Source organism: Bufo gargarizans, chromosome 3, assembly GCF_014858855.1.
Source record: "Bufo gargarizans isolate SCDJY-AF-19 chromosome 3, ASM1485885v1, whole genome shotgun sequence".
Classification (NCBI taxonomy): Eukaryota; Metazoa; Chordata; class Amphibia; order Anura; family Bufonidae; genus Bufo; species Bufo gargarizans.
The window spans coordinates 212,641,248-212,783,509 of record NC_058082.1 but is presented as its reverse complement, the minus strand read 5'-3'; the positions used below and the strand labels follow the sequence as shown (position 1 = coordinate 212,783,509).

The 142,262-nt window shown below is 43.4% G+C and overlaps 1 protein-coding gene across 1 annotated transcript; it reads left to right on the top strand.

The window, feature by feature from the left end:
- Nucleotides 1-62,888: 62,888 nt before the first annotated feature.
- On the top strand, nucleotides 62,889-123,675 carry ECRG4 (ECRG4 augurin precursor). The gene is made up of 5 exons (XM_044288137.1): nucleotides 62,889-62,952; nucleotides 92,790-92,905; nucleotides 106,596-106,643; nucleotides 122,177-122,334; nucleotides 123,283-123,675. Exons 2-5 carry the CDS (start codon nucleotides 92,821-92,823, stop codon nucleotides 123,442-123,444), a joined length of 453 nt encoding a protein of 150 aa, XP_044144072.1. The 5' UTR covers nucleotides 62,889-62,952; nucleotides 92,790-92,820; the 3' UTR covers nucleotides 123,445-123,675.
- Nucleotides 123,676-142,262: the final 18,587 nt, after the last annotated feature.

Below are 142,262 nucleotides of genomic sequence, written 5' to 3'. Positions count from 1 at the left end.
ATTCAGACAGTGTTTTCTAGTGTTGTTTGCCTTGTGCAATGTTGGAGGCAGATTTGTGGCTTTGACTTGAACGGCTAAATGCACCCTTATAACATCCTGTCCAGTCAGTGTTATCTATCAAGGGGATTTGGAGTTCTGCATTAGACAAAGCATGGAACTAAAAAAAAAATATATTTAAAAATGAATTAAAGAATGTTAGACCTAAAATGACGTGATGATAAAAGGAGGAGATTCACTTGAAGATTATGCAATCACTTTTTATTAGGCATGTCTACTAATTATATTGCAGTTGTGATTACAGCCCATAAGCTATACATTTATCTCTGACCTGTGTTCTAATACTATGACTATTTTCATTATTTTTGTCTTTTTTTTTTCCCGGTAATCATTTAACTTTGTCGGTGCCAATCTAAAAATGTGGCAATTGTGGTTTCAAGTCACTTTAGATTGTAAGCTCTGATGGGCAGGGTCCTTCTTCCTTTCTTCATTGTTACTAGATGTTTGTTTTTACAGTTATTTTCCTTATACGAGTAGATTTCTGTTGTATAATCACAGGGGATTAGATAGATTAGTCTAGTTACTAATAGAACCCTTTGAAGCTCCTAGAAAGCATGATTTGATTTTATAAGTGCAAGCCTGAAGGGCAAATTGGCACCATAAGGGTCCCACATAGTAGTGACCACATGACCAAGCCCCTGCTGAAATTCATCCACCATGCAGTCGAAAGCCCTGAATATTTGTAACACTTGTAAAATTAAATAAAGGAGGTCATTTTTCAAACTGGTGTAAAGTAGAACTGGCTTAGTTGCCCATAGCAACCAATAAGAATTTCATTTTGGACATTTCCTTTGTAAAATGAAAGGAGAAATCTGATTGGTTGCTATGGACAACTAAGCCAGTTCTACTTTACACCAGTTTGGTAAATGACCCCCAAAGTTTTTACTGGTGACTGTTTGGTAATGGCTGCACTATTTGCCTAAAACTGTGCAAATAGCAACCAGTAGCACTCTGTCTTTAAAGGGGTTGTAGAACATTCCTACTCCGAGATGGGACTCCGCTCCGGCCCAGGTGGTGGGGCGTACAGAAACAGCCGAGCGGGCAGGCACTCCACTGTTGCCCTAACTCCCATTGTAGTAAATAGGAGCTATGCAAAACTCCCTGAGTTACAGAAGCAGCGTAGCTGCCATTGTCTACAGAAAAACGGAGCACCTGCCCTTTCGGCTGTTTCCAAAAGCTGAGCGGCCTGCAGCCAGTGTCTAGTCCCATCTTGCTGTGGAATGGGATAACCACTTTAACAAAGCGTCTGCAGTAGGGGATTTTGATGACAGTGGTTTGGCCTTGTGATGACCACTATGTGGGACAGCACCCCAGGGTTTCTTATACTAAAGTGGTTGTGCCATAAACTACTTTTCACTCCAAAGTTTATTTTCATCAGTTACGTTAGCTCCCATTTCTCCTCTGATTGTATTTTTGTTTTCAAATGTACCTAATTTGTAGTTTTCTCTTAGCCCCATGCTTGAATCCTTCATCCTGATTAGTTATGTGTCTTCTGTGCCATCATGCCTTAAGGCAGTGAGATGTGACAACAGCAGGATATGTGACTCTAACCATGTCCCTTGTTCTTACCAATGATGCTTCCTACATTACAAGGCTCCAGTGCAGGACGTAACGTACAGCAACTGAATATCAAAGCAGATTAACCAAAGTGTGCAATGATAGGCTAAAAACGTTAAAATAAGGCATTTTTGATAAATGGTGGTTGTGCTGTCCAAGCTAAAGAGTCTCTCATAATTTAGAAATTGCAACACCAAGTAGGAAAAGTTGTTAAATTATGGAAATCACAGGATCGATTGATGATATCCAAATGATTTAAAAAAATGATTTTTTTTTTTTTTTTTTAAAACATCTCAATATATTCAGTATTGAGTATGAGCGTCATGCCAACAAATACATGCACTTACACACTTTGGCATGCTAAGGTTAATCAATAAGGTTACAAGTGGTTGCCTGAGAAATGTTCTGCCACACTGAATGCACTGTTGGCTGCTCTCTTTTTTTTTTTTTTTTTTTTTATATATTTTATTAATTTATAATGCAAAAATTCATATCCATATTACAATTATAATATTATAAAATCCTTCAGTCCGTAAATTTGTGATTTGCAACATGATTAAGAATAATTTCATACAAGTATCCATGCTTATGGAGACAACAAGATTACAAATGGAGATCTCACTTGCTGGGGGAAAAGCGGGATACGTCCGTCATCCACAGCCTAATGAGGCAAAACAAACACACAAAACATCCCACTTGACATATTGTTGTCTATACAGGGGAAAAAGGTCAGGGGCCCGCAGCCCGGGCGGCCACCAGGAAGCGAGCGCGCGCCCCGCGCTCTCTCCCCCGATCATGGGTAAGAAATTGACAGGATTGACAACCATGTAACCATTCATCCGATACTCACATTAACCGTACGTAGCGGGCCTACTGCAATCTTTGATCGCAAGCATTTCATAAAACAAGTTTGGGGGTCCAGCAGTCTTCTATCGCAGTGGAAAAGGAACCTCTTACATATTTTGCTGCCTCATCCCCATGTAGTTAAATTAAGAATTTAATGCCCGACTTAACCGTACCTCACATATGTCCACATTAGTGTCTCACATATAAAGGGACTCAACTCGAGTATCACTCGGTGATCACCGGCATTTAGGGGAAATGTAAACATGAGCACTACCTAAAGCCGGCTCTGTCCCATTGAGAGAACACCTCTTGGTACCCATACAACATATGTCATATCACTGCCTGCAGTCGAGCCACATGTCTGACAGAGAGAGCCGCGTCCTAGGGCACACCCAGTCACCGGGCTGCCCAATATCCCGGGCCCCGGGTCCCCGCCCACAGCCGGCACGGTACTATGGTTCAATTAAAATTTTTAGCCATTGTTTAATGCCGGAAGGTCCCGCCATCCCCCAGCATTCCTAGAGATACTCCAGTACCCAAATGCAGCTTCACCTCCTTTACTATTTATGATTCATATAGAAAAGGCCGGACTAATAGGATCATACCCCGCCAAGCCCCCCCCCCCCCCCACCTTGCAGGAAAAAAATAAAAATAAAAAAATAATAAAAATAAAATAAAAAAATATATATATATAACCCAGATTAATTATTTAGGCTTGTCCCAATCTGCCCACAATTTGCCCCACTTTAGATAGGATCCTCTTTGTTTATACAAAATCCTCTCATAACTTTTCACTTTCTCAACCAAACTTAACCAGTGGTTGCAATCTGGAGCAGAAGAACAAAACCATAATCTAGAGATGAGAAGCCTGGCCAAAAACATTACCTTGATCAATAGTTGGCGTTTTATAGGCTGGTAATTAACCTCTGATAAATCTCCCAGGACCCATATCCTGGGGGACAGAGGAACAACAATATTAAGTTTACGAGCCAAGTTAATTTGGACCGATCTCCAATAGCTGCTCACCATTGGGCAGTCCCAAAACAAATGTAAATGATCTGCCTCGGAATCGCCACAGCGTGGGCAGTCAGAGGAGGCTCTAAGTCCTCTCCTATATAACCACATAGGTGTCACATATATTTTGTGCAAAATATTGAATTGTACAACAGTGTGATTAAAATTGTGTGAAACGAATCTTAGACTTTCCCCTATATTCTCCCAATCTGGGGGACCCATCTCTAGAAGTACAGAAGACCAGGATCTTTGTCCTGGAGAAAGAACACCCAAAAAAAATTCTTTCATTAAGTGTCTATAACAATGTGATATTTTAATTCTCGTGACAGCTTTTTTACAGAGTAAGTCATGTAGAAATTGAGGAGTATCTATAGAAAAAAGGTGACTATTCAAAGTACTAGAAAGTGCTGACCTCAATTGAAAGTATGCATACCAAGCCACCTCACCCAAGTTTATTCTTTGCCTTAGCTCCGTCAGGGACAGGATTTGTCCGCCACTGACCACCTGATATAAATACTGAACATTCTTAGTCCTCCAATACTGGCAACAACCCAAATCCCTTAACTCCAAGAGCTTTGAATTATGCCATAGTGGAGTACAAATAAGTGATGCCTTGACTCCACACCAGCTCCTTATAACCAGCCACGTCTTTATAGCCATTCTGCAAAAAAGTGTATACCCAGTCTGTGGATTTGATAAGTAATCGGACTCCAGTACGGTAAAAAAGTCCGAAAAACCTGAGTCTTTCACCACTCTGTTGCAGAAATGGCTACTTTCCCAATCATTAAAAAAACTAAGTTGAGAGGCCACAAAATAGCCCTTAAAATAAGGGAGGTTAAGACCTCCCTGATTATAGGGCATGGAAAAATAGAGTGCCTTCAGTCTCACGCGCTTCCTCCCCCATAGTAGATCATTAAGCATCCGCTCTATCAATCTAAAATACTTGTCCGTGATCCATACAGGCGAGTTGCGCAGGACATACAGAACCTGGGGCAGCACTACCATTTTTATTAGAGAGATTCTATCCGCTCTTGCGGGCAGGATTTTTTGCCATATCTTAATTTTGGCCCTCAGCTTTTTCAGCAGGGGAATCAAATTGAGTTGTAAGTATTCCTGAGGTTTGGCAGAGACTGAGATCCCCAGGTATTTTATTGAATCAGAGATTGTTAGCTGGTTGTCCCAGTCGCCTCGCAACTCATCTATAGGGAGGAGAACAGTCTTCTCCCAATTTATCTGCAAACCAGACGGAGCAGAAAAAGAACCCACCAAATCCATTATTCGAGGAAGAGTGGTTTCTGTTTGATGGACAAAAACCAGGATGTCGTCTGCATAGAGGGATACACGATCATGCTTCCCCATTACACCGAAACCGGACACCTGCAAGTCTTGCCTAATACTAACTGCTAAGGGTTCAATATAAATGTTAAACAAGAGGGGGGAAAGAGGACATCCTTGACGGGTGCCTCTTCCTAGGGAAAAACTCTCAGTGATCGTATCATTAATCCTAATCCTGGCAACTGGAGAGCCATATAATAACTGCACCATCGACATAAATCTCGGGCCAAATCCCATTTTTTTCATCACCTCCCAGAGAAAAATCCACTCCACCCTGTCGAAGGCTTTAGTAGCATCCAACGACAGGATGGAGCGGAAGCCGCACCCCGGGGACTGAATATTCATAAATAACCTATGCAAATTATGATGGGTGCCTCTCTTTGGCATAAAGCCATTTTGATCTGGGTGGATAATGGTGGATATGACCCGCGAAAGCCTCCTAGCCAAAACTTTTGATAGTAACTTAGCATCAGTATTTAGTAAAGAAATTGGTCTATAGGAACTCATTTCTAGCGGGTCTTTATCCTTTTTGGGAATTAGAACAATAAGAGCTTCCATCATAGAGCAAGGTAGACCCCCTCCCTGTATTGCTTGGGAAAAAACCTCTAGTAGCTGGGGAAGAATCACATCGCTGTATTTACGATAAACCTCGTATGGAAGGCCATCCATCCCTGGCGACGAGTTCCCCGAGATAGACCCCAAGGCCTCCTGGAGCTCCGAAAGAGACAACTCCTCTTCCAGATACTCTATTTGGGCTTCACTTAAAGTAGAAAGTGGAATCCTCTCCAAGAACTGCGTCGCCAGATCAGATGACAAGCCAAGAGAGGAGCTATATATATGAGAGAAATATTTTAAAAAAGCATCCCTAATTACTTCTGGGTCTGTTATAATTTCCCCCACTGTGTTACGAATCGAGACAATAGATTGATTTTTCTTATCTTGTTGTGTAATTATCCTGGCTAAAAGCTTACCAGGGCGTCCGGACTCCGAAAAATATTTTAAGCCCTTAAAGAATACTCTATGGTTTGCTTTCTCTATTATATATTTCTCCAAAGAACAACTGGCCTTCTGCATCTCTTCCCTGTTATGCTCGGAAGGTTGGCTGGTAAATTGTTCAGTTGTGTCTGCAGCAGCCTTGACCAGTTCCTCCTCTTTTTTCTTAAATGTTCTCTTTGCTGCAGCAATCTCACTTATAAACACCCCTCTCAGATATGCTTTCAGGGCGTCCCATACTATATTGATGTCAGCAGAGGGGAAGTTCACCTCCCAAAAGGAGGATATCAATAGTTTAATAGACTGAGGGTTATCCATAATAGTAAGCCAGTATGGGTTCAGCTTAAATCCTAGCCCCCTGTTATCCTTGTTCTCCCCAGTGCAAACCTCAACCAGTACGGGCGAGTGGTCCGGGACTGTTCTTACCCCATATCGTATCTTCCGGATATTACGCAAGTTGCTCTCATTAGTAAATGCTAAATCAATCCTAGACATTGCTCTACCACCCCGGCTAACACAAGAGTATACTCTCTTTCCTCCACCAAGATGTTCCCATATATCCACCACTCCAACCTCCGAGCAAAACTGTGGCAACGGTGAATTACATAAATTCCTCCCTCGATCTACGTCTAATGTGAATCTATCTCTGTTGGGGTCCATGACCGCATTGAAGTCCCCCATCAGGACTAACCGGCATTCTGGCCTCCTTTCAGAGAAAAGCATCAACTGAGTCAGTGGGTGCATTGAAAAAGGCGGAGGTATATAGAAAAAGGCAAGAATATAACTATGCCCATGCAGCTTACCATGCAGAAAGATGAATCTGCCCTGATCATCTATGTAAGATTCTATAAGGATAAAATCCACAGAATTATGAATCAGAACTGAAACGCCCCTAGAGGAGCTGCTAAAGGTGGAATGGTAAGATTGAGAATACCATCCCGTTGTCAAGCGGGACACAGTTTCTTTAGTAAGATGAGTTTCTGCTATGCAAATAATTGCTGGAAGGTATCTTTTTAATGCATCCATAATAGCTTGCCTTTTGACCCTTTTCCCGAGCCCTCTAACATTCCAAGTTACAATTCTAGTGGCCATCCTTCACTGCTACGGAAACAGACACGGGACAAACAAAAGGAAAAAAAAAACACAAAAAAAAACAAAACACCCCTACCTGCAAGGTGGGTTCCCTTTCCCCCCCTCCCCTTTCCCCCCATCCCCCCTCTCTATTGATCCGCCCAATCAGCGAACCTCTAACCTTAAGCCAATCTCCCCCTCCCCCGCTCCATCCCCCCTCCAACATTTCAATCATAATAGTGCACGATTTCAAATATCCCTTTGCTCCATCCAGTCCAGCGCCTGCTGTGGTGCTTCAAAAAAAAGAGAAGTCCCATTATGGATCACTCTTAGTTTCGCTGGATACTGTAGGGAATATTTAATCCCCTTTGATGCCAGGCGTTTCTTTATCTCTATGAAATTTCTTCTTTTTTCCTGAGTCTGCCGAGCAAAGTCAGGAAAAAAGAGCAGCCTAGTGCCCTGATGCTCAACAGGAGTACATTCTCTTGCTCTTTTCAGTATCATATCTCTATCCATGGATGATAATAATTTCATTAAGATTGCGCGCGGCGGCCTCCCTGGGATAGGTTTCCCTCCTGGGATACGATGGGCTCTTTCTATCTGAAACATGGAAGAAAAATAGTCACTGCCCAGGTTATGCAAGACCACATCTTTAAGTTGTTCCTCTAAGTGTCGGCCTTCCACTCCCTCTGGGAAACCAATTATGCGGACATTGTTTCGCCTTGACCTATTTTCAAAGTCCTCTAGCTTATTATGTAGTGCTTGATTTTCTGAAGCAAGAGACAAAGTTTTAGATTTTAACATGTTAATATCGGTTTGCAAAGAGTCCACTATTTTTTCCACATTAAGAACTCGCTCGCGGATCTTTACCAGGTTCTCTTATTACAGAAATATCGCTCTGCACAGACCCTAATTGGATGGACATCTCTTGCACTAAGGTGCCATTGTGCTCCACGGCCGAGAGAATTTTATCCAGAACAAAAGGGTCATGTTCGGTTCGCATCTGAGCAGATAGGTCCTCCCCCCTGCTTCCTGATCTACCTCCACTAAACCGTCCTCAGAAAATTCGTCAGTTTGGGGGGTCTTAGCAGATTTTTTCAGATTAGCAGAGGATTTTGTTTTGGCTAAGTTCTTTTCATTTAGGAAGGGCGACTTCAAGAACTTATCGATTTTATTCTCTGGGGTCTTGGAGCCCAGCTTTGTTACAGAGGAGTCAATCGACCGTCGTTTTGGGGCCATTCTTTTTTCCTTCTTTTTCTCTTTTTCCTTCCCGTCTCTCCCCTCCACCTCTTTTTTTTCTTTTTTTTTCTCCCTTTAAACCTCTTTTTAATCTTCTTTTTTTTCTTTTTTTTTTTTCTTTCTTTGCTTTAATTTACACTCTTCTTTATATCCCCTTTACTTCTTTCCCTCTGCTCCTATTCCTCCCTTTTTACTTCTCTTTATTGGCCCTTTCCTTTCTTCTCTTATCCCTCTATTCACCCCTTTATCCCTCCCTCTCCACCACCGCACAGGGAGGGGAAACACCAAATTCCGGCTCTGTGCAGCCGGAAAACTTAGTCAAATAACAAAAACGTCACGTTAATGGGTTTCTCACGTGGCCCGATGAGGGGGGCAAGGGTCCTCAGGATGGCAAAAGATCCAGATGACAAGTGGCCGCTTCGGGAAGGAAGAGACTGCAGGCAAAACAGTTTTCAAAATGCTCTCTTTTTTAGTAAAATATAATGCAGACGGTTCTGTCTGAACGGATACCATCATTTGCATTATAGGAGCGGATCCGTCTGTACAAATACCAGACGGATCCGCTCCGAACGCAAGTGTGAAAGTAGCCTAAAGGGGTTATCTTTTCGAAGTTAGTGTGTCCCGTAGTCTCTTACTCTCTTTCTGCTTTCTCCTATTATTCTTTACATCCATGTTTGTGTCCATCCTAATGTCTTCATTTATTTTATCTTATCTCCATACTGTCAGTTTTTTTTTAAACCTTTATGTTCAGTCATATTTAATGCCTTAGAAGATAAAAATATGGTCCAATGTAAGAGGTTGCATGTTTTTCAGACTACATTGATTCTTTGCGAAAAATACAGTATCAGAATTATAATATGTTTTTCAAAAAGAGGCATGAAAAATACAACCATGACTAGTTGTACTAAAGAAACTTTTTGGGCAGAAGTGATGCACTATGTAATGCCTAGAACAGGCCGTGGGTAGGTGGAGTATGTCACAAGGACTCAAAAAGCAACCAGTAAGGCTGGATTTACACCAATGTTGGCAGTTCCCTTCTGTCTGCTCCATTATAGGTACAGAAAAACTAAAGTAACAGAAGTGCCCGGTCGGCACATAACTGAACCGAATGGAGCCAAACAAACCCGATTGACTATAATGGGATCTGTTTGGTTTCTGTTTGGAATGCAACTTTTTTAGACAACAAAAGTTTTTCAAGAAGGATTTTCCAATCTTTTTGATGTACAACTAGGGGTTTCCCCTCATTTGATGTACCACAACCACTATCCGAAGGAACAAGTAACCTACTGGTGCTGTGACAGGCATGCCACCCTAGGAGACGGTGTTCAATTAATGGAGCTCTTGACTGCAACCTCGGATCATGACCCGCGAGACACCAGAGAAGTGCAGAGAGCTATGTTTAAAAAACTATTATAGATGTGGGCTGTCATCTGGGGTCAAGATGATTCGGGGGCAAATTTTTGTGACTCAGAAACTTTATTAGTAGTGCATAGTGTGAATGAGAAACCTGATTAATCATGTCTGTCCTAGGCGTTTATTAATAAAGTTTCTCATTCCCAAGAATTCAACTGAATCATCTTCTTGACCCAGATGACAGCGCCTTCTAGGATATTTTTTAAACGTACCTGTAAGTGCCTACATTAGGCCTAATACAATATGTTTTGCCAAGAGTCTTCCTTTACCATTAAAGGGGCTGTCCGGCTTTTACGATTGATGACCTATCCTCAGTCTGACACCCGGCACCACCGCCAAATAAGCTGTATTAGGAGACAGCGCGCGCAGTGCACACGTGCTTTATCCCTTCTCTCTTCCTGTTCAAAGACCATAGACTGGAGCAGCGGAGAGGAAGAGAGATGGCATGTGCACACTGCATGCGCCATCTCCTCATACAGCTGATTGGCGGGGGTGTCAGACCCCCGCCGATCTGATATTGATGACCTATCCTGAGGATAGGTCATCAATAGTAAAAGCCAAGACAACCCCTTTAACTTTGACACTACAGGAGACCTTAAACTATAGTAAGTGTTCCTGATATTTCCTTTAAATACCAGCCATTCCTCTTCCAGGTTCATAAGACATCCCTAAATTTAAAGAGTATGTAATCTTTATGAATAAAGGTTAGCTGTCATTTTGTGACATGGATGCCTCTCCTTAGAGGAAAGCTCCGTGTCTCAGCATGTTCATTGTTGATGGACTGCTTCTCATCAATGGACCATCTTGTCAGCTGTACCAGCAGGAGAGGAATAGTTTAATTAAGTCAGAGTTAATGAGCTCTGGTAAATGAAAGCTTCACTTTATCAGAGAGATAATTCAGCTCTCCCATGAGTTGTGACAATCGCCCATTAAGTGATGATGCTTCACACCTACATCACATTACACACTAGGAAACATCAGGGCTGTGTAACCTTGGTACAAGGATGAGATTTGAAAACTGGATCTTCAAGGACATTTAGTGCCTAAATTCCCCTAACCTTCAGATCCCACACCCTATGAATTCCTTGACATGTGAGCAGAAGTGTTATTAATTAATATTTCACACTTGTAAGAAAGAATTTATATGTGAAAATATTTTCATGCAATAAAATAGCAAGTTTATGATGTGAAGAAGTGACTCAAGTCCTGTTAACATTCCTTGTTTCTAGGACAAATCTATCTTCTTCACTATACAGACTTAATTTGGTTGTAAACAGCGGCTCATATGCAGTAAATACATACAAGCTTTGTAGTCTAATACCATTAAAGTATGGACGTAGACAAATACACTTTGACACTTCCTTGTAAGATGCGCAGTCTGATAGGTGTGTACTCAAATGTACGTGGTTGGCATTTCAGGTACATAACCAGGCATTTGTTACCCAAAGCAGAGAATCACTACCTCTAACTTACTAATGAGTTATATATACTTTTCTGTGACCATCCAGTAAATTACCATAAGTATATATGTGTATATAATAGACAAACGGGAACCTCATCAGAACTTTCAGGGCACCATACAGTTTACACGTTGGAGCTTAGTTTCAGGAGAGCTAGTTTAAAATGATAAAATTCTGGCTGCTTCAAGCCACCACTAGGGGGAGCTTGCTGCACATTGAATTATATAGCTGAATACTAGCTGTATAAATCCTTATGCAGTTAGTTCCCCACCTTGGTAACTGGAAAAAAAATATATAACTTTTTTTGGCTATATGATCAGTTCTCAAAAAAAGCCTAGTATTTGATCAGCCACCTCACAAAAGTAGATTCCTATAGATAGATATAAGACCTGCTCGTGAAAAAATATACATCTGATTGCCATAGGCAACAAAGCTAATAAATCTATTTTATTATATGACTAAGAAAATTTTTGGGTACACTAACGTAATCCAGTTGCTGCCTGTAGCTAGTAAAGCATTTACCTAGCGATTATCCTTTCCTGCAGTTCTTTTTATATATCTTTAAACCTTCTCTTTAGAGAATTATTACCCCTAAATAGCTGTCTATTTTCCAGTACCAATACCCGTGTAAAGGAGAATTAACGATTAGCCTGTCATTGGGTTTTCTTTGGTACTGTTTGTTATCACTTTACAGTAATGAACGATTAATTCACATTAATTTGTAATTTCTTTCTCCCTAGGCTCATCTGCTGTCATAAGAACTAAAGGTAGGTATTTGTCATCTGACAGTCTGTATGTGTTATAAAACTGAATGCCTGCAGCAGTAAGAGTCATACTTTACAACATATAAATGTAAGAGAATCTTTACAGAATTATCAGAGCTGAATTCTTCAAATGTTTTTGATGCTATCTCTTGGTTTGTAAAACATATATCAATTCATAGTTCATCAGGTAAAAAAAAAGACACCGGTTCCAAGTCCAGTCTATAACCCTACATTGCTGATCCCTTATAAGGCAGAGGCCAATTGCCCAATATTGGGGACAGAATTCCTTCTTGACTCCAAATCTGGCACTCAGAATAAGTCTCTGGATCAACAGCCCATCTCCATAAATCTAGAATAGTGCTTTTTAACATATTATATCTTTATTGTTGCAGAGAATTTCATAGTCTCAATTAGTGATGGACGAACATTGGCCGGGAAGTTTCGCGAACATGCGTTCGCGATCAAATGTTGGTGAACCGTGCATTCGCAGTGGGCCCCATTCATTTTAATGGCAGGCGAACCTGAAAAACCTTCAGGTCATATTTGCAGCCAGAGGGGGATTAATGGCAAAAATTCCCACAAAAAATATGCATTTTAATCAGGGGCCATTTTTATGTGTCTTAAAGGGAAACTCTCAAAAATGTGCCCTGCTGGAGCCTAGAAATTTTTTATTTTGGCCACGGGAGTACAGGCCCCAAAAATTAGGCATTCAGCTGACAGAAAAGAACAAGTGATTATATGGCTGGAGGTATATTAGACGGTGGATAACAATTTTACTGTAGGCCAGTACAGGCCCTAAAAATGAGGCATTGAACTGACAGAAAAGAACAAGTGATTATGTGTCTGAAGGTACATTAGGCGGTCACTGGATAAAATTTTTACTCTAGGCCACTGGATTAGAGGCCCCAAAAATGAGGCATTATCCTGACAGAAAAGGCCTTTTATGCTGCTGTATATACATGAGAGAAGGACCATTCTTTGTTCTGGGTGGTGGCGGATGTGTGGGCTGGCATGAGGAAATTCAATTATACGTGGTCGTCACAGGTGTTGAATTCCTCCGAGATCCATGCCTCATTCATTTTTGGAAATGTGAGGTAGCCCACACTGTCGTGAGCTAGGCGAGTGCGCTTATCGGTAACAATCCCCCCCTGCTGCACTGAACGTCCTTTCGGACAGGACACTCGACGAGGGGCAAGCCAAGAGTTCCATGGCAAATTGTGCCAGCTCTGGCCACAGGTCAAGCCTGCACACCCAGTAGTGCAGGGGTTCCTTGCTTCTCACATCGTCCACGTTGGCCGTTAACCCGATGTAGTCGGACTCCTGTTGTCTAGGTGTTCCGGCTGTCGATGGGTTGGCTGCAAAAATTATCTCATATCGGAAGTGACAAACATATCTTCAAAGCGCCCTCTTCTTGCAGGCGCGGTAGGATTGGTACCCGCATCTGTTTTGCTGTGGGTGGAAATTCCTCTGCCAGCACCCGCAATAGCAGGATACAGCATCTCTCGCAGCAAGGCCTGGAAATGCTGCATTCTGCCAGCCCTCTGTGATGCTGGTAACATGTCCGCCATTTTGTGTTTGTACCCGGGGGTCTAAGTACGTTGCCACCCAGTACAGGTCCTTGCCCTTTATGCTTTTTATACGGGGGTCTTGCTTCAAACACTGGAGCACTGCTTAGGAAAATGTTGTCCCCTGCCTCCTCCCCCCAGCCATGGACAATACCACAGATCCCCGAAAAGTTTAAAGTTCCCCTCAAAGCCTGCTCTTCTTGCTTCTCCTCCCCCCAGCCACCATCCTCCTCTGACTCCTCTTCACACTCCTGCTGACTTGTCTCAGATGGAGTAGCCCCCCTGGGAATTCATTCAGCATTGCAACTTCCTCATCTTCCAGCTCCCGCTCCTCGACAGCTTGATCAATGACATGACGCAATGCACGCTCCAGAAAGAAGGCGTAAGGTACTATGTCACTGATGGCGCCCTGGCTGCGACTAACCAGTTTGGTGATCTCATCAAATGGCCGCAGAAGTCTGCATGCGTCACACATGAGCAGCCACTGCCGCGGTGAAAAAAAAAACAAGCTCCCAGAACCTGTCCTGCTGTAGAGTTCGTACAGGTAGTCATTAATGGCACGTTGCTGCTGGATCAACCTATCAAGCATGTACAAGGTGGAGTTCCAACGCGTCGGGCTGTCATAAATCAGATGTCTGACGGGCATGTGGTGTCGCTGCTGAACTTCAGCAAGGCAAGCCATGGCCATGTAAGATCTTCTAAAATGGACAGATTTTCCTGGCCCACTGCAAGACATCCTGGACCCTGGGGTATTTGTCAAAGAATCGCTGCACGACTAAATTCAGGATGTGTCATTTTGCCCTGTTACAGTGCGCTCAGCAGATTGGCACTGTTGTCGCACACCACTTTACCAACTGTCAGATTGAGCGGGGTTAGCCACTGATTGTGCATTTATGAGGGACCACGCGTTCCCTATCCAGAAGGTAAACCTTTTCAATCTTGAGGCATCCCAGATTTCTGACACGGGCAAATAAATCAGCACGCTAAGGCACCTGTGGGATATCAGAAAGTTTGTGGAGACATGGACAAGGCTGAGCCGTGGAGCTATACTATGTGCCTATATATCAAGCTGCGCTTGTGAGTACAAAGACACAACTAATTTTCTGGTGACCTGCACTATATGTAAACTTTCTGATATCCCACAGGTGCCTTAGCGTGCTGGTAGTGGGGACCTGATTTTTTTGCCTGTGTCAGAAATCTTGGATGCCTCAAGATTGAAAAGGTTTACCTTTGGATAGGGAATGCGTGGTCTCTCATAAACGCATGGTCTGAACTTTGATCTTTACCCACGTAACAATTGGGAACCGCTGCGACAATTCTGGCATACGGATTGGGACTTTTTTTTATAATTTTCATTCTTTTAGCCACTGATTGGCCTGTGACTGCAGAGCTGAAAGCAGTGCAGGACCAGTTTGGCTCTTGTCTTCCAGGCATGACAACGTCTCACCTGGCAAGTCGAATAGGTTCTGGGGAGCTTGGGGTGCAGCAGAAGAGACGGTAGCAGTGGAAAAGGAGAAGTCCGCTGAGGAGGAGACGGAGGATTGAGTAGGAGGAGGAGAAGAGGAGGCAGGCCTGCATGCAATTTGTGGCTTTAACACCAAATCCACACGGGGCCACGGGTTACATGCTTGACGGCCATCAGAAGTTTCACCCAGTGGGCAGTAAAAGTTATGTACCTTCTCTGCCCGTGTTTGCTAGACCACGTGTCTGTGGTCAGATGCATCTTGGCACCAACACTGTGTGCCAGAGATATATTCACTTACCGCTGAACGTGGCCATATAGCTCTGGGATGCCCTTCTGGGAGAAATATTTCCTTCCTGGGACCTTCCATTGCGGTGTGCCAATGGCCACAAATTTTCTAAAGGCCTCCGAGTCCACCAGTTTATATGGCAGTAGTTTGCAGGCTAGCAGTTCCGACAAGTCAGCGGCCAACCTTTGGGCAAGACAACATTTTACTACAAAAAAATAACAAAAAACTGCAAAGCCATGTGCCAGCGTCCTGGAAGCGCAAGATGTGACCGTGCATAGTGGATGGCTCGCTCTAGATCCATTTGCAGTCTGCTTTTTGCCTCCGGTGCTCTGCATGTTCTGCGTGCTTATCCTCCTCCTCCTCCCTATCTGCTGCTCGGTCTCTCCCTCTGAACTCCCCTCATCTTCCTCTCTTGTGGGCACCCACGTGACGTCCATCGACACGTCGTCATTGTCACCTTCACCACCACTGACATTAGAGATCTAGGAGTAGGCAGCAACAGCAGGGACCACCTTCCTTGGGCTGATCTGGGTACTGTTGTCAGACCGCTGGGTGGTGGCTTTTGCTACCTCCTCTTCCTCATCCGATGCCAAGAATGGCTGCGCATCGGTAAGGTCTGGGAATGGATGGGAAAATAATTCCTCTGACTCGAGTGGAGGGACTATGGTGGTGGTGCTGTCTTTGGGGGTGCACACAGCAGAGAGTTAGGAGGGTGCAGAATCGGAAGGCTGAGTGAGCCACTCAACCAACTTTGGTGCGTCCTTTGACGTAATCGCACGCACCTTCTCCAACTTCCCACTTAGGCTCCTTCCTGGTATACCTGCCCGACCCCTACCAGCCCTGCGGAACGGCCTGCATCTTCCTCTGCCTGTAATTTTTTTAATCACCCTGTGCTAAAGTCCCTAGAGAAGTGCAGTATTTGTGGAAGCAGGTATATTGCAGGCCTCAATCAGTATTTGGTGGAAGCAGGTATATCAATCCCCTTTATCAGTATATTGTGGAAGCAGGTATATCGCACCCCTCAATCTATATATTGTGGAAGCAGGTATATCAAACCCCTTAATCAGTATTTTGCGGAAGCAGGTGTATCTCAGGCCTCAATTAGTATTTGGTGGAAATGGGTATATCGAAACCCCAAAAATGCATGCAATGGAGGATGCTGGCAGTGGACCACATACACCACAAAAACGTCCTACACAAGATGAAATAATGTGTGGATGAAAATATAAAAATACATAAATCACTGAAAAAAGGTCCACCACAATAATAAGCAACTGACCACAATCTGTTTTGCTTGTGTGAAAGAGGCCTAAAGGAAGGACTTGTGATTCTCCTTCCCCCTGAATCGACGTCTGGCATTGGCTCAAAAACTGCACCACAAATAGGCACAAAATATGTGTGACAATACCCCAAGGGTACCTGCACATGCCTTGCCGACTTTCCACAAGAATTTCTGTGTGTTTCCACACCAAAAACGGCATTTGTTTCTTGCAGTTTTTGATGCAGTTTTGCATTGCATTGAAAGGGGTGAAATCTACACAAAAAAATTGACATGGTGCAGGTCAATCTCTGCACGGACCGAAAACGCAAAGAGTACATGCATTTGTTTAATCTCATACATTTTGCTGGTACTGTTAAGCTACAGTTTTTGTGCAGGAGAATCCGTACAGGGAAAACATGTGTAATATGCAACGTGTGCAGGTAACCTTAAGGTGGTTTCCAGGCTCCAGGTATTAATAAACCATCCTCAGTAAATGAGAGCGGAGCTGCAGTAACCCGGGACGGCCACTACACTTTGAATGGAGCTAGTTCTAGTGCCAGAGGCTGCTGGGAGTATCAGACCAAATGACCTGATATTGATGACCTATCCTGAAAATGTCCTAAATATCTGGAGCTTGAAAATCCTTTTAATGTGTATGTACCATGCACAATGTTTGTTCAAGCATGTAGTTTCTAGGAGTAATGCACAGACAGTACCAGGAGATTATCCTCTGCCTCCAGTCTCCATTAGGGACAGGGTTTCTTCCATCGTCACCTTGGCTTATCTTATACTAGTTTTATTTTGAACTGTGATTGTGTGTTTACCAGTCTAGTGCGTATCTGCTGCGTGTGGCATGACATACAGTATAGATTCTCTGATTCCGTTCTTCCAAAAAACCAGAGGACCACCCAGTATTTGCCCAGGAGCCTTTTCTACCATTTGCATTCACTTCTAGGACAGTGAACACAATGGGTATCCTGAGAGCCTGCTCATTTGCTAGGCTTTATGAGTTATACACATGGGTTTATGGCTTCCCTGTCAGCCTTTTAATACCCCACAGAGCTGCATCTGTAGGAAGGAATTCACATTTAGCCAATTCCCTTCCTCCATGTAGTAGTGTAAGGGAATGTTTGTTTGAAATCTCTTTTTCTGACTTTTGCGATTTAGCTATGATGTCTTCCATCCACAAGATGGAGCCTTGTACCTTCTTAGGGATAGAAATAATGAAGTCAAATTGAGTCACTATTAAGCAGCACCAGTAATAATACTGAGATATTATCTGCTTCCATTTTTAGCATGGAACTCCCATAATGTTTTTAATGCACACTTACCTAATAATATATAAATCTTTAAAATAGCAAAGATTAGATAATATAGAAGGAAAAAAATACTGTGTTCTGACTGTAAGGTAAGGTTCACACTTGACATATTCATTGCTCATGTGATGATTTTCAGGCTTAAAAGAATTGTCCAGGATTTAGTCCCCCCCCCCCACAGCAGTACCTATGAAGATACATATACAGGGTGGGCCATTTATTTGGATACACCTTAATAAAATGGGAATGGTTGGTGATATTAACTTCCTGTTTGTTGCACATTAGTATATGTGAGGGGGGAAACTTTTCAAGATGAGTGGTGACCATGGTGGCCATTTTGAAGTCGGCAATTTTGAATCCAACTTTTGTTTTTTCCATAGGAAGAGGGTCATGTGACACATGAAACTTATTGGGAATTTCACAAGAAAAACAATGGTGTGCTTGGTTTTAACGTAACTTTATTCTTTCATGAGTTATTTACAAGTTTCTGACCACTTATAAAATGTGTTCAATGTGCTGCCCATTGTGTTGGATTGTCAATGTAACCCTCTTTTCCCACTCTTAACACACTGATAGCAACACCGCAGGAGAAATGCTAGCACAGGCTAGTCAGCTTTCCCAGAGGGGATGTACATGAGCTCTTTGCAAGTTCTGCCTCTAATGCCACCAGATGAGTATAAATCATTATAACGCTGTGTGATCTTATCAGGGGAGCAGAAGACAGAACGGGACCTCACACTGACACACACAGGTTTCTCACACTGGACTCACTCCTGTGTGGTGCTGATCTTTTTTCCTTGCCAAAGCAATTAGGTTTCTAGATTGCTAAGTAAGGTGTTTGTTGTCTGTTGTGTATCGACCTCTGTCCGTTTACTGGATTCTGACTCTCAGCTGCCCGTTCTGATCTGTGCCTGTTTACCTTTGTGACCCTCTACTGCCAGCACTGACCTCAGACCTGTATCACAAATTTGCATATACTCATCCTGCCTTGACCCTGGCCTTTTACTGACTTTTACTTTCTTTGGTGTCTCTGACCTCTGTGGGTCAGCTGTCAACCACAACGGGACTACCCCAGGAGGTAGCGGTCTGTGGCTCCCTGCAGCAAAGTCCAAATCCCTGAATAAGGGTTGAAGGGTGACTACCAGGGAGCCTCCAGGATAAGGTTTGGCCCAAAGTCAAACCAGTTGGTTGATCTGTGAAGATGTCCATGAAGGATTCATGTTTGGCCCGTGTGTCCTTTTTTTTCCCCCCTCTGTGTAGTATCCATATTTCACGTGCACTGCTTGGCCGAAAATCAATTTCCAGGGCATCTCCTAGCAACGATCCATAAACATCACGGACCAAACACGGATGCACGGATGGCATGCTTGTTGTGTACATGGTTTTCATGAACCCATAGACTATAATGTGTGTAAGGAATCTGTAGAAGAAAATTATATTTCTGATGTCACCTCCTGGCATTGAACCCCGTCTGTTAGTTGATGTTTTACCTTCTGCTTCTGTCTTTTTCAGACAGTCTCTCTACCCTATTTTGCTTAGGCCCCTGCACCTAGTTAAGGAAGGGACCGGCATCAATTTGCGGGCCATCATTTAGGCCGTATCATCCAAGTAGGTAGGGACATTGGTACAGGTCGAGCTTAGATCTGCACTGCTTTCTGCCTTACATGACATGGGGCCCTCATGTTTTCTAGTCTGCTGCTAAGTAGTGTGAATGCAATACTAAGTATTCACTCAAGGGCGATTTATACCTAATAGCAGTCATATGTAATCTACAAACAATGGAGAAAAATATATGTATTATATTTCGCTGTCGTATCACACTTGCTCCAGATAATGGTTCTTATCTCTAGATAACACACTGTATCAATAAGTCTGATGGTGTTGTGAACTAATCAATATTGTTGTTGCAGGTATCACTTAATTAGTACCTTAATTAGGCAACTCAATGGTGTCACACTTTACACATTGGCAAGTAGATTGCTCATTACTTGCATTTAGAAGGTATGAAATTATCTCACCCAGCAATGGAGACCTGAATGCCTTTATTTTCTGTGTACACCGTGGACCAAAGCAGTGTTTCATTTGTTTGGTCTCCCGCAGCGCCTATGGACAGTCTGCTGCACTGTGCAAAGATCTGGATGCTCGAGGTCCCTCTCTGCCCTCATTTGCCAGGGTAACCTATGGGCACCAGTGCCAGGAAGATGGTATCACAGTATCTGTAGTGATTATGCTGGTGTATAGGGCTGGCTTGGTATTGCCGTAGACGCATTTCAGAGTTGTCATAGATGCCTTCCTCAGTAGAGAACATATAATATGTATGGTATCTGACTTACTGATGAAGTATGCTAGCATAACAATATTATATAGAGATATGCACTATTATCTGGAGCAAGTTTGAAAAGGACAGCAGAAGATATGCATGTGTTTTGGTCCATTGATTGTGGATTACATATAATACCTAAGTAGTGGCTTAAGTAAACACCTAGTATTGTATTCTCGCAATTTGGCAGCAGTGTAGAAAACGTGAGGGCCCCTCTTAGTCTGCACGCATTGATTTATCCTCTCAGCACATTAGCACTTTGATATATGGTTCAAACCGTCTATTAGGTGTAGAAATATACATTACTTGGATGAGTCTGCTAAAATGTAGTACTTTACTCCAAGTTTGATTAAAAGTCTGGAATACAAAAAAAATTATTCCAGAGATGCTTACTCATTTTGCACAAGTCTGTGCTTCGTCACAGCATGTAGTCTCATAGGAACCTAAGTGATTTAAAAACCCATGGACCAGTAGGGTGACAGGAAGAACCGGAAATTACATAGCAAATATTAACAAAGCATGTACTGATATTGCAGAATACACAAAGTATCCCCAAAAAGACCCATTGCTGTTACATATTCATAGACAATTGTGCCCAGGACTACGCTCTGAGTGAGTGCTGGAGGGCCAACAGGTGGAGGGCTGCAGGTTGAGCATCCCTGTTCTATACTATCACAAACACAGATGTGTAATACTACCCAATAAGTAGTTTTTAGACATTGGGCACATCATTTTCTTATTGTTTTATTGTTATTATTATAGTGTGTGATAGTCTGGCAGTGTCACTATTAAATCAAATGGCACACGCATGCGTGAGAATACAGGACCAGCAGAGATGAAGTACTTAGTGCCTGGCCTCATCAATCAATAGTCTGAGGGAGGACTAAGCAGAGAAAGGAGGATAGCTTGGGTGTACTGAGAATAGCAGAAAAGCTCCGAAATCCTTGGTGCACTCAACCACAAATTTGCATATTTTAGGAAAATATTGAATTCTCAGCAATGGAACCACAGAGGTACTAGAAAACTGCATTGTTTTATTCAGGTGCTCAAACCCTACCTGGCAGTGGGCTGTGTTGCATAGGCATGTTCCTGCTGACAGGCTCCCTTTAAGATGTAAATGTGTGCACCAAAACTGCGCCATAAGTTTGGTGAAAAATTATGGTGCATGTTAAGCCAATAGTTTGTGTTAACTTACAGTAAACAGTCTAAAGGTGCCAGATTTATCGCCCAGAATCAGCCACTGTGATAAATCTATTGCATTTTAAACTCTCCAGGTTTACACTGTCTGAATCTTGGACATAATTAGTAAATAAGCCCCTCAGTTTTTTCCCATAAACTGTATTCCAGTAGACAGACCATTGCGAATGTTTGCTGTTTGTGGGATTTGGAAAAGTTTTGTAGTTGTATTGTACAGGTTGGCGACAAGATAAGCAGGAAGAAGAGTGGCCAGGAAGGGAGTCAACAGCGGAATACACAGCTCGATGTGGTAGACAATTTTCAGGAGGGAAGCGTTCCCTCCCAGAAATCATCTGCCCACTAATGGAGGAGACCGCTGCTATTACATGCAGCGATTTCCTCCACAGCATGGGGAGGAGCAATTGCTATGACATCGCTCGTCCCCATGCTTGTATAGTGGTTTGCCAGCGGCAGATTGTTATTAAACACCACAATCTCCCGCCTGCAAACAAAATAATTTTTTAACATGTCAAAAGATTTGGATTGCCTAATGAATGATCGTTTGCCTATTATACTGCAAGATGATCACTAATGAGCGTTCATACGAACACTTGTTAGCGATCATCTGCCGAAAAATCGGCAGGTGTAATACAGGCTAAAAGGGGTTATCCCATCTTGGACAATGGGGGCATATTGCTAGGATATGCCCCCATTGTCTAATAGGTGCGGGTCCCACCTCAAGAACGGAGCCGGGGAGAGTTGTGGCTGGAGGACCCCGTCCACCAGCAGGCGCAGCTCCCCTCCTCTCCCATTGAAGTGAATGGGAGCGCACTGTGCATGTGCGGCCACCGCTCCCATTCTTTTCTATGGCTATGGGGCCGACGGAAATAGCCAAGCTAGCGCTTGGCTGTTTTCGGTGGCTCCATAGAAATGAATGGAGGGTGGCTGCACATGCGCAGTGCGCCCTCCTCAAGTTTCTCTGCTCCGTTCTCCTTGTAGGTGCCCCCAGTGTCTAAGATGTGATAACCCCTTTAACTCAGTGCAAGGGGCAGGCGGGTCCAGGCAAGCAGTCATCAGCATATGAAAACCAAGGAGTGATAGAACATAAATAGTACCATAATGGTGGCTTAGGTGGGTGCACAAAGCTATACCTACATTGGTCCTCTGTAGCATGGCGAAGTAATGTATTTCCTGAGGTCATTATCAGGTTCAGTGATTTGTGGGGGCTTGTACTGTACTTGCACTGGAAAGTAATAAGCAGCATAGCAACAATTTTTTATTTTGTCTTTTACCTTTTAGCTGAGGTCCGAGAGAAGAGAGCAGTGCCAAACTGGAGCATGACGGCTTCGGATTTCTATGGCTGGGTGGATGAACTGCGTAGACTGGCTGCTTATGACAAGACAAATGAAATGGCCCGGACCTACTGGGCTCATTTTCCTATTGCATCTCATTTAGGTTACGATGATCATGATGATGAAGAATAGTTTCATCTGTGTTCGAAATACTGCATATTTGATGCTGTTGGTGTATTCATGCTACCACTACTTATTTCTATACTGTAGGTACACATAGGTAGTTAATTTATAATACTGAAAAGTAATGACCTTAACAGGATGCTGTATAAGGAAGGACCTAGTTAATATGCGTATAAATCCTGATATTTTTTAAAATATATTATCTACAAGTGGCCACACAAAGTTTTTGAAGGCCTGTCAGTAAACAAAAAATTAGGTGGGACCTCTTTATATGACATAAAAATGTTTTAAATACTTTTTAATTAATAAATAAAAAATTGTTAAGAATCTCATCTTATTCCTGGATGTTTGGTTGTATCTTAAGCCCACAATTATAATAATGCCTTGCTGTAACCAATAAATGTCTACCAGACGGGTACTACTAAAGGGTATTCTCATCTCAGACATCGATGGCATATCTCTCCATAACTCCCCCTAACTTATATGGGAGTGCAGCATAGTAATCTCATCTGTTTCCAAAAACCTGGCCACCTCTTACAGACACAACTTTATAACACCACCATCCAAAAGTTGAACAATATCATCATACCAGGACTAAATAACACCACAATAAAGTAACTAATACCACTCCATATTGACTGAATAATACCTCTGTATCTGGTGTCTTTTTCGTTTTCTCATCCTGCCAGACCACCGTGATGATTTCTTATAACTATGACTCGCCTTTGCTGAATTTATTGCACCAACAACTTTGGGTTCTTGTCTTTCCACCATATCTAAACCCACTATAGGAACAATGAGGGTCATTTAGCAATCTGAATTAGCCTAAATTAGGTGTATTTCAGGCACAGATTGCGGCACAACAGCTAGTTGCAACGAAATCGGCGACTTTTCCCTGCTCACGCTAGGTGAAAAATTCTGGGCGTGGAAGGGGACGGGCCAGCAGACTCATCTCATTTACCATTTTCGATGCCTGTTTTAGGAGTAGAAAATGGTCTAAATGTAAGCCTGCTAGGAAGCTGTCTTACATTTAGACTGGTACTGGATGTGCCAAAGTTATGTAGAGGCCGGCGCCTCTTCATAACTTCAGCAGATCCACTGCCAGATATAGGGGTCATTAAGACAGGCGTTTAAAACGCTGGCCTTAATAAATGACCCCAATATTCTTATTCTGTTGCTATCCCTAAACTGAGTTGCCCTGCTGCCACTTGTGCTTCTAACCTTAATGGAGCATGTACCCACATCACATTTCTGTGCAGAGTGGCATGTGAAATAACGGTCTCTTGTAAAATGACCCCCATTATTTTTGCCTAGTGTTTCTTAATAGTGTTTACAACCCCATACAGAGACAGTGTGAGCAGTATTGTATAAATCTCTCTGGAATATTTCATGACGAATTGGCACTGTGTATATTAATTATACAGTGATCAAGGCACAAAGTCACACACTGTAAAATCAAATATCACTGTCAGCAATGTAATAACAGAATTAGCCAAGTGGAAAATATCAATTATACATCTACACCTGAGCACCATCTTACAGATACACAGGATTTCTTCAAGTTCTTTAGAAGATGTGAAATCGTAAGGCTACATGCACATGACCGTTGTGTGTTTCCGCGTCCGTTCCTTTATTATAATTTTTTTATGCGGATAGGATGAGTACCCATTAATTTCTTTGGAGCCGTTGAAAATGAGGTGTAGTCAACCATTTGGTTTCCACGTCCGCTGTCCGTGGTTCCCTTCCGCAAAAAAAGTAAAGCATGTCCTATTCTTCGCAATGAACGGTTTGCGCACCCATTGAAGTCAATGGGTCCGCAAAAAAATGCAATGACCAAAGGAAGCAATCCATATGTCATCCGCATCCGCATTTTTTGGCGGATGCTTGCTATGAAACCCCTGTCCAAGGCCTGTGAACTTCTACAGGAAGATGAAACTGGCTTTGGCGAGACAGTTTGGAGATACTATCCTGCTGAAGTGTTTGGCAAGTGCTGCTTCAAAAATGCCCTGCTGAGATGTAGAAAAACTCATAACCCTTGTCCAGGAACGCCCAGAGCTCTGGGACACCAGGACCAATGTCGATCATGATAAAATCAAAAAAGATGGGTCCTGGGAGAAAGTTTCAAGAAGGATGAAGCCTGGAGAATGGGACTGAGCAGACAGCAAAGGTCGTGCTGATTTAGGTTCGTGCAAGCTGCCATATGTGGTTTTGTGTCCTTGCCCTTGTGTCCCGCCCCTGTGTTCTCCATAATTTGGGAATTAGTCACATGAGGTAATACTCTTGTCCCTTTTGTGGACATACTTCTGTTTTTCCCTGTGCATGTTTGTCATTCATTATGTGTTTTCAAACATGTGAAGACAAACATGTTTAATGCATGTCATGACCTTTGCTCCAGCACACAGTGGTGATGTATAGACGGCGTCCACCCTTTACAGTTTTGTACACATGTGGGCCTGTTAGAATTGATATGGAGACATCCGTCCCCTTTCCAAACATATTATTATATTGTTAAAGGTATATTCACCTCCTTCATCCATGTTGTACACATTAGTATCCATTGGTCCACATCAGTACGACAATGTACCGTCCGACATTGCCCTGGTGTGTATTTTCATAGGCATTTCATGTACGTTTTCAAACGCTGCTGGTAGCCAGACCTGGGCCGACATGTTGCAAAGGACATTGTTTTGCTGTTGTGGAGTTTGGACTGGTGAGGTGACCGTGTAAGCGGCGACCATATTAATCCCTGCAAAACGATGTAGAAAAGCATTAGCTGTGTATACAGACCTAACTCGGACTGGGACATGCCTGGGCCGTGTAGTTACAGTGGGCGGCACATAGACATCTGTGACTGATATGTAGGCTGCGGCCTGTTATTGAGCTATGCCCTACTGTACTATGTGCTATTTATTATCCCCTTTTTAGCATGTATTTCAAGCTATTTCAGTTTACGGTCATCATTTGATGTTACTTTGAATGTGTATTTGTATTTTTACGCACAACTTATCTTATGTATTGTTTTAAATGTTTTATGTTTCCACTGTCAAAAAAAATGAAGACAAGGTGGAACAGTTGTCGAGACCAGTCGTGATTCGTGAACTTACTGAAAAGGGTCGCAGTGGTAAAGGGGGTCACGTAAAAGGCCCTATTTGTAAACTGAACAATTGAGGTTCCTTAGACCTTTGATGGATTTAAGGCCGTATGTTTTGTTCATAAATCCTGAACCATGTTTGTAACTGTTCACTATTTATCTATTTCAGGGATGGCCAACCTGCGGACCTCCCAGATGTAGCAAAACTACAACTCCCAGCATGCCTGGACAGGCTACAGCTATCAGTCTACAGGAGGTCATTGTGGGAGTTGTAGTTTTACAACAGCTGGAGGTACACAGGTTGAGCATCCCTGGTCTATTTAAAGACCTTTCATCTGGATGTGGTATGAAATATATGATGGCTGTGGCCTACCCATCTGATCATGTATTATTTTATAAAAGAGGATGCACAGTTTGTTTTGTGCTGACTTCTACGTGATGGTTGGCAGTTATTTTTAATGTTGGCTTCCAACTCGCCTGCGCAAAAATCCACTAAATCGCTGTTCATCAAAGTATGGCAAGCAATGTTTTTGGTCCTATCCATTTATATATACAGACTGACCAAATTTAAGCCTTTGGTTAACTCAGGAATGTTATGACATTTTTTTAAAACTCTGACAGCTCTAAAGACCCACGCACCGACATAATGTTCTTTGGTTATTTGAACAATATTCAAAGCAACAGTCTGCCAATTTTTGTTTTATGTCATGTGGTAACAAATTTTTCATGGCGAACATTTGTAATCCTTGTTGTTTCTGTGCAGGCTCACCTTATATGTCGGACATGCAGCACTATTATTGCATTGTATTCAGAATGCTAGTTGTGGCTAATGTCCTATATGGAGGTGGGGAAACTCCTGCTGTATTCTCACCAGCATCCAGTCCAAACCCAACCCCGGCTGAAGAACCACAACCGCAGACTAGGGAAACATCAAGGCCTGCACAAGGGAGCCCTGCACCAGCCCAACAACCCAGACGAAAGAGGGTTTTCAGTCGTCCTTCTTCAGGACTAGCTAGTCGGGAACTAATAGATTCCCAATTTGTGGACTACCTAGCCCGGAAGAGGGATGATGTTCAGGAGGCGATCATGATAAGGGGGATGGCGCCATTGCTGTGGCGTGTACCTCCCGAGAGGCAAAGTTGTTGCATGTCCTCAATGGCTAGCGTCCTCCAAATGTATGCCTCCCCATACCAAGGGGACATACATTCCTTAATTGATACCCTGCGGCACCAGACTATCTTTGCCCCCAGTCAAATCCCCCCTTCCTTCCACCTTGCCAGCCACCAGTCAGAGGACCTTCAATACCAGCACAATGCTTTTCCATGCCCCAAAACACAACCCCCCCCCCCCCTTTTCACAACCTGCTTTTCCAGGCCATTATACATCAGTGGCCCTAGATCAGGGGAATGTGCAGCAGGGACCCTCTTATGGACCAACCTCATTTATGAGGGATTTGTTAAATTTGTAGTGTTTTTTTTTTTTTAACGTTTTTCATCTATTCTAAAACATTAGTGACATGATTTGTCTATTTTTGGGGGATTTGAGTTTTTATAGGATAAGTAAAAAACCTATGTTAAAATCACTTGGTTGTTGGTCTTGCTTGTAAAAACAATGATGTAATTCCCTTTTAACATAAGAGATAGACACACACACAATCTATCTATAAAATAAAAAAAACTATGAAGCCCAGAAGATATCAAACCCCGCCACGAATAGCATCCAACTGCCATGGCACGGCCCCATCTGGGCTGCTGAAATAGTCTGCATACATTTCCCGAACTGCAATGCAGTACCAGGTTGTCTATGCAAGGTGAGATCCAAACCCACACCGGATGATGTGGGAAATTGTTTCTGGTCAACAGCAGAGAAAGGATTGTGCATCCTGGTGAAGTTGTGTAAAACAACACAAGCTTGAATCACCAGCATAGCATTCTCCAGATCCATCTGTATGGATTAATTAAACACCCTCCATTTGCTGCAGAGTATGCCGAAAGCGCACTCAACATACCGACGGGCACGAGTCAATCGGTAGTTGAAAATACATCTCCTGACATCCAAACTGCGTCTGGGGAAGGGCCGCAAAACATGGGGAGTCAATGCAAACCCTTCATCAGCCATGATGACAAATGGAGCCGGCGAACCTGTATATCCAGGCAATCTGGTTGACTCAAAGCCGCTCACCCAATCTAGAAGCACTAAAGATGCGAGCATCTGAAGTGCTTTCATAGGCCCCAATATCAACCATTATAAACCGGTAGTTACTATCAGCCAAAGCCAAAAGCACTACCGAAAAATATTGTATATAATTAAATAATCGGCTGCCAGAGTGAGGCGGCTTCTGAACACGAATGTGCTTGCCATCCAGTGCCCCAATGCAGTTAGGAAACTGCGCACATTCATTGAAGCCATCAGCGATCAGAACCCAATCCTCCGCCTTGGGCTGTGGCATCACCGCCTCTCGGAGTCTATGCCAGATGACATAATAGGAGTTTATTGCAGCTGGAAAATGCTTACTAAAATTGTTTGTAGTAGACAAAAAAGCTAACCATTTGTTGTCCCTTTTTAGTACATAATTTCGTTTAAAAAAAACATTTACAACACAGCTAAACACTACAACACAAATGTTGTTCTGGGCCCTACTCTGACAGGATTTTGAGCCTTTCCTCTGGAGTAATGCAGCGCCTCATATTGGTGTCCTGGAAGCTGAGGACAGTACGTAGAGACGACAGCAGGCAATCAAAGATAGACACTGACATCCGACAGAACGACCAGAACTTTTCAGGATGGTGACGAAGATCAGTGTAGAGGGTATTGAAGTGGCCTTTCCTGTACCGTTGGGAAATAATGGGTCTCCTCTTTCTCCTCGATTCCTCATCCAGCAGAAGGAACTGCTGTCCGCGTCGCCTAGCAAAAAGCCAGTACGCTATGGCCTCATCCTCAGAGTCATCTGCCATGGTCAAACCAAGACAAAAAATGCACGAATCCTATGAACTGAATGCCAACAGCACTCTGTAGCCTGGAAAGACTGCAAAAAATGTCCACCAAACACCCTGATGATAAGCATATATACCTGTATCCTGGGTGGGGATAGTTAAATTTCAATAAATTACAGGCTTCTGTTTTTTTTGAGGACCACAAAAAAAATAAAAAAAATAATGAAGACACACTGAAAAACAACCAACATAATTTACGGACGGAACGGATGTGTAAACAAAAAAAAAAAGGAAACACAGATCTGTGATTTGCGTACCACAAAAAACGACGTTTGTGTGCATGTAGCCTAACACTGAGAAACACATTTAATTTAGCAAGCAACTGGTCCTGCATAACTAATAACTGATAGAATGTAAACGGAATTCTATGGAGGAGATGTACTAAGCTAAATGCAACAGAATCCTGGCTTAATTTGCTTAAAAAAACTAACATACTTGATTTGCACCACAATAATTACACAGATATAAATATCCAGAGTAACCCCATGTGCAAGGCGGAGAGCAGCTATACAGGGTGGTAGTGACTCAGTAAGGTCCTGATAGGTTGTCACAGGTATCTGGAACCATGGTGACTGCAGTGCATCCCACAGCTGCTGGAGGGTGTATGGGGAGGATCCATAAAGAGAACATGACAATGGAGGTGGACCTACAGATTCTCAAATAGGTTCAGGTCTGGAGAATTAGGGGGACAGAGTTGTACATGGATGGGAGGCATTAAAATGTGTAATCAGAGGTAGGCTGATCTCCCATGCTTCCGAGCTTTAGAAGATGCGTTCCGCGGAGATTGCAGAACTCCTGCGGAAATTGGCCAATTTCGAGCGACACCATAAAAAAATACCCCTCGTTGATAGTGTTTTACGAGCTAAGCGACACTAGATCTGCTTTACGGAAAATTACCGACACAAAATACCTGGGGGCCAGATATAAACTCAGGAAACTCGTCTATGGTCATGGGGACAAGAGCGGTAGGCTCTTAGCCCAGAATGTTACGTGCCAGGCAACCAGTCACCTACATCCCTTCACTTAATTGTAGGAATGGGGGCAAGGTCCATACTACTAGGGATATTTTGCAAGAGTTCCAATCTTACTATGAAATCCTTTATAATTTGAAAGGGAAGTACGCTAATTTGGCTCCAGACCTGAAAGTTCTGAAAATTAGGCAATATATGTCACAATAATTGGGCCCTAAATTATCTACGGAGGAGAGGGGCAATTTGGAGAGGGATTTCTCCCTTCACGAGATTCAGGGGGTTGTTAAAAGATTAGAGGTCAGTAAATGCCTGGGCCCGGATGGCTTCACCCCTTGCTTTTATAAGACATTTCTAGATGATATTTCCCATCCCCTCACCAATATGGGTAATTCTATAACAAATGGCTCTTGCTTCCCAGTTCAGGCTTTGATGTACTTCCCAAACAGGGTAAAGACCCTTTGGTGTGCAGCAATTACCGCCCAATTTCACTGATCAACATTGATGTGAAGATTTATGCCAAAATACTTGCCGACAGGCTGAAAGTCTACATGCCGTCTTTGATTCATGCAGACCAGGTGGGCTGTCCCTGGATGGGAAGCAAGAGACAATACTATCAGATCTTTAGCCCATATCGTGAGGGCCACCTCTTCCTGATCCCCCCTATGCCTCCTTTCGGTCGACGCTGAAAAAGCCTTTGACCGGGTAGATAGGGTATTTTTGCAGCAGGCTCTGGGGGCTTTCGGACTGGGTCCCAATATGACACATAGGTTTCTTGCCTCATATCACAACCCTAGAGCTCAGATGCGGGTGAACGTGATCCGGTCGTTGGTTTCCCCAACATTTTGAGGGAGTTCTCACTCTTCGGGGACTTAAGCAACTTCAAGGTGAACCTCAACAAGTCCGAGATACTTAATGTCAACATACCGCAGTTTCTTCCCTGAAAGCTTTGTTTTCTTTTCAATGGAAACAGGATTGTATCTCATACCTGGGAACAGCCATTCCATCCCGTTTAGCTAACCTGTATCAACAGAATTTTGTTCCGCTTTTAGAGGACATTAAGAAAGACTTACTGTCATGGGGGAGACTTCCTCTATCGTGGTTTGGGAGAATACACACGCTAAAGATGAATGTGCTGCCAAGAATTCTGTACCTCTTTAGAACCATCCCCATCCCACTGTTCTTGGACTTCATTTGGGCTGGCTCGTCCCCTAGATTGGGGATGCGTTTTTTAACAAGTTCCAAATTACTGCGTTAAATAGTTAAAACTTTACAGACCCAAAAGTCCTTTTAAGGACTATTGTGTGTGGCAGCAATATCTATTTTTAGCGCATCCTGCGCTAAATAGCGCGCAATAGTTGGGCCGCTACAGACAGCGACATTAGCTGTGCCACATCTCCTGTGTAAAGTGTGCACATCCCAAAAATATCTGTGACATCCAGTGTACTTTTTCCGTAGACGGTGTCCGCTGCGGAGAGTGATATTAGCTGCACCACATCTCCAGTGTAAAGTGTGCGCATCCCAAAAATTTCTGTGAGGCTCCATTCACACGTTCGCAATTTTCCTTACGGTCCGTTTTTTTGCGGATCCGTGTTTCCGTAAAAAACCTTCAGTTTTTTACAAAACTGCATTCACATCCTTTCTGTGTTTCCGCAGAAATAAAAAAGGAAGGAGGAATACATGCTGCTAGGGTAATGCGGATGATATGCGGATGTTAAGTGGATGACATTTGGTGTCTTTCCGCATGTCATCCGCTTTTTTGAGGACCCATTCAGTACAATGGGGCCGCGGAGCGCAATTTGTGGCCAAAAGTAGGACATGCTTCATTTTTTTTTTTTACGGAACCGCATCACGGAAGTGCTGATGCGGACAGCAATTACTCCCCCATTGAAATGAATGGATCCGCACCTGTTCCGCAAAATTGCGGAACAGATGCGGATGGAAAATTGCGGACGTGTGAATGGAGCCTCACATCCAGTGTCCTTTTTCAATAAGCAGTGTCCGCTGCGGACAGTGACATTAGCTGCGCCACATCTCCTGTGAAAAGTGTGTGCATCCCAAAAATATCTGTGACATACAGTGTCCGTAGACGGTGTCCGCTTCTGACATTACCAGTGCCACATCTGCAGTGTAACATGTGCGCTGAAAAAATTTATCTGTGACATACAGTGCACTTTTTTGCGTAGACGCTGCGGACAGTGACATTATCCGTGGTACCTCTCCTTTATAATGTTTCCTCAAATACCTGTGACATTCCCTGTAATTTTTTATTAGCCGCTGGTGACAGCATTGACATTACCGGCGGGATATCTCCTGTGTGACATTTCCACATCCCAAATACCTTTTTAAATTTGTTTGCACATACACTTCCAAATCCTACGCTACTGTACGTGTGACAGACTTTCAAACTATATAACATTTAATATGAAGAAGGGGAGCAGTAAGGGATTGAGCAGTGGCCATGATGCTGATGGTGCACGCAGGGGCCATGGCCCTGGGCGCGATAAAACCTTCCTCCCACCATGGAGAGTCGGGGCAAACAAGTGATCCCACACTCGAATATTCCGAGGAGCTCTTTTCAGCGCCATTCCTTGATTTGGCCCTCTCGCCAAACATGCTTGAAGAGGGACAGATCATGTGCCCTGATTCCAAAACTCTTGAGCATCCACAGTCACAAGAAGATGATGGTGGGGAACGACAATTACTGTTTAATAAGGTGGATGATGAGAGACAGTTGCCAATAAGTCAACAGCAATTACTGTCTCAAGAGGTTGATGAAGAGGATGAGACAGTTGTAAATCACTGAGGTTTTGGTTAGGTCAACAAGTCAGGAGGATGAACAGAGTGAGGAAGTGGAGGAGGAGGTAGTGGACGATTAAGTCACTGACCCAACCTGGGAAGGTGAAAAGCCGAGCGAGGACAGCAGTACAGAGGGGGAGGGATCTGCAGCACCGCAACAGGCTGGAAAAGGCAGTGAGGTGGAAAAAGGGAGAAGGCGGGCCACACCAAACAGGCCCGCAACGGAGCACCCCCTCGCGGAAATTTCCCTTGCCAAGGGGTAGGTGTTCCGCAGACTGGCACTTTTTTGAGGAAAGTACGGACAACAAAAGAATAGTAATAGTTTGCAACCTGTGCCACACCAAAATAAGCCGGGGCGTGAACAATGGCAACCTCACCACCACCAGCATGATCCACCACATGGCATCCAAGGACCGTAATAAGTGGGACGAATGCCTGGGTCCACAATCTGTGTCTGCGGGTCACAACACTGCCTCCTCTTCCTCTGTGTTACATGCTGGCCAATCCCCTGTCCAAGGCGCAGGCCCGAATGCCTCCCGTCCTGCACCTAGACCTTCGCAAGCACCATCAGCGACCACATCCACTTCCGTGTCACAGCGCAGCGTACAAATGTCCTTACCCCAGGCATTTGAATGCAAGCAAAGATACCCTGCCACTCAGCCACAGCCATAGCACTAAATGCGCAACTTTCCAAATTACTGGCCCTGGAAATGTTGCCATTTAGGCTTGTGGACACTGAGGCCTTGTGCAGCCTGATGTCGGCAGATTCCAGCCGCCACTATTTTTCAGGGTGTGCCGTGCCCGCCTTACACCAACATGTGTCCCGTAACATCACACGTGCCCTGATGAACGCAGTTACTAGGAAGTTCCACTTAACCACGGACACATGGACAAGTGCATTCGGTCAGGGACATTACATTTTCCTGATGGCACACTGGGTGAATGTTGTGGAGGCCGGGAGCGAGTCGTACCCTGGGATGGCACAGGTGCTACCAACGCCAAGGATTGCGGGCCCTATGTCGATAAGGGTTTCAGCCCACACCTACGTTGGTGGCTCCAACCCCCACTTCTCCTCCTCCGCTTCTTCCTCCACTTCCACCTCAGAATTATCCGCGTGCAGCACCAGTCAGCCATCAGTCGGTATCTGGAAGCAGTGCAGCACTGCAGTGGGGAAGCGGCAACAGGCCGTGCTGAAGATGATATGCTTAGGGGACAAACAGCACACTGCAGCAGAGCTGTGGCAGGGGATAAGAGAACAGACTAAGCTGTGTCTCTTGCTACTCAACCTATAACCAGGCATGGTTGTGTCTGATAATGGCCGTAACTTGGTCCCATGCCAAACCCACGTCTTAAACTTAGTGGTTCAGCGGTTTCTCAAAACCCACCCCAATTTGCCTGAGCTACTGGTGAAGGTGTGCTGCGTGTGTGCACATTTCCGCAAGTCATCGACAGCTTCAGCCGGTCTGTCAACTCTGCAGCATCGCTGTAAATTGCCAGCTCACCGGCTGTTGTGCGACATGAGCACGCACTGGAACTCGACGTTCCACATGTTGGCCAGGCTTTGTGAGCAGCAGAGGGCAGTAGTGGAATACCAGCTGCAACATGGTCGTCGTCTTTCCAGTCAGCTTCCGCTCTTCACAAGCGACGAGTGGGCATAGATGTCAGATCTCTGTGAAGTTTTACGCAACTTTGTGGAATCAACACAGATGGTGAGCGGCGATAACGCTATTATCAGCGTAACCATCCTACTTCTGTGTCTACTCAATTGTTTGCTGCTCACAATTAAGGACAACGCTTTGCATGTGGAAGAGCTGGAAATGGGGGAAGACATTACGCAGGGTGATAGCCAGACCACCCTCAGTTCGATGAAGAGGAGGAGCAGGAGACGGTTGCCTCCGCTACAGAGGGTAGTACCCATGGAAGTTTAATTCCATATGTTCTGCCTTGGTGGGCAGAAGAGGAGGAAGAGGATGTGGAGATTGAGAGTCATCCTCCTGATGACGACAGCAAAGTCTTGCCTGTTGGTACTCTGGCACACATGGCTGATTTCATGTTAGGCTGCCTTTCCAGCGACCCGCACATTATGCGCATTTTAGACAGCACGGATTACTAGTTGTTCACTCTTCTCAACCTCCGCTACAAAGAGAACTTCTCTTCTCATCTTTTATTCCTCTGGTGGAGAGGGCGAGGTTTTGCTGGACTGTTTTTTTTTTTACACCATGTCCCATTTGAAGCCCCCCTGATGCACCCCTAGAGAAGAAACTCCCAAAAAGTGACCCCATTTTAGAAACTACGGTATAGGGTGGCAGTTTTGTTAGTACTAGTTTAGGGTACATATGATTTTTGGTTGCTCTATATTACACTTTTTGTGAGGCAAGGTAACAAAAAAAATTGCTGTTTTGGCACCGTTTTTATTTTTTGTTATTTACAACATTCATCTGACAGGTTAGATCATGTGATATTTTTATAGACCCGGTTGTCACGGACGCGACGATACCTAATATGTATACTTTTTTTTATTTATGTAAGTTTTACACAATGATTTCCTTTTTTAAAACAAAAATAATAATGTTTGAGTGTTTCCATAGTCTGAGAGCCATAATTTTTTCAGTTTTTGGGCGATTACCTTGGGTAGGGTTTGATTTTTGTGGGATGAGATGATGGTTTTATTGGCACTATTTTGGGGTGCGTGTGACTTTTTGATCGCTTGCTATTACACTTTTTGTGATGTAAGGTGACAAAAAAATGGTTTATGTAGCACAGTTTTTATTTTTTACGGTGTTCATCTGAAGGGTTAGGTCATGTGATATTTTTATACAGCCAGTCAATATGGACGCGGTGATACCTAATATGTATACTTTTTTTTATTTATGTAAGTTTTACACAATGATTTCATTTTTGAAGCAAAAAAAATCATGTTTTAGTGTTTCCATAGTCTGAGAGCCATAATTTTTTCAGTTTTTGGGCGATTACTTTGGGTAGGGTATGATTTTTGCGGGATGAGATGACGGTTTTATTGGCACTATTTTTGGGTGCATATGACTTTTTGATCGCTTGCTATTACACTTTTTGTGATGTAAGGTGACAAAAAAATGGTTTATTTAGCACAGTTTTTATTTTTTACGGTGTTCATCTGAAGGGTTAGGTCATGTGATATTTTTATACAGCCAGTCAATATGGACGCGGTGATACCTAATATGTATACTTTTTTTTATTTATGTACGTTTTACACAATAATATCATTTTTGAAACAAAAAAAAATCATGTTTTAGTGTCTCCATATTCTGAGAGCCATAGTTTTTTCAGTTTTTTTGGCGATTATCTTAGGTAGGGTCTCTTTTTTTGTGGGATGAGATGACGGTTTGATTGGCACTATTTTGGGGTGCATATGACTTTTTGATCGCTTGCTATTACACTTTTTGTGATGTAAGGTGACAAAAAATGGTTTATTTAGCACAGTTTTTTTTTTTTTACGGTATTTATCTGAGGCATTAGTTCATGTGATATGTAAGTTTTACACAATAATATCATTTTTGAAACAAAAAAAATGATATTTTAGTGTCTCCATATTCTGAGCCATGTTTTTTTTTTATTTTTGGGCGATTGTCTCAGGTAGGGGCTCATTTTTTTGCAGGGTGAGGTGACGGGTAGATTGGTACTATTTTGGTGGGCAAATGCCATTTTGATCGCTTGCTGTTGTACTTTTTGTGATGTAAGGTGACAAAAAAAATGGTTTATTTAGCACAGTTTTTATTTTTTATTTTTTACGGTGTTCATCTGAGGGGTTAGGTCATGTGGTATGTTTATAGAGCCGGTCGATATGGACGCGGCGATACCTAATTAGTGTACTTTTCCCCCCCCTATTTTTTACCTAATTTTTTAAACTTTATTTGGGGAATTTTTTAAACTTTATTTGACGTTTTTGTTTATTTTTACTTGAAACTTTAAATTTTTTTGGGGGAAAACTCTATTTTTTCAACCTTTTTTTTACTTTATTGTTTGTCTCACTTTGGGACTTGAACTTTTGGGGGTATATTCCTTTACAATGCATTCCAATACTTCTGTATTGGAATGCATTGGCTGTATTCGTAATACACTGTACTACTCATACAGCTTCCGGGGCCTGTGAGATCCAGGGGGCTGGATCTCACAGGCACGTCACCGGAAGGCAGCGCGATGCCTTCCTTAGACATCGCACTGCCTTCCATGCCATCGGGTCCCCCCTAAAGCCACATGGGGACCCGATGGCACCACTGCCCGCAACCGCCGGATAAGGTAAAAGCTGCAAACCGCAGGTCTGAATTGACCTGTGGTTTACGGCGATCGCCGACACGGGGGGGGGGGGGTCACGCCCCCCGGCATTGTGACAGGATGCCTGCTGAATGATTTCAGTGGTCATCCTGTTGCGATTAACCCCCGCCGCAATCGCGATTTAAACTTAGGACATACCGGTACGCCCTGAGTCCTTAAGGACTCGGGAAATAGGGAGTACCGGTACGCCCTAAGTCCTTAAGGGGTTAAGGTGAAAAATGGCTTGGTTCTGAAGGAACACTTCCTTCCTGACAGTCACCTGCATAATCTGGCTGATACAGCCAATGCCAGCTGTTTTCTGCATCGGGGGCCGCGTTTCGGAGGTTCCCAATGCACAGTCACCATCCAACTTGAAAGGGTCCGATATCCGTCCACACCGCAAAAAAATTGAATATGTCAAGTGATTGTATTTGTGGGCAGCTATACATGCATAGCTGGAAAACGGCCCTGTGGATGAGGCCCTACTCATATATTCAGTAGAAGAGCTAGAAGTAATTACCAAAGTAATTAACCAAGCAATCAATACTTGGGACAGTCAGATAGTGCTGGTGGGACCAAAGACCGTATTGTAAGTATACTTTTAATATTGTCTTTCTTAGGACAGACAGATTAGGTGGCGAGTAGTGTTGAGCGAGCATGCTCGGCCGAATACCTGTTCGATTCGAGCATCGCTATGCTCGGCACATGGCGGTACTCGGCCGAGCGCCATGCTCGAGTCTTCTCCCCGCATGTTTCACGGTTGCTAAGCAGCCAATAAACGTGCAGGTAAGTATTGCCATGTTGGCTACTTACAGTGATTGGCTGACCGGAACGAGTTATCGGGTGCTATATAACACCGGATGACGCAGGTTCGGCTCATTGTGAGTCAGGGAGAGCTGCGCTTAGGAAGGGACAGATAGTTTCGGGACTGTGGTCGCAATATATTCGATAGAAAAAGTTTCAAAGACCCAAAAGTTATTTTAAGGACTATTGTGTGTGGTAGCAGGCTGGCAGCAATATAATTTAGCCAGCAAATTTCTTTTTCCGATACTTTACAATACTTTTTAGATAGAGGGTGTCTGCAGTGACTTTTGACATCTGTGTTGCAATACCTTCTGTGTGTCAGGGCCAGATATTGGGAAAAATATTACTGACAACAAATACAGTCAGGTCCATAAATATTGGGACATCAACACAATTCTAACATTTTTGGCTCTATACACCACCACAATGGATTTGAAATTAAATGAACAAGATGTGGTTTAACTGCAGACTGTCAGCTTTAATTTGAGGGTATTTACATCCAAATCAGGTGAACGGTGTAGGAATTAAAACAGTTTGCATATGTGCCTCCCACTTGTTAAGGGACCAAAAGTAATGGGACAGTTGGCTTCTCAGCTGTTCCATTGCCAGGTGTGTGTTATTCCCTCATTATCCCAATTACAATGAGCAGATAAAAGGTCCAGAGTTCATTTCAAGTGTGCTATTTGCATTTGGAATCTGTTGCTGTCAACTCTCAAGATGAGATCCAAAGAGCTGTCACTATCAGTGAAGCAAGCCACCATTAGGCTGAAAAAAACAAATCAAACCCATCAGAGAGATAGCAAAAACATTAGGCATGGCCAAAACAACTGTTTGGAACATTCTTAAAAAGAAGGAATGCACCGGTGAGCTCAGCAACACCAAAAGACCCGGAAGACCACGGAAAGCAACTGTGGTGGATGACCGAAGAACTCTTTCCCTGGTGAAGAAAACACCCTTCACAACAGTTGGCCAGATCAAGAACACTTTCCAGGAAGTAGGTGTATGTGTGTCAAAGTCAACAATCAAGAGAAGACTTCACCAGAGTGAATACAGAGGGTTCACCACAAGATGATTGATGAGCCTCAAAAACGGGAAGGCCAGATTAGAGTTTGCCAAACGACATCTAAAAAAGCCTTCACAGTTCTGGAACAACATCCTATGGATAGATAAGACCAAGATCAACTTGTACTAGAGTTGTGGGAAGAGAAGAGTATGGAGAAGGAAAGGATCTGAATTGTGGTTGTAGAAAAAAACAGAGTGGCACTGCATAAAACAAAATAGACCCCTTTCTTTTGTCAACACCTTGTCACCGGGGTACTTGGCAGGTGCACTTGCGTTGTGTGCGCTGCCGGCGGTGCTCTGTCCAACGTGTAACCAGGCAGTTACTGCTTCAATAGTTTTACACAGATAAGAGACAAAAGGACGGCACTCATCCCATGGGCCAGACGAAGCACTGAGGTGCGAAACGGCCATCGCCTAACTCAGCTGGAGCACGCATGTATGTTGTCCGCTCTCTACCAGGAATAAAAGAAATTGTTTCAGCGCATAGCGGTGAGTGCCGTCCTTTTGTCTCTTATCTGTGCAGAAGAAAAGGAACTGCTCATGATCCTAAGCATACCACCTCATCAGTGAAGCATGGTGGTGGTAGTGTCATGGCGTGGGCATGTATGGCTGCCAATGGAACTGCCAATCGCGATCCCCCACCCGCCTCCCCTTGAATAATCGTTGGTGGCCAGTGGGTATACCAGGGTGTCAGCACATTGCTGACACCCTGGTATAAACGGCTGACATCTGTGATGCGATGTCAGCTGTTTAACCCTTTCCATACCGCGGTCCATACGGACCGCTGTATGGAAAAGGTTAACAGCTCAGGGAGCTCTCTCCCTCTCCCTTTGCAGCCCCCCGATGGAGAGGGAGAGAGCCCCCAGACAGCCCCCTCCTTACCCTTCCCCGTCTGTGCAGTTGTGGCCACAACTGAGCAGACGGGGAAGGTTCCCATGGCAACAGGACGCCTTCTCAGGCATCCTGCTGTCCATGGTGCTGAACAGATCTTTGCTAAAAGCATAGGTCTGTTCAGAAAAAGTGTAAGTAAAATACAGTACAAAACACTATATAGTGTACTGTACTGTATTATACAGACATCAGACCCACTGGATCTTCAAGAACCAAGTGGGTCTGGGTCAAAAAACACATTTATCACAGATTAAAAATGAAAAAAATAAAATTCCCTACACATGTTTGGTATCGCCGTGTCTGTAACGACCTGATCTATAAAACGGTCATGTTACTTTACCCGAACGGTGAACGCCATAAAAATAAAAATTTAAAAACTATGATGAAATTGAAATTTTGCCCCCCTTACTTCCCCAAAAAGGTAATTAAAGTGATTAAAAAAGTCGCATGTACGCCAAAATTGTAACAATCAAACCGTCATCTGATCCCGCAAAAATCATACCCTACCCAAGATAATCGCCCAAAAAACTGAAAAAACTATGACTCTTAGACTAGAGACACTTTTTTTGTTTCAAAAATGAAATCATTGTGTAAAACTTACATAAATAAAAAAAAAGTATACATATTAGGTATCTCCGCATCCGTATCGACCGGCTCTATAAAAATATCACATGACCTAACCCCTCAGATGACCACCGTAAAAAAATAAAAATAAAAACGGTGTAAAAAAAGCCATTTTTTTGTCATCTTATATAACAAAAAGTGTAATAGCAAGCGATCAAAAAGTCATATGCACCCCAAAATAGTGCCAATCAAACCGTCATCTCATCCCGCAAAAAAATGAAATCATTGTGTAAAACTTACATAAATAAAAAAAATTGTATACATATTAGGTATAGCCGCGTCCATGACAACCTGCTCTATAAAATTACCACATGCTCTAACCTCACAGATGAATGTTGTAAATAACAAAAAAAAAACGGTGCCAAAAAAGCTATTTCTTGTTACCTTGCTGCACAAAAAGTGTAATATAGAGCAACCAAAAATCATATGTACCCTAAACTAGTACCAACAAAACTGCCACCCTATCCCGTAGTTTATAAAATGGGGTCACTTTTTTGGAGTTTCTACTCTAGGGGTGCATCAGGGGGGCTTCAAATGGGACATGGTGTCAAAAAACCAGTCCAGCAAAATCTGCCTTCCAAAAACCGTATGGCATTCCTTTCCTTCTGCGCCCTGCCGTGTGCCCGTAGAGCAGTTTGGGGTGTTTCTGTAAACTACAGAATCAGGGACATAAATAATGTGTTTTGTTTGGCTGTTAACCCTTGCTTTGTAACTGGAAAAAAATTATTATAATGGAAAATCTGCCAAAAAAGTGAAATTTTGAAATTGCATCTCTATTTTCCATTAAATCTTGTGCAACACCTAAAGGGTTAACAAAGTTTGTAAAATCAGTTCTACACTAGGGGTGCATCAGGGGGGCTTCAAATGGGACATGGTGTAAATAAACCAGTCCAGCAAAATCTGCCTTCCAAAAACTCAACAGCGCACCTTTCACTCTACGCCCCGCTGTGTGGCCGTACAGTAGTTTACGGCCACATATGGGGTGTTTCTGTAAACGGCAGAGTCAGGGCAATAAAGATACAGTCTTGTTTGGCTGTTTGGCCATTGCTTCGTTAGTGGAAAAAATGGGTTAAAATGGAAAATTAGGCAAAAAAATGAATTTCTCAAATTTCATCCCCATTTGCCGATAACTCTGGTGCAACACCTAAAGGGTTAACGAAGTTTGTAAAATCAGTTTTGAATACCTTGAGGGGTGTAGTTTATAGAATGGATGCAAAGATATGCAAACTGTTGTAATTCCTACACCGTTCACCTGATTTGCACATCTTGTTAGTTTCATTTCAAATCCATTGTGGTGGTGTATAGAGCCAAAAATGTTAGACTTGTGTCGATGTCCCAATATTTATGGACCTGACTGTATATAGTTTTTTTTCCATAATTTATCCACACTTTGCCTATACACGGTGTCTGCAGTGGATTGTCACATCTGCGCTGCAAGCGCGTGTGTGTGTGCCAGGGCCAGATATTGGGAAAAATATTATTGACAACAAATATATATTTTCCATAATTTATTAACACTTTGCCTATAAACGGTGTCTGCAGTGAATTATCAGATCTGCACTGCAAGCCCGCGTGTGTGTCAGGGCCAGATATTGGGGAAAATATTACTGACAACAAATATATATTTTCCATAATTTATCCACATTTTTTCCATAAATCGTCCCTTATAACATATAACATTTAATATGAAGAAGGCGAGCATTAAGGGACAGGGAAGTGGTTGTGATGCTGATGGTGCACGCAGAGGCCGTGGCCCTGCACGCAGTGAAACTGTGCCTGCTGCCAGAGCACAAGAAAAACAATCACCCAAGATACCTAGCTTCATGTCCCAGTTTGCAGGGCGGCGAAGGACACCACTCTTGAAGTCAGCCTAGTGCGAGCAGGTGGTCGGTTGGAATGCAGCAGATAGTGCTTCCAGTCGGTTAAGCACCACCCTGTCTTCCACCAAGTCCGGTCTTAGTAGCCAGGAGTCTGGTCTACGCAATCTTCACCCTGATCCTTCGTCCTCCCACCATTTACAGTCTGGCCAAACAAGTGATCCCACACTCGGGTATTCCGAGGACCTCTTTGCATCGCCATTAATTTATTTGGCCCTCTCGCCAAGCACGCTTGAAGAGAGGAACTGAGATATTGTGCCCCGATTCCCAACCTCTTGAGCATCCAGAGACACAAGAACATGACTCTGGGGAACGACAATTAATGTGTAATGAGGTGAATGATGATGAGACACAGTTGCCAATGACTCAACCATAATTACTGTCTCAAGAGGTTGAGGAAAAGGATGACACACAGTTGTCAATCACTGAATTTGTGGTTAGGTCAAAAAATCAGGAAGATGATCAGAGTGAGGAAGTGGAAGAGGATGTGCTGGACGACGAGGTCACCGACCCAACTTGGAAAGGTGGCAACAAGCCTAGCAAGGAGAGCAGTACAGAGGGGGAGGGATCTGCAGCACTGCAACAGGCTGGAAGAGGCAGTGGGGTGGCAAAAGGTAGAAGGCGGATACGGCCTGCAACTGTTCCACGGAGCACCCCCTTGCATAAATCTCCCTTGCCAAGGGATAGTTGTTCGGCAGTATGGCGCTTTTTTGAGGAAAGTGCGGACGACAAAAGAATAGTAGTTTGCAACCTGTGCCACACCAAAATGAGCCGGGGTGTGAACACTAGCAACCTCACCACCACCAGCATGATCCGCCATATGGTATCAAAGCAGCCTAATAGAAACATAGAAACATAGAATGTGTCGGCAGATAAGAACCATTTGGCCCATCTAGTCTGCCCAATATATCTGAATCCCATGAATAGTCCCTGGCCCTATCTTATATGAAGGATAGCCTTATGCCTATCCCATGCATGCTTAAACTCCTTCACTGTATTTGCAGCTACCACTTCTGCAGGAAGGCTATTCCATGCATCCACTACTCTCTCAGTAAAGTAATACTTCCTTATATTACTTTTAAACCTTTGCCCCTCTAATTTAAAACTGTGTCCTCTTGTGGTAGTTTTTCTTCTTTTAAATATGCTCTCCTCCTTTACTGAGTTGATTCCCTTTATGTATTTAAAAGTTTCTATCATATCCCCTCTGTCTCTTCTTTCTTCCAAGCTATACATATTAAGGTCTTTTAACCTTTCCTGGTAAGTTTTATCCTGCAATCCATGGACTAGTTTAGTAGCTCTTCTCTGAACTCTCTCTAGAGTATCTATATCCTTCTGGAGATATGGCCTCCAGTACTGCGCACAATACTCCAAGTGAGGTCTCACCAGTGTTCTGTACAGCGGCATAAGCACTTCACTCTTTCTACTGCTTATACCTCTCCCTATACATCCAAGCATTCTGCTGTCTTCCCACCTTTAAGTCTTCTGAAATAATTACTCCTAAATCCCTTTCCTCAGATACTGAGGTCAGGACTGTGTCAAATATTCTATATTCTGCCCTTGGGTTTTTACGCCCCAGGTGCATTATCTTGCACTTATCCACATAAAATTTCAGTTGCCAGAGTTCTGACCATTCTTCTAGTTTTCCTAAATCCAATAGGTCTAATAGGTGGGCGGAACGCCTGCGTCCACAATCTGTGTCTGCTGGTCACACCACTGCCTCCTCTTCCCCTGTGTTACATGCTGGCCAATCCCCTGTCCAAGACGCAGGCCCGGATGCCACCCCCCCTGAACCTGGACCTTTGCAAGCACCATCAGCGACCACATGCACTTCCCTGTCCCAGAGCAGCATCCAAATCTCATTACCCCAGGCATTTGAATGCAAGTGAAAATACCCAGCCACCCACCCACAGGCCATAGCACTAAATGCGCAGCTTTCCAAATTACTGGCCCTGGCTTGTTGACACTGAGGCCTTCCGCAGTCTGAGGTCGGCGGCCGTCCCTCATTACGCAGTCCCCAGCTGCCACTATTTCTCAAGGTGTGTCATGCCAGCCTTACACCAACATGTGTCCCTTAACATCACACGTGTCCTGACACGAAGTGGAAATGGGAGAAGACATTACACGAGTTGATGATAGCCAGACCACCCTCAGTTTGTCTTCTCAGCGCGAATTGGAGGCTGAACAGCAGGAGGAGGAGCAGGAGACGGTTGCCTGAACTACAGAGGGTAGTACCCATGGAAGTTTAATTCTATCTGTTCTGCGTGGGTGGGCAGAAGAGGAGGAAGAGGATGAGGAGATTGGGAGTGATCCTCCAGATGACGACAGCGAAGTCTTGACTGTTGGTATTCTGGCACACATGGCTGACTTCATGTTAGACTGCATTTCCCGCGACTCATGCGTTATACGCATTTTAAACAACACGGATTACTAGTTGTTCACCCTTCTCGACCCCCACTACAAAGAGAACTTCTCACCTCTCATTGGAGAGGACGAGCAAAATGGTGCAATAACAGAAGATCCTTGTTGGAAAATTGATCCAAAATTTTCCATCTGACAACGCTGGTGGAAGAGTCCGTAGTTCCTTGGCCAACCGAGGAGTGGAGACAAGGGGAACACACAGAAGTTGCAACAGAGACAGGGCAACACTCTCCAAAGCCTGGGACAGTTTCATGACACCCTGCCAGCACCCTCACCCTGATGTACGGCCTACTGCCACAAGGAGAGAAAAAATTTGGAAGACGGTGAAGGAGTACATAGCATGTCAGCATGTCATAGCGTGTCAGCGTCCTCAATGATCCCTCAGTGCCTTACAACTACTGGGTGTCCAAGTTGGACACGTGGCACGAACTTGCACTCTACACTTTGGAGGTGCTGGCCTTCCCTGCCGCCAGCATTTTGTCTCAGCGTGTATTTAGTGCTGCTGGTGGTATTATAACAGATAAGTGTATCCACCTGTCAACTGAAAATGCTGACAGGTTGACTCATATAAGAATGAACAAGGCCTGGATTGACCATGACTTCTCTACTCCACCAGAGGAATGCTGATGAACATAAAGGCACTTTACATGTGTTGTTTTTAATGTAGTTAATAGACTGTATTCCCATGGACCCCTTCCACCAAAAACAAGGGTATATGGTTGAATCTTCCTTTTCGCATCCTCCTCCTACTCTTCCGTCATATCAACATGCATTGCTTATTTGTTACATACTGTATAATGCCCTTGCATATATGGCCTTCGAATATAATTTTTTAGAGGGTCTGCTCACCAGCAGGCCCTTACATCAAATTTTTTACATTGTCCGCTCACCAGCAGGCCCTCACATCTAAATTTTTACAGGGTCTGCTCACCTGCAGGCCCGCAACTCAAATCTTATAGAAGGTCAGCTCACCTGCAGGCCCGCAACTCAATGTGAATGAGGCCCTCCTTTATGTGATATACAGGTTGTATCGGAGTGCCTCTTCCTTGTAATTTTTGGCAGCAATTTCACTTTATATACAAGTAAATATACAGGAAAGAATGTTTTCAATCAATATTTAGATTTTTTACTTTGGTTTTGTGCATAAAACCTTAATTAGATTGTGGGCCAGGTGATCACTTTAAGGCCTTTTAAGCAGCATCAGCAGCAGCATGGTGAGAAAAATGAGTGGCAAGGTGACATGGTGTGGAGATGGCAGCATGAGGAGGCAACATAGTGGCACTATGACTGAGTCTGGATAAAAGACTAAGGCCACAAATTGTTTAGAAATATGCAGATGGAAACAATCTGTGGAGCTGTATGACGGTTACCTGCAGATTAATGCAGACCAGGGGCGTAGCTATAGGGGAAGCAGGGGAAGCTGCAGCTTTGGGGCCCTGACCCATAAGGGGCCCATCCAGGAGGAGGAGGACTAAAGGATTTGGTCAGGGCCCCCTCAACAGTATTACACAATGAAATTATACACAGTGACAGTATAGACAGTGTAAAAAACTGATGGAACAGCTGCCAGCCATGGTCTGAGAGAGCGGTCTTTACTAGCCACAGGAATGGGGGCGTCATGAAAGGAAGGGGTCGCTAGAAAATTAATGTGGGATGGAGCCCTATTCAAAAACTTGCTGTGGGGCCCAGTCATTTCTAGCTGCACCACTGATGCAGCCCACAAAAGCAAGTTGGGTTTATGAATTCCAAAACCTTAATTAAATTGATCAGTATTACCCCTTTTAAGCAGCAGCAGCAGTATGGTGATAAAAATGAGTGGCAAGGTGACATGGTATGGAGATGGCAGAATGAGCAGGCCACATAGTGGCACAATGACAGAGTCTGGATAAAAGACTGAGGCCACAGATTGTTTAGAAAGATGCAGGTGGAAACAGATCTGTAGAGCTGTATGACGGTCACCTTAGATTAATGCAGCCATCAAAATCAAGTTGGGGTTGTCGGTTCCACCTCAGCTCACCAGTAGGCCCGCACCTAAAATCTTTTACTGGGTCAGCTCACCTGCAGGACCGCAACTCAAATCTTTTGCAGGGTCAGCTCAACTGCAGGTCCGCAACTCATGCTGCCTTGCTATGAAGTAGTAGCCGTAGCCGTTTATTAGGCTCCCTCTCCGAAATCGAACAATGTTTACCCATTACCAGTGGTCACCATGTTAGGCACATAATAAAAGAACATCGAAAGTTAATAGGGAAGATATCCAAATGGATTGTGGAATGGGATGTGCGATCAGGCAGAAGCTATCTAGAGTCAACAAAGCGGCGGCAGCAGGGCCTCTCCTGTATAACGTTTCCTCATCCAAAATATCGCAGTGACATTCCCTGTAATTTTTTATTACTCATTCCAATAATAGGGCATCTTAAGAGTTCTGTATTGTTATTTATCATCACTACCTCCACGAGTCAGAGTGTGTTATTTACATGACACCCGCCTGCCTTCCTTGGAAGTGTTAGCAGTTTCTCAGGGTCCCTCTCCGGGAATCAAACACTGATTCACCGTTACCCGTAGTTTACAGTGGTTTTGAGGTGATGATTACATCGAAAGTTGATAGGCCAGACATCCGAATAGATCGTCGCCATCACAGGGACGTGCCATCTGCCCCAGGTTAACTAGAGTCACCAAAGCGGCAGCAGGCCACCGCCCATAATATTTTAGATGGTCAGATCAGCAGGCCCTTGCTCCTAATGTTTTTGAGGGTCACCAGCAGGCCATCAATCATAATTTTTAAAGGGTGTGTATGATGCACTCCTTTATGTGATATACAGGTCCTTCAAAAAAAATTAGCATATTGTGATAAAGTTCATTATTTTCTGTAATGTACTGATAAACATTAGACTTTCATATATTTTAGATTCATTACACACCAACTGAAGTAGTTCAAGCCTTTTATTGTTTTAATATTGATGATTTTGGCATACAGCTCATGAAAACCCAAATTTCCTATCTAAAAAAATTAGCATATTTTATCCGACCAATAAAAGAAAAGTGTTTTTAATACAAAAAAAAGTCAACCTTCAAATAATTATGTTCAGTTATGCACTCAATACTTGGTCGGGAATCCTTTTGCAGGAATGACTGCTTCAATGCACGTGGCATGGAGGCAATCAGCCTGTGGCACTGCTGAGGTGTTATGAAGGCCCAGGATGCTTCGATAGCGGCCTTAAGCTCATCCAGAGTGTTGGGTCTTGCGTCTCTCAACTTTCTCTTCCCAATATCCCACAGATTCTCTATGGGGTTCAGGTCAGGAGAGTTGGCAGGCCAATTGAGCACAGTAATACCATGGTCAGTAAACCATTTACCAGTGGTTTTGGCACTGTGAGCAGGTGCCAGGTCGTGCTGAAAAATGAAATCTTCATCTCCATAAAGCTTTTCAGCAGATGGAAGCATGAAGTGCTCCAAAATCTCCTGATAGCTAGCTGCATTGACCCTGCCCTTGATAAAACACAGTGGACCAACACCAGCAGCTGACATGGCACCCCAGACCATCACTGACTGTGGGTACTTGACACTGGACTTCAGGCATTTTGGCATTTCCCTCTCCCCAGTCTTCCTCCAGACTCTGGCACCTTGATTTCTGAATGACATGCAAAATTAGCTTTCATCCGAAAAAAGTACTTTGGACCACTGAGCAACATTCCAGTGCTGCTTCTCTGTAGCCCAGGTCAGGCGCTTCTGCCGCTGTTTCTGGTTCAAAAGTGGCTTGACCTGGGGAATGCGGCACCTGTAGCCCATTTCCTGCACACGCCTGTACACGGTGGCTCTGGATTTTCTACTCCAGACTCAGTCCACTGCTTCCGCAGGTCCCCCAAGGTCTGGAATCGGTCCTTCTCCACAATCTTCCTCAGGGTCCGGTCACCTCTTCTCGTTGTGCAGCGTTTTCTGCCACACTTTTTCCTTCCCACTGAGGTGCTATGATACAGCACTCTGGGAACAGCCTATTCGTTCAGAAATTTCTTTCTGTGTCTTACCCTCTTGCTTGAGGGTGTCAATGATGGCCTTCTGGACAGCAGTCAGGTCGGCAGTCTTACCCATGATTGCGGTTTTGAGTAATGAACCAGGCTGGGAGTTTTTAAAAGCCTCAGGAATCTTTTGCAGGTGTTTAGAGTTAATTAGTTGATTCAGATGAATAGGTTAATAGCTTGTTTAGAGAACCTTTTCATGATATGCAAATTTTTTGAGATAGGAATTTTGGGTTTTCATGAGCTCAATAAAAGGCTTGAACTACTTCAGTTGGTGTGTAATGAATCTAAAATATATGAAAGTCTAATGTTTATCAGTACATTACAGAAAATAGTGAACTTTATCACAATATGCTAATTTTTTTAGAAGGACCTGTACAGGTTGTATCGGAGTGCCTCTTCTTTGTAATTTTTGGCAGCACTTGCACTTTATATACAAGTAAATATTCAGAAAAAAATGTTTTCTATAAATTTTTCCTCTAAAATCGATTCCCCCCCCCTTTGGTTTTGTGCATATTTTCGGCATTATGTAAAAGTGGCGTACTATTTGGACAACATAGTTCCCAACAGCGACCAGCGAGTCCAAGATGCATCCCTACATCCTACCCATGCTGTTACAGAACCATTTCGGTGGTGTTACCAACAATTTCTGACATTTTCTTATGAACCAGGCACCCTCTTCTCTTCAGAGCAGGGGGTACCTGGTTTAATGCTCGGGTTCTCCCATTGACTTCCATTATACTCGGGTGCTCGGTCGAGCACCCAAATATCACGATGTGTTTGGCCCAAGCACCCGAGCACTACGGTGTGCGATCAACACTAGTGGCGAGTGGTTGTGCCTCTTTTTGGAATATTTATGTAATCCATGAAAAAATAGAATTAACAAATACCTGCATGGCCCTACTTTTTGTTTATGATGCATAAGGAGCCATATAGCAGTAACTGCTGTTATGTACCATTCAAGATGTGACAACTGAGACCTGTGAGTGGCTGCAGTGGTCATGGGATCAAGCCACTTCCTGGTCAGCAGGGAACAGGGCTGTGGTGCAGACAGGTGAGTGATTTATTTTTAATTTTTTTTATGGGGACATAGGGGTTGTTGGCTCCTAGGCTGGACAAACCCTTTAACAGACATAAAATAAATAATTTAGATCAATTAGATAATGTAGATTAATCTATATAAAAACAGTTCTATTACATTTAGTGAAAGCCTTGTGGACCATGAAGGTGAAGTTGTAATTCAGCTACAAGACCTGTCCTGCTAGGATCCTTATTAGCCCTGCAGTGATATACTTCTGACCTTGAGAAGAGTTTTCTTACATTAAGGCACTGTACATATACTTTCTTTAGACCCTTGACATAAAAGTTAAGCCTGGGGGCCACAGGTGTTACATACGTATACACTTTTGTACAACATGATTAAACTCAACTCAAAGAAGTCAACTATGAACAATAGCATTGATGCCAATAATTACTGAGGTGTCCCTGATTTGAACCAAAATGAATGTTTGCAAACCTAAACCTAGTTGTCTACTTCTGTCAAATTCTTAAATATTCTTTGAAGAACTGAGAATGATGCCCTGGCCATTTTACAATTCAGGAGTTTGAAAGAGCTGTGAGACAACCCCTGTAAAGCCACTTTTAGGGTGCCTGCACACGGTGTAGATTACATGCCAATTTTGTGTGGAAAAACTGCATCGTAATACATTACTAGAAAAGTGTATCAGACAAATCTCATGTGCACTTTGCTTTTATTCTTAGGTGCGGTATTTGACGTGCCATGCAGATTTTGAAATCTGCAGCATGTCAGCGTTTTTGTGTGCATTATCTCCCTTTTCAATGGAAGAGTGAGAGCTACAGAAAAGCTGCATTAAAAAAAATGCATAATAAAATTCCATAAACAGTGCGGATTTATATAGTGGTTTTTGTGCAGTTTTGGTGCAGATTTCACGTAGATTTTCTGCCCATAAATCTGTGCCGTGTGTAGCAAATCTAAACCAAGTTGTCTTCTTAGGCTAGTTTCACACTAGTGGCAAGGGACGCATGCAGTACTTTTAGTCCGGCTGCCTCTCGGCGTGCGCTACCGTGCTGCCGACGGAACTCCGCCCCCGCTCCCATTATAGTCAATAGGGACGGAGCGGCAGTCCGGGGGCACACGTGAACTAGCGGCAGGACATATCCGACAGGCTGTTCACCCACCGAAACAGCCTGCCGGAGTCCCCTGCCGCTAGTGTGAAAGTACCCTTAGGCCCTTTTCACACAAGCGAGTTTTCCGCGTGGGTGCAATGCGTGACGTGAACATTCTTTAATACAGAATGCTTAGCTGCCCGTCTCCTGTTCTTTCTTAAGGACCTGTCAAAGGACCTGTGGTGACATCACTGAGCTCATCACATGGTCCGTCACCATGGTGATGGATCATGTGATGAGCACAGTGATGTCACCACAAGTCCTTTGACAATATAGAGCATGCTGCGTTTTTTACGCAACACACACGTGATGCGTTAAAATCACCGCTCATGTGCACAGCCCCATAGAAATGACTGGGTCCGGATTCAGTGAGGGTGCAATGCGTTAACCTCACTTATTGCACCCGCGCGGAAAACTCGTCCGTGTGAACCCAGCTGTAGAGTCTTCACACACATGAATTTTGCACAGTTTTTTTTTACCAGTAAAAAAATAATATGCCTATGCATTTTTGTAGGGCACCTGCATTTTTTTGCTTAGTTTTTTTTTTTTAGCTTTTTGTAGCATTTTGTTTTTCTATACGGCTGTGCGAACTTTTTTCCTGGCTTTTTTCCCGATAATGAAAGGGATGTAAAACTCCAGAAAGAAATGCCAAAAGCTACAGCATGCTGTAAATGAAAAGAAGTCAAACAGACATAAAACACCATCTAATCAACAAAAAATCAGTAAGCAAAAAATGCATGTGTCACGTGTGTTTCATATTTCCCATAGACTATTAGGTAACATTTGGAGCTGGCATTTTTCCAGCAAAAAAACTGCCCAAAATTAGAAAAATCCAGAAAAACACCAGAAAAATACCGGTATATACTTGATTTTCCCTTAAGCTAGTGCAACACGGGGACTTTTGCTGCGATATGCATTCTGCAGGCAAAGATTGCAACGTTGCTAAGTTACTCTACTGTGCATTGCACATTTGCAACATAACAAATGTGATTGGGATTAAATTGCGACATGCATTTTGTCGCAGCCCTAAACAATTCACATTCATTATGTACTGTAGTGATGTACATGGCGATGCTGCTATCTTCGACTGCGCAATGTGTCGCCATGTTTTTTTACCACCTTAAATGAGTTCTTAATGGGGTTGTCTCACTTTAGAAAGTGGCATTGATCATGTACATAAAATTAATACAAGGCACTTGCTAATGTATTGTTATTATTCATATTCCTTCTTTGCTGGCTGGATTCATTTTTCCACCACATTATAAACTGCTTGTTTCCATCGTTGCGACCACCCTGTAATCCATCAGAGGTGGTCGTGATTGTACACTATAGGAAAATGCGCTGGCCTCTCTGGTGGCTGGGACCATGGGAGCTCACATAGGCTGGTGCTTTTTCCTGTGCAAGCACGACCACCACTGATGGATTGCAGGGTGGTCGCAACCATGGAAACAAGCAGTGTATAATGTGAAGGAAAAATGAATCCAGCCAGCAACGGAAGCAATATGGATAATCACTATACATCAGTAAGTGCCTTGTATTAACTTTCTCTACATGATAAATGCTATTTGCCAATCCCTTTAATGTTAGCTTCAGCCAATAAGATAAGTGATACATGACATCATCCTGCGTGTCTTTTTCAAAGAAGTTAGATAACCCTAAATTTGCCCATTTTGATTCTGCTAGCACATCATCACTTCTTCTAGATTCCACTGCTGACCTACTTTAAGTGCATATCCATAATGTATTTCACAAGACTTGACCTCACCATGCACCTGCCAAGATTTTCTGCTGACATTGACATTTTTTGGAAACTTGTCAAATGAAAAGTAAAACTTCATTTTCTCGTGCATTTCTATTCAACTGAATAAAATAAAAAAACGGTACCGTCTTTGTGGAATATTCAAGTATAGATCTGTTTAACATCACACTATCTGGTATCGCTGGCCAGCAGTTCCTTTTCATTACTTTCCCCCCATAGTCAGTGAAAGGGATGATAAGTGGTGACGTGTGACTTCAGCTGGATTTGAATGAAGTCATCCAAAGATTTAGGGATTAATTAATACAAAGAGGAAAATGCGCAGGAAGTGCTGATGTTCGCATGTATTGGATTGCATGTTGGTATCGGAATGTTGCTTTCATCCAACATAAAATCTGAATGTACAGTGTGGCCAGATGAATAGGAAACTGTCAAAAGGGAAAAGCAATAAAACAATGGCTGCTTTTCAGGGATAATGTTAAATGCAGACCTGATCATAACGTGCATTTTTCCACTTCGAAGAATACTGTTAGATTACTTAACTATCCCCAGTAAATATAATGTATTTACCCTCTTCCCAAATTCTTCTTCTTTTGCATATTTATCACACTTGAATGTTTCAGATCATCAAACTAAATGATGAAGAAAAAGTATGTTCCACCCTACCTGAATCAACCAGTTAACCAGATTCAATTGACAATTCGGTTAAATTTCACTAGCCATGCCAAGGCATAAATATTGCTAGACCCAGTGGCGTAGCGTGGGTTGCCAGCACCCGGGGAAAAATAAAAATTGTGCCCCCCCCCAACATGTTGGCACACCCCTTTTAACAGATAATGTAGTAGATCACTTGCAGTCCTACGTAACTCCACAGATAACACAGTGATAACTCTATGAGTACAGATAATGTAGTAGATGTTACCTGCAGTCCTATGTAACACCTCAGATAACACAGTGATAACTCTCTGAGTACAGATAATGTAGTAGATGTTACCTGCAGTCCTATGTAACACCTCAGATAACAGTGATAACTCTCTGAGTACAGATAATGTAGTAGATGTTACCTTCAGTCCTATGTAACATCTCAGATAACACAGTGATAACTCTTTGAGTACAGATAATGTAGTAGATGTTACCTGCAGTCCTATGTAACACCACAGGTAACACAGTGATAACTCTGCAGCAAGGTGGGCCAAATTCTCAATCTCCTCCTACCAACCCTACCGTGAAACAGATATGTGGATGGACATTACATACATTGCTATTAAATATACTGTAGAATACAGCACCATATCTGTTACATCCAGTGATGTTTCCTGGGATGTAGACTCTTTTCTAAACATCTTCATTCAGAGATAAGACTGCCGTGATACCTTCTTTTAGCCGCTTCTCGTCTCTGCAGAGTTTCACAGATTTTTTTTTTAGGTTCCTCACTTTACTATCATCCTCTCCTTCCTGGTGTCTCAACACGGTCATCCTGCTGCCCCCAAATACTGTGCTAGAGCCAGACAGAGTCCCCCATTTCTAATAATATTTTATTTCCCCTGTATATTATAATTTCCTCCTCTATATTATTATAATGGACCCCTCTGTATCATTATTATTATTATAATAATAATAATATGAATTGCCCCTCTGTATTATTATCATTATTATTACCCCCTCTATATTATTATTAATATTAATGGCCCCCTCTGTATTATTATTATGGCCCCCTCTTTATCATTATTATAATGGGACCCTCTGTATTATTAGTATTATGGCCCTCTTTTTATTATTAATATAATGGCCCCCTCTTTATTATTAGTATAATGGACCCCTCTTTGTTATTAATATAATGGCCCCTTATTTGTTATTTATATAATGGCTCCCTCTTTGTTAATAGTATTATGTCCCCTCTTTATTATTAATATAATGACCCCCTCTTTTTTATTATTATTATTATTATTAATAATAATAATATTAATGGCCCCTCTGTAGTATTATTATTATTACCCCCTCTGTATTATTATAATCAATGGACCCCTCTGTATTATTATTATTATTATTATTATGGACCCCTTTGTATCATTTTTATAATGGACCCCTCTGTATTATTATTATTATTGTTATAATGGCCGCCACTTTATTAGTAGTATAATGGACCTGTCTTTGTTATTAGTATAATGGCCCCGCTTTGTTATTAATATATTGGCCCCCAATTTGTTATTAGTATAGTTGCCACTCTTATTAGCATAATATCCTAATTCCTCCTCTTTCTGCTCCTCCCCCACCCCCTAGTGCCCCAGTACCCCTGCAATTAGGGTAGGGTACATACATAAAAAAAAAATATAATACTTACCTCTCTGCATCACAGCTTGTGGCGCCCTGGCGCAGGCGGTCACGAATGCCTCACTATGCCTTTCTGCGCCATGTCATCACGTCATCTCGTAAGACCCGATGCAGGAGGTCACAGTGAGGTAATCGTGACCGAGTCCTGCGTCGCTCTACTGCCTCATAGCCTTCAGGCTGAAGTGTGTCCCTCATTGAAATGCCTGCTGCTTGCCGCCCCCTGCAAGTTGGCGCCCGGGGTAACCGCATTCCCTCCACCCACACACACACACTACGCCACTGGCTAGACCTGTTGATCATCACTTAAATTGAACATGTCTGACACTGCGACACAAGCTTGAAGGTCTCAGCAACACATGATGTCACATGCTCCCTTGTTTGAAGGAAGTGGTGGATAAGAATGCGTGCTGCCGCTCTATTGTGCTTTTGGAGATAGCCGAGCCCTTGGATTCAGCTATCTCTGGCAGTCCCATAGAGTTGACTGGAGCAGCACCACACACGCGTGTTTGCCAGGTCATTCAAGCTGGGGAACACGGGACCCTGTTCTAGTGATTAGCGGGAATCAAGTTGGACCCTTGCTGATCACTTATCCCCTATCCATTTTAAGTTTAAAGTTTTTGTAATAGGACAACTCCTTGGGATAAAATTCTGTGGACTGCTGAGTCAAAGGTGGATACAGCATTTACATTTAAGTATTTGAACTAATCGACTTTGGATCTCTTATCCGAAGGTCGTTTCTCCCAAGCCTAATGGTGGTGGTGGTAGTTTAATGGTCTGGGGATGCTTTGCTACTACCCAACCTGGACGACTTGGACGACAACCTGAAGGAGAACGTTGTTATGCACCAAGACAATGGTCCAAAACATGTAAATAATAGATAGGCAGGCACTCTTTATCTGGCTGCTACATAAAATATTTATTATAAGGTATAATTGCGATTTAAAATATCGATATCACGTCAAAACAAAAAAAAAAATTGTGGATGTCTTTCGACAGTCCAACTAGGGAATTATGTCCAAGTTCTTCTAATAATATGTGAAAACAAGTTGTGAAATAACATAAATAGGGTATTGTAAAAAAGGGGATACAATATAAAAAGCAGGTTGAGTAAAACCAAAGATAAGAAAAAGCAAGTAAATATCCAGAGGAGATAAAAAGGAGTTAAAAAGGGATGTAGGATCTTATCTTCGTCCAGTGTAGGTTATGGACAGTTTATATTGTAATCTTTGTGTAAATAGTTTGCATCAGCAGAGTTGGTTAGTCAGAGTAAATAGTATGCAGTATGATGAGCTTTTGGTGATAAGGTTTCCGCTACTGATGGTGGCGTTCCACACTGCAGTTAGACGGTACTCACCCTGTTGGCTGGTTCCTACCTCTGTATAGTCTGTGGAGATGAATCTAGGCGTACTTTTTCTCATCGTGTGGCCGAGTTGGCGTCTCACGTGATCAGTCACGTGGTGTTGTAAATGCCGGTCAACTGACGCTTCTGTCTTGCGCTGCTTTTTAAATTCTTCCTTTATATCTACTTTCGTTTATGATGAAAAAAATCCTTCAGTGACGTTGTGGGTATTGGTGGGTAGTCTCTGTAGTGTCAGGTAATGCCAGGTGATGCCAGACGCTTTTCGAGGTACTCCAACCTCTTCATCAGTGGCCTTGTTTGAACCTTTTGGACTGCCCTTTTTTCTTAGCCACTTAATCAATAGGCCCAACAAAAAACCCGATCCGGAGTTTGTTCACTTAGGATTTGTTACTTAATATTGTTTTCTTAATTATTTTATTCTTTTATTTGTACATTTTTATGTTGTGCTTCTGTTATCTTGGCACCTATGTCTATGTACATATATGTAGACAAGGGCATATAATCTTGCTGTTTGGGATTGATTATCGATTTTTGGGGAAATAGTTAGTTGGTATTAAAATTTATATATGAATAGTGTGAAGATGTAAACATGTAAAATATATATATTGGAGTGTAAAATATAGTAAAAATATAAAAAAAAAAAAGAATGAGTCTTCATACAAGGTAATGGTGATGAATTTCTACGTAGAAGATAATGGCAACGATCTTAGTCATATAATTATGTCTATTTTTATAAAAACCGCATACGCGTTTTTCATGTGTTTTTCTGTATGTATGCGTTTTATCTTCTATTGCTGCTGTATTGTCTTTGTTGTTTAGTCTTATATTTCAGTTTGCTTAAAGAAGGTTTTGTGTGTCTGTTGATTGCAGAACTTTACATCTGAGTATATATATTGTATCTTAGATGGTATCTTTGTGTGTAGATTGAAAAAAGAACTAGTAATAAGTAAGTGAAAGAATAATATATGTATAAAAAATAATGTTAGCAATTAAAATTGGGAATGAAAAATTGGGGATTTAAAAAACCCATAAAAGGTTAGTAGTGGTAATTGTTCTCCAGAATGGGAAATAGTGAATATCTTAGGCTACTTTCACACTTGCGTTCAGAGCGGATCCGTCTGGTGTCTGCACAGACGGATCCACTCCTATAATGCAGACGATGGGATCCGTTCAGAACGGATCCGTCTGCGTTATATTTCAGAAAAAATTCTAAGTGTGAAAGTTGCTCAGACGGATCCGTCCAGACTTTACATTGAAAGTCAATGGGGGACGGATCAGTTTGAAATTGAGCCATATTGTGTCAACTTCAAACGGATCCGTCCCCATTGACTTACATTGTAAGTCTGGACGGATCCGTTTGCCTCCGCACGGCCAGGCGGGCACCTGAAACTTGCAAGCAGCGTTCGGGTGTCCGCCTGCTGAGCGGAACGGAGGCCAAACGGTGCCAGACTGATGCATTCTGAGCGGATCCGCATTCCACTCAGAATGCATTGGGGCAGTACGGATGCGTTCGGGGCCGCTTGTGAGAGCCTTCAAACGGAACTCACAAGCGGAACCCCGAATGCAAGTGTGAAAGTAGCCTTAGTTCTAAGATTGTGTCTGGTTCTGCTTGGAAAACACACTTGCATTTTTTCTGTGCGTTCTTTCCAGGTATATGCGTTTTTTCCCTTTTTTTGTGTTATTGTTCTGTTGTCTGTCATTTATTCGTTGTTTAGTCTTGTGTTCTTTATGTGTCTGTTTGTCTCCCGTGTTACTATCTGGCCATAATCATTTTCTTTTAGGTTTATTGAGATCTTTTATTGTTGAGTTCTAATTTGATTCGTATACTAGGAAACGAGAGCCCACCATCGAGGAGCGGACGCGGTGCTGGTAAACAGCCGGACCACGTCTGCCTGTCAACGAGAGGCGCACGTCACAGGTAGTCATCTCATTGTTTGTGTATCTACAGGGGGGGTTATTCGCCTTTTCGGGTCATAAAAATCCAAATAGTTCAAATTCAGCGTTTAAACCATCAGGTATTAGTGTTTTGAAATCATATATCCTCCTTGATTCTTGTCTTGACATCTGTGAGATGTGGTCTTCACCTCTCCAGTTGATTTCCACCTTCTTGAAGGCTATATATGTTAGTTTACTTGCAGTGTGGAACGCCACCGGCAGTAGCGGAGACCTTATCACCAAAATCTCATCATACCGCATACTATTTACTCTGACTAACCAACTCTGCTGATGCAAACTATTTACACAAAGATTACAATATAAATTGTCCATAACCTACATTGGACGAACATAAGATCCTTCATCCCTTTTTATCTCCTTTTTTTTCCCTCTGGATATTTACTTGCTTTTACTTATCTTTGGCTTTACTCAACCAGTTTTTTATATTTTATCCCCTTTTTTACAATACCCTATTTATGGTATCTTCACAACTTGTTTTCACATATTATTAGAAGAACTTGAACATAATTCACTAGTTGGACTGTCGAAAGACATCCACAATTAAAAATAATTTTAATTTTTTTAGACGTGATATCGATATTTTAAATCGCAATTACACCTTATTTTATAATAAATATTTAATGTAGCAACCAGATAAAGAGTGCCTGCCTATCTATTATTTGCATATTTTCTGTTTCTCAGTGACTGGGTGAGTCACCTAAGACAGAGCACCAACCCAGAGCGTTAAATTAGGAGAGCCGCTATCAGCATTATTTTCCTAATGGTCCAAAACACGCAAGCAAGTCCACCTCTGATTGGCTTAAAAGAAACAAAATTAAGGTACTGGAGTGGCCAAGTCAATGTCCTAATCTGAATCCCACTGAGATGCTGTAGAGCTTCTACTTCTAATGTGGCTGAATAAAAACAATTCTGCAAATAAGAGTGTGCCAAATTTCCTCCATAGCGATGTAAAAGACTGTTATCAGCCATACACTTTTTCATATTGGTTCTAAATAAAACATTTCTACATTTATTGGAATGATCATTTAACCTTTTGAAGACATGATAATATTCTGTTTTTGCATTTTCGTTTTCTACTCCCTGCCTGCCTGGAGCTATAACTTTTTAACTTTTCTGTTCACATGGATGTATGAGGGCTTGTTTTTTGCAGGATATGTTGCACTTTCTAATGTCCCATTTAATATTGCATACAACGTGCTGGGAAGCTGGAAAAAAATTTCCAAATGGAGTAGAATTGGAAAAAGAACGTAACTGCCCCATAGTTTTATGGAGTTTTTTTATCGCATTCCCTATGCAATAAAACTGACCTTTTACCTTCATTAGGCCTCTTTCACACTTGCGTTGTCCGGATCCGGCATGTACTCCACTTGCCGGAATTACACGCCGGATCCGGAAAAACGCAAGTGTACTGAAAGCATTCGTCTTCAAAATGCCATAGTAGGAGCGGGGAGCGGGTGAGCGGTATACTTACAGTCCGCGAGGCTCCCGGGGTGCTCCAGAGTGACGTCAGAGCGCCCCATGCGCATGGATGACGTGCCATGCGATCACGTCATCCATGCGCGTGGGGCGCCCTGACGTCACTCTGGAGCGCCCCAGGAGCCGCACGGATGGTAAGTATGCTGCTCCCCCGCTCCCCACTACACTTTACCATGGCTGCCAGGACTTTAGCGTCCCGGCAGCCATGGTAACCACTCTAAAAAAGCTAAACGTCGTATCCGGCAATGCGCCAAAACGACGTTTAGCTTAAGGCCGGATCAATGCCTTTCAATGGGCATTAATTCCGGATCCGGCCTTGCGGCAAGTCTTCAGGATTTTTGGCCGGAGCAAAAAGCACAGCATGCTGCGGTATTTTCTCCTGGCCAAAAAACGTTCCAGAACTGAAGACATCCTGATGCATCCTGAACGGATTTCACTCCATACAGAATGCATTAGGATAAAACTGATCAGGATTCTTCCGGCATAGAGCCCCGATGACGGAACTCTATGCCGGAAGACAAGAACGCAAGTGTGAAAGAGCCCTTATTCAGGTCACTTTCACTACAGCTATATCATATCTATATAGTTTTTCCTTGTGTTTTAATACAGAAAAAATATTAAAATGTGGGGAAAAAACTTTTTCTTTGCATCGTCATATTCTGAACCCCATTACTTTTTTATAGTAAGGCTACGGAGCTGTGTGAGGGCTAATTTTTTGTAGGACAATGTATTTTTTTTATTGTGAATGACTTTTTGATCACTTTTTGTTCACTATGTTTTCATTGGTAATGCAACAAAAAAACTGCAAATCGGCCAATTTCTTCTGTTAAAGAGTTCACTGGATGGGATAAAACGTTTATATTTTAATTGTTTGCCATTTTGGGACATAGCAGTGCATATAATTTTTATTATTTTATTGTTTATTTTTATTATGGGGAAAGGAGTGATTTGAATTTTTATATCTATTTTTTTAAAACTTTTTTACTTTTTACCCGTGTCTTGAACTTGCAGTCTTTAGATTGCATTTTTATTATATTCTGCTGTGATTTTACACAGCAGATTATGAGGAATTCAGAAGGGGTGTTCCGTCTTCATACACGTTCACACAGTGTGCAGTCTGACATTCAGCATAAACCATTCCTGTCTTCCAAATAAGAGGACTGTTCTTTGTAGTCTAACTTGTTTATTGGTAAAACAGGATTGTTGATTTGTAAAACTACAAGAATACAAATGTATGAGTATAAAGTATAGATTAGCATGTACTATATCATTTGTAATAACACTGAAGCACATTAAGGCCTCTTTCACACGGGCGTCAGTTTTTTTGCCCGGATAAGAGCCGGGTGCGTTGCGGGAAAATGCGCGATTTTTTCTGCGCAAGTGCAAAACATTGTCATGCGTTGCACTCGCGTGAGAAAAATCGTGCATGTTTGGTACCCAAACCCGAACTTCTTCATAGAAGTTCGGGCTTGTGATTGATGTTCTGAAGATTGTATTATTTTCCCTTATAACATGGTTATAAGGGAAAATAATAGCATTCTGAATACAGAATGCATAGTAAACCAGCGCTAGAGGGGTTAAAAAAAATAAAAAATAATTTAACTCACCTTAGTCCACTTGCTCGCGAAGCCCGGCATCTCCTTGTGTCTCCTCTGCGCTGAAGTTGAACAGGACCTGGGGTGAGCTGCTCCATTAAATATCGGTTAAGGACCTTCGATGACGTCACTCCGGTCATCACATGGTACGTCACATGATCTTTTACCATGGTGATTCACCATGGTAAAAGACCATGTGATGACCGGATTGACGTCATCGAAGGTCCTTAACCGATATTTAATGGAGCAGCTCACCCCAGGTCCTGTTCAACTTCAGCGCAGAGGATACAGAAGGAGATGCCAGCTTCGCGAGCAAGTGGACTAAGGTGAGTTAAATTATTTTTTATTTTTTTAACCCCTCTAGCGCTGGTTTACTATGCATTCTGTATTCAGAATGCTATTATTTTCCCTTATAACCATGTTATAAGGGAAAATAATAATGATCAGGTCTCCATCCCGATCGTCTCCTAGCAACCGTGCGTGCAAATCGCACGGCATCCGTACTTGCTTGCGGATGCCATCCGATTTTCACACACCCCATTCACTTCTATGGGGCCTGCGTCACGTCAAAATCGGACAATATAGAGCATGCTGCGATTTCAACTGAACGCACAAGTGATGCGTTAAAAACATCGCTCATGTGCACAGCCCCATAGAAATGAATGGGTCGGGATTTAGTGCGGGTGCCATACGTTCGCCGCACGGATCGCACCTGCACGGAAAACTCGCCCGTGTGAAAGGGGCCTAACACTGAAGCAAATGATAAAATGGCTGCCTATACATAAGATTACATGTCTATCTAACAGTAGTAACAACTCCCTGACTAACAGTCACAACCAGCTGAACAGCTCTGCAACACACAATATCCCTGAAATGAAGGTAGCTCTCTCACCCGATATGCTTTAACAAGGATGGTGGAGTTTAAGAAGGAGACATGCATATGACAGCTCTGATGATGTGTCCTGGAGACTGGATGGAGGGTTCTCTTTCCCAGGATGCTTTGCACTCCCACAATGCTTTGCAGTCTTTGTAAGAAGAAAACAAAGTGTAATACGACTTAGATGGTGCTATAACCACACTAATCCCTATAGAAATACCAAAACTGAGGCAGACGTGATATGTAATGATACTCAACTCTGCTGGGCAGAAAAAGATTTATCAAAATGGTGTAAAGTAGAACTGGCTTATTTGCTCATAGCAACCAATCAGATTCCACCATTAATTTTCCAAAGGAGCTGTGAAAAATGAAAGGTGGAATCTGATATGTTGCTATGGGCAACTAAATCAGTTCTACTTTACATCAGTTTGATAAATCTCCCCCTCACAGTCTTTTCCTGTGGAGCCACCTGCACGCCTCCATAGGAACTACAGCTCTAATACCATGGCTTTCTTCAGAGAGACCCTGCTACACTGTTTCCCTGGGCCCCATGCACTGAAATGGGAGATAACGGCAGTGTGCCAGTCCTGTTTCCTGGCCACCTGGTGGTCGGCTGCTTAAACCTATCTCGCTTTAGTAAAGGCAAGATGGGTCAACTCCTTTAAGAATGGCAGGCAGCAATACAACTATTCTACACATCTGCAAGTAATACAGTTTAGGATGTGGCATTTGTGAAACTACAGAAACCTGATTCCCCAGGCTAGCAGCCCTCTCCAAACTTCTTACTGAAGGTCTGGTATTCATGAGGTGATTTTTTTTATTTTTTTTTATAAATGAAAGTGCCTTTCATATGAGTTCACCTCCTTTCCAGCAAGATTTGAAAACACTTCATCCAGCTACAGGGTATATAAGGAATTCGTTGTACAGCAGAGGGACACAAGACACCCTTTACACTGACACGCACTTGAGAGGTAAGGTAATAAATAAGTTTGCAAATTTTTTCAGAAGCGAGAAACACATTAAGAAAACAAACACAAGCCCATTCCAGAACGGGTCATCAGGATTTTAAATATTGCAAGTTAGTGAGCTATTTTGCATGGCAGAATGTGCTCAGTCCATAAAGCAGGGTACAGAGCTGGCGCTATGATTTATTGCTTTTTCTTTCATACATTTTATGTCACCCATGGGTTGTTGTTTAGCAGAGGAAATAATAGGAGCAAATTTGGAATTAAAAATTACCATTGACATTTGTATTTTGTCCAAAATTTGCTATTTTGTGATTAGTTATAGCAATTGTTGAACATTGGTAGAAATCTGAGTATTGTGACACTGTTGGTTTATTTGCTTTTATAATCTATAATGATGCAGTTGTATTGTTTGGTTATGTGCTGTGACTATTAGATAAGACTACCCAGGGCTACTGTGATTGAAGCAACATCACAAAATATGATATTCAACTTTATGAGGATTTCTATAGAAAATGTTAAGGTCACAAGCTGACTGCCAGCCTGCATTCTCATGCCACAAATGTGGGAGAGTGGAGTTTATCTTGACGCATAATGGGTAATATTTATCAATGCAGTTCCGCCATTTAACGGGTGCACAGAAAGGTTTAGTGAAGGTCAGAAGTTGCACCGTATTTATCGGTTGCTGTTCTTTATATTAGGGAATATGGCGCACTTAATCACAATGCTTTTAAAGTCTGTACATCTAGCCATAGGAAAGAGATGGAAATGATTACATGTGATGTAACAGAGCAGACTCAATGGGGAAATTTATCATGAAGGGAATATTTGAAGTTGGTTTTCCTTGAGTCTGCATTGGTGTATTTTGAGCCAGATTCATCAAACATTGCAGATTTTCGGGGCATTTATCAAAATATTTATGCCACTATTGTTGCACACACCATATTTGCACCATAATTTGCAACTTTTTAGGCTTCTGGCTACTTTTCTACAATGGCAAGGCAAGTAGGTGGAGTTTAGTAGGACTGGCATGGTCTATCTCAGCCCGTCTGATTTACTATAACATAGGTTGTAGATTATCACTCAAGTCTATGCCAACCCCTAGGTGGTGTAGATTTGAGTTTCTGGCAGACAAAAGGCCCGAAATGCACCTAATTTATTAAGAGGCATCTGCCTTTTACTAAATTAGGTGGACCTTACTCCAGCACAAGGAGATCAAAACTGGCATATGGGAACACCAATCTTGATAAATATCCATGCTTTTTGCGACTTGAATTTTGGGGGCGCAGCAAACATGCCAGTCTTACTGCAAACCTATTTGTTTCTATGGGATCACCGCTACTTTGAAATGCCCCTGCAATCCTGGAAGTGCCCAGTGTCACCATGTAACCCTACCCTTACACAGACTGCCCATTTACTCCAGTGGGCATTGACTTGTTTTCACAGTGGTGGTGCTGCTGTAGGGGAACTGAACACAGATTAAAGCTGATTGCTGTTGAGGACCACAACAAAAAGAGAATGTAAAATCCGCAATTTTTAATGCACTTTTTCTTGGACTCCAATTGAATAGGTCACCAATAAATAAAAATTCTCAATTTGCCCCATCTTTCAAGTTGTATTCAATTTTTGGCTTAGTTTTCCAGACTTCTAATGACAAATCTATCATGCACTCATACCTCCATTGCTCCCTTTAGGGCTCATGAATATGACCATATTGGGGTTTTGTACAAATAAATCTTCTGTACAAAGCCATTGTACAACCTCGATAGCACTATAAGGGGCCATACTGTACCTCCTCATGCCTCTCTTTTTTATTATAAGGATTATAGCTTTTCAGTCAGATTTTCTATGAATCCCAAAAATTGTGGTATTCTCCTTCAGAGCCATATTATGGAGGCACCACATGACGGCACATAGGACAGTGGAGCTGCTCTGTTTTGTAAGTAACACCTTAGGATGCTTTGGTATGCAGGTTTGCCATTCAAGGATAGGCAAAGCTACAGTAGGTAAACACGTTGGCTTTCATAATGGAATAAAGACCATGCTTTCCAAGAGCAGGAATAACTTACAGATGGCTCAATAGAATTATTATCAACTCTGAAATTTTACTGATTTTAAAAGCCATTCATAATGTAATGTCAGGACTGACTACTTTATACATTCTTCCAGTACAAGATCACAGACAACACCTGCTGTAACTGTGATGGATTCATGAGGCAAAGTTAAGAATTAAAAATGCATACCTAGGGGCAAGGAAATAACTTCAAGAAATTGTAAGGCACTCCGAAATGAAATCATACTAAGCTTATTTCCTGAAAATATTGGATGGAAGAAACCACAGCATGTAATATACTGTATATACCCTGTTAGCTGCAGTGATATAAAGAAAGGTGAAAATGATTGTCTTTGTAACTTTTAATGTTCCATGTGATACAATTCTCCATGATATTGTCACATTAAGAAGAATGCATCAATCCTTTCCTCAGGGTAGAGAGCACTTCATAAGTGAGGGATATGGTGATTTGTCTTACTGGTACAGCTTCTTACTGGTTCTACTTTAATCTGCCCTATGGGGGGCAAGTATCAGTCAAGTTGGGTCAAGTCCTTCATATACACACCTCCATACTAATTCTTTAACAGGGTTTTCCAGGATTATTATCCAGTGCTGTTTATTGCACTGGTGTGTTTGCTGTGGGTTGTGGTTATGACCCTGTTCACTTTCATTACTTGTTATTTTTGGTCATGCAACATCTGTAGTTGCTTAAGTCACAGATAGCCCCAGCCTTACTCTGAAATCCTGCTCCAAATAATAACCTATTTATCAGATGCTCAGCTTCTCTCCCTCTACCATATGCTGCTTTCAGATCACCTGACAGGTTCTGTTTAAGCTTTTTTTTTTTTTTTTTTTTTTTTTTTTTACAATAAAACAGGAAACTAACTTTAAAGGGAACCTCCAAAACACCCCCAAACTAGAGTAAGAGGTGGATAGTGTAAGTGATGCTTATGTAATTTCTATTCTTATAGTCACTGACTCTGTGCTCCCACAAGCCAGCTGTAAGATGCATCGAGAGGACTCTCTTTGAGTCCTCTCCATTATGTGAATGAGCACCGGAGTCCTCTCAATGCATTTTACTGCTGGGAGTCAGAATGCAAGCGAATATGAAGATAAAAATTACATAACCGGACTCTACGTCACTTACGCTATACAATGCTTTCTCTATTTTGGAGCGTGTTTCAGAGCTGACAGATTCCTTTGAAGGAGATTAAACCACCACCAAAATCATCTGTTTCAATATTATGTATAAAAAGAAGTGATAACACTGTGCATGCCATAGGTATGTCTGGGCGGTGCCAGTATGGTGAATAGCCATGCATTCCTGTCTGTAATCACGCCCATGATTCCTTGAATGATGTCCTATGGCCATTAGTGTTGAGTAAATCGAAGCATCTGGAGTGGAATTCAATCTGAAGTTTAGGAACAATTTGATTTGCCATGAAGCTGAATTTGCTTTTGGTAAAGAATAATTTTTCCTAAAATGGTGGCTAGAGTTATTGGAAAGAAAAATAAATACTCACATTATCCGCTTGCTTGTACAGAGGCAGCCGCTCCTCTTTTGAGTGGAAAAGACCTGCGCTGACTGTAATGACGTCACCGCACTCTGCCAGCGTGATAACGTCATTACACTCGGCGCAGGTCCTTCGGCAGGTCTTTTTCAATCAAAATAGGAGCGGACTGCCTGTGCGTGAGCAAGTGGATGAGGTTTTTTTTTTCTTTCTTAAACTCAGAAGTCCTAGTGCACTAGCGTATTACAGTTTTTAATGGCCGTTAGACGGGTGAATGTCAAGCGCGTGTAAGCGGCCGTTAAAAATGGTCCTATTGATTGATAGGTTGAATAGGCTTTTAACATAGCGATTTGTGCTGAATTAATTCGCAATGAATCACATTTCTTGTCAAATTTTGGCAAAGCTGACGAATCGAATGTTTTAAAACTTGAAAAGTTCATTTCTAATGGCCATAATACCTCATTACAAGACAGTTCCAGTGGCATCTGTGAATGAGGGTGTACTGGCCTCAGCGTTATCTGCCCATTACACATGATGCTGAAGAGTAATTTTAGAGAGGTAAAACCTATCAGCATAACAACATGGAGTGGGTTATTCTAAGTTCTAGTGACCGAAAAATCTGTTCTAGAGTTTGCTGATCACAGAGCTGTCATTAGCTGTCCTCGGCCAGTGCAAGGTAAGGCTTGTTTCACTTGGCCGGCAACCTGTTCCAGCAGGCTGTTACTGCATAAAATGCCAGGAATCGGCCGGATAAAAACTTCTCCGTAGTGGTATTTGGCAGATTCTCTGCATATTTGCCAGATCACCAGCAGACCCCATTAAAGTTAATGGGGCCGGATGGCATTCCGGTTGTGTCCAGCAATGCCAGATGCGGCAGGCTGCTCATGGCCAGAACAGCAGGCCGGATCGGCAAACGCAATTGGGAAACAAGCATGAATGTAGTATTATAAATAGGCTATTTAAATAAATGCTCAACCTTGTAACCCACAGACAAGCTGGGTCCTCCAGATCGAAAGCTAATCTTTGTGAGTGGCCTTCTACTATGGTTTATTCAGGGGTTCTGCTTCTATGAATCCCATATACCGTAATGGGGCATATGGAAAGCGACAGTCTTTATAAGACCCCCTTTAAGTAATAATGAGCTTGAACTCAAAAATGTTGGTGAATATGAAATTAACTCTTTTTTTTATTTCCTATGCTCCAATTCTAGTAAAAGGATTCCAGTAAGGTCAGTGGTTATATGAATAAATAGGATTATCCTGCAATAAAGTTCAAAATGGGAAATGGAAAACAAAAGTCTAATTTTCCTAGAAAGACATTTTAATTAATGAATTTCTTCTAGTCATCCCAACCAGATCTTTAATTTTTCACATCTGACAGACATTAGAAAGCGTATGTTGAGCAGTCTAGTACATCTCCTGCCAGGCTTGCATGTCTCCGCAGGAATACTTAGCACAAAACTGTTACATAGACCCAGAATGACACACACATTATAATATGCCATGAAGGTGAACTCACAAAATGTTTCTGTCTGTCAGTAAAACCAACCATATACTATTGGGTTGCTGGGATCTAAAGGAGAATTGGTTGAGAAAAATATAAAGGAAAACAATGTAGCTTCTATTAGAATAAGCATACAGTACTATGTGGATTTTTTAAAAAGAGCTGACAACATCCTAAGTAGTGATGATCAAGCATGCTCGGCCGAACACCTGATCTCGATGCTCGGCACATGGCAGTATTCGGCCGAATACCGCATATGCTTGATATCTCCAACCTGCATGTTTCTTGGCTGTTACGCTCATTCTTAGTCAGGGAGAGCTGTGCTGAGGAAGGGACAGACAGTGTAGGGAGTGAAATAGGAATAATTTTATTAGAAAAACTTTTTAGAAACCCTAAAAGTCATTTTAAGGACTATTGTTGTGTTTTGCAGCAGCAATGAATATTTTTAGCACAACCTGCGCTAAATTGCTAAAACTCAACAGACCCAAAAGTCCTTTTAAGGACTACTGTGTGTGGCAGCAGCAATATCTTTTTTTAGTGCAAACTGCACTAAATAGCTAAAACTTTACAGATCCAAAAGCCCTTCTAAGGACTATTGTGTGTGGCAGCAATATCAATTTTTAGCTTATCCGGCGCTAAATAGCGTACAATAGTTAGGGCGCTGCAGACAGGGACATTAGCTGCACCACATCTCCAGCATAAAGTGTGCGCATCCAAAAAATATCTGTGACATCCAGTGTACTTTTTCCGTAGGCGTTGTCTGCTGCGGACAGTGACATTAGGTGCACCACATCTCCAGTGTAAAATGTGCGCATCCCAAAAATATCTGTGACATCCAGTGTCCTTTTTCCGTAGACATCCAGTGTCCTTTTTCCCAGGCATTGAATGCAAGCGCAAATACCCACAGGCCATAGCTCTAAATGCGCAGCTTTCCAAATGACTGGCCCTGGAAATGTTGCCATTTACCGTAGGCTTGTTGACACTGAGGCCTTCCGCAGCCGGATGTCAGCGGCCGTCCCTTCCTTATTACGCAGTCCCCAGCCACCACTATTTTTCAAGATGTGCCGTGCCAGCCTTACACCAACATGTGTCCCTTAACATCACACGTGTCCTGACCAACGCAGTTACTGGGAAGGTCCACTTAGCCACAGACACATGGACAAGTACTTTTGGCCAGGGACGCTACATTTCCCTGACGTCACACTGGGTGAATGTTGTGGAGGCTGGGAGCGAGTCGTACCCTGGGATGGCACAGGTGCTACCGACGCCAAGGATTGCAGGCCCTATGTCGATAAGGGTTTCCGCCAGCACCTATGTTAGTGGCTCCAACCCCCACTTCTCCTCCTCTGCCTCCTCCTCCACTTCCACCTCCGAATTATCCCCGTGCAGCACCAGTCGGTCATCAGTCGGTACCTGGAAGCAGTGTAGCACTGCAGTGGGGAAATGGCAACAGGCTGTACTGTAGCTGATATGCTTAGAGGGACAAACAGCACACCGCCGCAGAGCTGTGGCAGGGGATAAGTGAACAGACAAAGCTGTGGCTCTTGCCACTCAACCTAGAACCAGGCATAGTTGTGTCTGATAATGGCCGTACCTTGGTGGCGGCTTTGGAGCTCGGCAAGCTCAGACACATCCAATGCCTAGCCCACGTGTTCAACCTTGTGGTTCAGCGGTTTCTCAAAACCTACCCCAATTTGCCTGAGCTACTGGTGAAGGTGCACCGCGTGTGTGCACATTTCCGGAAGTCATTAACAGCTTCAGCCGGTCTGTCAACGCTGCAGCAGCGCTTGAAATTTTCAGCTCACCGGCTGTTGTGTGATGTGAGCACAAGCTGGAACTTGACATTCCACATGTTGGCCAGGCTTTGTGAGCAGCAGAGGGCAGTAGTGGAATACCAGCTGCAACATGGTCGTCACCTTTCCAGTCAGCTTCCGCTATTCACAAGCCAGAAGTGGGAATGGATGTCTGACGTCTGTGAGATTTTAAGAAACTTTGAGGAATCAACACAGATGGTGAGCGGGCGATAACGCTATTATCAGCGTAACCATCCCACTTTTGTGTCTACTCAAATGCTCGCTGCTCACAATTAAGGACGATGCATTGCATGTGGAAGAGGTGGAAATGGGGGAAGATATTACACAGGGTGATTGCCAGACCACCCTCAGTTCATCTTCTCAGCACCAATTGGACGATGAAGAGAAGGAGGAGGAGCAGGAGACGGTTGCCTCCGCTACAGAGGGTAGTACCCATGGAAGTTTAATTGAATCTGTTTAGAGTGGGTGGGCAGAAGAGTAGGAAGAGGATGAGGAGATTAAGAGTGATCCTCCTGATGATGACAGCAAAGTCTTGACTGTTGGTACTCTGGCACACATGGCTGTCTATCTCGCGACCCGCACGTTATACGCATTTTAGACAACATGGATTACTGGTTGACCCCCGCTACAAAGAGAACTTATCATCTCTCATTCCTCTGGTGGAGAGGACGAGCAAAATGGTGCAATACCAGAAGATCCTTGCTGAAAAATTGAGTCCGTAGTTCCTTGGCCAACCGAGGAGGGGAGACAAGGGGAACACATAGCAGTTCCAACAGAGGCAGGGCAACACTCTCCAAAGCCTGGAACAGTTTCATGACACCCCGCCAGCAACCTCACCCTGATGTGCTGCCTAGTATCACAAGGAGGGAAATATTTTGGAAGATGGTGAAGGAGTACATAGCAGACCGTGTCAGCATCCTCAATTATCCCTCAGTGCCTTACAACTACTGGGTGTCCAAGCTGGACACGTGGCACGAACTGGCGCTCTACGACTTGGAGGTGCTGGCCTGCCCTGCCGCCAGCGTTTTGTCTGAGCGGGTATTTAGTGCTGCTGGTGGCATTATAACAGATAAGCGTATCCGCCTGTCAACTGAAATTGCTGACAGGCCTGGATTGACCATGACTTTGCATCCCTTCCCCCACAAACAAGGGTATATGGTTGACTCTTCCTTTTCTCATCCTCCTTCTCCTCTTCCATAATATCAACATGCTTATTCGTCGCATATAATGCAGCTCACCAGCAGGCCTTCACCTACAATGTTTTACAGGGTCAGCTCACCAGCAGGCCCTTGCATATAATCTTTTACAGGGTCAGCTTACCAGCAGGCCCGCACCTAAAATATTTTACAGGGTCAGCTCACCTGCAGGCCCTCACCTAATTATACCTAATAGGTAATTTGTGCGCATGCTAACTTGCTTGGATTTGGTAGCCGTAGCCGTTTCTCAGGCTCCCTCTCCGGAATCGAATCATGATTCCCCGTTACCCCTGGTCACCAAGGTTTGTGCTGAAAATAACATCGAAAGTTGATAGGGCAGACATCCGAATGGATCGTCTCCGTCATGGGGATGTGCGATCGGCCCCAGGTTATCTAGAGTCACCAAATGTTTTAGATGGTCAGATCAGCAGGCCCTTGCTCCAAATGTTTTTGAGGGTCACCAGCAGGCTATCAATCATAATTTTTAAGGCTGTGTATGATGCTCTCCTTTATGTGTAACAAAGGGTTTATTGAAGTGCCGGTTCCTTGTAAATTTTGGCAGCCCTCGTAGGAATCCCACCACATGAACAATTGTACCACAATGTGAATGAAACCCTCCTTTATGTGATATACAGGTTGTATCGGAGTGTCTCTTCCTTGTAATTTTTGGCAGCACTTGCACTTTATATACAAGTAAATATACAGGAAAGAATGTTTCCAAACTTTCCCCACTTTTCCTCTATTTTATCTTTGGTTTGGTGCATTTTATTGTTAATCTGTAAAAGTGGCGTACTACTCGGACAACATCGTTCCCAGCAGGGACCTGGGAGTCCAAGATGCATCCAGACATCCTCCCCATGCTGTTCCAGAACCATTTCAGTGGTGTTTCCATAAATTTCTGATCTTTTCCTATAAACCAGGCACCCTCCTCTCTTCAGAGAAGGGGGTGCCTGGTTTAATGCTCGGGTTCTCCCATTGACTTCTATTACACTAGGGTGCTCACTAGAGCACCCAAGCATGCCGAGGTGTTCGGCGAGAGCACCCGAGCACTCGAGCACTTTGGTGCTTGATCAACACTAATGCTAAGTATTATGGTAGAATTGTAATGTTCATAATCCGAGATGCTTATTAGACATGAACTTTACAGTGTAATTTTTCTTACCGTCAATTCTCTTTCCTTTAGTCCAAAGCAGCAGCACCCACGGGGATTTAGCAATTAATCCTAAGAGGAGGGCTCTCATTATACCGCGGATTATATTACCGCTCTGCCAAAAGCAGTCTCTCCCTTTTGCCGCATTTTGTTTCCCACGATGTAGCCATCGCACGAGTCGAATTAGCTTTTATAGGCTTAGGTGCTTTAAGACCCTTCTGCTCATAACAAAAGTGATATCCTCCCTTATCCATTTGGACAAGGAGACTTTTGTCAGCTTTTACCATTTTGTTTTTCCTGAATGAGAAAAACAGGTGGGCCTTCTTCCTGAACGCATTTGTTCTTTGGATATATATCTCTAAGGCTCTGCCCACGTCCAGTGAGTGAAGTCTTCTTTCTTCCTCTGAAGACGGATCTGGGGAAAAAAATTGGTAACTCGATTTGCTGATTTAGATTAACAAAAGATGGAACCTTAGACTGAAAAGCTGGCAAAGTCATTGTCTTGAAGAAAAATTAAGTAAGGGTTGGCACATGCTAGGGCCTGTATCTCACTCACCCGAAGTGAGATACAGGCTGAAGTGATTGCTACTAAGCAACAGACTTTTATGGACACAAACTTTAAATCTGAATCCTGCAGTGGTTCAAAAGTAACATTGCATAGTTGATCCAGAACCACACAAAGGTCCCACTTCGGAATCGGGTTGATGACCTGAGGTTTGATTCTTCAAACTGCTTTAAAGAATCTTTGTATTAGTGGCTCCCTGAATAATTGTTTGCCTAACGAAGCCGATAAGGCTGATATATGTACCTTAATCGTACCCGGCTTTAGGCCTTTGTCGAATCCTTGCTGCAGGAAGTTCAGGATATGCTGAATTGTAGAAGAATGGGAAGATACTCCATTCCTTCCACATCAAAGATCGAACACCTTCTTGACTCTGAGGTACACTCTATTTGTTGTGTGTGCTCTGGATTGTAATAGGGTTCTTATTACCGCATCTGATAAGCCCTGTCCTGTTAAAAGAGGGGAGTCAACATCCAGGCCGTCATTTGCAGTTGGTGTAGATCTGGACAACATCTGTCATCCTGAGTTACCAGGTGTAGAATCTGTGGAAGCCTCCAGAAGGTGTTCCTGCTCATCAGCATTAACGGGGTAAACCATGCCCTTTTGGGCCAGTACGGATATATTAGGATTGTCGAGACCTGGTCCCGTTTGATCTCCTGTAAGACCTTTGGAATCATAGGAATGGGTGGAAATATGTAGGCCAGCCTGAAGTCCCATGGGACTCAAAGGGTATCTAGGGCCCAAGGGTTGTCTTCCCTGAACAGGGAGAAGCACAGAGGCACTTTTGCATTGGCTCAGGTAGCCATCAAATCTAACTGGGGGTCCAATGACAATTTCCCCGGGAGGGTTAAGTCCTCCTTCCTCTGATGTGTACAGCTGACAGCTGTTGAATATTGGCCTCCACTCATACAAAGATCCGCTCCACCTCTTTGAGGAGGGATAAGTATCTGGTACCCCCCTGGTGATTTAAATAGATAACAGTGGTCATGTTTTCCAAATTTACTCTTATGGCTCGTTCTTGGACCAAGGGATGAAACTGTGTTAGGGCATTGTATACTGATCTCATCTCTCTGAGATTTGATGATAATAATCTTTCCATTGGGGTCCAGGTTTCTTTCGCCCTTTGGCCCCTCATGTGGGCACCCAATCCTGTAGCCAAAGCATTAGTAGCAACCTCAGTCCATCTTGGAAGGGCAAACTTCCTGCCATTGTTTAGAGTCATCCACCACCTCAGGGAGTCTCTTGTCTCCTTGGAGACTACTGTCATACAATCTAGAGAATTAAGGTCTCAATTCCATTGTAAGCATATTGTGTGCCAATTCGCCCACGAAATTCCCTTGCTGGCAGCAGTCATAAGACCCAGTGTTTTCATCATCTGACAAAGGGATACAGGTCCAACCTGCCTCAGGAGCTGTACATTCTGGCACAGAACGTTCATCCTCTTCGCCGGAAGCGAGATGAATCCCAGGAACTGCTTCTGCTGTGATGGGATAATACTAGATTTCTTTCTGTTGACTATCCAGCCTAAAGCCTGCAACCATTGCTGCCACCACCTTTGTGTATGTGAATGGGGCTGATGAAATCCCGAATGGGAGTGCTGTGAACTGCAGATGATATAGCTGTTTCCCCAGATAAACTTCTATGCGCAGGAACTTCCGATGCTTTTTGTAAATCTGAATGTGTAGATAAGCATCTCTTTAAAACTATTATAGCGAGGTAATCTCCTGGTTCCAGCAGATTTAGAACCGACTGAACTGTTTCCGTATGGAACCTTTTCTTTTGTATGAACCTGTTTAGATACCTCAGATCCACAATAGTCCTCCACCTCACCTGAGGTTTTGGGATTAGGAATACCCTTAAATATACGCCCTGAAAGATCTCTCCTTCTGGGACAGGCTCTAGTACATTCATCTGAATGAACTCCCCTATGGCTTGCTCTATAAGGCCCTGGTTGTGACCATGTAACCTGTGAGTTATGACATATCTGTCTGGGGTCTGGGAATTTACCTCTATACAATAGCCATTTTATACGGTCTCTAGGACCCATAGGTCTTTCACCAACTCTTCCCACTCTGCAAAAAAATGGCTTAACCTCCCCCCCCAGGCATACCTCTGGCGTCAGAAGTCCAATTTTCGTTTGGAGGAAGGGACCCCTCTACCATGGCCTCTTCTCCGCAGTCTGGGGGATACTCTGGAGATACCGCTTCTTGCCGCAAATGTCTCTCCTGTATCTGATCTTCTGCGCTCCACACCTCTATTGGATGAACGAAATGAAGAATACCACTTCTTTTTGGCAGCATAAGGAAGGGGCTTCCCTTTTTATCTGACAGATTCTGTATGAGCGAGTCCAGGTCTGGTCCGTAGAGCCTATTTGGATGAAATTCCATTGCACAAAGTGTATTCTTTGAGTGGACATCTGCCCCCGAAGGTTTTATCTATAAAGATCTTCTACCCGCCGTAGATAACGCCAGGGACCAGGCATCAAATCTGGCCTGCTGCACTGAGACATCACAGAGGAAATTGGAAGCCAGAGCAACCTTCTTAAAAGATAATATATTATCTCTTGGTACACCTTTATCTATGTCTTCCTCCATCTGGAGAAGCCATGCACGGAGGCTTTTAGAAACCGTATAAGAGCATAGAGCTTCCTTCGCTTGGCGAGGCTAAGAGGTAACTTCTGTGCAAAGCATTATCCAACCTTTTATCCATCGGATCCGCAAAATTAGACCCATCCTCACTAGGGACCAAACTGCGTCTAAATAATTTGTATATGTCAACATCTACTTTAGGGGTTCTCCCCACAGTTTTTCCTCTTATTGCCCCGTCACATACATGTTTTTTAAACCTCTTTTTAAATATTGGTCCCTTATCTGGCGTCTTTCACTCATTGACCATAAGCGTCTTTACCATAGGGTCTACCTTAAAGGCCCCATTATCTCAGCCTGTAATACGGCCTCAGGCTCCAAGGATTTAAGTAACCTTGACATTTTCCACAATGGAGATAAATTCAGTTCCTGATCACTATCTTCCGATTCAGAAGTCTATCTTGTTAATCTCGTCTATGACCTTGTCATGTCAAATTCCCTGGGGGATGAATGTAAAATAGCACCTGGCCTTAACGACATCTGAGAACTTTACTCAAACCCAGCCGTCAGCTCAGCCCAAACGCCAGTGGCAAGGGATCCTCTACCCGCTGAGCCATTGATATCTTGGAACATCTTTTTTTTTTAACTTCACACACATCCCATACGTACTGCTGAGCACTGACAGGGCATAGGGAGGACTCGAACTCAGACTCTAATTCTATGGATCTGGATATTTTTCTTGCCTCCTATCCCTTTACAGAGACCTGTAAGTCTATGGGTAAGTATACTGTACTAGTATATTACTAGTATAATATAATATTATATACTACTTAGATGGGTGCCATAATGGTCATGACACCCAAAGCTTTTGCCTCTGCTTTACCACCCATGATACAGAATGTAGGCTTTTTTTACATCCGCATTGGAGGTTCCATTAATAAAATAAAAAAAATTGTTAAAATTGTGCAACATGTTCCTCTACTTTGTCCACTAATATAATAGGCTCCCTGAAGGAAACCCGACATACCCTATTATAGCTATATGACTGATCCAGCTCTGTCGCTGTTTCCATTTTTCTATTCCATAAAAATGGAAAGAGCAACACAGATGAGGCCGTAGCCTGGAGGATTTCTTTTAAGAATTTATAGATGCAGCCTCTCCAAATTCATGAGATGCATGGTAGAAATATAGAGTAAAAAAATATTTCTGCATTTTGCGCACTCCGGCAACTTAATTTCCCTAAACTGACAATGATGACACATTACTCAGACAATTACTGTCTGATAGAAAATGGTCAAACCACATGGTCACCTGTCATCATTAGAACGGATTTATACTGACTTAAGGTCGATTTATATGGGGCAATAATCAGGCACATTATCGTGAAGGAGCGTTCCTGCAAACTCTCATTCCCGACAATCTGCCCTTCTAAAGATGCAGCCGTTTTTGCAGACAAGTGAATTATCGTCTCAGACCAGCAAATTGTGTGGTCTGAACTGCGATCTGCTGCCCAGAAACAGTGCAGCTGTATGAGGACAAGCTATAGCAATAGCGATCCCTCATCCTCATACTGTGGAGGTGATCGCTGCATGTAAATGAGAGGCTTTACCTCTACTTAGCGAGCAACTGATGCTTCCATCCCGACAACGTGACGCTCCTCGATCTGCTTTATAGCACTGGGTTTGGTTCTCAGTTAGTAAAATAAAAATTGGGAGTAAATTACTACGCTAAATGTTCCAGAATTCTGGTTCAATTTGTGCCCAAAAAAAAGAATCAAAACCAAAACTGCCATACAAGCCGTACACACTATTTATGATGTGCTTTTTGAGCCTCAGTAGAGAAGGTCTTTGGCTTAGAGAAAAATGTATGCGACTTAAAATGTGACAACATGCATCAAAATATTGGCACAAAGCCAACCAATCAGTGATGTCTAGCATGAGCCATGCTGATACATTTGGTGGATTAGGTATATAGTGGAAAACCGGCACTCTACATCTATCAGTAATGCTAAGGAGGCAATATACACGTAGGATAGTAAAATATGTATTTATTTTTATAAGGGTACGTTTTAAGAGTGGAGAATAAAAAGGTAGAGGTTCTAAAAATGTGGAAGTCCCAAAAAATGAGGTTCACAAAAATAAAAATGATGTTTTGCAATATACAGCATTAAAGGTGCACAATAACAAAAATATGCAGAGTGGAGATGAGACAATGCAGTGATTGTCTGGTAGCGGTTTCCACCTTCAGTGGGTACAGTAAATGGCTGTGTCCATTTGTGTACAGTCCATAAAAAATTGTCTGTAACGCCGGTGTTGGTCACATAGAAAGTATATAGTATATGGATAGAACGATGAAAAGGTAAAAAGGATAAAAATATAAAATACAAAAATATATATAGGTGGTATGTCAGTCGGGTGCTGTACGGGTGTGCGTCCCACACATTAAAGAAGACTGCACCCTGACTGTTTACCTTCTTTGCGAGGTGTCCTGGCTGTTGGAGCAGCCTTGCTGCGCTCTGCAGTGTTTGTTTTGCCGGTCTTCTCGGCGTGCCACGTGGATATGACATCACTTCTTCGGCGTCTCACGTGACTTTGCCGGACTTGGTTTTGAGATTTTCGTTGGTGGTCTTTTTCGATCCGGAGGATTCAGATGGAATTCGTTATTCAGAAGCGCTTCCAGGATAAGGTTCTTAGCAGGTTTTAGAGGGAGGTCACCAGACGCGTTTCGAAGGACTTAGCTGCCTTCTTCATCAGTGGTAGCCCTCTGACTGCCGTTGTACTGCCTTTTATGCTGCTGGTGGATCTTTCAAAGACCTGGACTGGATCTCATTTTCCATGGTCCAGACATTTGGATGTGATGGTTCCATCGAAAATCTGTATAAGTACTAGTTAGGTGTCTTCTTTTGTTTGCTTTTTTCTGTGTGTGTGTGTGTGTTTGTTTTTTGTACTGTTGTTGGTAGTGTGATGGGTTTGCTGGTTATTGTTTTGGTTCTTTGTTGATTTATGGTTTCTGACTTAATCCTGCATTTTTTTTTTTTTGTTTTTTTTTCCCTCTCTCAGTGTCTGTGTTTGCTGCGGTACCGCTGCGGCTTCTACTAGTTGTGCATTTTTGTATTCGGGCCTGTTAGGGGACCCTAGTGTGGATTCTGTGGTTTTTTGTTATGTTACCGCTGTATTTTTTCCCTCAGTGGATTGTTCTTTATTGATTACTGGTCTCTAATGTACTCTGGATTCTGTGCTTTTAATCTTTCCTGCAGTATTTTGTCCGCGTTGTGTTTTTATTTTTATTTATGGGGAAATTTGGTATCTGAGAGACCTTGTGTGGTTTTTGTTACCCTGCGGTATTGCTGCGTATTTTCAATGGTGCGTTTGGTGATCATAACAGTGTGTTATAATGAGTGTTAGCGGAGGTTGTGTGTGGGGACATTAGTGACAGGTAATGTGGGTGGTTGGGGTAGTGTGTTCCGTTCTGGGTGTTAGTGGGGGAATGGATTTTTTGGGGGGGTGCGTGTTATCCTATGTGGTTTGTGCTCATTATACTCAATTTTGGTCCAGGATTTGGGTGCGGTTTTTGGGATCCATTATTGTGATTTATATGGTGTATTCCTGTGTTGCCTTTGCGTTTCTCTGGTGCGTTTTTGATGGTGCGTTTTTTTCAGCAATGTGTTTTTAGGTGGATTTTAGGGATTTTTGATTGGGGTGCGTTTTTTGGGTAGGTTTGATTTTTGGGGATATTTGGTGTCTAAGAGGTCTGGTGTGATTTTTGTGTTTGTGTTTTACCTACAATATTGCTGTGTTTTTACGTGATGTGTTTCTGGGGAGTGTTTGTGGGGTGGTGATATCTAATGAAGAGTGCAGTGTATTGTTGTGTGTATTGACAGGGGTGTGTTAGGTGGTGGTGTTAGGGTAGTGTGTTTTGTGATAGGTGCTGGTGGGGGAATTGGGCTCCTTATTGGTGCTACATGTGTTGTCCTATGTGGTTGTGCTCATATTTGCTCAATTTTTGATTCAAGATTTGGATGCGGTTTTTGGGATCCAGTTTTTTTATATATATATATTATTGTGTGTTCCGTTGGTGATGTGTGTTTTGGATTGCTGTTATGGTGTCTGGGGGTCCATGTTGGGGTCTCTTGTGGTGCTGCTGTGTTTTTAGATCCAGTTGTGGGGCTCAGTCTTGGGTTGTATGATTTTTGTTGGCTGTTTTTGCATTTGGAATGGTGAGTTTCTCAGTCTTTTTTGGTAGTGTTTGGTATGGGTTTTCTTCTTTTTTGCTGTGTTGGTGGAGTGGCGGCCACGTATCAAGTGTCGGTAGGGGTGCTGGTAGACAGCCGGACGCCTACCGCAAGTCAATTGGGGGCAGCCACTCTGGGGATGGTTTATAAGAACCCAAATAGTTCAAAGTCAGCGTTTAGGCCTCCTGGTATGATTGTATTGAACTCGAAGATGAATTTTGATTCAATGCGGGACATCTTGGCTATGTGGTTTCCTCCTCTCCAATCTGTTTTTACATTTTCCAGTGCTGCGAAGGATAGTCCTGATGGGTCTTGTTTGTGGTGTGTTTTGAAGTGTTTGGAGAGTGAGTGGGTTTCAAAGCCTTTTTTGATATTGTTTATGTGTTCTGATATTCATTTTTTTAGGGTTCTTTTTGTTCTACCGATGTACTGTTTTTTACAGGGGCAAGTAATGATGTAGATTAAATTTGTGCTACTACAGGTGAGGAATTCTTTTATTTCGTATTCAAGTGTCGTGGTTGTGGATTGTACTCTCTCAGTTTTTTTCTTGAATGAGGTAATTTTACAATTAGAGCATTGATTACATCTATAGAATCCTTTGAGTTTTTGCCATGTGTTTATTGTAAATTATGTTTTTTGTGTGGTATTTTGACAGACGGCGCAATTTTCAGGCCTAGGTTTGGGGCCCTTGTGTATATGATGTGAGGTTTTGTGGAGATGGAGGGGCCTATCGTTTTGTCCTTTTGAATGTGGTGCCAGTGAGTGTTGATGATTTTTTCAATATAAGTCCTTCGAAACGCGTCTGGTGACCTCCCTCTAAAACCTGCTAAGAACCTTATCCTGGAAGCGCTTCCGAATAACGAATTCCATCTGAATCCTCCGGATCGAAAAAGACCACCAACGAAAATCTCAAAACCAAGTCCGGCAAAGACACGTGAGACGCCGAAGAAGTGACGTCATATCCATGTGGCACGCCGAGAAGACCGGGAAAACAAACACTGCAGAGCGCAGCAAGGCTCCTCCAACAGCCAGGACACCTCGCAAAGAAGGTAAACAGTCAGGGTGCAGTCTTCTTTAATGTGTGGGACGCCACACTAAGTACAGCACCCGACTGACATACCACCTATATATATTTTTGTATTTTATATTTTTATCCTTTTTACCTTTTTATCGCTCTATCCATATACTATATACTTTCTATGTGACCAACACCGGTGGTACAGACAGACAATTTTTTATGGACTGTACACAAATGGACACAGCCATTTACTGTACCCACTGAAGGTGGAAACCGCTACCAGACAATCACTGCATTGTCTCATCTCCACTCTGCATTTTTTTGTTATTGTGCACCTTTAATGCTGTATATTGCAAAACATCATTTTTATTTTTGTGAACCTTATTTTTTGGGACTTCCACATTTTTAGAACCTCTACCTTTTTATTCTCCACTCTTAAAACGTACCCTTATAAAAATAAATACATATTTTACTATCCTACGTGTATATTGCCTCCTTAGCATTACTGATAGATGTAGAGTGCCGGTTTTCCACTATATACCTTTATTGTTATAAACCGCCTTTCTGATTGGGTGAATCACCTGATCATTGTATTGATCAAGTGAGCCACCAATAACCTACCTTCTCTCCTTAAATTTGGTGGATTAGACTACCTTGTTTATGTTTACTTTGTCTGATATAATATAATGTTGGTCACTTTGAAACGACTCTATGAGAGTAGAAAAAATACTTTTTGTCAAAAACAGTGCCTTTCTTGCCATAGGCTGTATTGCTATTGCATAGATGTGTCAGAATGGTATAGTATAATTACATTTTTAAGGATAATATAATAAAATAATAATTATACATTAAAGGGGTTCTGCAGTTTGTTTTAACAGATGATCTATCCTCTGGATAGATCATCAGCATCTGACTGGCGGGGGTCCGACACCCGAGACCCCTGCCGATCAGCGTTTGAGAAGGCAGCAGTGCTCCAGCAGCGCATGGCCTTCTCACTGTTTACTGCTGGCCCAGTGACATCACGACTAGTATCAAATGGCCTGGGCGGGGCTAAGCTCCACTGCCTGGAGCGCCACTGCCTTCTCAAACAGCTGATTGGCGGGGGTCTCCGGTGTCGGACCCCTGCCGGTCAGATGCTGATGATCTATCCAGAGGATAGATCATCAGTTATAAACAAACTGCAGAACCCCTTTAATGATCTCATTCCAAAATGCTGAGATGTAATACATTTGTCATAAATGTGTCCATTTTATATATTTAATGTTCTGTTTAAATTAAAAAATTGCATCAAATAAAGTTTGGGAGATGTTTTTTGTTTCTAACTATAAATAATCCATTTTTATTATTATTATTACGAGAAATCTATTGTATGTAGTTAGTTACTGTTTTCCATACTGTTTCTGTATTCATGTGATAAAACAGCACTGGATACAAGCTCTCATAGACAAATTCCCCAGGGTTTATCTGTCTAAATGGGGTGGCAGAGTTTAGAAAAAGTAGAGCAGGTCACTTCCCAGCCAAGTGTCTCCTATTTTGGTGCGTGTCTTGTTTTATAAATGGAATAAAATGTAATTTAGAATATGCTTACTGTCCCACGGCTATAACCACGGGTATTGCTAGTTTAAGAAAAAACATTTCAAGGTTTCTAAAGGGTCCTAAAAAACTAATATTGGAATGTCTACAGGGCAGCACTGAAATGTAACTAGAAGAAAGCTACTATTAAAAATCCAAAAGCTAAATTAAAAGTTGGTCAGTAAACATGTGACAGCTCTGACCAGGTTAATTTTCAGAGGTAATAAGCCACTGAATAAGAGCAGAAACTATAATAAACAGCGATGTTCCAAAAATTGCCATTCAAATATTATCAACATTCAAGAATTATTCATGTGTTTCACTATAAGGTACCATGTACAGCACTGTATTATGGCCACATTACCCCCATAATACACCACACAACAGAATATATCACAATTTTCTTTTGGGTTCTATATATGCAATAGGCTGCCTCCAGGGGTGATTGAGTCCCAGTGTTTTCGGAATACCGAGTTTGTGTCACAGTGATTGTACCTGGATACTGTCGCCCCCCGGGGTTAGGCTCCTTAGCAACAAAGGAGTTGTAGGTTGGTGGAGTAAGTAGAGTTTAATGTTTTTTACTTGAATAAACTTGCAATAAACTTGTGTTATCCAAATAATACTTGATCTTTCTCTTGGTTCCAGCAGTCTAAGGGTAAACTGGCAGGAAAACTTGAATACTTTGCTTTATCTCTCTGCTGCTGTGCTATCAGCTTCAGTTACTGTTTCTTGTGAGAGTGAGGTATCCTGTGACCCATTTTGCTCAGTAGGGTGTCTTTAGCACTGTTTTCCCTTTAAGAGGTACTAAGTCCTTTTATATATCAGGAATGGGCTGCTCTCTGAGCTACTTTCTCAAAGCTCTTGCAGCAGTGAGGGGAAAACCTCACCGCACCATGCTGCTTCACTTTCTCACCGACACTCTCAAATCCCCTCTCAACTCCACTCCAGCTTCATGCAACCCTTCCCTTGGTAGGAAGCAGGACTAGCCCACTTCTGACCAAAAGGGGTGAGAATGGAATGGCAAGTTCCATTCTGACTAAAGATCTCTCTGTCAGATACACTGCCACCTGCTGGACAACCAGGCACATTACATGAATATAACAGTTTTTGCGTATAACAAAATGACACTTTGAAGATGGTAGTATAGTTGGTGGTGCAGACCAATACAATGGTGGTAAACAGGCTAGCAATAGGAATGTAGGAGTGGTAGTGTCCCTCTGGGCCACTAAATATACATCTCTATGAAATTGAAGGCAGTAAAGACCTATAGACTTGGAAAGAGTATGGAGCATTAAAGGGGTTATCTCACTTCAGTAAATGGCATTTATCATGTAGAGAAAGTTAATACAAGGCACTTATTAATGTATTGTGATTGTCCATATTGCTTCCTTTGCTGGCTTGATTCATTTTTAATCACATTATACACTGCTCGTATACATGGTTATGACCACTCTGCAATCCAGCAGTGGTGGCTATTCTTGCAAACTATAAGCCTAGTGCCAGCCTCTCTGGTGGCTGGGGCCGTGGGAACATGCATAAGCATGCTTGCACAGTAGCTCCTGTCCTGGCCATCTTGTATCTGCGTTGCAGTGGTGGCTGAAATCCCTGAAAATGAGCAGCGTATAATGCGATGAAAAAATGAATCAAACCAGCAAAGGAGGCAATATGGACAATCACAATACATTAGTAAGTGTCTTGTATTAGCTTTCTCTACATGATAAATGCCATTTGCTGAAGTGAGACAAACACAATACACTATCATTCTAACACCCTGCTACTGTTTCTAATGGCTGACTAAGAATGTCATCTGTGCATTTATTCCAGGTCCTCTTATACTGTGCCTTAATAGTATGGCTATTTAACATATGTATTGGTATTACAATTAATATGCCTGGTTCACCAACAGGTGGCAGTATATCTGGCAGAGACAGATCTTTAGATAGAACTTACCATTCCATTCTTCTCACTTTTGGCCAGAAGTGGGCTAATTATACTTCCTACCAAGGGATGGGGTTGCAGGATGCTACAGTTAGTCAAGAGTCTACAGTCAATAGTGGAGCTAGAAAGAGAAAAGCCATATCACAGTGAGGGGAATGGTCCCCTGTAACGGATCTCCTAGCACCCCGACCGGGTACCTCCGTCGATAGATGCTCCTAGTGCTTTCCGAGGACTCCAAGCACTCCACTTGACACCGTACGCCCTGCAGACCCCACGAACCGCCGCAGCTTGGTTGGGGTCTCACCGTCCTCCACCCACGCTGGACCTACGACAAGGCTCCAGGCTCCAGTGGGTGAACCTCTCCTACAGCCAGAGAGCAGGAACAGCTCTTACAAGAGCTAGTAGTTATGCCAGGGGAGTATAGCAAATCTTCAGCGTATAGCAATCCCCCAGTTTGATCAGTTATCCAAACACCAGTCTCAGCATGATGAAGGATAAAACAGGAACACTTTATTGAGGGCTACTCACCCGTATTTATGCAGGTCCATATCTGGTGGACACGCCCCCAGGGGACCAGAATGGAGACTGCGACACACAGAACAGATACAGCACATCCCCACAATGCATCATGGTTTCCTCCTCTCTGCCCCAGAGACAACCGAGGGATAATCCAATTATCTCTCAGGACAAAGGGGAGAACACCAATACACACGTGGAGACAACAGGACAGGAATCACCACCCAAACACACAATGTCACAACCCCACAGCAAACACAGACATTTAACATATCCCCAGATAGCTCAAGTCTGAGTGCATATCATTAGGTGAATGGCACTCAGAATACACGAATACAATACTATTAGCTATCTGGGTGCCCTCACATAACATACAATTTAACCGAACGCATAATAACATAAAATACAATTCTACAGACAGATTTAAGCTGTGCGGCCGGTCTGTCTTCTCCTTTAAAGTTAGTATGGGCCATAATCCTGAGGCAGGAGGCTGGCAACCAGCCCCCTCCAAAACACCGTGGCGAGGTTGGTTTCGTCACATCCCCCTCCTGCACCAGGAGTCTTACAGGAAAAGCAGTTTGCAAAGCACCTAGACTCTTTACAGTTTACAGACAGAATATTATGAGGGGGTCAACAGCCCACTCAAAGTTACCATAACTGTCAGAAAGTCCTGCTACTAGACCGAAGCCAGAGTCTAGCACAGCAGAGAAAGATAAAGCAAGGTATCAAAGTTTGCCCGCCAGTTTACCCCAAAACTTGCTGGAGCCAAGAGAAAGATCTAATATTATCTGCATACAAGTTTATTAAAGTAAAGTCTGGACTCTTACTCCACCAACTATCACACAAAACGAACAGGGCCGCATCAACATTTGGCATTCCTAAAAACCTGGGACACGATTGGCCCAGGGGGGCGACGTGTTGCAAATCTGGCATCACAAACAAGATATTTACTTCTGTGCCTTACTACTGTAAAAAACCCTACAAGTTGCTTTATTGCATTTTATTACTGCTAAAGAGTGTGAATCTGCATCAGTTGCAGCACTGTGGCAAAATAGGGGTTAATCAGCCATCTTTGATTTTTGCCTCATGTATTGAAAGGAAAGACATCCACCCAACAGAAGGGAGGAAACCAAACACAGTTCCAGGTTCACTGGATCCATGAGGTAGTACAGAGTCATAGGTCACTGCAGTGTCGTTTAAGAACCCATAGGGCAAGTAGAGTTCTCACTTAACCTGAGAAGGGGGGAAAAAGGATGGGCGTCAATCGGCACAACTAGAAGATAGTTATTCCTAAGCGGAGTCCTGACAATCCTTGCTCTTCTGGGCAAGAGATAAAACAGGGCAGCAAAAACTGAAAAGGCCAATAATTCTCTCAATCTTCAGAAGCAGTCCACATTGTGGCTTCAGTAGTCCAATGGATGGTTTTCATCACAGCATGAGGTCACTTACAGGAGGGGATGGAAGTCTTCCTCCTGGGTTCTATACTTGAGGGCACAGAAGTTCTTTTATAAGGCTACTTTCACACTTGCGCTTGATCGGATCCGTTCTGAACGGATCCGATCATATTAATGCAGACGGAGGCTCCGTTCAGTACGGATCCGTCTGCATTAATAACTTTAAAAAATTTCGCAAGTGCGCAAGTAGCCTGCACGGATCCGTTCAGACTTTCAATGTAAAGTCAATGGGGGACGGATCCGCTTGAAGATTGAGCCATATGGTGACATCTTCAAGCGGATCCGTTCCCATTGACTTACATTGTAAGTCTGAACGGATCCGCACGCCTCCGCACGGCCAGGCGGACACCCGAACGCTGCAAGCAGCGTTCAGCTGTCCGCCTGTCCGTGCGGAGGCAAGTGGAGCGGAAGCTGAACGCCGCCAGACTGATGCAGTCTGAGCGGATCCGCATCCATTCAGACTGCATCAGGGCTGGACGGAGGCGTTCGGGTCCGCTCGTGAGCTCCTTCAAACGGAGCTCACGAGCGGACCGACGAACGCTAGTGTGAAAGTAGCCTAAGCTGCGTGACATCCTCATCGTTGTTACTGATAGCTCTGGTGCTCTCTGCAGCTGCAACTCCAGCAGAAGCTTCATCTGTGAATCCCTGGCGACCTCCAGTGCTGTAACTTTGAACTGAGGGATCACCCTCTTCTGAAGGATCCGCTGTAAGCCTTGTCCTTTTCCTGGTAGGTGACAGATTCTCTGGACAGCATTAAAGAATAGACAGCATTAAAGAATAGACCCTTGGTCTTTCATAGCAAGGCGCTCCGGATTTGATGGAGGTTCCGGAGTGCATGGAGCAGTATCAGTTAAAAGTCCCTAGTGGTAATGATAATGGCCATAGGTCAATTTTGGGGAGTATGGTGCTCTGGCGGGCAGATTATGGCCTTAAACTGTCTCTAACAAGGTTAGTTTCCCCAGCAGTACTCACTCAGACCTCTGGATATGCATGAAGAAAAGACGCCTAGGCTGGCAATATGACGACGTGAAGAATGACAAGTAATTATTGGAAAAGCCATTACTGAGAATAAATAGGCCATTTTACTATACATATAGTAGGTATACTAATGTAATGGACTAATAGTAACAAAGGATAAAATGGCATTAAGACTAAATAGGAAACATTTTGCTATTCGTTATGGGGCCTCCTGTCTTCTATAAATGCCCCTGATTCTAAATTACTTTTCTCCTTGTGTCACTAAATGCATAGAAAACAGAAACTATCAATGTCAAAATGTATGGTGCCATATGAGCAATAAAACTATATAACATACAGTTGCAAGAAAAAGTATGTGAACCCTTTGGAATTATATGGATTTCTGCACAAATTGGTCATAAAATGTGATCTGATCTTCATCTAAGTCACAACAATAGACAATCACAGTCTGCTTAAACTAATAACACACAGAGAATTAAATGTTACCATGTTTTTATTGAACACACCATGTAAACATTCACAGTGCAGGTGGAAAAAGTATGTGAACCCTTAGATTTAATAACTGGTTGAACCTCCTTTGGCAGCAATAACTTCAACCAAACGTTTCCTGTAGTTGCAGATCAGACGTGCACAACGGTCAGGAGTAATTCTGGACCATTCCTCTTTACAGAACTGTTTCAGTTCAGCAATATTCTTGGGATGTCTGGTGTGAATCGCTTTCTTGAAGTCATGCCACAGCATCTCAATCGGGTTGAGGTCAGGACTCTGACTGGGCCACTCCAGAAGGCGTATTTTCTTCTGTTTAAGCCATTCTGTTGTTGATTTAATTCTATGCTTTGGGTTGTTGTCCTATTGCAACACCCATCTTCCGTTGAGCCTCAGCTGGCGGACAGATGGCCTAAGGTTCTCCTTCAAAATGTCTTGATAAACTTGAGAATAATTTTTTCTTCGAAGATAGCAATCCGTCCAGGCCCTGATGCAGCAAAGCAGCCCCAAACCATGATGCCCCCACCACCATACTTCACAGTTGGGATGAGGTTTTGATGTTGGTGTGCTGTGCCACTTTTTCTCCACACATAGTGTTGTGTGTTTCTTCCAAACAACTCAACTTTGGTTTCATCTGTCCACAGAATATTTTGCCAGTGCTGCTGTGGAACATCCAGGTGCTCTTGTGCAAACTGTAAACGTGCGGCAATGTTTTTTTTGGACAGCAGTTGCTTCCTCTGTGGTATCCTCCCATGAAATCCATTCTCGTTTAGTGTTTTACGTATCGTAGATTCGCTAACAGGGATGTTAGCATATGCCAGAGACTTTTGTAAGTCTTTAGCTGACACTCTAGGATTATTCTTCACCTCATTGAGCAGTCTGCGCTGTGCTCTTGCAGTCAACATTACAGGACGGCCACTCCTAGGGAGAGTAGCAGCAGTGCTGAACTATCTCCATTTATAGACAATTTGTCTTACCATGGACTGATGAACAGCAAGGCTTTAGGAGATACTTTTATAACCCTTTCCAGCTTTATGCAAGTCAACAATTCTTAATCGTAGGTCTTTTGTGCGAGGCATCATTCACATCAGGCAATGCTTCTTGTGAAAAGCAAACCCAGAACTGGTGTGTGTTTTTTATAGGGCAGGGTAGCTTTAACCAACACCTCCAATCTCATCTCATTGATTGGACTCCAGTTGGCTGACACCTCACTCCAATTAGCTCTTGGAGATGTCATTAGTCTAGGGGTTCACATACTTTTTCCACCTGCACTGTGAATGTTTACATGGTGTATTCAATAAAAACATGGTAACATTTAATTATTTGTGTGTTATTAGTTTAAGCAGACTGTAATTGTCTATTGTTGTGACTTGAAGCTCAGATCACATTTTATGACCAATTTGTACAGAAATCCATATAATTCCAAAGGGTTCACATACTTTTTCTTGCAACTGTATAAAGAAATAACGACAACCACTTAAATATGGTGCAAAATGGCCTCGGTCCTTTATTAAGGGTTACATAAAATATTAATCATGAAATCATCAATAAATAAATCAATTCATAAATTAATAAATAACCAATAAACCATCAGTAATGTCCACAATTGTCCCCCCTAGCAAAGTGATTTGTAAATGGGGGAGGGTGGGCGGGGCGACGTCTTCTCTCTTCCAGGTTCGGCGACGGACAAGGCTCCAGACCTGCCGATCACCTCCTTAAATACTCGAATTTCCCACTACAGGTGTTAAAGAAGACCTTTCACCTGAAAATGAAAGTTAAACTAAAGATATAGCCTTACTTACATGCCCCCGGTATTGCTTATTCAGTCATTCGTTTTTCAATCAGTGCCCCCGTTTGTCCGCGCTGTACCCCGAAATATATGCCGCCTTGTATGCTAATGAGTCATTCGGCTCAACTGGGCGGGCCTTCAAAAGTTCTCCCGGGTGTGTCATTCTTCTCCCTGTCACGGAGCGCATCCAATCAGCGCGCTCCGCTCTTAGCCAGGGAGAAGACGCTCCAGTTCTCGCGAGATGGCGCCGGCTCCGGATGGATGAAATCGCTCCAGTACTTGCGAATCTTGCATAATCGCATAATCAACCCTAAAGCTATATGCCTGGTTTAATAGGGTTGATTATGGTGACAAAGCCTCTTTAAAAGGAATCTGTCAGCAGTTTTGACCATGCTAAACTGCTGATAGCATTAGGTGGATGCTAAAGAGAACAGAACACGCATACCTTTTTTTTTTTTATTAGATTTTATTTATTGTGATACAAAAGCTTAAATACATATTACATAATTAACATTATAAGATCCATAAGTCCGCCAATTCTAATCTGTGAACGTGGTTGACAAAAAAAGAAGGGGATCCTAATTAATTAGCCGTGTCCCAATCTTTCCATAGACTATTCCACTTTGAGTAGGATCCTCTTTGTTTGTACAGGATCCTCTCATAGCTTTTCACTTTCTCCACCAAACCCAGCCAGTTCTTACAATCTGGGGCAGAGGAGCAAAACCAGGATCTAGAAATCAGAAGCCTCGCCAAGAACATCACCTTGATCAACAAGTGACTTTTTATGGGTTGATGATTGACCTCAGATAAATCTCCCAGGACCCATATCCTAGGAGACAGAGGAACAACAATTTTAAGTTTACACGTCAGATTTTTTTGGACCAGGCTCCAGTACCTCCTCACCATTGGGCAGTCCCAGAACAGATGTAGATGATCTGCCCCGGGATCGCCGCAGCGGGGGCAGTTAGAGGAGGTCCGGAGTCCTCTTCTGTATAGCCATATAGGTGTCGCATAAATTTTGTGCAGAATATTAAATTGAACAACAATGTGATTAGAATTGTGTGAAACCAATTTTAAGCTTTCCCCTATATTCTCCCAGTTTGGGGGACCCTCCTCTGAAAGAAGAGAAGACCAGGCTCTCTGTCCTGGAGAAAGAACATCCCGAAAAAAATTATCCATTAAGTAAGATAGTTTAATTCTCGTGGCAGTTTTCTTACAAATTAAATCCTGTAAAAATAAAGGAGTGTCTATAATAAAAAGGTGACTGTTCAAAGTGCTAAAGAGTGCTGACCTCAATTGAAAATATGCGAACCAGGCCACCTCACCTAATTTTGCCCTTAGTTCCATAACAAGCATACCTTTTGCAGAGTTTATTATCAGAGTAGTGTAAATAGGAACTTTTATTCTGCCAGGTTCTGCTCTTGCCAATTCTCGGGAGGTGGTGCTTCACTGAGAAGTGCTCTCTGTGTTGAGCTGCTTCAGAGCCCCTTCCCTCCGCTCAGCTGTAGCATCCAACCAGTAGAGCACTAAAGTTGTCACACAGAGCAAATGGGAGTGACAGTAAACCAGCTCAATGCTGAGAGCACTGCATATTGAAGATCCACCTCCATTGCACTTGCAGGAGCAGAACCTGGCAGAATAAAAACCCAATTTTCCAAGCTGCTCATTACATCAGAGACCTTCCATCCCAGTTGCCTGTGTTCGAACTCATTCTAGCTCTCCTTTATCCTTTTCATAATGTGGCAGCTAAAACTGAATAACATAATCAAAATGTGATCTCACAAGGAACTTATAGTGGAGGTAATATTACATTGAAATCACAGTAGCTATCTCTGGGATAAGTGATCAAATATTGAGTGGTTGACTGCTGAGACCATTAGTCCTCAGTCCCATTCATACTGGAAACACATGCAGCCTCTTCCCGTAAAAATAAAGGAAATCAGTGAAACTAATTATTGAAAGTATGAAGACGGCCCAATCTTGGATCAACAGGTCATTAGGCACTAAGTGGGAACCTTGTTAAAGCACTCTGCATGCTTTTGTTACATTATTATGCTTACTTGATGATATAAACCTATACACAGGGTAGTATGGATAATACTCACTGTAATGTCACTGCACATTCATTTACTCCCAGCAAATTAGTCATTTAGGGGAATGAAGGGATCTTGACACAGAGATAAGTATGTTTTTGAAATGGTAAGCACAGGGGGAAATGTTTACTGAATATGTAGAAGGGCTACTAGGGCTACGCTTCTACAGTAGTCCACCAGGATACCGGCACACTGGGAAAGCTACATTCACAAAACATAAAAAACAGTCATGTTTTTATAGGCTGTCACACGGACGTTTTCTCAACCATTGCAATATATGGCGCTATTTACAATATTTTTTTTTTTTATGGCCAGACGGACCCAATTGCTGCTGAGACTGGAGTGCACCGATTTAACAGCTGTTAAAAACTGGTACACTAGTGAAAAATGGCCTTTCAGGGATTAAAAATAATAAAATATATATATATATATATATATATATATATACTCACCTCATCCACTTGCACATGCCGGGACACTTGCACACTTGCTCCTCACAGGATGCAAAAGGAGGTGACACTCTAGTGGGGTGATATTATCTTGCTAGGAGCATCAGGTCTTTCTGCCTTCCGTAAAGAGTGAGTGTCCCGTGCATGCAAATGGTTGAAGTATTTTTATTTTTCTACATTAAAAAAATTCTGCACAATTTTTAATACTGGGTGACATTTTTACTGCTTGGGCCGCTATGGGAGACATTATTAATGCTGGGGGACATTAGATTGTAATAGATTGTAAGCTCTTGCGAGCAGAGCCCTCCTTCCTCTTGTTTTAATTGTTGACTTGTTTGTTGCTATGTTATTTAACGACTATATTTGTACATGAACCCCCTGATTGTAAAGCACTGTGGAATATGTTGGCGCTATATAAATGAAGATTGAAAAATGACCATGAAAAACTGATAGTGTATGCTTTTCATGGCCATTTTTGTGAATGAATGAAGCCTAAAAGATTCACCAGTGAACCATGAGCTACCTGATCCTAGTGGGCAGGCTTGGTGATTGTACAAATGCTCATATCTGTACAGTGCTTCCATGGCCAACCATTTTTATTACAATTCATCAAATATAAGAACTGTGCTATGTTTCTGTATAATTTGCTACATTCTAGTTATTAAATTCTGTAGGCATGAAATATTTCAAGCAATATGTTTACCTACAATGGGAATCCCTGTCCACATGGCCAAGAAAAACGGCTGCAGGATGTGTGTTTGCATCTAGATGTCATGTTGATTACTGCCAGCATTCATTAGAAATGGCCTGAAGTAACCTCTCGTGAAAAAAGGTCACTGCTCCATAGATTATTCAGTTCTGCACCCTCCCTTCATACCCACCTACTTTATAGAGTTTTACTGGCATGGGAAGGTTAATGGACATTCTCTTCTCATGATCTTCTAGGTAAGGAATAACGGATTTCATCACCAACAAGATGGGACTTCTTTCCTTTTTACGACAACGCCTTGGACTATCGTGTCTCTTCTTGGTACTTCTTATCATGGTACTTGTATGCCCAGGTGAGTATTGAAGCTTCTTAATATGCAGCAGGATTCACCAAGGGACCCTGGTTTAGGACAGTTAGTTCAATTTCTGCGATAGCTGGTTGTGGCACCCTCTATGCCTAAGGTTTATACTGCTACGTAAAGTCATGATGCCATTACAGTGTTAATATGAGCATATAATACACAAAGAGGCCCAGCCACATATTTTGAAGTGCATAAACGAATGACTTATTCATATACTAGAACACATACTATATTCAAATTTTCTAGACAAAACAAATTCTAAGTTTTTATTTATATGGAATGTGTCATCAGAAAAGGACCCGCTGTTTAAATAATTTTTTTATGTTTAAGGCTACTTACCCACTAGCGGCAGCCTTCTCCGGCAGGCTATTCCAACGGGTGAACAGCCTGCCGGAAGTGCACGAGTGCCGCTGGAGTTCCGGCGGCAGCACGGCGGCAGCACGGCGAACATGCAGAGAGGTGGCCGGAATAAAACTACATCATGGGGCCGGAGTGGACCTCCGGAGGGCACTTGTCGCACTAGCGGTAGCATGGATCCGGCAGGCTGTTCACCCACCAGAACAGCCTGCCGGAGAAGGCTGGCGCTAGTGTGTAAGTAGCCTAACATATTTTTAAAGAATTTTTTTAATGATGTTTTTTATTTTCCATGTATTCCATATATTTAAACAAAAAAGATAAAATCCTGCAATTTTTATACTGGCCACTGTGTCTAATAATTAGCACTACTTCTTGGTTTATATAGATCACCTGCCTGTAATGATATCCCCTCTGTGTATAGATAAGACAGGGTTCGCCATTCACAATAGGCGATTGTAAGAGCTCATTTATTCTTTCTTTTATATTTGGTATCGTCGCGTCCGTAACAAGCTGCTCTATAAAAATACCACAAGAGCTAACCTGTCAGATAAACACTGCAAATAACAAAAAATAAAAAAGGTGCCAATCAGCTATTTTTTGTTACCTTGCCTCACAAAAAGTGTAATATAGAGCAACCAAAAATCATATTTACCCTAAAATAGTATCAACAAAACTGCCACCTTATTCCGTAGTTTTCAAAATGGAGTCTTTTTTTGGAGTTTCTACTCTAGGAAAGGAGGAAGTGAATAGTGATCTGGAATATTTAAGACGTAACTTTTACTTCTTATACATTAAAAGATATATCCCTCAATATTAATGAAAGATCAATGTGAATACAATTTTCCACAATCCCGCCCACAGGTGACTCATTGGAAACAAAACCAACCGTGTACACACTTATACATTCAGTGTAAGACACTAAAAGGTAACAAGAGCCGATATGCACTAGCACCTTAGGTACACAATTGTAGGGTAGCAATGGCCGGTATGCACTGGCACCTTAAGTACACAATAAAGCAATGATGTTGGAGACGACATACAACAGTATATACATAATGTGCTGTGGCATCAAAGAAAAAAAAAAACTATGATTTGGTGCCAAAAAATCACCATGCAAGAGAGTGCACAGCTGCGCCTGTATCATGAAGGTGCACGGTGGCACCAATGAAACCCAGTGTCCTACCCTACAGATGATGAAATCTTTGTTTCACAGTTTCTTGACAGGGTGGTCCGGTTCAATGGTGGGAGGTCCTTGAGATATGAGGGAATCACAGGAAGATAATCCTATATGTCCCTGGATGACCCTATAGGGCCCTACAATAGCCCTATTGGTCTATCCACGGAGTGTTCCACTAGTTGGGCCCCCGTCCGGAACCTAACCCTGGAATTGCGTTCCCTATTTTGCCCTGAATAGATCCCAACATGCACGTTTCTGAGGTGGAAACAATCCTCTCATCAGGGGAACATAAAAAGTGGGCTATGATTAATTCACTTGCTGGAGGAAATATTCACCAACAAGCACTTGCTGTAAAAAATACTCACCAGCAAATACAGAACCACTGGGAAAGATAATTCCCAGTGGAGTAAAATACACAGATAAGTGCCAAAAAAGGGAAAAGGAAGAGGGGCAGATGGAAGACCCCCTCTCCTAGTTGCGGTACACGATTGAGGCCACAGGCATAGATGTTACCTGGTTTCTACTCTAGGGGTGCATCAGGGGGTCTTTAAATGTGAAATGGCAACTTAAAATTATCCCAGTGAAATCTGCCTTCCAAAAACCATATGGCGTTCCTTTCCTTCTGCGCCTTGCCGTGTGCCCGTACAGCAGTGTACGACCACATATGGGGTGTTTCTACAGAATCAGGGCAATAAATATTGAGTTTTGTTTGGCTGTTAACCCTTGCTTTGTTAGCAGAAAAAAATGGATTACAATTGAAAATCTGCCCAAAAAAGTGAAATTCTGAAATTTCATCTCCATTTTCCATTAATTCTTGTGGAACACCTAAAGGGTTAAGAGAGTTTGTAAAATTGATTTTGAATACCTTGAGGGTGTAGTTTATAAAATGGGACCATTTATGGGTGGTTTCTATTATATAAGCCTCACAAAGTGACTTCGGACCTGAACTGGTCCTTAAAAAGTTGGTTTTGGAAATTTTGCAGATTTTTTGCAGAATTTTGGAGATTTGCTTCTAAAATTCTAAGCCTTCTAACATCCCCAAAAATAAAATGGTATTCACAAAATGATCCAAACATGAAGTAGACATATGGAGAATGTAAAGTAATAGCTATTTTTGGAGTTATTACTATCTATTATAAAAGTAGAGAAATAGAAATTTGCTAATTTTTCCACATTTATAAATAAAAATGATTTTTTTTTACTCAATTTTACAATATGTGAGAGAAAAAAGCAATCTCAGAATGGCCTAGATAAGTAAAAGCGTTTTAAAGTTATTACCACATAAAATGACACGTTGGATTTGCAAAAAACGGCCTAGGCAGGAAGGTGAAAATTGGCCTGGGGTGGAAAGGGTTAATATGGTGATGCAAAGTTGGTGGCTTTGTTTGCATTGTATTATTGCTATACGTTACAACAAAGATCAGTGTAATATTCAGAACTATGACTTTTTATTCATGGTACACAGTAGAAATCTATGTTGAGGACAACATCCGTGCGGGTTGTCGAGAGAGATGAGTCAAAATTAAATTCAGGCCAAATCCATATTTCTAGCTCTCCAGGTCAGTCAAATATATCAGACATAACTGTGGTATACTGAGCATCCTAGAAATTCTCACTGATGAAAGATGCCTCAGCTAGGTGCTACCTTTAGGCCCCTTTCACACGGGCGAGAATTCCACGCGGGTGCAATGCGTGAGGTGAACGCATTGCACCCGCACTGAATCCGGACCCATTCACTTCAATGGGGCTGTGCACATGAGCGGGGATTTTCATGCATCACGTGTGCGTTGCGTGAAAATCGCAGGAAGTTCTATATTGTGCAATGCAGGCCCCATAGAAGTGAATGGGGCTGCGTGAAAATTGCAAGCATCCGCAAGCAAGTGCGGATGCGGTGCGATTTTCACGCATGGTTGCTAAGAGACGATCGGGATGGGGACCCGATCTTTATTATTTTCCCTTATAACATGGTTATAATGGAAAAAAATAGCATTCTTAATACAGAATGCGTAGTAAAATAGTGATGGAGGCGTGAAAAAATAAAAAACAATTAATAAACTCAACTTAAGCCACTTGAACGCTCAGCCTGGCATGTCTTCTTTCTTTTTTTGATGAAAAGGACCTGTGGTGACGTCACTGCGCGCATCACATGGTCCATCACCGTGGTGATGGACCATGTGATGAACCATGGGATGAGCGCAGTGACATCATCAAAGGACCTTTAGCCAGGTCCTGAAGAAAGTAGAAAGAAGAGGAGATCCGCTACGTGATCAAGTGGATGGGGTGAGTTAAATTTGTTTATTATTTTTAACCCCTCAATGGACATTTTACTATGCATTCTGTATTAAGAATGCTATTATTTTCCCTTATAACCATGTTATAAGGGAAAATAATAAAATCTACAGAACACCGATCCCAAGCCCGAACTTCTGTGAAAAAGTCCGGGTTGGGGTCTGGGTATCAAACATACAGATTTTTCTCACGAGTGTGCAAAACGCATTGAAACGCTTTGCAGTCGTGCGGAAAAATCACGCATCTTGTCCGGCCCTCACACGCAACGCCCGTGTGAAAGAGGCCTTATACTTAAGAAATGGTTTCCACCCCAAGTGTATGATTTGTGGACCTTTGTTGTTTTCATTGCCTACGGTCTAATCTTCTGCTAGAGCTGCCAGCAATATATAGTTCTCTGTGTTGTATAGTGTTGTCTATGTATATTTTGCATTTTGTGAGTAAACTGTGAGATTACCTCGATTACTACAAAAGAGCAATAAATGTCATAAGAGGTGATGATTGTGGCTTAAACAAAGTATTAAAAAATGATCTAACAGAACTGAATTACACATATGGTTACTCACTTCTGCCAGGCACACAAAGATAGCCACTAATATACAGATACTAATATAGACTTATAGGGTTTGTTGGTAAAACTGGATTTACAGAAAAGTGCAGTTCCAAATGAGGGCAACTGCACTAATAATTTTAATTAATTTATTGATGTGTCAGTACACCTACAGTATATCTGGTTGTTTTACTGCAAAGATACTCCAGTAATTGTGTAATTAAACTCTGTTTCTTGTCAGAGACCCCCTCCCCCATGCTTTGGTATCTACATAAGAAAGACGATAGAGGAATACATCATCCAAAGTGCTATTTCTGCATATGTTAAACATTTAACAGGAATGACTAGCGTCTTAAATTTTTTGCAAAAGACCATACAATGGATGTGGATGGATGGACGCATCTCTTTAAAGCTATGTTTTATTTATTTATCATCTGGCACCTTTTTAAGTGGATGGGTGAGGGGTGGAGAATGTAAACCCTGTATCCACCAAGATTACTATGAATGAAATCAATTATTTGATTGCTAAATGGACCAGGAATCGGAGGTAGACTCTCAGACCTTCCTAATGACATCATGTTTTTAATCTTTGTCTATAGCATCTGTACCACCACAAAGAGGAATATACAAACTGAACACAATACTCACAGTTCAAAGAGCTTTGGAGCAGCAAACCCAGGTTTACAAAATCCCCAAGACTCAAACAGAGAAGCCACTTGAGCTGAATGTCCCACATAACACCAGTTGTTCTCATGTGTACAATGCCTTCTGAAAGTCTTCAGGCCCTTTTCCCCCCATCAATCTGCACTCAGTACCCTGTAATGACAAAGTGAAAACAGAATGTTAGAAATCTTTGCTAATTTAATGAAAAAGATAAAAAGAAAATATTGCATTGACATAAGTATTCAGACTAGTGTTGGGCGAGCATTCTCAGCCGAACACTAATTTTACTCGAGCATCGCGATGCTCGGCACATCGCGGTGTTCGGCCGAATACTGCGTGTGCTCAAATATACTTATACTTGTTATAGACCCAAAAGTCCTTTTAAGGACTATTGTGTGTGGCAGCAATATATATTTTTAGCGCAACCTGCACTAAATTGCTAAAACTTGTTAGAGACTTAAAAGTCCTTTTAAGGACTATAGTTGTATCTGGCAGCAATATATATTTTTAGCGCAACCTGTGCTAAATAGCTTGCAATTGTTTGGCCGCTGCTGACAGCGACATTATCTGCGCTACATCTCCTGTCTAACGTGTGCACAACCTAAAAATATCTGTGACATCCAGTGTACTTTTTCTGTAGCTGGTGGCCGCTGCGGACAGTTACATTACCTGCGCTACATCTCCTGTATAACGTTTGCATATCGAAATATCAGTGACATTCAGTCAATTTTTTTTGCTGCTGGTGGCAGCGACATTACCTGCGCTACATCTCCTGTATAACGTTTGCATATCGAAATATCAGTGACATTCAGTCCATTTTTTTTGCTGCTGGTGGCAGCGACATTACCTGCGCTACATCTCCTGTATAACGTTTGCCCATTTTAAATATCAGTGACATTCATTCGGTGTAAGTTTTTATTTTTAGGCGGTGGTGACAGCTACATTACTTGCGCTATACCTCTTCTCTAACGTTTGTGCATCCTAAATATCAGTGACATTCATTCAGTGTAATTTTTTTATTAGGCGGTGGTGACCGCGACATTACTTGCGCTATACCTCCTGGTTAACGTGTGATCATCCTAAATATCAGTGACATTCATTCAGTGTAATATTTTATTAGGCTGTGGTTACAGAGACATTACTTGCACTATACCTTCTGTTTAACGTGTGCGCATCCTAAATATCAGTGACATTCATTCAGTGTAACTTTTTATTGGGCGGTGGTGACAGCGACATTACTTGCGCTATACCTCCTGTTTAATGTGTGCGCATCCCCCAAAAAATATCTGTGACATTATGTGTACTTTATTTGCGCATACACTTACAAAACCAGTGCTACTGTACGTGTGACATACTTGCAAGCATATATACCATTTAATATGCGCAAGGCGAGCAGTAAGGGACGAGGAAGTGGCCGTGATGCTGATGGTGCACACAGAGGCCGTGGCCCTGGGCGCGGTGAAACTGTACCTACTGCCAGAGCACAGCTTTATGTCCCAGTTTGCAGGTCGGCGCAGGACACTACTCTCGATTCAGACCAGTGCAACCAGGTGGTCGGTTGGATTGCAGCAGATAATGCTTCCAGTCGGTTAAGCACCACCCTGTCTTCCACAAAGTCCAGTATCAGTAGCCAAGAGTCTGGTCAACAGAATCCTCACCCTGATACTCCTTCCACCCACCATGAAAAGTCTTGGCAAACAAGTGATACCACATGCGGATATTCAGAGGAGCTGTTTTCATCACCATTCTGTAATTTGGGCCTCTCGCCAAGCCCGCTTGAAGAGGGACATAAGGAGATTTTGTGCCCTGATTCCCAAACTCTGGAGCATCCACAGTCAGAAGAAGATGATGGTGGTGAATGGAAATTCGTGTTTCACGAGGTGGATGATGATGAGACACAGTTGCCAATAAATCAACCGCAATTAGTGTCTCAAGGGGTTCATGATGAGGATGAGACACAGTTGTCAATAATTGAGGTTGTTGTTAGGTCAACAAGTCAGGAGGATTACCAGAGTGAGGAAGTGGAAGAGTAGGTTCTGGACGATGAAGTCACTGACCCAACCTGGGAAGGTGGCAAGCCGAGCGAGGACAGCAGTATAGAGAGGGAGGGATCCGCAGCACCGCAACAGGCTGGAAGAGGCAGTGGGGTGGCAAAAGGGAGAAGGCCCAAACAGGCCCGCAACTGTTCCCCGGAGCACCCCCTTGTGGCAATCTCCCTTGCCAAGGGGTAGATGTTCCGCAGTCTGGCGCTTTTTTGAAGAAAGTGCAGATGATAAAAGAATTGTCATTTGCAACCTGTGCCGTACCAAAATGAGCAGGGGTGTGAACACTAGCAACCTCACCACCACCAGCATGATCCGCCACATGGCATCAAAGCACCCTAATAGGTGGGCCAAACGGTTGCTTCCGCTACAGAAGGTAGTACCCATGGAAGTTTAATTCTATCTGTTCAGTGTGGATGGGTAGAAGAGGAGGAAGAGGATGAGGAGATTAACAGTCACCTTCCTGACGAGGACAGCAAAGTCTTGTCTGTTGAGACTCGGGCACACATGGCTGACTTTATGTTAGGCTGCCTTTCCCGTGACCCTCACGTTGTACGCATTTTGGCCAACACCGATTACTGGTTGTTTACCCTTCTCGACCCCCGCTACAAAAAGAACTTCTCATCTCTCATTTCTGTGGTGGAGAGGACGAGGGAAATGGTGCAATACCAGAAGGTCTTTGTGGAAAAATTGCTCCAAAAATTTATAGCTGACAATGCTCGCTGCAGAGTACATAGTTCCTTGGCCAACCGAGGAGGGGAGACGAGGGGAACACACAGCAGTTCCAACAGAGGCAGGGCAACACTCTTCAAGGCCTGGGACAGTTTTATGACACCCCACCAGCACCCTCAACCTAATGCGCTGCCTAGTGTCACAAGGAGGGAAACATTTTGGAAGATGGTGAAGGAGTACGTAGCAGACCGTGTCAGCTTGATCCCTGTGTGCTTTACAACTGTTGGGTGTCCAAGCTGGACACGTTGCACAAACTGGTGCTCTACGCCTTGGAGGTGCTGGCCTGCCCCGCCGCCAGCGTTTTGTCAGAGTGTGTATTTAGTGCTGCTGGGGGCATAATAACTGATAAGCTCATCTGCCTGTCAACTGAAAATGCTGACCAGTTGACTGTTATAAAAATGAAAAAGGCCTGGATTGCCCCTGACTTCTCTACTCCACCAGAGGAAAGCGGCTGAACATAAAGGCACTCTAAATGTGGTTTTTATGCTCAGCAACTGACCCTCATCCATAGGTTTTTGAGGGTCACCAGCAGGTTGTCAACCATAATGTTTTAGATGGTCAGCTCAGCAGCAGACCCTCACCCCTAAATTTTTAGATGGTCAGCTCAGCAGCAGGCCCTCGCTTACAAAATGTTTTAGATGGTCAGCTTGGCAGCAGGCCCTCGCCCACAAAATGTTTTAGATGATCAGCTCTGCAGCAGGCCCTTGCCCACAGAATTTTTTAGATGGTCAGCTCAGCAGCAGGCCCTCGCCCACAACTTTTTTTTAGATGCTCAGCTCGGCAGCAGGCCCTCACCCACAAAATGTTTTAGATGGTCAGCTCGGCAGCAGGCCCTCGCCCGTAATGTTTTAGATGGTCAGCTCGGCAGCAGGCCCTCACCCACAAAATGTTTTAGATGGTCAGCTCGGCAGCAGGCCTTCGCCCAAAATTTTTTTTAGATGGTCAGCTCGGCAGTAGGCCCTCGCCCACAAAATGTTTTAGATGATCAGCTCTGCAGCAGGCCCTTGCCCACAGAATTTTTTAGATGGTCAGCTCAGCAGCAGGCCCTCGCCCACAACTTTTTTTTAGATGGTCAGCTCGGCAGCAGGCCCTCATCCACAAAATGTTTTAGATGGTCAGCTCGGCAGCAGGCCCTCGCCCGTAATGTTTTAGATGGTCAGCTCGGCAGCAGGCCCTCACCCACAAAATGTTTTAGATGGTCAGCTCAGCAGCAGGCCTTCGCCCAAGAAAATTTTTTAGATGGTCAGCTCGGCAGTAGGCCCTCGCCCACAATTTTTTTTAGATGGTCAGCTGGGCAGCAGGCCCTCACCCCTAATGTTTAAGATGGTCAGCTCTGCAGCAGACCCTCACCCCTAATGTTTTAGATGGTCAGATCAGCAGCAGGCCCTCGCTCCTAATGTTTTAGAGGGTCACCAACAGGCCCTTGCTCCTAATGTTTTTAAGGGTCACCAGCGGGCCATCAATCATAATTTTTCAAGAGTGTGTATGATGCTCTTATTTTTGGCAGCCCTTTCCCTTAGTGCATAGGCTTTATGAGTGTAGGATTCCCACTACCTGAACAATTGTACCACAATGTGAATGAGGTGCTCCTTTATGTGATATACAGTTTGTATCGGAGTGCCTCTTCCTTGTAATTTCTGGCAGCACTTGCACTTGATATACAAGTAAATATACAGGAAAGAATGTTTCCTAACAATTTTCCCTCTAAAATCAATTTTATCTTCGATTTTGTGTGTATTATTGTCAGTCTGTAAAAGTGGCGTACTACTCGGACAACATCGTTCCCAGCAGCGACCTGGGAGTCCAATATACATCCAGACATCCTCCCCATGCTGTTCCCGAACCATTTCAGTGGTGTTTCTCTCAATTTCTGACCTTTTCATGTGAACCAGACACCCTCCCCTCTTCAGAGCAGGGGGTGCCTGGTTTAATGCTTGGGTTCTCCCACTGACTTTAATTGTGCTTGGGTGCTCTGTAGAGCACCTGAGCATCCCGAGGTGTTCTATTTGAGCACCCGAGCACTTTGGTGCTCGACCAACACTAATTCAGACCCTTTACGTAATTCTTAGTTGAAGCAACTTTGGCACCGATTACAGTCTGCAGTCTTCTTGGGTATGATGCCACAAAGTTTGCACACCTAGATTTGGGGATTTTCTGCCAGTCTTCTCTGAGAATCTTATCAGGTTGGTTACAGATCATCAGTGGACAGCCAGTTTCAGGTCTCTCCAGAGATGTTCGATTGGGTTCAAGTCATGGCTATGGCTGTGCCACTCAAGGACATTCACAGAGTTGTTCCTAAGTCACTCCTGTATTGTCTTGGTTGTGTGATGAGAGTCATTTTCTTGTTGGAAGGGTTTCATTAATAATATCTCTGTACTTTTCTCCATTCAGTTTTCCTAACCAGTCTCCCTGTTCCAGTCGCTGAAAAACACCCCCACAGCAGGATGCTGCCATCTCCATGCTTCACTGTAGGGATGTTATTGGGCAGGTTTCCTTCAGACATGATGCTTAGAAATTCGAATTGATTGTGTGACTGTGCCTCCATACAATCCTGTCTCTGAGCTCTACAGGCAGTTATTTCCTTCTCATGGCTTGGTTTTTGCTCTGATATGCATTGTCAGCTGTAAGACCTTATAGAGGCAGAGGTGTGTCTTACCAAATCATGTCCAATTGTAGTTTTTCCTTTTTAATAAATTTGCAACTATTTCTAAAATTCAGTTTTCACTTTCTCATTATGGGGCATTGAGTGCAGAAGGATGAAGGAAAACTTTGATTTTTAGGCTGGAACATATGTAAAAAAAAGAAAAGCGAAACCGTCTATAAAACTTTCTGAATGCCTTGTATTATATGCACCTAAATCCCTTTATCCTAATCAAAAGTTTGTGGGGGGAAAGAAGCAGAAAATATGATTAAAAAAGCAATCAGCATTCTTCAATCCTCCACTGGCCTCAGCCGTTATGGGCATCAGAGGTGCCAGTAAGTATGGTATATGAGTGCTCTCAGCCAGTAAACAAAGAGTCCAGTGCTGGATTCGAGGGGGGCTAAACAAGTTTTTTTTTGTTTGTTTGTTTTTTTACAGTACATTTTCTACTTCACTTTCTAACTATTGACCTACCAAATGCACATGCTTATTTAAACTTAGAAAATAATGAGAATAAAAACCATTAATAGTGTACAATGTGGGGATTACAGTCAGAACAAAAACTACTCTGTACATAAGGCTCCCATTCAAATGGGCTCGAACCATCCCTGCATTAGAGGAACAGGCATTAATCTGAATGACCGTTATGTAATAATACATTTTCTCTGCCAGGGAAATGTCTGGCTGGCTCTGGTTTACCCCAGCAAAATGAACTGTTTGTGTGAGTGCAGGAATCACAACCCGGGGTGGCATAAGGAGTGCACCTAGCCCTTCTACCGCCTGAGGCAAAAAGTAAATAGTCCCCCCCCCCCCCCCCCTACACGCACACACACACACACTGTCCGTATTGTAGATTTCCAATGTCCATGCTAGAAAATCCAGAGCAAATCCTTAATATGTTTTTGCTGAAAATCCGGCCTTAGATTTTACACTTTGAAAATGCACACACATTTGGCTGCTGATGCTTCTCCATGCTCTCCTCCATTACCCCTTTGAGTCTTTTAGGTGCTTAAGGACCTTTGATCATGTGACAAGCACAAATCTGATCCTCTACATAGGTTTCATAGCACTACGGAATATAGTGATGTATACGTATTATTGTGTATAGCAGTTTGTCAAGGTGTCTGCTGTGAATTGTGGCACAAAACCTGAGAAAGCCACAATGTACATTGAACCCTATAATTTAGCCTCCATCCCTGCACTGCCCTGAATACAGATATGTGATATAACTGTATTCAGGGCTGAGGCCCCCTCTCCCCAGTCCTAGTAGAAAGCTGCCTGAAGCCACCTTCTCAGTTTTCCTCATGAGCAGTGCGCCCTGGGTGGCATTCTAAAAGGGATTGTTTTTAATCTGACAACCCTTTGAATACTATACTGAGAAGACCATTAAACAACTCTTTGGAGTTGGACAGTTTATTTTGACTCCAGAATTCTACTAACTATATGAAAAATGAGAAATAGTCCAAAGAAAAATCATAAAAAAGTGCTATGTAAGGGGCGTAAACGTCCCTTGTAAGGTAAAAGAAGTTTTGAGACTGGCAATTGTCTTTTACATGTCATGCAAATATATTGTCTGCACATATGTGAACTGGGATGATGTGAATATCTGATATGTATTGACTGTACACCTTTAGCTTCTGGGTTGCTTGGGATTGTGGGCTGCAGTATTCAGCGGTGCCGCCATGCCCTGAGATGGTAGCTGGGTTTTCGGATAGAATGCGGCCATGAAAATATGATAGAAGGGGTAGAGAGGTGCTAATAAAAGTGAATGGTTTGGCGCCAAGGGGTTGAGTGTGGTTGGTCTTCGTAGGGTGCCTGGAAAACCTGTGATTGATCTCACTCTATGTAACTGTAAGGCCTAGGACACTGAGGTTTGTCAGTGAACTGGAGGGCAAGGCAGCTTGTTATATTCATTAATTGTATTTATTTATTTATGTAGCTTGCTTACATAGTGCCATAGTGTCATCCCCTACACTATCCCTTCTATCCCTTCTATATATCCTTTTTACTGAACTGTTTATTTAGATACTGCTTGGTAGTCAGTAGTAGTCAGTAGTAGTAGTCAGTTTGTGTATAAATGTGTAGTATTAATTTGTCACCACTAGATGGCTCCATAAACCAGAGGATATAAAGATATTTGTTGTCTAGGAAGTAAAGTAGACTATAGCTAAAGCCGTGTTGTGTGCAATGGTGCCCTGTACAGAGAGAGGATGATAACTAGGTAACTAGGCTGGAGACAAGGATCACTTCCCTAGAATATGTATATCTGCTCTTATTCTGTGTATATGAACACTGCATAGTACCAATTCTCTCGTCTTGTACACAAAATCAAGGCAATTAAACCAAATAGAAATAGGTCTAAATCCTATCGGGCTGCCTGCAGTGGCCACAAGGGGAGTTTACTGAATACAGTTTTAATCTTGAGTTTAATGTAGGAGCCTTAAATAAATAGCTCCCTCCAGTGGTGGCTATGAGCAGCCAGGTCTATGTAGGAAATATTGAGCTCTGTAGCATAAAAACAACGGTCCTGAAATAAGATATATTAAAGGGGTTATTCCATGATTGATGTACCATGATGATTTCTTCCTTACAAAGCAAGAACCAGCCCTGTATCTCACATGGATCCAGAATCCTCACATTCATTGCTTCAATTGCTCTGCTAGATTTATTTCAAGCTGGCAGTTCAGGGGTGTGCCCTTTCTCAGTGGGTGTATTATTTTTTAGGGGGTGTGTTCTTTCTCAGTGGGTGTATTCTTTTTCAGGGGCGTGTCCTTTCTCAGTGGGTGTATTCTTTTTCAGGGGGTGTGTCCTTTCTCAGTGGGTGTATTATTTTTCAGGGGGTGTGTTCTTTCTCCTGCAGCTCTCTCCTTGTAACTATTACAGCTTCTAAAAGTAGATACAGCTGGTGGTACTTGAAGCATGTCCAAGTTGGTTTGAATAATGTAGAATTTTAGTTTTCCGGACAACCCCTTTAAAAAAAACTAATCAGTACAGAACTTTGAACCTGCAGTGTTCAAATACATTAACTATTAGTCTGTTTCCACTCATTTACAAAGCTGTGTATAAGGCATTGCTTTACCATCTGTTTATTTCAGATTACATCTTGTAAGTGAAGATTAGAAAATGAAAGCCAGTCACGAAAAATATACCATAAATAAATAAATGTTGTCAATAACACATACCATTTTGATTGCTGTACACGACTAATACTAAAATATGTAATATATTTCTAGATGTTTCGAGTGGAAACAAACTTCGAATGATGCTTCAGAAAAGAGAAGGTAAGTCAATTTCCGCTTAAAATCCTAAACAGCTACTAGGATTGCACAACATAACTTCTAATGCTGACATAAAACTTTGGGGGACATTTATCAAGACCAGAAGCTTGAATCGACGCCAGCCAGGGGCTGATGTAGACTTGAGCTATGACCTATGTCAGATCTGGCGTAAGTTGTAGTAAATCCGGCAGGCCACGATAGGCTCTGTCCTCCTGCTAAGTCGCTCCCCTTATCTTGGCACTTGCCAAAATGTTGAGAAGCTTAAAAAAGAAAAATTATGGTGCAAATATTGTGTGCACCATAATTTGCTACTTTTTAATGCTACAATAATGGTAAATGCCCAACAGTAACATTTTGGCTGTTTAAAGAGGACATATCACCATTCCTGACATGCGTGTTTTAATAGCTTCATATATTCCCCATGTAATAACAATTCTGGAGCATCTAGTCTTATAACTATACGTTGTACCATTCCTTTATTATTTCAACTAGAAGTTATGAATGAATTGCTAGCAGTCTGCAGTAAGGGTACAGAGGGGAGGTAACCAGTTGGGGGGGGTGTACCTGCACAGTCTCACTTTATCCAATCAGTGCTGCCATTTTCAGACTCTGAAGGTACACACCCCCCCAACTGGTTACCACCCCTCTGTACCCTTACTGCAGCCTGCTGGCAATCAATTCATAACTTCTAGTAGAAATAATACAGGAGTGGCACAACATAGAGCCATAAGATTAGATATTCCAGAATTGTTACTACACGGGGGATGCATGAAGCTATTAAAACAGGCATGTCAGAAGTGGTGAAAGGTCCTCTTTAAAGACCTGACGTATATTTTAGTGAATGCTTATATTCCTCGTACAATAATGCTGAAGTTTCTTTTTTTAGAACTCTTTATTGAGCTATTCGGCTGTTATTGAACATATTTCACAAAGTGGACAGCAGCACTTCTTCAATAGACTGGTGCACGTCCCTTAGATCCCTCTGCCCCAGGAACTGTGAAAAGTTATCTAAAGAATAGAGACAGCACACCGGGGATTCAGCTATATATTAATTGTAGCATTTTATAATTTTACCATCATAGAAAATTTATGCAAAGTTTTTACTATTAAAACACCACTAAGAGTATGTATATGCGTACTGCCTGTAACAATGGGAATGTTGTAACGTCTAGTTGTCAATTTATTCATAAATCTCTAGGAGGAATAACAACAGAACGCCACAACTCGTTATAAGAAAAGATGCTCCAGAATAATTTCATGTTGAAGGTCCTCTTTAAAGGGGTTGTATTATTTAGTAAACCCACTTTCAGATACCATAGAGGGGAATTCTGAGTTAACAGAGGGGGTCCCATGTTCAGGAGCCTTATCTTACAAAGAGGTTTCGCTGAGCTCTCTGCACTGAGCTGCTTCATAGACCCTTCCAGCTGCTGCAAGTGATGGCTGTAGGTGTCTCCTGGTTGGATACAGCTGTCACTCAGAGAAGAGGGGCAGCCATGAAGCAGTCCAGTGCAGAGGGCACTTTACAGTGAAGTTCTGCCCTGGGCATTTGCAACAGCAGAATTTGAAATGTATTCACAATACTCCTGATGATTAAAGCTCCAAAAAGAGCTACATGTTCTGAAGTCCAAGGCAGCACCCAGGATAATTATTCCACCCCTTCCAAAGGACAGAAATTACAAAAGCAGCAAAGAAAGGGCTAACAAGCTACACCACCACCATCATATAATGAACACTGTGAAAATAACCAAGCAAAATAACCAACACAGATTTACAACTGCACCACAGATGTCTACTGCCGGCAAACAATGATTCTCTATGGGGAGGAGCAATGGCATTAGCATTGCTCCTGTGCTGTGTACATCCTTCTGTAGTGCCCAGACTGTAATAGTCCATAAAAGTTTTTGCGGAGGCCACAAAAGTCATCTGGCAGATGATTTGGAGACTAGCCCAGGAAGTAGCCGTAGATCTTGCAGAATTAGGTAAATCTTCTAATTTATAACATTCAGTTAATGTCCTAGATCCATCTAGCAATTGAGGAGTTACTTGCTGCCTGACCCCTTCAGGCGCCAAAGAATCGGATAAAAAGCTTTTCTGATAATGTACAGTCTTTAGTATTCTCTAGATAATTGCAGTCTGCCCTCTTAACGTCCTAGAAGTGCAATTTTTCTTTATCATTGCGAGTAGAGATGGCCGAAATCTGCAATCAAGATGGCGGCAGGCCGCCCTGTCGCGAGCAAATAAAGGAGGTAAGTATGATTTTTTAGTTTTTTTAGTTTTTTTTATACTATTTAAGATTAAATTGATTTGCTACCATGAAGCACGAGAAAATTCGGCTTTGCGGCAAATCAAATTTATCCTGAAATTCGGATCGAATTCCACTTGAATTGCAAGCTTTAGGGAAGTATTATCGCAATACAATATAGAAAATTTGCCTTACCTGTAATTTTACTTTCAATGAGCCCGAAGGCAGCACAGACTAGGATATTCTGTCCCCTTGTCTCCACCCTAGGACCAGCCCACCTAGAATACTAAAGTAAGACTTAGCATAATTACCGTACTTGCTGGTGCTATATAAACCCTCTCTCACAGCTCACTCATGTGCTAAAAAAAAGATGAATAGCTGCAATGTTATTGGGAAGGTAGGTATGTGCTGCCTTCAGACTTGAGAAAGGTAAAATTACAGGTAAGGCTCCTTTCACACTAGCGTTCGCTGGTCCGCTCGTGAGCTCCGTTTGAAGGAGCTCACAAGCGGACCCGAACGCCTCCGTCCAGCCCTGATGCAGTCTGAATGGAGCGGATCCGCTCAGACTGCATCAGTCTGGCGGCGTTCAGCCTCCGCTCCGCTCGCCTCCGCACGGACAGCTGAACGCTGCTTGCAGCGTTCGGGTGTCCGCCTGGCCGTGCGGATCCGTCCAGACTTACAATGTAAGTCAATGGGGACGGATCCGTTTGAAGATGCCACAATATGGCTCAATCTTCAGGCGGATCAGTCCCCCATTGACTTTACATTGAAAGTCTGGACGGATCCGTACGAGGCTATTTTCACACTTAGCTTTTATATGCTAAAATAATGCAGACGGATCCGTTCTGAACGGAGCCTCCGTCTGCATTATTATGATCGGATCCGTTCAGAACGGATCCGATCGAACGCTAGTGTGAAAGTAGCCTAAGACACATTTTCTATTTCCTTATCGTCCTCAGGCAGCACAGAGTAGGATATGAATAGCAGAAAAGAAAGGGAAGGTAAATTTTGCAGAATGACAATTAAGAGAAATATGGCCCTCTCTGCCCCAGGGGTGGAAGGTGAACGGGCAGAGAGGAAAAAGAGAGGACCCCTTCTACCCTATAATAGAAAGTGATTGGTTATTTGACCTTCAAAGAACGTAGATTCTATCCAAAGAAGAGACTGCAGGCAGACATTATCAAGTAAAGAATAGATCTTTGGTATCCCTTGCGGTAACTCCCAGAGTACATAAATCACTGCAAAAGGTGGTGCTTGCAGCCTTATCCCTTCTCCCACTACATGAGTGATCTCACTATGGAGGTATGGGAGCTGTGAGTTGGATCTTAGCACCTTTCAGACCGTGTTCACACACCATAGTGGTAGGACCCATGCCACACTGAGATACCTTGACGGTGGTGCAAAGGGGATCCGTTGTGTTCCTGACTAGAATACATTGGCTACAGTCTCAGTTTCTAACATCAGCCTAAAGGAATTAGCCAGTATTGTCAGTTTCATATCATTGTGGTGCACCGTTTGCAGTGATTTATGTGTAGGATGCCTTTGTGGTGCATGTGGTCCGCTGCCGACATCCTCCATTGTATGCATTTTTGCTGGGGATTGCCGCTAGCAACGGATCACATGCGGAGGAATTGCTCCCCCGGTTATAAACACACTACATTGTTTGGGGTTTTTTAGTATTTCCTCTCATTTAGGCCACTTTATTTTAGTGATTTAACTCCCAGAGTATTGGCATTTGGGGGAAAAAAACCTTACGTAATAATTGACAATTTCTATTCCACTATCCTAAATGCAGATGTAATGGGGAAAAAATTAACTTAAAATGAAAATCAATAGTGACCACTTGTAAGAGAATAAGGAAGACAAGGTTTCAGGTCTGAACCGTTTTTGGTGATGGGTGGCTGAACAGCCAGGCTGACATTTTATTGCAGACATAACATTTTTGGGTGATGACATAACTCCGTCTGGAAGCTCACTGACAAGAGCTGAAGTATCATCCAACAACAAAAGCAGAAAGAAAAAGTGTACAAGAAAAGGATAGATTGAATAGATCCTATTTAACAGTTTACAGAAGGAAAATGTAACCACAGACTAAGACGATTATTTTCAATTAGAAGAATACCACAGTCCATGACAGGCCTAACAGCATGTTTGCTTCTTCTCTAAGACCCTGAGGAGGAATAACAAGGAAAAGGTTGCTTCAACTCAAACTGCACAAACTACTATTTGGCTTTTGTAATGACCTCTAGCAAGGCGCTCCACCTTCAGCCACAACAAGGTCTGTTGTGGCTGAAGATTTTACTGAACCTGAAGATAGAAGGATCTTGTTGAAAATCCATGGTGTGCAATTCTTCAGCTGCTGAGCACAGAATCCAGGGTCAGGAATTACTGGACATGACTATGGCATACAAGATACCAGATGTCTGGGATACTCCCCATAGGCTGCAACTAAGATGAAGCTAGGAATATTTATCCTGAAGCAAACATGACGTTTAACATATCAGAGGCTAGGGCAGTGATGGCGAACCTATGGCACGGGTGCCAGAGGCGGCACTCAGAGCCCTCTCTGTGGGCACCCGCACTGTGAAAAAAGTCTATGGTGTACCAATATGCCTTAGACTTTTCCTGTTATTCATCAGCGCAGGGTGCACTATGAACAGCACAGGCAGGGCACTGAATGTAGGCAGGCTTTAATAGCTAAATAATAAAGTACATGGAATATATACTAGATTGAACTATACTATTCAGGTTAAATTGCCGTGTTGGCACTTTACGATAAATAAGTGGGTTTTGGGTTGCAGTTTGGGCACTCGACCTCTAAAAGGTTCGACATCACTGCGCTAGGGATACCCCCCATAGCGTGGCATGCACTTGATGACAGGGTCATGCCTGAAGCCAGCACAGCATGTTAAATTAGATGCCAGGGCTTCCCATTATGATGTGACATGCACTTGATGCCCCCCTCCCTCCATCCCCATGGCATATGAATCTTTACAACTCTATGGAAATGGATATGACACATCTTTCTCAGAGATTCCTCTTCTATGAATCAAAGATCATTTTTGTGGCTCAACAGAGAAGAAGAAATTAGCTCAGTCAGGGAAAAAAGGCGATAAGACATTCTTCAGATACATAAATGAAAAAAGGAAACTAAAACAAGGAATTACCAAATTAAAAACAAAAGAAGGAAGGTATATGGAAGAAGATAAAGAACTAGCTGACTGCCTCAATGAATACTTCTGTTCAGTTTTTACAAAGGAAAATGAAGGAGAAGGACCTCAGTTAGGAAAGAAGACTAATGAATCTTTTGACGCATGTGTCTTTACAGAGGAAGATGTTCTAAGTCAGCTGTCTAAAATCAATACAAATAAGTCACAGGGGCCTGATGGGATACACCCAAAGCTATTAAAAGAGCTCAGCGGTGAACTAGCAAAACCATTAACAGATTTATTTAACCAATCACTGGCAACAGGAGTCGTCCCAGAAGATTGGAAATTAGCAAATGTTGTGCCCATTCACAAGAAAGGTAGTAGGGAGGAATCGGGCAACTATAGGCCAGTAAGCCTGACATCAATAGTGGGGAAATTAATGGAAACCATACTTAAGGAGAGGATTGTGGAACATCTAAAATCCCATGGATTGAAAGATGAAAAACAGCATGGGTTTACTTCAGGGAGATCATGTCAAACTAATCTTATTGATTTTTTTGATTGGGTGACTAAAATAATAGATGGAGGAGGTGCAGTAGACATTGCTTATCTAGACTTTAGTAAGGCTTTTGATACGGTCCCACATAGAAGGCTTATCAATAAAGTGCAGTCTTTGGGCTTGGACTCCCATATTGTTGAATGGATAAGGCTACATGCAAACGACGGTATGTGTTTTGCGATCCGCAAAATGCGTATCCGCCAAAAAAACGGATGATGTTACGTATGGCATCCGTTTTTTTTTGCGGATCCATTGTAATAATGCCTATCCTTGTCCGCAAACTAGAAAAAAATAGGACATGCACTATTTTTTTTGCAGAGCAACGGGACGGGCATACTGATGCGGCCAGCACACGGTGTGCTGTCCGTGTTTTTTATGGATCCATTGAAATGAATGGGTCCGCATCCTATCCGCAAAAAAAACGGATCGGACACTGAAACAAAATACGGTCGTGTGCATGTAGCCTTAGGCAGTGGCTGAGGGACAGGCAACATAGGGTTGTAGTCAATGGAGTATATTCAGACCAGTGGGGTACCTCAGGGATCTGTTCTGGGACCCATATTGTTTAATATCTTTATCAGTGAAATTGCAGAAGGCCTCAATGGTAAGGTGTGTCTTTTTGCTGATGACACAAAGATTTATAACAGGGTTGATGTTCCTGGAGGGATACACCAAATGGAAAAGGACTTAGGAAAACTAGAGGAATGGTCAAAAATCTGGCAACTAAAATTTAATGTTGATAAGTGCAAGATAATGCACCTGGGACGTAAAAAAAAACCAAGAGCAGAATATAAAATCAGTGATGCAGTCCTAACCTCAGCATCTGAGGAAAGGGATTTAGGGATCATTATTCAGAAGACTTAAAGGTAGGCAGACAATGTCATAGAGCAGCAGGCGATGCTAGCAGGATGCTTGGGTGTATAGGGAGAGGAATTACCAGTAGAAAGAGGGAGGTGCTCATGCCGCTCTACAGAGCACTAGTGAGACCTCATTTGGAGTATTGTGCTCAGTACTGGAGACCATATCTCCAGAAGGATATTGATACTTTGGAGAGAGTTCAGAGAAGAGCTACTAAACTGGTACATGGATTGCAGGACAAAACTTACCAGGAAAGATTAAAGCATCTTAACATGTATAGCTTGGAAGAAAGACGAGACAGAGGGGATATGATAGAAACTTTTAAATACATAAAGGGAATCAACAAGGTAAAAGAGGAGAGAATATTTAAAAGAAGAAAAACTGCTACAAGAGGACATAGTTTTAAATTAGAGGGGCAAAGGTTTAAAAGTAATATCAGGAAGTATTACTTCACTGAGAGAGTAGTGGATGCATGGAATAGCCTTCCTGCAGAAGTGGTAGCTGCGAATACAGTGAAGGAGTTTAAGTATGCATGGGATAGGCATAAGGCCATCCTTCATATAAGATAGGGCCAGGGGCTATCCATAGTATTCAGTATATTGGGCAGACTAGATAGGCCAAATGGTTCTTATCTGCCGACACATTCTATGTTTCTATGTAACAGAAACAGGTTGAATATAGCAAACTTTAAGGTGTCATCTTCTGAGGACTCTCAAGATCCATCCACCTGACATAAATGCAAACCAAACTGATAGAACTTCTTCACTCTTCAAAACAGGATTATCAGAGAGAACTTGAATATGTCTCTCACAAGCAGTGGAGTCAGGACATAGAGATTCTTTGCACTACCTAGAGTTTATTGATGACTTGCACTGCAGATAACTGTCACAAGAAGAAATAGCAGGGGAAATCAGAGAAGTAATCTTTTTAGTAGTGTAGTGGTAGTAGACTCCATGTAAAGAACTGTGTTCCCAAGAAAGAAACCTCTACCTAAAAGGAGAAGCAGAGGAACCTGTACCCATGGCTACAAGACTGGTAAAATGTAGAAAGTACAACTGCACCACCTGTGTTAGACCAGTTTCTTCAATAGAAGCTCATCTGGAAAGTCATGTAATATCAGAACATAAACTGTTAATTCACAGACCAAGAAACCTAAGATCAATAGTGAGGATGAAAGGTTCAAAAACCCTAAAGCCTGTGCAATGAGCAGGATATGGGGTAACACTGATGCCACTTATGCAGTGGGCCAGAATAGGGGTGGATAATAGTCTATATTGTTTGTGACGCCAATTGCAGCGTGCGCAAGGTACTACCTCAGGGCCCTTCCAAGGTGTTATAACGCACTTCCCAGGTTAGGAATGCCAGAGTGGTGTAATGGCCTATAATGTCTTTATAGGGTGGTGGTAATTGTGTCAATGGTGTCTCCTACCTGGGTACGGTTGGACTTCTGGCTCCTGGCTCATTTGCAATAAACTTGAGTGTAGTGAAAGTAGGAGTAATAGAGGAATTTTGCAGCAAAAATAATGTCCAGACCTTCAGATGAAGTTCAAACTTTTCTTTACTGAAGATAACTTGTATCCAAGCAGTATACAGCTTTGGTCTCTGGTCCCAGCAGGTTTTAGCAACCCTTGACAGGAATAAATGCTTCTGCTTGATATATGAAGAGCTTGCAGGATAGGACATCTGCTTGGTAGCTCTGTAACTGTGGCAGGAATTAATCTTCTGCACTTTTCTGTACCTTCTGCTTTGTGGGGACAGACTAGCTGAGAAGGAATGGCTTCTCCTAGGTCTCTGGACTTAACTCACAGATGATTTCTCGGGGGATGCTTTCTTCCTGGAACTCTGGAGGTTGTCTGCTTTCTTCATCCAGCTGAGGCTGCAGTGCTCAGGCTGGGAATGTGATCAGGTCTCAGCCGAGACAAGATCCTAACTGTCTTCCCTATGCAGGGGATCTCCTGAACGCTATCACAAAGCCTTCCCCAACAAGGGGTGGCTGGCACACTGCCTCTAACTTCCTTCTCCACCCATGCTGCAGGATGTGGGAACAGTACATACCTCCACAGAGGGGGAGATAAGCGGGAATAATCCATTCTAGCCTAGATATACTAAATTAGGACTTGTACCTTACCAATGCATTGCTGCCACCTGCTGGTAAACCTGGAAAATTACAAGGAACAATTGTATTTAACATGGTTTTAGATGCACATTTGTGAAGACATAATATAAATGATATCTAATGACAATATACAGGTTCTTAACACATAGTAGCGGGGTGGAGGCATGTATTAACCCAACTCTGGGGTGTTATACCTGTATCAAACTGCCTGATTTTCACATGAACACTTGTTAGTGATCATCTTGTAGTGTAATACTAGCGCTGATTGCCTGATGCAATCGAGCAATCTGAATCTTTTGACATATTAGAAAATTATCGTTTGCTTGCAGAAGATTGTAGTGTCTAATAAAGATCTGCCCTTGGCAAACCACTATACAGCATGGAGACGAGCGATGGCATAGTGATCACTCCTCCCCATGCTGCGGAGGAGAACGCTGCATGTAATAGTAGTAGTCTCCTCCACTAGCGAGCAGGCGATTGCCAGGAGAGAAAGCCTCCCTCCTGACAATTGTCTGCCACATCAGGCTGTGTAATACTACGCAATGAAGAGAATAAGGAAGCAGGAAGATAGAAGCATAACGTGTCAGAATCCCCTGAAAGCGGGATGATAACAGATAACAATATATAGCCTTGAAAGACTCAATTGTCCAATGGCTGATAAAAAGAAAGCAAAAAGCTTGTAAGATCTACAAGCTTAGGAGACACCAACAGATCCTACAATCCTAACAGAGGTATCAGAAGAGACTGCGTGGTAAGATAATATAACTAGGGATTCCATGGGGAGCAAAACACATGATGTTAGAGAACCCCTTAAAGGGGTTGTCCAAGTTATTTTTATTGATGACCTTTCCTCAGGATAGGTAATCAATATCAGATCGGTGGGGGTCCGATACCCGGCACCCCCGCCGATCAGCTTGTTGAAGAGAAGGCACACAACAGCCTATTCTTCGTTGTTTATTTGCTCACTGTCAACACTGCAGTGGTGAGCAGGTGTAATTACAAGAAGCCGCCCCAATCACTTCAATGGGACAGCTCCTTCCTATTCAAGTGCAGGTAAACAATGAATAGAAGGCAGCGCTGTAGGGTTTCATTTTACTAAACATGTGATTTGCTTATGCCCCGAGTCTCAGTGATGTAAAAGATATATATGCCAAATTTCAAGAAGATTGGATAATATTTAGGGGTTGCACACATTGATCACTTTTATTACTACTCTCACTTTTGTACCTAGGAGATTGGTCTAAAAATTACTTCAGTTTCAGGATCCCAGGGGCTCTGCATCATGCAAGGTGGATGGTAAAGGCAATATATGCACTTAAAATTGTCCTTTTCACTAAACAGTTTAATATTCCTCAACCAGAGCTGAAAGGAATGAAACGGGTTGCACATTTTGTCAGCCTCATATGTTCGCTTTTTGCACCAGGCACTTGTAAGTCGATGGGCTCCAAAGAATGATTTGGATATTCAACAGCTTCTGAGCAGTTACCCATACTACCTATTAATCTTAGTGTCTAGTTTTAATATTATTTTAAACTTGAGATTTCTAGTTTTCCCATATAAAGTAATTATATTGAAAAATCAGATTTTTTGCCTAATTTTACCAAACTGATGAAAGTGTGCAACCCCTAAATATTATCCAATCTTCTTAAAATTTGGCATATATATCTTTTACAAAGTTTGCAAAAGTCTACATTTTATTTTTTTCCATTACAAAATGAAACACCCTACAGCGCTGGCACGGCGCACCTTCTCTTCAACCAGCTGAGCAGCGGGAGTGCCAGGTGTCGGTCCCCCGCCGACCTGATATTGATGACCTATCCTGAGGACAGGTCATCAGTAAAAATAACTTGGACAACCCCTTTAAGGTTAAGAATCTGCCTGATGTCAGTCTTGAGCGCAAGTAACAGAAGTTGGGGACAATCAAGGCAAGAAATGTCATAAATGGCAGAGAAACTCCTGGCAAACCAAACATGGATCTTGAAGAAACTCCCAAGACATGAAACAAACCTGATGGCAGTAAGGTCTGCAAAATCAGTGCAAGAAATCTAATACTGCCAGGGACACAGCCAATGAAGTGTAATATACTTATGGACCCATGTGGCTTGCAATATACTAAATGCCAGGGACACCTCAGTGACATGGATTATACTTAATGCCATGGAAAGTGCCATGGTGTGCAAGTTATTTTAGTCTGTAGTTGCAGTGAACTAACCCATTACATGGTTAGTATTTGCCGCATGAAACTAAACTTACTGCAGGAACAATACACATTACCTGGTCTGTAATAGTGTGCCTCCCTCCCGCCCCTCGCAGCTGACCTGAAGTTCGTTCTGCGTTAAATGTTTTTCAATCTCCGTCGGCTGTGGGCAGGGGAGGGGAATGGCCTAACAAAGTTGGGGAGTGGCTTAGCTGAGAGGGGAGGGGTGTGTTAATGTCCAGCTTTTGAGGGTAGTCTGAGTGGCCCCCCTACAAAGCATGGCCTGCATGTCCTGCAGATATCAACTCACATAGCATTTCCTGCAAAAATCATTTTACATTGCATCTTCTGAACTTACAGCGGAAACAATATAATTTGTGTAGCCTGAACAATACACATAACCTGAACCAAACACACAATTAATGCCTGTACTTACTACAGGAATAATACACATTGAACCAACACACATGAATGCCTATACTTACTGCAGGCACCGATTACACATTACTTACTACTAGTGTTGATCGCGAATATTCTATTTGCAAAATTTTATCGCGAATATTGATACTTTGAGAATTTGCGAATATCTAGAATTTAGTGCTATATTTTATTTTATGCACTTATATAGCGCTACTATATTCTGCAGCTTTAGAGAAATTAGCATCCAACTGTCCCCAACGGGGCGTGGGGCCCACGCAAACACAGGGAGAACATACAAACTACATGCAGATGTTGTCCTTGGTCGGATTTGAACCTAGGACACCAGCGCTGCTAATCACTGAGCCACCATGGTGGTGTAATCGTGGATATTCTAGATTTTTTTTCATCAATACCCATGATCCCTCACTGCTTCTTGCTTGTGGGCCAATGAGAAGGCTGCAATATTTTTGACTTTAGGAGTAGTGATCTTGAATTTTCATATCGCGAATTTTCGATTGCCGGTTTTCGCGATCAAGAAAATAATGACGAGATCACGAATTCTCGAATATATGACGAATATTCGCCCAAATATTCGTGAAATATTGCGAATTCGAATAGTGCCCCTGCAGCTCATCACTGTTTACTACAGAAACCATTTAAATTACATGGCTTGTACTTGCTGCAGAGGACAATTCACATTGTGTAGTCTAAACGAGGACACAGTAAAACACAGCTGTGAGAGAGGTCTCATATAGCACCAGCAATTCATTAAGCTAATTCTTAATTCAGTATTCTAGGTGGGCTGGTCTTAGGGTGGAGGCTAGGGGACAGAATATCCTGATCTGTGCTGCCTGAGGACGATGAGAAAATCATCATTAATTTTCCAATCAGAGTAAACTTTTGGCAGAAAAGCAAACACAGCTTTAATTCCAAACCTGTTAAGAAGGATCTTAAGATAGGGCTGCATCTGCAGCTCACCAAGTCTTTTAGCAGAAGCCTTTTCAACTAGAAATACATTCTTCCAGAAAAAATATTTAACATGTGCCTGAGCCATAGGCTCAAACGGTGGCAAGTTAAGTTTTTTAAGGACCAAGAATAGATCCAATATAAGAGAAGGAGAAATGACATTATGTCTCAGAAGTCTTAATACTTTGAAAAATGTTCTAATCATGGAGTGCATCAACTTTCAAGACGATGTACAAGAGGCAATTATGGTGGAAAAAAAAACATTTCTCAGCTTTTATTTACATTTGAGCAAAAAGTGTCCAGTCCAAAATTATTCATACCATAGAAACATAGAAACATAGAATGTGTCGGCAGATAAGAACCATTTGGCCCATCTAGTCTGCCCAATATATCTGAATCCTATGAATAGTCCCTGGCCCTATCTTATATGAAGGATAGCCTTATGCCTATCCCATGCATGCTTAAACTCCTTCACTGTATTTGCCGCTACCACTTCTGCAGGAAGGCTATTCCATGCATCCACTACTCTCTCAGTAAAGTAATACTTCCTTATATTACTTTTAAACCTTTGCCCCTCTAATTTAAAACTGTGTCCTCTTGTGGTAGTTTTTCTTCTCAATAATCAATAGAAAAGTCTTTATTGACTATTACAGCAATCAAACGCTTCCTATAATTGCAGACCAGCTTTTTGCATGTCTCCACAGGTATTTTTGCCCATTCATCTTTAGCAATGAGCTCCAAATCTTTCAGGTTGGAGGGTCTTCTTGCCATCACCCTGATCTTTAGCTCCCTCCACAGATTCTCAATTGGATTAAAGTCTGGACTCTGGCTGGGCCACTCCAAAACGTTAATGTTGTTGTCTGCTAACCATTTCATCACCACTTTTGCTGTGTGTTTTGGGTCATTGTCATGCTGAAATGTCAACTGGTGCCCAAGGCCAAGTTTCTCTGCAGACTGCCTGATGTTGTCGTTGAGAATCCTCATGTATTGCTCTTTTTTCATGGTGCCGTTTACTGTGATTAGGTTCCCTGGTCCATTGGCTGAAAAACACCCCCAAAGCATTAGGTTCCCACCACCATGTTTGACAGTGGGGATGGTGTTCTTTGGGTTGAAGGCTTCTCTTTTTTTACGCCAAATGAAGGAAAGATCATTGTGACCAAACAATTCAATTTTTGTTTCATCTGACAATAACGCAGAAGACCAGAAGTCTTCTTATTTGTCCAGATGAGCTTTTGCAAAGGCAAAGCAATCTTGTGTGTGCCTTATCTGGAGAAGTGGCGTTCTCCTTGGTCTGCATCTGTGGAACCCAGCAGTGGGCAGTGTCCGTTAGATTGTCTGCCTTGAGACATTGCCACCAGCAGAGCCCAGATTCACCAAGATGGCCTTGGTGGTGATCCTTGGATTCTTTTTCTAACTATCCTCCTGGCCAGCACAGGTGTCAGATTTGGCTTCCGACCACATCCTCTAGATTTTCCACAGTGCGGAACATCTTGTATATTTTGCTCATAAAAGCTTAGAAATGTGTTTTTTTTTCTCACAATAATGCCTCTTGTACATTACTTAAAGAGAACCTGTCATCAGTTTTATGGTGTCCTAAATAAGTGACTGATTCTCTTAGCAAAATGCTGGGTCACTTTCTTTAATTGACCCAGTCAATCTGCCAACATCTTGTATTGAAAAGCTCCAGCTGATAATGATGAGTCCTGAATATTCACGAGCTCCTGACTCTCCCCGCCTACCTGCTGCTGAATAGAAGTTTTTTCCATATGAATCAGCAGCAGGTGGGCAGGGGACTGGCTATAGCTCTGAATTAAATATACGCTGGACTCATGGACATCACGCCGGACTCAAATCAGCTCATTAGCATGAGGCATCTTTGTGTGTATATTATGAGGTAACCATCTGTCACTCCAGTAAGTGAATACATCTAAGGTACTTTATAGTAGTTAATTATTGTATATACTTAGATTAATATCAACTATCCACATGACAGGTTCCCTTTAAATTAAACTTGCTGGTTGAATGAAAGTAACTTTGAGTCACAATTTGCCTGGGGTATGAATAATTATGGGCAGCACTGTATATCACTATATTCCAAATATTCGCAAATTCTAAAAGTGCCGATATTCCCCATTAATATTCGCGATTCGAATATTCGCGCCCAACACTAGTCCCAAACCCTGTGGAGAAAGGGCTGTAATGGTCTGAGATGGGATTATGTAAATGGGGGCAATATCTTAGCTTTGACACACTGAAATAGAAGAGACAGCACTTGTTCTTTGAAATGATATCCTCATCCACCTCCCCAGTCTGCCTCACAGCTCTAACCAACTTAGAAGTATCCTCCTTTCTAAACATACATGTCTCCTCCTCAGCAGTGGCCTCAGATTCCCAATCTGTAGAGTCAAATTGACAGAAAGAAACACAGTTAAACAAGTCCAGGAAATGGTGCATGGGCACATCGGAGTGGAGGGTCATGGTTCAGAGCCATGAACTCAGGGTCACAGGGGAGTGTCAAAGGAAAGCATGGACAGAGAGACTCATCCATGGACACCATGCAAACTGCAGGGAAACAGCGAAACCAACCAATCATCCCTCACAACTCTGGAAACTTGTGGGAACAGATTAAGTAGACAGGAGCTAAGGAAATAAATTCACAGTGCGTGTTCAGGAAGGCAGGACTTATATGATGATAGATGTGTAGTTTGTTAACCCTGTTAACCGTTCTTTGCTGCTTTCGGTCCTTTGGCAGGGGTAGAATAATTTTCCTGGGTGCTGCCGAGGACAGAAAGGAAAATAAAGTTTGTAATACTATCACCAGCCCTTACCTAGTGCTGTCAACACTTTAGCATAGTCAACACTTTTTAAAGGAGTATTCTGATGTCAGACATACATGGTTTTACCCTTGGATAAGTACTGGAGTTAGTGAAGCTATACAAGTACACTTTTTTTTTTTTTACTTAGATACTTTATGCTAAAGTTATACAATTAATCTCAAAATTTAATTTATTTTCCTTTGTTGGAAGCAGCTAAGGAACCTGCAAAATCCATTGTATCTGTAGACGGGAACAAAGCTAATGAGTTTTTGAACACATTAAAAAGATCTAAGCGCCAGCTGTGGGATAGGAGTCGTCCTGAGGTTCAGCAGTGGTACCAACATTTCCTCTACATGGGCTTTGATGAAACAGTAAGTGGTGCTACACCCTGTCTCTATAGATTAAAATGACTATCTAACCTGGACATTTTCATTAACTGATATTCTGATCTTGATACACCATTTGCCTGTAAATATAAAAAATAAATACATTTGTGACTACAGAAAGTTGTTAGAATTTCTACCATTGAATGCACAATATTTAAAATATCTCCATGCAGTAATAATAGTCCTAAGAAAAATAACTGACATCAACTGTGGCAAAACTGCAGGTGCCCATACATGTGACTGATGTGCAGTAACCACAAGTGGATTATCGCTAATTGTCAGACTGCAACTGTACTTGCACTACAAAAGACCGCAGGTACTGTATAGGTGCAGCATAGAAACTAACGGTAATCCGTATGTGGTTCCCATGGCTCACCTGCAATGTATATGTGCACCCTCAACAGCATGTGTGTAACCATCTTAGGCTAGGTCTACACGAAGACATGTAGGGGACATCTACACTGCAACATTTTTTGCGCGACATTTTGTCGCACCAATGTCGCGTGACAATTTTTTAAATGATAGTCTATGGTGTCGCAATGCTGCGATGCAACAGTCGCAGAAAGATCCATCTCGAATGGAGTTTTTGCGACTGTGGCAGTCGCAGCATGTCGCAGTGCGACACCGTAGATTATCATTATAAAAATTGTTGTGCGACATTGGTGCGACAAATGTCGTCGTGTAGACCTAGCCTTATTGTGTATGCAAAAAATAGAACCTATAATGTGAAAAATATGTGCCCCATTCTTTTACACTGCATATGTCAAAGTGTACCATTTCAGTATGTTTTTGTGCAGTACTTCAAGAACAATGTAGTTTGATGCTATTGTTTACACACACAAAAAAAAAGCATAGTTGAATCAACTTGAATGCCTTTTTCTGTAAGTTAAGGGGACGACATGTAACATATGCCATATATTTTTTGTGATACAGAAATATGAAGATGATGCTGATTACTGGATGAATCAACGCAGAGCTGGAACTGAATACTACGGAGGTTTTTACCACCACCACTATGACGAGGATGCACCAATTGGACCGCGCAATCCAAATACTTTCAGACATGGAGCCGCAGTGAATTATGATGATTATTAACCTTGCCCTAAAAATAAGAAGCAGTAGGCAAAGCTTTCAGTCTAATTGGCAATGATGCATTTGTTTGCATTAAACCTGTGGGGTTAAAGAGAACAGCTAGGGTCTATGTAACTAATCACTTTATGATGTCATACTTTAGTCTTGTTGCATAACATATTTGTGCATGGTCACATTTAGCAGTGCTAAATACTTGTTATGCACATTAGCTGCATGAAGAAGGCATTACTATTTTTGACGCACAATGACAAACGGTGCTTTTTACTCTTACATTTTAATAAAACTTCTGTATGTAAAGACGGTTTGTTTGCTTTTCTATTAACGAGACACAAAATACCAGTTAAAATAGCTGTATGATTTAATGACATCTCACAGCTTAAATCTACTGTATATACAAACCGGATTCCAAAAAAGTTGGGACACTATGCAAATCGTGAATAAAAACTGAATGCAATGATGTGGAGGTGCCAACTTCTAATATTTTATTCAGAATAGAACATAAATCACGGAACAAAAGTTTAAACTGAGAAAATGTACCATTTTAAGGGAAAAATATGTTGAATCAGAATTTCATGGTGTCAACAAATCCCCAAAAAGTTGGGACAAGGCCATTTTCACCACTGTGTGGCATCTCCCCTTCTTCTTACAACACTCAACAGACGTCTGGGGACTGAGGAGACCAGTTTCTCAAGTTTAGAAATAGGAATGCTCTCCCATTCTTGTCAAATACAGGCCTCTAACTGTTCAATCGTCTTGGGCCTTCTTTGTTGCACCTTCCTCTTTATGATGCACCAAATGTTCTCTATAGGTGAAAGATCTGGACTGCAGACTGGCCATTTCAGTACCCGGATCCTTCTCCTACGCAGCCATGATGTTGTGATTGATGCAGAATGTGGTCTGGCATTATCTTGTTGAAAAATGCAGGATCTTCCCTGAAAGAGATGACGTCCGGATGGGAGCATATGTTGTTCTGCATTGATGGTGCCTTTCCAGACATGCAAGCTGCCCATGCCACACACACTCATGCAACCCCATACCATCAGAGATGCAGGCTTCTGAACTGAGCATTGATAACAACTTGGGTTGTCCTTGTCCTCTTTGGTTTAGATGACATGGCGTCCCAGATTTCCAAAAAGAACTTCGAATCATGACTCGTCTGACCACAGAACAGTCTTCCATTTTGCCACACTCCATTTCAAATGATCCCTGGCCCAGTGAAAACGCCTGAGCTTGTGGATCTTGCTTAGAAATGGCTTCTTCTTTGCACTGTAGAGTTTCAGCTGGCAACGGCGGATGGCAAGGTGGATTGTGTTCACTGACAATGGTTTCTGGAAGTATTCCTGAGCCCATTCTGTGATTTCCTTTACAGTAACATTCCTGTTTGTAGTGCAGTGTCGTTTAAGGGCCCGGAGATCACGGCCTTGACCCTTACGCACAGAGATTGTTCCAGATTCTCTGAATCTTTGGATGATGTTATGCACAGTTGATGATGATAGATGCAAAGTCTTTGCAATTTTTCGCTGGGTAACACCTTTCTGATATTGCTCCACTATCTTTCTGCGCAACATTGTGGGAATTGGTGATCCTCTACCCATCTTGGCTTCTGAGAGACACTGCCACTCTGAGAAGCTCTTTTTATACTTAATCTTGTTGCCAATTGACCTAATTAGTGTTAATTGGTCTTCCAGCTCTTCGTTATGCTCAAATTTACTTTTTTCCAGCCTCTTATTGCTACTTGTCCCAACTTTTTGGGGATTTGTTGACACCGTGAAAATTTTAATCTACGTAATTTTTCTTTAAAATGATACATTTACTCGGATTAAACGTTTGATCTGTCATCTACGTTCTATTACAAATAAAATATTGACATTTGCCATCTCCACATCATTGCATTCAGTTTTTATTCACAATTTGTTTAGTGTCCCAACTTTTTTGGAATCCCGTTTGTATATATATATATATATATATGTTGGTAAGGCTGATTAGTCAGCCTGCATTTGTGGGAGGGGCGGAGGCTCTTCATATACGAGCCACACCCTCACTCACAGGTGTGTGTTTTCAGGTGCACAGCTGCCGCTGGGTGCCATTAGCACACTAGCTTCTCTGGTGGTAGGATTCTTTCTTTGCAGCATGGAGCTTGTTATTTTGCTCTCTGCTACTGTAGCATGCACGCGCCATACTACGTAAGTAGGTTGGGCCGGGGCCGTCTCTCCAGGCCGGTCGGAACCGACTTTGCTAGCGAACGCCTCAGAATCTGCTACCTCAGGTTTGCTCGTTTGGGCCTAAATACTTCCATTTGCTTTTCATTTTTGTTTGTTGGTAATAAGAGGTGGTTCCTATAAATCTTACAAGTTTCACTTTGCTTCGTTCGTCTCGTATGAAAAGTTTCTTTACAGCAATCCGGCTGAAGTAAGAGTTACCCGGGCTGCACGTCATGTTTGGAGATCGGACGCAGTGTTTATTGTTTAGGCCTTTTGCTGTAGCTGTTCCTTGCCATGTGTCTCCCCCCCCCCCTTTTTTTCCCCCCGCTACCACCATCTTTAAACTTCATGTATTTCACTTTCGTAAGCCGTGTATCGGGGTGGGCTCCCCAGGATACAGCAAAGTCACAGACATGGAAGCAACACTGACACCAGCTTTATATGCAAGAGTATAAACTTTACTTTGGAAACAGTATTAACACAAGTACAAACAGTATAAGTATACCCCAGGCCCACAGTCACCGTCCCTGTCCGAGGGACAGGCCTAGCCTGCTGGCGTACACAGCAGGGCCTACAAGTCGTACTGTGCCGCTATAGAAGACACACCTGGCAGACACAGCAGAGCCTGCAAGTCAATTACTGCGCTGCAGTCCAGTACAGTAAGGCCTAACAAAGCTATAACCCTATCTAACTAGCACATACAAGGCCTAGGCTAGTCTCTGTTACTTTAGGCGCCAAACAGTGAAGTACAATTGGTAATCAGGTGTACTGACCTGCGTCCGTTCTGGGCCCTAGGATGCCGCTTACCCGGGATGGCCACCAAGCTCTCAGCAACCGTGTGGCCTTGCTTGATGCTAAGGTTTTCTGTCCATACACTGGAACTGGTCTTCCTGGGACAACCTCTCTTTCAAAGTGCTGGATCCAGACAGGGGACAGCAGATGCTCTCCTTCCTTTGAGTATCCATTCACTGCCGGACATCTGCAAGCCAGGATGGAATCGGATTCAGCCCCTCACAGCACAATCCTTCCACCATGTCAGATCAACACTTACTGGTTCACCCAGAAGCATGCTGACTGTGCTGCAAAACAGCGGCCTCTAGTGCCCGGAATGCCAAATAACAGCTCCAGTACAATTTAAACATAAATATACAGGCAGAGCTTCTCCACAATCTCATACTTTCATGCTCCGCTGTTATCCTGAGCGGCATTTACACTTTCGGCTTTTATTTAATGTCTTATGCTGCATCGGCACGTCTTCACTGTACTGCACTTTTCTACTCTTGGTTCGTATTCACTCAGATTGGTCTCACACTCAAGCTGCGCTCACCTGTTGGCTGTTACATCTCATTCCATCCCCAGCCGACAGCCGGATCCGTATTACATGCCTGTTATTACATGTTGTATACTCGGCTTACAGCCATATCTGCTACTGTTACTCAGTTTTCATGCTCTGGACGCACCACCCTGGTGTTCCCACCTTGCTCCACTCACAACCAGAGCTGCGTTTATACCAATCTTCATGCTCTGCTTATACCCAAAGTTGTGTTCACAGTTCTACTGCTACACCAGGTTGTATACCCCACTCACCAAAGCCGCTTTCCATGTCTGCGGTCACATCAAGTTAATATTCCGTTCACATCCAAAGCTGCGTCCGCATGTCTGCTTTTCACATCTTGTCCTATACCCCTTTCACTACTAGAGCTGCGTCCACATGTCTGCTTTCGCATCACGTCAATACTCTGCTCACTTTCAGGTTGCATTTATACGTCTTTATACCATGCTTTTCATGCGCCTATACCATGTTTTTAGGTACCACTCACATCCAAAGCTGCATTCACCCATTTGTTGTTACATCATGTGTTGTACTCTGCTCCCACTCAAAGCTGCATTCTCCTGTTTATTGCTACATCATGGTTTTGCTCAATCTCATCGGGGCAGTCTGCACCCACCGCTCTGGTACCTCTCTCCTGACAAACATAACTGCGTTCTTTTCAGGCTTACGTTCCCTTCCTCGGTGGTCTGTCACAGTCCATAGGCCTAGTTTCTGTTTAATCCTGTTTCGTATTCACTCAGATTGGTCTCCTGCCCCAGTTCACCAAACAGCTCCTCAGCGGAGGTCAGTGGGCCGATAGGAGTCCGTTTCCTGGTATGTTTTCACAAGCTGTTCATTTGTTTGTCACGATAAGAGACTTCCCTTAGCGAACTCGCAATGCCCCAGGCATTTCATGTTTACGTTTATGGTTCACGGTGGTTAGTGTTTTATGTATGCACGTGCTTCGGATTACTAATGTCTATATTTTTAACGCCTGTTGGCAGTCATGTTCCTTAGGCTACCTTCTAACCAATCCAATCATTCAAGTCGCTTCATATGCCATCAGGTCCGGCTTACGTTTTAATTACTTATCGTCACCGCAACGTCATTCCTCTGGCTTCGGGGGCCCTATGACCGATCCGGCCTCATGGCTCCGGGGGCCCCTTGACCACTTTTCATGTTTTGTTTGTTAAGGGTACGACATGGTTGTAGGCTGGTTAGTGTCCCAGGTTTCTGTTGGAGGTTATGCGAGTCCATGTCTTTGTCTTTCTAGGTTCTCGAGTCCCGGTTGCTTACTAAACCCGTTGGGTTAAGGCCCAATCTTTTCCCCAGCCGTCCTTAATTCTAAGGTTCGCATCCCGGCGGCTGCCCGGCCCCATGGGCCCCTGGTGTTGCTTCAGCCCCATGGCTTCAGGGGTCTGACCAATGGTTGTCTGTCCACCTGTGCAGCTATGCTTTTGAATGACTCATATCTTTACCTGCTTATGTTATTAATTTGAGTTAATGTCCGTTATTATCTCCATTTTCTGTCACGTTTCCCTTCGTCTTTTCAGGTCATGCAGTTGAACTATTGGGGTCACCTTCCACGTTGGTCAGGTCTCGTTCCTAACGATATTTCGCCTTGCATGTTATTCAGGCCACGTAGTTTATCTTGGGTATCACCTGCCACATCGGTCAGGCTCATGGTTTAATTCACGTGCACCTTATTCATGTCACTTTTCATAGTTATAATTCTTAATAAAAAAAAAAAAAATGGCTTCGGGGGCCCGACGACTGCTTCGGCCCCATGGCTTTGGGGGCCCGACGACTGCTTCGGCCCCATGGCTTCGGGGGCCCGACGACTGCTTCGGCCCCATGGCTTCGGGGGCCCGACGACTGCTTCGGCCCCATGGCTTCGGTGGGCCCGACGACTGCTTCGGCCCCATGGCTTCGGGGGGCCCGACGACTGCTTTGGCCCCATGGCTTCGGGGGCCCAACGACTGCTTCGGCCCCATGGCTTCGGGGGCCCGACGACTGTTTTCAAACCAGCTGGGCTGATTGCCTGGTTGGTTGTCCATCTGTGCATCTAGGCTGATTTGGCCCCTATGTATCGCACACATACCTGCTTCCCTAATTTCCTAATAATCCATGTTGATCGCTCCATGTTGATCCATGGCTTCGGGGGCCCGACGACTGCTTCGGCCCCATGGCTTCGGGGGCCCGACGACCTGCTTCGGCCCCATGGCTTCGGGGGCCCGACGACCTGCTTCGGCCCCATGGCTTCGGGGGCCCGACGACCTGCTTCGGCCCCATGGCTTCGGGGGCCCGACGACCTGCTTCGGCCCCATGGCTTCGGGGGCCCGACGACCTGCTTCGGCCCCATGGCTTCGGGGGCCCGACGACCTGCTTCGGCCCCATGGCTTCGGGGGCCCGACGACCTGCTTCGGCCCCATGGCTTCGGGGGCTTCGGGGGCCCGATGACCTGCTTCGGCCCCTTGGCTTCGGGGGCCCGACAACTGTTTTCAGTCCTGCTGGGCTGATTGCCTGGTTGGTTGTCTATCTGTGCATCTAGGCTGGCCCCTATGTATCGCACACATACCTGCTTCCCTAATTTCCTAATAATCCATGTTGATCGCTCCATGTTGATCCATGGCTTCGGGGGCCCGACGACTGCTTCGGCCCCATGGCTTCGGGGGCCCGATGACTGCTTTGGCCCTATGGCTTCGGGGGCCCGACGACTGCTTCGGCCCTATGGCTTCGGGGGCCGACGACTGCTTCGGCCCCATGGCTTCGGGGGCCCGACGACTGCTTCGGCCCCATGGCCCCTATGTATCGCATACATACCTGCTTCCCTAATAATCCACGTTGATCGCTCATTTTATGTTTTGACCGCAAACTGGTCCGGTTCGCCCTACAGCATTATTGTCCTGTCTTTCTTTAATTGTTCATGCTTTCGTTCAGGTCCTGCCAGAGGAAGAACAAGTAGGGCAATTCGCTCTAGCATTTCAGTCTCTGATTGTAGTCGATCATATCTTGTCAACCAGGTCCCCACGCAAAGTCTTTGCCTTTTTACCACGACCAGGAATTCATTTTCGCCAGTAGCTTCATTGCATTGCATTCCCTCACTCATGGGAGGGCATAGACAGAATCTTGTATATTATGGCTTCATAGCTTCTTGCCGCACTAACCTCCGACTCCCTACAACCACGCTGAATCGGATTTTGGACAAGGTCCAGCATTTTCTCACGGTAGAAGATTCAGATAGTAGGTCGGTCTTCACGTCTCAAGCGTAAAAACAATTCTCAGGGGCGCACAGTAGAACAAAGCGCGGATAGCTGTTGTCTGGGTAACTATTCAAGGATTCTCTTCCTATCTACATGGTTCTTTTTGGCCCTCATTCCTGCATAGTCTAGGCAGTTAGGTTTTGGTCCCATGATCTCCTGACGCTAGGGCATTGCCAGTACTCACACTAGAACCAAACTTTACAAGTTTCAGTTGGTTTTTATGATCCATTTCACAACGTTTTCTCGGTCCTCCATTCCGCTTTTGTGCAATATCCGCAATATTGAGCATCATGTCTCTGGCCTTGTCATCCACAAGATGGGTTGTAGGTTTCCTACTGGTCTTGCCTCACATACCCCGAATTTTCGCTCTAGATCCCGGATGCCTTGCAGTTGGCTTGGGGATTAGTTTGTACATGCCATTCAAATTCCTCTTCTACCCTACTTGGCTTGGTTTTTGCCCACTTATAGGCCTACCCACGATCATGGCTTAGGGCACACAACAAGCCATTTAGTGAGGTCAGCTAAGACACGCCTAGCTGAGTTAGGTTGTTCCCGTTGTTTTCTCCCTAGGGTTTTCTGGATACCTCTTGGCCGTAGCCATGACCACAAGTTGGTAAGGCTGATTAGTCAGCCTGCATTTGTGGGAGGGGCGGAGGCTCTTCATATACGAGCCACACCCTCACTCACAGGTGTGTGTTTTCAGGTGCCCCACCCTCCCTCCCTTATCTTCTCATTTCCACAGGGTATGCCCACTTATAGGCCTACCCACGATCATGGCTTAGGGCACACAACAAGCCATTTAGTGAGGTCAGCTAAGACACGCCTAGCTGAGTTAGGTTGTTCCCGTTGTTTTCTCCCTAGGGTTTTCTGGATACCTCTTGGCCGTAGCCATGACCACAAATATATATATACACACACATACAGTACAGACCAAAAGTTTGGACACACCTTCTCATTCAAAGAGTTTTCTTTATTTTCATGACTATGAAAATTGTAGATTCACACTGAAGGCATCAAAACTATGAATTAACACATGTGGAATTATATACATAACAAACAAGTGTGAAACAACTGAAAATATGTCATATTCTAGGTTCTTCAAAGTAGCCACCTTTTGCTTTGATTACTGCTTTCCACACTCTTGGCATTCTCTTGATGAGCTTCAAGAGGTAGTCACCTGAAATGGTTTTCACTTCACAGGTGTGCCCTGTCAGGTTTAATAAGTGGGATTTCTTGCCTTATAGATGGGGTTGGGACCATCAGTGGCGTTGTGGAGAAGTCAGGTGGATACACAGCTGATAGTCCTACTGAATAGACAGTTAGAATTTGTATTATGGCAAGAAAAAAGCAGCCAAGTAAAGAAAAACGAGTGGCAATCATTACTTTAAGAAATGAAGGTCAGTCAGTCAGCCGAAAAATTGGGAAAACTTTGAAAGTAAGGGCTATTTGACCATGAAGGAGAGTGATGGGGTGCTGCGCCAGATGACCTGGCCTCCACAGTCACCAGACCTGAGCCCAATCGAGATGGTTTGGGGTGAGCTGGACCGCAGAGTGAAGGCAAAAGGTGCCGACAAGTGCTAAGCATCTCTGGAAACTCCTTCAAGACTGTTGGAAGACCATTTCAGGGGACTACCTCTTGAAGCTCATCAAGAGAATGCCAAGAGTGTCGAAAGCAGTAATCAAAGCAAAAGGTGGCTACTTTGAAGAACCTAGAATATGACATATTCTCAGTTGTTTCACATTTGTTTGTTATGTATATAATTCCACATGTGTTAATTCATAGTTTTGATGCCTTCATAGTCATGTAAATAAAGAAAACTCTTTGAATGAGAAGGTGTGTCCAAACTTTTGGTCTGTACTGTATATATATATATATATATATATACACACACAATTATATATAGATCTAATATATAAAGCTGAGTGTATGTGTGTGTGTGTGTGTATATGTATATACAGTTGCAAGAAACAGTATGTGAACCCTTTGGAATTATATGGATTTCTGCACAAATTGGTCATACAATGTGATCTGATCTTCATCTAAGTCACAACAATAGACAATCACAGTCTGCTTAAACTAATAACACACAAATAATTAAATCTTACCATGTTTTTATTGAACACACCATAATTACATTCACAGTGCAGGTGGAAAAAGTATTGGAGGTGTTGCTTACAGCTGCCCTGCCCTATAAAAAACACACACCAGTTCTGGGTTTGCTTTTCACAAGAAGCATTGCCTGATGTGAATGATGCCTCGCACAAAAGAGCTCTCAGAATACCTACGATTAAGAATTGTTGACTGGAAAGGGCTATAAAAGTATCTCCAAAAGCCTTGCTGTTCATCAGTCCACAGTAAGACAAATTGTCTATAAATGGAGAAAGTTCAGCACTGCTGCTACTCTCCCTAGGAGTGGCCGTTCTGTGAGAGGACTGCAAGAGCACAGCACAGACTGCTCAATGAGGTGAAGAATAATCCTAGAGTGTCAGCTAAAGACTTACAAAAGTCTCTGGCATATGCTAACATCCCTGTCAGCGAATCTACGATACGTAAAACACTAAACAAGAATGGATTTCATGGGAGGATACCACAGAGGAAGCTACTGCTGTCCAAAAATAACATTGCTGCACGTTTACAGTTTGAACAAGAGCACCTGGATGTTCCACAGCAGTACTGGCAAAATATTCTGTGGACAGATGAAACCAAAGTTGAGTTGTTTGGAAGAAACACACAACACTACGTGTGGAGAAAAAGAGGTACAGCACACCAACATCAAAACCGCATCCCAACAGTGACGTATGGTGGTGGGGCATCATGGTTTGGGGCTGCTTTGCTGCATCAGGGCCTGGACGGATTGTTATCATCGAAGGAAAAATGAATTCCCAAGTTTATCAAGACATTTTGAAGGAGAACTTAAGGCCATCTGTCCACCAGCTAAAGCTCAACAGAAGATGGGTAGAGTTGAGCGAACACCTGGATGTTCGGGTTCGAGAAGTTCGGCCGAACATCCCGGAAATGTTCGGGTTCGGGATCCGAACCCGATCCGAACTTCGTCCCGAACCCGAACCCCATTGAAGTCAATGGGGACCCGAACTTTTCGGCACTAAAACGGCTGTAAAACAGCCCAGGAAAGGGCTAGAGGGCTGCAAAAGGCAGCAACATGTAGGTAAATCCCCTGCAAACAAATGTGGATAGGGAAATTAATTAAAATAAAAATTAAATAAATAAAAATTAACCAAAATCAATTGGAGAGAGGTTCCATAGCAGAGAATCTGGCTTCCCGTCACCCACCACTGGAACAGTCCATTCTCAGATATTTAGGCCCCGGCACCCAGGCAGAGGAGAGAGGTCCCGTAACAGACAATCTGGCTTCATGTCAGCAGAGAATCAGTCTTCATGTAGAGTTGAGCGAACACCTGGATGTTCGGGTTCGAGAAGTTCGGCCGAACATCCCGGAAATGTTCGGGTTCGGGATCCGAACCCGATCCGAACTTCGTCCCGAACCCGAACCCCATTGAAGTCAATGGGGACCCGAACTTTTCGGCACTAAAACGGCTGTAAAACAGCCCAGGAAAGGGCTAGAGGGCTGCAAAAGGCAGCAACATGTAGGTAAATCCCCTGCAAACAAATGTGGATAGGGAAATTAATTAAAATAAAAATTAAATAAATAAAAATTAACCAAAATCAATTGGAGAGAGGTTCCATAGCAGAGAATCTGGCTTCCCGTCACCCACCACTGGAACAGTCCATTCTCAGATATTTAGGCCCCGGCACCCAGGCAGAGGAGAGAGGTCCCGTAACAGACAATCTGGCTTCATGTCAGCAGAGAATCAGTCTTCATGTCATAGCAGAGAATCAGGCTTCACGTCACCCACCACTGTAATAGTCCATTTTCATAAATTTAGGCCCAGCACCCAGGCAGAGGAGAGAGGTCCCGTAACAGACAATCTGGCTTCATGTCAGCAGAGAATCAGTCTTCATATCATAGCAGAGAATCTGGCTTCCCGTTACCCACCACTGGAACAGTCCATTCTCAGATATTTAGGCCCCGGCACCCAGGCAGAGGAGAGAGGTCCCGTAACAGACAATCTGGCTTCATGTCAGCAGAGAATCAGTCTGCATGTCATAGCAGAGAATGAGGCTTCACGTCACCCACCACTGCAACAGTCCATTTTCATAAATTTAGGCCCAGCACCCAGGCAGAGGAGAGAGGTCCCGTAACAGAGGATCTGGCTTCATGTCACCAGAGAATCAGTCTGCATGTCATAGCAGAGAATCAGGCTTCACGTCACCCACCACTGCAACAGTCCATTTTCATAAATTTAGGCCCAGCACCCAGGCAGAGGAGAGAGGTCCCGTAACAGAGGATCTGGCTTCATGTCACCAGAGAATCAGTCTGCATGTCATAGCAGAGAATCAGGCTTCACGTCAGCCACCACTGCAACAATCCATTGGCATATATTTAGGCCTAGCACACAGGCAGAGGAGAGAGGTCCCGTAACAGACAATCTGGCTTCATGTCAGCAGAGAATCAGTCTTCATATCATAGCAGAGAATCAGGCTTCACGTCAGCCACCAATGCAACAGTCCATTGTCAGATATTTAGGCCCAGCACCCAGGCAGAGGAGAGAGGTCCCGTAACAGAGGATCTGGCTTCATGTCAGCAGAGAATCAGTCTTCATGTCATAGCAGAGAATCAGGCTTCACGTCACCCACCACTGTAAGAGTCCATTTTCATAAATTTAGGCCCAGCACCCAGGCAGAGGAGAGAGGTCCCGTAACAGACGATCTGGCTTCATGTCAGCAGAGAATCAGTCTGCATGTCATAGCAGAGAATGAGGCTTCACGTCACCCACCACTGCAACAGTCCATTTTCATAAATTTAGGCCCAGCACCCAGGCAGAGGAGAGAGGTCCCGTAACAGAGGATCTGGCTTCATGTCACCAGAGAATCAGTCTGCATGTCATAGCAGAGAATCAGGCTTCACGTCACCCACCACTGCAACAGTCCATTTTCATAAATTTAGGCCCAGCACCCAGGCAGAGGAGAGAGGTCCCGTAACAGAGGATCTGGCTTCATGTCACCAGAGAATCAGTCTGCATGTCATAGCAGAGAATCAGGCTTCACGTCAGCCACCACTGCAACAATCCATTGGCATATATTTAGGCCTAGCACACAGGCAGAGGAGAGAGGTCCCGTAACAGACAATCTGGCTTCATGTCAGCAGAGAATCAGTCTTCATATCATAGCAGAGAATCAGGCTTCACGTCAGCCACCAATGCAACAGTCCATTGTCAGATATTTAGGCCCAGCACCCAGGCAGAGGAGAGAGGTCCCGTAACAGAGGATCTGGCTTCATGTCAGCAGAGAATCAGTCTTCATGTCATAGCAGAGAATCAGGCTTCACGTCACCCACCACTGCAACAGTCCATTTTCATAAATTTAGGCCCAGCACCCAGGCAGAGGAGAGAGGTCCCGTAACAGAGGATCTGGCTTCATGTCACCAGAGAATCAGTCTGCATGTCATAGCAGAGAATCAGGCTTCACGTCAGCCACCACTGCAACAATCCATTGGCATATATTTAGGCCTAGCACACAGGCAGAGGAGAGAGGTCCCGTAACAGACAATCTGGCTTCATGTCAGCAGAGAATCAGTCTTCATATCATAGCAGAGAATCAGGCTTCACGTCAGCCACCAATGCAACAGTCCATTGTCAGATATTTAGGCCCAGCACCCAGGCAGAGGAGAGAGGTCCCGTAACAGAGGATCTGGCTTCATGTCAGCAGAGAATCAGTCTTCATGTCATAGCAGAGAATCAGGCTTCACGTCACCCACCACTGTAAGAGTCCATTTTCATAAATTTAGGCCCAGCACCCAGGCAGAGGAGAGAGGTCCCGTAACAGACAATCTGGCTTCATGTCAGCAGAGAATCAGTCTTCATATCATAGCAGAGAATCAGGCTTCACGTCAGCCACCAATGCAACAGTCCATTGTCAGATATTTAGGCCCAGCACCCAGGCAGAGGAGAGAGGTCCCGTAACAGAGGATCTGGCTTCATGTCAGCAGAGAATCAGTCTTCATGTCATAGCAGAGAATCAGGCTTCACGTCACCCACCACTGTAAGAGTCCATTTTCATAAATTTAGGCCCAGCACCCAGGCAGAGGAGAGAGGTCCCGTAACAGACGATCTGGCTTCATGTCAGCAGAGAATCAGTCTGCATGTCATAGCAGAGAATGAGGCTTCACGTCACCCACCACTGCAACAGTCCATTTTCATAAATTTAGGCCCAGCACCCAGGCAGAGGAGAGAGGTCCCGTAACAGAGGATCTGGCTTCATGTCACCAGAGAATCAGTCTGCATGTCATAGCAGAGAATCAGGCTTCACGTCACCCACCACTGCAACAGTCCATTGTCATAAATTCAGGCCCAGCACCCAGGCAGAGGAGAGAGGTCCCGTAACAGACAATCTGGCTTCATGTCACCAGAGAATCAGTCTGCATGTCATAGCAGAGAATGAGGCTTCACGTCAGCCACCACTGCAACAATCCATTGGCATATATTTAGGCCTAGCACACAGGCAGAGGAGAGGTTCATTCAACTTTGGGTAGCCTTGCAATATAATGGTAAAATGAAAATAAAAATAGGATTGAATGAGGAAGTGCCCTGGAGTCCAATAATATATGGTTATGGGGAGGTAGTTAATGTCTAATCTGGACAAGGGACGGACAGGTCCTGTGGGATCCATGCCTGGTTCATTTTTATGAACGTCAGCTTGTCCACATTGGCTGTAGACAGGCGGCTGCGTTTGTCTGTAATGACGCCCCCTGCCGTGCTGAATACACGTTCAGACAAAACGCTGGCTGCCGGGCAGGCCAGCACCTCCAAGGCATAAAAGGCTAGCTCTGGCCACGTGGACAATTTAGAGACCCAGAAGTTGAATGGGGCCGAACCATCAGTCAGTACGTGGAGGGGTGTGCACACGTACTGTTCCACCATGTTAGTGAAATGTTGCCTCCTGCTAACACGTTGCGTATCAGGTGGTGGTGCAGTTAGCTGTGGCGTGTTGACAAAAGTTTTCCACATCTCTGCCATGCTAACCCTGCCCTCAGAGGAGCTGGCCGTGACACAGCTGCCTTGGCGACCTCTTGCTCCTCCTCTGCCTTGGCCTTGGGCTTCCACTTGTTCCCCTGTGACATTTGGGAATGCTCTCAGTAGCGCGTCTACCAACGTGCGCTTGTACTCGCGCATCTTCCTATCACGCTCCAGTGCAGGAAGTAAGGTGGGCACATTGTCTTTGTAGCGTGGATCCAGCAGGGTGGCAACCCAGTAGTCCGCACAGGTTAAAATGTGGGCAACTCTGCTGTCGTTGCGCAGGCACTGCAGCATGTAGTCGCTCATGTGTGCCAGGCTGCCCAGGGGTAAGGACAAGCTGTCCTCTGTGGGAGGCGTATCGTCATCGTCCTGCCTTTCCCCCCAGCCACGCACCAGTGATGGACCCGAGCTGCGTTGGGTGCCACCCCGCTGTGACCATGCTTCATCCTCATCCTCCTCCACCTCCTCCTCATCCTCGTCCTCCTCGTCCTCCAGTAGTGGGCCCTGGCTGGCCACATTTGTACCTGGCCTCTGCTGTTGCCAAAAACCTCCCTCTGAGTCACTTCGAAGAGACTGGCCTGAAAGTGCTAAAAATGACCCCTCTTCCTCCTCCTCCTCCTCCTCCTCCTGGGCCACCTCCTCTTCCATCATCGCCCTAAGTGTTTTCTCAAGGAGACATAGAAGTGGTATTGTAACGCTGATAACGGTGTCATCGCCACTGGCCATGTTGGTGGAGTACTCGAAACAGCGCAACAGGGCACACAGGTCTCGCATGGAGGCCCAGTCATTGGTGGTGAAGTGGTGCTGTTCTGTAGTGCGACTGACCCGTGCGTGCTGCAGCTGAAACTCCACTATGGCCTGCTGCTGCTCGCACAGTCTGTCCAGCATGTGCAAGGTGGAGTTCCACCTGGTGGGCACGTCGCATATGAGGCGGTGAGCGGGAAGGCCGAAGTTACGCTGTAGCGCAGACAGGCGAGCAGCGGCAGGATGTGAACGCCGGAAGCGCGAACAGACGGCCCGCACTTTATGCAGCAGCTCTGACATGTCGGGGTAGTTGTGAATGAACTTCTGCACCACCAAATTCAGCACATGCGCCAAGCAAGGGATGTGCGTCAAATTGGCTAGTCCCAGAGCTGCAACGAGATTTCGCCCATTATCACACACCACCAGGCCGGGCTTGAGGCTCACCGGCAGCAACCACTCGTCGGTCTGTTGTTCAATACCCCGCCACAACTCCTGTGCGGTGTGGGGCCTGTCCCCCAAACATATGAGTTTCAGAATGGCCTGCTGACGTTTACCCCGGGCTGTGCTGAAGTTGGTGGTGAAGGTGTGTGGCTGACTGGATGAGCAGGTGGAAGAAGAGGAGGAGGAAGCCGAGAAGGAGGAGGTGGCAACAGGAGGCAAAGAATGTTGCCCTGCGATCCTTGGCGGCGGAAGGACGTGCGCCAAACAGCTCTCCGCCTGGGGCCCAGCTGCCACTACATTTACCCAGTGTGCAGTTAGGGAGATATAGCGTCCCTGGCCGTGCTTACTGGTCCACGTATCTGTGGTTAGGTGGACCTTGCTACAGATGGCGTTGCGCAGTGCACACTTGATTTTATCGGATACTTGGTTGTGCAGGGAAGGCACGGCTCTCTTGGAGAAGTAGTGCCGGCTGGGAACAACATACTGTGGGACAGCAAGCGACATGAGCTGTTTGAAGCTGTCTGTGTCCACCAGCCTAAATGACAGCATTTCATAGGCCAGTAGTTTAGAAATGCTGGCATTCAGGGCCAGGGATCGAGGGTGGCTAGGTGGGAATTTACGCTTTCTATCAAATGTTTGTGAGATGGAGAGCTGAACGCTGGCGTGTGACATGGTTGAGACGCTTGGTGACGGAGGTGGTGGTGGTGGTGTTGGTGGTACATCCCCTGTTTGCTGGGCGGCAGGTGCCAACGTTCCTCCAGAGGCGGAGGAAGAGGCCGAGGCGGCAGCAGCAGAATAGGCCGAGGCGGCAGCAGCAGAAGAGGTAGCAGGGGGAGCCTGAGTGACTTCCTTGGTTTTAAGGTGTTTACTCCACTGCAGTTCATGCTTTGCATGCAGGTGCCTGGTCATGCAGGTTGTGCTCAGGTTCAGAACGTTAATGCCTCGCTTCAGGCTCTGATGGCACAGCGTGCAAACCACTCGGGTCTTGTCGTCAGCACATTGTTTGAAGAAGTGCCATGCCAGGGAACTCCTTGAAGCTGCCTTTGGGGTGCTCGGTCCCAGATGGCGGCGGTCAGTAGCAGGCGGAGTCTCTTGGCGGCGGGTGTTCTGCTTTTGCCCACTGCTCCCTCTTTTGCTACGCTGTTGGCTCGGTCTCACCACTGCCTCTTCCTCCGAACTGTGAAAGTCAGTGGCACGACCTTCATTCCATGTGGGGTCTAGGACCTCATCGTCCCCTGCATCGTCTTCCACCCAGTCTTGATCCCTGACCTCCTGTTCAGTCTGCACACTGCAGAAAGACGCAGCAGTTGGCACCTGTGTTTCGTCATCATCAGAGACATGCTGAGGTGGTATTCCCATGTCCTCATCATCAGGAAACATAAGTGGTTGTGCGTCAGTGCATTCTATGTCTTTCACCGCTGGGGAAGGGCTAGGTGGATGCCCTTGGGAAACCCTGCCAGCGGAGTCTTCAAACAGCATAAGAGACTGCTGCATAACTTGAGGCTGAGACAGTTTCCCTGGTATGCATGGGGGTGATGTGACAGACTGATGGGGTTGGTTTTCAGGCGCCATCTGTGCGCTTTCTGCAGAAGACTGGGTGGGAGATAATGTGAACGTGCTGGATCCACTGTCGGCCACCCAATTGACTAATGCCTGTACCTGCTCAGGCCTTACCATCCTTAGAACGGCATTGGGCCCCACCATATATCGCTGTAAATTCTGGCGGCTACTGGGACCTGAGGTAGTTGGTACACTAGGACGTGTGGATGTGGCAGAACGGCCACGTCCTCTCCCAGCACCAGAGGGTCCACTAACACCACCACGACCATGTCCACGTCCGCGTCCCTTACTAGATGTTTTTCTCATTGTTATGGTTCACCACAACAACAAATATATTATTTGGCCCAATGTATTGTATTCAAATTCAGCGGGATATAAATTTGAGGCCTAGTATTTAGGCGCTGGGTGACCGGTATGGATTTAGTGACAGAATTAGACTTGGAAATGCACAGAAGCGTGTGTGTGAAGTTATTCTGAATGACCCTATGTGCACCTTGAATATTATATACCCTTTTTGGGATAGATTTCAAATAGCTCTGATATAGCAGGAACCACTAAATTATGAAATTGCTAAATTGGGAATTGTATTTCAACCCAGAACAAAAAATGTGCTTTGACGGACACTAAATATCTTGCCCAGCAACAACAGGACAGCGGTAACGAGAGATTTAGCAGGATATAAATTTGAGGCCTAGTATTTAGGCGCTGGGTGACAGGTATGGGTTTAGTGACAGAATTAGACTTGGAAATACACAGTAGCGGGTGTGTGTGAAGTTATTCTGAATGACCCAATGTGCACCTTGAATATTATATACCCTTTTAGGGATAGATTTCAAATAGCTCTGATATAGCAGAAACCACTAAATTATGAAATTGCTAAATTGGGAATTGTACTTCAACCCAGAACAAAAAATGTGCTTTGACGGACACTAAATAACTTTCCCAGCTACAACAGGACAGCGGTAACGAGAGATTTAGCAGGATATAAATTTGAGGCCTAGTATTTAGGCGCTGGGTGACAGGTATGGGTTTAGTGACAGAATTAGACTTGGAAATACACAGTAGCGGGTGTGTGTGAAGTTATTCTGAATGACCCAATGTGCACCTTGAATATTATATACCCTTTTAGGGATAGATTTCAAATAGCTCTGATATAGCAGAAACCACTAAATTATGAAATTGCTAAATTGGGAATTGTACTTCAACCCAGAACAAAAAATGTGCTTTGACGGACACTAAATAACTTTCCCAGCTACAACAGGACAGCGGTAACGAGAGATTTAGCAGGATATAAATTTGAGGCCTAGTATTTAGGCGCTGGGTGACAGGTATGGGTTTAGTGACAGAATTAGACTTGAAAATACACAGTAGCGGGTGTGTGTGAAGTTATTCTGAATGACCCAATGTGCACCTTGAATATTATATACCCTTTTAGGGATAGATTTCAAATAGCTCTGATATAGCAGAAACCACTAAATTATGAAATTGCTAAATTGGGAATTGTACTTCAACCCAGAACAAAAAATGTGCTTTGACGGACACTAAATAACTTTCCCAGCTACAACAGGACAGCGGTAACGAGAGATTTAGCGGGATATAAATTTGAGGCCTAGTATTTAGGCGCTGGGTGACCGGTATGGATTTAGTGACAGAATTAGACTGGGATATGGCCAAAAAATAACCACACTATTGCTGGTTAAATGCACTTGGTGACGGGCGCAGCTTGCCCCTGATGTAGTATATGGCCAAAAAATGAACAGACTATTGCTGGTTAAATGCACTTGGTGTCACAGCTTGACCAACCACACTACTGAGGGTTAAATGCACTTGGTGACGGGCGCAGCTTGCCCCTGATGTAGTATATGGCCAAAAAATAAACAGACTATTGCTGGTTAAATGCACTTGGTGTGACAGCTTCACCCTGATGTAGGCTTTAGCCAGAAAACAACCACACCATTGAGGGTTAAATGCACTTGGTGACAGGCGCAGCTTGCCCCTGATTTTGTATATGGCCAAAAAATGAACAGACTATTGCTGGTTAAATGCACTTGGTGTGACAGCTTCACCCTGATGTAGGCTTTAGCCAAAAAACAACCACACCATTGAGGGTTAAATGCACTTGGTGACAGGCGCAGCTTGCCCCTGATTTTGTATATGGCCAAAAAATTAACAGACTATTGCTGGTTAAATGCACTTGGTGTGACA

Bases quoted from the DNA above. Each gene is read 5' to 3' on its own strand.
- ECRG4 (XM_044288137.1), top strand. From the start codon at position 92,821: ATGGGACTTCTTTCCTTTTTACGACAACGCCTTGGACTATCGTGTCTC. The intron at 92,906-106,595 runs GTGAGTATTGAA...ATATATTTCTAG, and splicing joins CATGGTACTTGTATGCCCAG to ATGTTTCGAGTGGAAACAAA. The intron at 106,644-122,176 runs GTAAGTCAATTT...TGTTGGAAGCAG, and splicing joins GATGCTTCAGAAAAGAGAAG to CTAAGGAACCTGCAAAATCC.